This window comes from Quercus lobata, chromosome 2, assembly GCF_001633185.2.
Source record: "Quercus lobata isolate SW786 chromosome 2, ValleyOak3.0 Primary Assembly, whole genome shotgun sequence".
Taxonomy (NCBI): Eukaryota; Viridiplantae; Streptophyta; class Magnoliopsida; order Fagales; family Fagaceae; genus Quercus; species Quercus lobata.
The window spans coordinates 62785178-62928977 of record NC_044905.1 but is presented as its reverse complement, the minus strand read 5'-3'; the positions used below and the strand labels follow the sequence as shown (position 1 = coordinate 62928977).

The following is a 143800-nucleotide window of genomic DNA, read 5'->3' as shown; positions in this document are numbered from 1 at the left end:
AATGAATATTACTATGAGAGCTAAGGACTAAGCTCATTAATCTTAACATAAAATAAGTTTTTCCCTTTACATGGGTCTCTAGATTTAAAATAAAAAATATATTTTAAATTTTTATATAATTCTTGATTTAACCGTAAAGACATAATACTAGTTACATTTAAAGTTTAAATGTGCTCTGCATACACTAAAATGGATCAGTTCTTGCAAATTACGAATTGGTCATGTTGGTCTTAGCCGATCCAAGACCAATCTTGGCCCAATCGGAATTCAAGAGCCAAGTATACTAGGCCGTACTAAGCCCAAACAAAATGGACTTGACGAATTTTATTTAGTTGGGAATCCAACACATGGGCCTTCATTGTGCTTTTTTTTTTTTTCCTAATTTTTATTAGCATAAACATATGGGATTTCTGCAATATGTTACAGATAAAATTTTGAAATCATTCCGCTAAGGAGACAATTTATCACAATCCTTTTCGCAACTTATGACATGAAAAATTGTGATTAGATTACTTTTACATAAGCTAATTTTTATATTACTTTTATTAGCACTAATCATAGCAATGGTTAAAAAATTTGTTTCTTTAGACTACTTGTTAAGCTAAATCCCCTGCTTGCCTTATTAGTTTTTCCAATGTTATAGTGGCCCATACCTAAATCAGCTCCGACAAACTAGACCAAGTTGTTTGTATCTTGTTCTATTCTAATACCTTTTCTAGGTTCTGCTTTGATGCATTCTTGGGAATGATCTTAAACATTTTTTATAAGACAATTCAGAAGAGTATAAAGAAATTGTCGGATCTATCTCTTTAATATATTATTATAGAGATACTTAACCCAAGTTTTTTTTTCCACTGCATGGTCGGCTCTACAACATTTTTGTAACTATTCTAAGTTCTTGACTCTTATGGAAGTTCTTGACTCTCAACAATAAGAGTATTGTTAGAATAAAAAATATGCAATACCACGATAAAATCACTTATCTCTAAAGCTTAAACCGATAGGAAATTGTGAATTCAATCATTTAATTATTATTTATCATTGTAACATGTTAAAATAAATGACAAATTGCAGAAATTAGCATGTTCTAAAAATAATAGCAAACAAGTGAGGTCTGTTTGCAATAGCAGTTTAAACAATTGTCCTTGTACACTTCAAATAAGAAGGGGGTACCTTAAATCATTGCATCAACCTATGATTTAGAATGCAATAAAGCTCATATTCCTCTAAACATCTTGTCACTCGTTTCATGCCAATAAGAATTATTTCTCAACCAAAGATGGTATCAATGGGACACCAACCCAACAGAGCCTTAAAAATACTTACTTTGGTGTTCATTCTGCTAGGGATACCTAAAACTCTAGAGGACCCCAGTCTCTATTTAATATCCATTAAGTGAATGCATGCCGTATGGTCCTCCTTGCTTAGCTTGAGATGAACAGCATCTCATAAAATTCTAGGCTTTACATTCCTTTCAAAGGTAGGCACGGACCTTGCTAATCTGAGTTTCTGAGCCCTGTATCATCTGATTCATGGACAAAAGCCTAACTATGTAATATTTTTCTTGATAGCTTAAGCAATCAAAGTTTGGCTATTGACTGAAAGTTAAGACCCATGCTATAAAGTGATTGACTACTAAATTTAAATAAATGACCAAGTCTGACAAAAGTAAGAAAAATGATGTTAATTCAACAACTTGCAGGCTTGCAATCAAAAGCGCCCATTGGTAATAATATATTTCCATGACTTCCATGCCCCTGTTTCCCTTTGTTTGAATCTGCTTATTTGGTGCCAAACTGCCCCTAGTTTTGTTAAAAATGGTCCCACAATACAAAAAATATCAACAAGAGTATAATAAAACCTCACTAATGTATCTTTACATAAACAGAAAGGGGTGGAGAGAGAAAGAAACTCATGATGAGCATTAAAATTTAAAATAAATAAATAAACCAATCAGGGAAAGTTTTCCTTATGAAAACCAAAGAAACAAAACTTAATTTACAAGTGAGAGCTTCATTGACTAATTGATTTGAAGATATAATTAAGTACACAGAATCACATGGTAGTGGTGAGTTGAATTTGGACTTTTTTTTCTTTTCATTTTTTTATCGTTGCTAGTTTCAAGGCACACAATAATTTTTCCTTTCAATGAGGTTACAGTTAATGTGTAACTACCATATCTTCAAATCTAACCAACTCTAATTTTTCCTGTCTGAGCCTATAAATATTCCCTCAAGTGACCTCTGGTTTGCAAACAGAATCAGATAGAAGAATATGGAGATCCCAGTGATAGATTTTAATGAGCTCAATGATGAGAAGAGGAGCAAAACAATGGAGCTTCTGCACCAAGCTTGTGAAAAATGGGGCTTCTTTAAAGTAAAGAAGATCTCTTCTTTTTATATTTTATACTATACACTTAACTTGATATCTAATTTACCGTTCATTCTAATGAAATTTTCAATTATGCAGATTGAGAACCATGGCATTGACAAAGAGTTGATGGAAAAGGTGAAGCACTTAGTAAATAGTCACTATGAAAAAAACTTGAAGGAACGCTTCTATGAGTCTGAGACAGCCAAAGCCTTAGAAAACAAGGGAAACAACTCTGATATAGACTGGGAAAGCAGCTTCTTCATTTGGCATCGCCCAACTTCTAACATTGATGAAATTCCAAACCTCTCTGAGGATCTTCGGTGAGTCAACAGGAGGTCAAAATTACGTCTGATTTTCAGTTGTATGCATATAAATTTATATTAACTAATATGATGCATAATGCAGCCAAGCTATGGATGAGTACATAGCTCAACTGGTTAAACTAGCAGAAAAGCTGTCCGGGCTCATGTGCGAGAATCTTGGTTTGGAGAAGTGTTTTATCAAGGAGGCATTCTCTGGGAGCAAAGGTCCTTCTGTGGGGACAAAAGTAGCTAAGTACCCTCAATGTCCTCAACCACAACAAGTAAGAGGACTTCGAGAGCACACTGATGCTGGAGGAATTATACTTTTACTCCAAGATGACCAAGTCCCAGGTCTTGAATTCTTCAAAGATGGAGAATGGGTAGAAATTCCACCATCCAAGAATAACACCATCTTTGTGAACACAGGTGACCAAGTGGAAGTGTTGAGTAATGGAAGGTATAAAAGTACTTTGCACCGTGTCATGGCTAACGAAAATGGGAGCAGACTCTCTATTGCTACTTTTTACAATCCTGCTGGTGATGCCATTATCTCTCCAGCTCCCAAACTCTTATATCCGAATCATTTCAGTTTTCAAGATTACCTGAAGCTCTATGCCACCACAAAGTTTTCAGACAAGGGTCTCAGATTCGAATCCATGAAGAAAATGGCTGATGGTCACTCTAATGGCCTTACCTAAAGTAGCAATGTTTAAGAAATATGTGTCCCTCACTTATGGGTTTCATTGGTCAGCTTATTATTATTGTTATGTTGTCTGCTTTCTACAATATTTGCTTTTGTCCAGCTAGTGAAACAGTTATGCTTTTCAATTCTCAGTAGACTGAATATTTTATGCTTATTTCCCATCAGTTTATCCCATTTCTATTCTTATCATATATATTTTTGGGTAAATTATAAAGTTAGGTCCCTACCCTTTACACTATATTTCAATTTAATTCTTAACCTTTCAATTATGTCAATTTGGTCTCTAACCTTGTCAATACCGTGTCAATTTAGTCTTTACCATTATCTATTTGATGAAAAAAAGCTGACATGTCAAACAGAATAATAAAAAAAAATTTCATACCACATCGGCTGCCAATTGTACCGTCATGTCATATTACGGTGGGTTTGGATCCACGTTGCACGTCTGCGTTTTCTTATTTGCGCATTTTCCTTCTTTTTTTTTTTTTTTTCCTAGCCATGTTTTGACTTTTCAGCAGTGAACAGTGCATCCGTGTACTGTTCACGGGTCCCACAAACTCCACTTTTCAGTAACTTTTTCTTTAAAAATAGGTCACACGGTACTATTCACACATTTAAAAATTATTTTGCTACAGTATTTTCAGTTTTCAACAAAATAAGTTCTATCCAATCGGACCTTATATATAAAAAAAAAACTACAAAAATAACGTGTTCACAATAAGGCACTCCAGTTATATCAAATTCCGAATTTCTTCTTACATCTGAAAATTCGATTTATTCCCAGAAAATTCATTCCAAGTTTCAATCAGGATTATCGAAGACAAGAATGGTGAAGATGGTGGTCAGGGCCATGGGCTCAGTGCTGACAAGTTGCTGGCCACCCATGAGTCCAGCATCTCCTCCAGAAATTACCTACCCAATCCTCCACGAAGTTCAAGAGGTACCCAAAACCTCCACCCCGCTTAACAACAATGCAATATGGAAAAATCCATATTCAAGCCGGAAACAAATAAACATTCAGGATTTTTCAAATCAAAAGCCCAGATTTGAATTATAAAATTACAATTAACAGAAACTTACAAATAGGACATCGAGACCTTCTTAGGACTTCATGATGAGTTCATTCTAACAAAACCCAAACTTTGGGTACCAAAGAACTTGAAAATGAAAAAAGCAGCCAAAGGAAAGAGGCAAGAACTTGGACTTGGCAGTTTATCCATTGAGCAAAAGAATAAGACTAACGGAAAAACCCAAAGGGATCACAAAGAATTAGGCCTTTTAATTTGATCAGGCCATGTTTGTTTTCTGGGAAAAATTTTAAGCTTGATTTCTTTTTTTGTTAATTGGGTAAATTAAAATATTATGGATTGAAACATAATTTGGTTGTTGTGATTTTTTTTTGTGTGTGTGTGTGTGTGTGTGTGTGTGCTTGAGTTTGATTTTTGAGAACATGTTAATTTGGTTTTTTTTTTTTTAAAAAAAATTTTAATATGATGTGATGGTATAGTTAGCCGTTGATGTGATATAGAAAATAATTTTTCATTATTCCATTTGACATATTAGCTTTTTCTATCCTAAAGATAACGGTAATTATTTTCATTTGATATATCAGTTTTTTTCATCCTAAAGATAACGGTAAGGACTAAATTGACCCAGTGCTAAAATGTTAAGGACTAAATTGACACGATTAAAAGATTAATAACCAAATTAACATATGGTGTAAAGGATAAAGACTAAAACTATAATTTACCTATATTTTTTTAACAGAAATAAATAATTAACGTTGTCCTCGTAAAGCAGCTTATAACCCTCCTAAAACAAATAATTGAAAATCGAATCTTAAAACAAATAAAGGAATAGTAGAATGGCAACAGAGCAATCATTATATCCACTACGCCAAAATTGACTCAGAGATGCCTTGTGAAGCAGAGGTCATTAGGGCAAAATGTGAAGAAAAAAAAGGGAGGATTCAACGGTATTATATAGCAAGTTTTCTTATAAAAGTTAGAGCATCAAGCTAATTATTTGGTCCTTTTGGCATAGAAATGTTCCATTGCAATTTGAGATCTTTCTTGCATAAACAAAATCGCAGGTTAGTTAAATACACTAGCCTTAGAGCGCACGCTAACGCGCATGCTTAGAGACTCTTTAATTTTTTGGGTAAGGGTTAATTTAGAGCATTTATTATAATTTGGAATTACTATATTTTCTAATCACAAAAAAAAAAAAAAAAAAAAACCTAAGGGTGTGATGAGTATTATGTGTGGTGAAATAATTTTTTCATCACAATCCTAAGTTTTTTTTTTTTGTAATTGGAAAATGTAGTAATCTCAAATTATAATAAATGCTCTAAATTAGCCCTTATCCAAAAAATAGAAGAGTCTAGTAAATAGATAAAGCAATTTGAAAACTACCAGGAGAGTGATCCTATTTTGTAGGCAACATTTTAATAGGAGTTAAAGATGTATTTACTTATAAAAAAAATTTTAAAAAAAAGAAAAAAAAAAGTGTATATATTTTTTTGTTGATAACTATTTTTTTTTTTGGATAGTTAGTTTTGGTTTTTTTTTAATTAATACTAATGTTTTTTTATTAAACGTAGGGTTTTTTTTTTTTAAAGAAAAAAACAACAGAAATGTAGGTAGTTTAACTTATTTTTCTATTAAAAAAAATAAAATAGATGTATAGTTATTTTGAAGAAGTGTGCTCAGAGACTAGTAAATAGATAAAGCAATTTGAAAATCATCAGAAGAGTGATCCTATTTTGTAGGTAACGTTTTAATGAGAGTTAAAGATGTATCTACTTATCCAAAAAAAAAAAAAAAACATGTATATATCTATTTAGTTTAGTTTTTTGTTGATAACTATTTAGTTTTTTTTTTTTTTGATAAAAATTAATACTAATGTTTTTTATAGGTTTTTTTTAGGAAAAAAACAACAAATACGTATGTAGTTTAACTAATTTTCTACTAAAAAAAAAAAAAACAATAAACATATAGTTGCTTTGAAGAAATAGGTTAGTGGAAGAGTGTTCTTATTTTGTAGACAATGTTTTAATGCAAGTTAGATATGTATTTTTACCAAACTATCCTTTAGTTTTGTCTCTACTTAAACCTAGAGGTGTAGAGGTATTTTGGAATAAAAAAAATATGATCCAAACAAGGAAAACCCCTTAAATAGTAATATAGAAGCCACTGGATATTCTCTTATATCTTTGGTATTGATGTTTTGAAAACAACCATTTATGGCTTCAGACTACACACATAACAAATTATCTAAAGGTGGATTCCATATTTTTATTAATAGAGGGAAACTGCACAAATACATCAGTTGTCCAAGGTGATTTATGGGACTTTTCCTGGACCTATTCAAAGTGAAATTTCAGTTTGCCACAAAACTCTCGCATCATATTCTAGAAAGATCACATTATAGACTTGTCCTCCATTTAAAATTATTCATATTATTTCCTCGCACTTCATATTTAAGATATGACAATGAAAGGATAAGCAAATGTGTAGAGAGAAGGATGTCCTACTTGCTAGCTCATATGTACCAAACATGGTAGTAATTTAAGCGTGTATTACTGCAGATCAATATCAAAATAGCCAGGACTAAAACCTAATAAGCCCCTATAATAATTCTAGCTAATACATATCAGGAAAAAGTTTGTAGGAAAGATCTAATAAGATACAGTGTGTATATAGTTAGAGATTGGCTGAAGCTAACAGCAACAATAAATATCCTGATATTTAAAAGACTAGCTACAAGCTAGACAATTTAGATAATACAGATTTGGTCACAAGAGTACTGGTGTTCTCAACAGCTTCAATCAGTGAGAGCTTATGAGGTTTCAATAATGGGGAACATTTGGTGACTAAACATAACAAAAAGTGTCCAAATTTTAGAGATTTGGAAAAATTTTCAGCCAATTGCTGAACCTGGTAAACAATATGATCAACTGAATCTTGAGTCAAATGAACATTATGATTTAATATGATTTGGAACAGGTTAAACAATGATTCTGTCCATACCAATTCACCAGATATTAAACGTTGGTGGCAGGGAAGACAGATAAGCCTCCTCTCGTCCTTTTCTCCACACAATAGCTTCTGGCAAAAAGCAGAAACATGAGCTGGGTGCAAACATTCCCTTATGATCCTTGTGATCACATCACATATGGGATTATTTATGCCTTCTCTATGGAGAATCAACGGAAACAAGAGTGCATAAACAGCTGCTTTCGGATGAAGCTTACAATATTCCATTATTGCAGCCACAAGTACACGAGAAGCTGGTACTTCCAGTAATAACAGCTTGGGAAGGATTACTGAGCATAGAACCTGGCTCGGCCAACCAAGCTCTTCTTCACTTTCATTCACAAGATGTGAAATTAAAACTGAAGCAGTCTCATCATCTGCCAGCCAAGGTTCAATGAGACCCAAAACCACAAAAGAATCTCTGCCCTTGTCCAGGCAAAGTTGGCAAATTTCATCAGCTAAACCCACAGTTTTCAAAGAAGATTCAAAATTCATAATCCTAGCTTTCAAACAAGTAGCCTTCTCATGAATCCCAGGATCAAGAGGAACATTTGCAGGACAATCAATCTCCATTTCCTCCACAACTTCATTCACCTCTTCTTTGCCATCCTCTCCATCTTGCTTCGACGAATCTACACTAACTTCACAACTACCAAAAGGCGTCACTGAACAAAATTCGTCTGGCAAAATAGGAAGCCAAGGGAGAATCACATCATTGGCATCCGCAGCTGCCTCCTTAAGCCAACCCGGTATTGATTCGAACTCTTCATCCACGCCTTCCTCCCCAGAATCCAAATTCAAATAAGAAATCCACTCGTAATTCGACTCAGACAATAAATCGAGCAGATTGCGTGCAGCCCTCTTGACCCAAAAATCAAGCTCCTGATTCCCACTCAACACATTCTGGGCCAGCCTCGACAAGTCCTTCTTGCAAAACCTCTGACGCTCATAAGCAAGAAAAGAGAGAATCCGCGATTGCACCGTAGTGGGTAAAGTTTCTATAAACATGACCCTGTTGATCAAAACCCCATACAAGTCAAATAAACCAAACATTATATCAAAATTGAAGATAAATAGCAACTGGGTCTTGGGTGCTTTTTGTTTTTTACCGCTTTGTCCGAGGAAGCGTGGGAGACGAAGAGTCATCGTCTTCGATGACAATGGCGTCGCTGGGCTTTGAGAGCAAGGAGAGGAAAGAGCTTGTGGTAATTGGGGTTGTGGTTGATGAGGCATTGAAAGACTGTTGCAACCATTGAGATGCTTCGGTTTCGGGAGTTGGGGAGTTGAGGAAGATCTTGAAGAGTGGAACCCATGACTCCATTTTCGCTCTCTATTGCTGTGAAGCTGAAGGAGCTGGGTTTAGGAGCAGAAAACGCGGGAAAGTTTGTAGCTTTAATTTAACAAATAAGGAAAAGTGTAGGAGCACGTAATTTTTCACAACATCTTGCTACAATTGTGGCAGAGTGTAATTGATAAAGGAAAATGGCGGATCCATGTGTAAATGACAGTTAATTATTCACAATCTGCTACGTTAGAATCAGTGGCGGAGTCAGGATTTTGGTTCAGAGGGGGATAAATTAAAAGGCAACATTTAAAGTAAAATTAATCTAAAAAATATTAATTAATAATAATAACAAAAATAAATAAACAATTATAAGAAAATAAATATATTTCATATCATTAAAATAAATAAACAAAAAATAACCAATTCATAGTTACTACAAAATCTACAACAAAAAATTTACAAACTGATGTGGTAAAAATGTGATTAGTGTTATTTAAACAATATAATCAATAGGTGTTTGTGATTATTTTTTGTAATTGGTGACATGCTAATTTGTAAGATATAAATAATAAAATTTGCAATATCTCTAACATCATTTAACAATAAAATACTGCAATAACTATCATAAATAGAGAAAATAATGATAGAAATTAAAAAAGAAAAAAATTGTGAAATAGGTGTCAAACGTGGAACAAGACAGAAGCTTACAAGAACAGTAGAATAGGTGAATAAGTGAAAAGGGAATATGATTTGATGTTTGAGAAAACTTTTTTTTTTTTTTTTACTTTCTTTTTCTTGTGTCAAAATTACTTTCCAGTTTCAACCAATTGGAGTCATTTTTCCTTTCTTTTTCCTGTGTCAGACTCAGAGTCCCTTAAAATTACAATTACACGTACATGGATATTTTAGGTGGAGTCAGGGGGGCAGGTGCCCCCTCTCGCCCCCCTTTGGCTCCGCCACTGGTTAGAGTTGTGGTAAAAAAGTTGTGAAATAATTTGTGATCCTAGAACTACTCAACAAATAAAAGTAGAAAAATTATACTTTACCGTCTTAAACTATACATCAAGTTACATTTTGCGCTCTTAACTACTTAAATGCACGTTTTGCACCCTAAACTATGACCCCTGTTACATTGTGTATCTCAACGTTAATTTTATTATTATGTTGAATGAAAATTTATAGCACATGACTTACGCATTAGTTTTACTGACATGACACAAAGTTAATAAATAAATAAAAACCATCTTTCCAATTAATTAAAAACAAAAGCCTCTTTATTTATTTTTGGCGAAAATGCACTTTTGGTCCTTGCATTTTGGGTTGATTCTCAATTTGGTCCCTAAATTGATTTCACTCCTAGGTCAGTCCCTGATTTCAGAAAATTGTTTTTATTTTGGTCCCTGTCGTCAACCAAGTAACAAAAAATGCATACGTGGTAAACGGAATGCACTGTTTACTGACGTAGCTAATAAAATAATAATAAAAAACCACATCAGCATGCCATGTCATCATCTAATTTTTTTAAAAAAAATTATCAATTTGAAAAAAATTATAAAAACATAAAAACAAAATTATAAACATAAAAATACATAGTTTCAGATTTAAACGTGAATACACAAAAACTCAAGAACATAATCCCAGATCATAAGAACTCAAGAACACAAAATTCCTAGGCATTCAATATCTTTCCCAGAAAATTTCACCAAACATTGAAAAAGTTCACATCTAAAAAGCCGATGCCTAAGATTTTCATCACAACATTTTCTTTCCACCCAAAACCAGAAATTTTCTTATGAAACAAACACACACAAACCTAGAAAATCATCAACATTTTCCCCAGAAAATCAAGATTTTCTTTCAAACCAAACACTAATCGCACCTCATCGCCGCATCAATACTTATCTCTCCTTCTTCTCTTTTCTCCTTTTTCTTCTCAATACCACAAAAACCCCGTACACACCACCACCACCACCAACATAGATTCATTCATATCTCACCGCCACCACCACCATGGGCGACTTAACAGACACTTAGATGCCGTCAACGGCTCCTCCGCTTCCAATCCTAGCTTTAAATGCACCTAACGCTGCTACTCCGTAATCCTCGCGTCCATTACCTATCCACGAAGATTGTTGGAGAAAGGACACCACGTCGATGCTCATTGACACCTGGGGCCGCCGTTACATGGAGCTTAACCACGGGAATCTCCGTTTCTCTAATGGAACCCTGACTTCGTCGTGGATTTTCTTCGATCGTCTTGACTCTTTGATCGGATCTAATGTGACGGTTAAGAAGCTGACTTCGACTCCGATTCCGATTTAGATTCAACAACCTCCGTCGTTGTCTCAGTCTCCTCCGGTGGGGGTTCCATTGTATCAACATCAACTACCATCGATCTCGGCCCATCTCTCTCTAAACCCAGATCAAACCCTAATCCCAAAGAGAAAGCTGAAAGAGAGAGAGAGCTTCAGATCAGATTTTTGTAGAAAGAGAGAGGGAGAAGAAGCTTGATCTACTCGCTGTTGGTCTGCTTGTGAGCTTCGGCGCGTGGTGGAGAAAGAAGGCTGAGTGAGCTCCGGCCATGGATAGTGGAGAGTGAGAGATTCTATCCATTGAGCGTGAAGAGAGAGAGAATTTGAGATTAGTCATTCACAGTGTAGGGATTTTTTTTTTTTTTTTTTTTTTTTTTTTTTTTTAAAGTTGATGAGGTTAAAGAATTAAAAATATAATGGTTTTTGATTTTTTAAGAAATGATTTTAGTTTAAATTAGATTTAAGGTTTTTTTTTTAAATTTAATTTTTTTTTTAAATTTTCTGAGTTGGCTTTTTTTATTAATTTAAATGCTGACGTGGCATTTAAAAAATGTTAAATATAATTTTTTTTATTATTATTTTATTAGCTACATCAGCAAATAGTGCATTCTGTTTGCCACGTATGCATTTTCTGTTACTAGGTTGACGGCAGGGACCAAAATAAAAACAATTTTTTGAAATTAGGGACTAACCTAGGAGTGAAATCAATTTAGGGACCAAATTAAGAACCGACCCAAAATGTAGGGACCAAAAGTGTATTTTCGCCTTTATTTTTTACCCAGCCCCCCTACGTATTACAGATTCATAATGACTCATCCTGATGGGAAGGCATACTAAAGATCATTATAGCATGAGATGGTATTTTTTTTTTTTGGTAATATAAGCATGAGATGGCCCTTTTTTATTGGTTTAGGGGGTGGGGGAGCTACTGATATGTACGCACCCACCCTTGAGAGGCTTTTTGTTTTTGTTTTTAATTGATTGAGAAGATGGGTTTTTTTTTTTGTCTTTTATCTTTGTGCCATTTAAACAAAACTCACATGCAAATCATGTGTTATAAACTTCTATCTAATATAACAATAAAATTAATGTTGGGGTGCAAAGTGTAATAAATGTCATAGTTTAAGGTGTAAAGTGTAATAAATGTCATAGTTTAGGATGCAAAATGTGCATTCAAATAGTTTAGGGTGCAAAGTGTAATTTAAGGTAAAGTTTGGGGTGGTAAAGTGTAATTTCTCCAAAATTTTATGAAAAAAGAAAAAAAAACTAATTCTCATCAAAGTAGTATTAAAACTTTCCTAAAATAGTCTTTTAAAAAATACCTTAAGGGCATAAGTTAACTCGTTAACCAGACTCTTTAATTTAATACTGGACAAATTGGACTTTTGTGTTCCTTATGATATAGTTTTACATTGTTTTTTTTTAATTTTTTTTTATTGCAATTGAAGGAAGACAAAGGGAGGAAAAAAAAGTAGGGCAAAAGGAAGGAGAAATAAAAGGAGAAAGAAAATATTTATTTCTATTATGTTCGGAAATAGAAGGGGGAAGAGAAAAGAAAAATGTATGTTTTTCACTTTTGTTGTCCCCCACAAATTTGAGATAGGGATGAATTTTATGCCTAAAAATGTAATTTTTGAGTCATGAAAATTCAAATATGTTAGGCTCCCTTTTTCATTAAATTCTTTATCTTTATTTATGCTCATTAGTTGTATATGAATCAAGTTGTTTATGAAAAGCTTGATCTCCACTTGGAAAAATGTTTGTGTATGTTTGTTTGTTTAGCAAACAAGCTAAGCTCAAGTCTAAGTTTAGGCTTGACTATTATTTGAGCCAAGCTCAATCACAAAAATATGTTCAGAAACAAACTTGTGATCATGAGATGATTTAACTATCTTTTATATTATATTTTTATATGTATACTTGTCAAAGAATATAATTATAAAGACTTGAAATTAGACTGTATAAGTTTGTAAATAAGTTCATATGATATCAAATTATTATCTATAGTTTATTGATAATATAAGTAAGGCTAATAAATTATTTTTGTCCCTAAAATTTACCAAAATTTTGTTTTTTGTTCCTAAATTTTAAAAAATTCTTTTTCGTCCCTAAACTTTGTAAAGTGATTTTTTTTTTCTTTAGTAATTTAGAAAAAAAAAATAGGGAAAAAAAAAGGAAAAAATTCAATAATTTAAGGATAAAAAAAAAAATTTAAAGTTCAAGGACACAAATTGAAAAACTTCCAATAGTTTAGAGACAAAAAATGAACTTTCAATAATTGAGGGGCAAAAAACCAACTTTTTTAAAGTATATGAACAAATAAAAATATACTTTTGGTAAATTTTTGTGACCAAAATAATATTTTAGCCTATAAATAATCTATTCATAGTAAAACTTCTTAGATTTGTAAAGCGGTAAAAAATTTAGTCATGGTTTTACTAAATATAAGAATTGAATTAGTTAATCAAGTAACTCGTAAATAAGTTTAAGCTTGCTTAACAAAAAAAAGAACCAAACTTGAACATCTAATATTGTTTAGTGATAAACTTAAGTCCGCCTTGTATTCAAAATAAACTTAAATAAATAAGCCTAAACTTTTAAAATACTCTCCTTGACTTGGCTCATTTATAGCCTTATGCCAAATTTAGGCAGATTACAAAATGTGAGCCACGTTACTTAGCTCTCTATCCTTTTTCTTTTCTCTCACATCAAAATATTAGAGAAAATCACTCTTTCAAAATTCAAATTTGTAAAGCCACTTTTTTGAAAAAAATTAAAATAAAATAAGCTTCTATTAGATTGTACGAAATTCTATCAACATGGATTAAGTACTCATTACTAATAGTTAAGAAAAAATAATGTTAAAGGATACAATACACTGCACCTGTGGTGTTAAAATGCAATTAACTTTTAAATAGAAAATGAACGCAAATTTAAATTTGGAATTTTCTCTTCACTAATTATAGCGAATTTTGGTGGGAATGCGGATATAAAAAAAATTAAAATTTTTTGAGTTAATTAACAAATTTAAAATTAGTTTTTTTTTTTTTTTTTTTTGTGAAAATACACTTTTAGTCTCTACATTTTGGCTCAATTTCCATTTTGGTCCCTACTTTTTTGGAGTGCCTATGTTGGTTCCTAAAAATCGAAAAGAGTTACCATTTTGGTCCTTACCATTATCTCAGTAACGGAAATTGTCTACGTGGTACACAAAATTCACTATTGACAAGTTAGAGGTTGACGTGACTAATAAAATAATAATAAATTTTATTTGGTATTTAAAAATGCCACATCAGCAAAATTTAAACAAAAAAATAAATTAATTTAAAAAACAACCCTTAAATCTAATTAAAAATTAATAATTTTTTTGTTGCTTTTCATTAATTTTTTGGAAAGAACATAAGAACATCTTCTTCCCCAAATAAAGACATATCCAATCGGCCAACCCTTTGTTCCAACAAGTAATAATCTTTTGGCAAGCCCATATTTCATCATCAACAACAACAACAACAACAGTAGGTGCAAACAATTTAAGCTGTAGATGAGAAGCCATAGATTTTTCAATCCCTAGATGATAAACCCAGCTCAGTTTGCTCAAAGCCCCAATTTTCTCAAACCTAAGCAAAATCATCAAATCCCAAAGCCTAGCCACACCCCGAAATCTCCAAAGACCCACAATAGGCCACACCCTGAAAATCTCCATACTTTTTCTTGTTTTTCTTCCCTAAGACCCGTGAGGGTCCTTTTTTGGATAGTGTCCAAGCCCAAGTAGAAGCAAGGACCCTAGGCCTTTTAGTTGTTGTTTCAAGGGACTGGACTTGGTTCACCGCAGTTAAATGGGCTGATTACAAACCAAGTGGTGCACAGAGCAAGAACCCTACAATACATACATACTAGCAAATAAGAAATATATATGTATGGAACAGTAAGAAACAGTAAAGGAGCAATGTAATAAAGAAAGACGCAAAATAAACGCTAAGGATCCTTAAAATAATGTGAGATATTTCATTACTTTTCTTAATTGTGAATTACAATGTGCTCACTAAGATGTGTTACAAGGTCCAAATAAGCTCAAAAATTACAGACTTAGATGGCTCTCTAAGCCTCTAAGACTTGCAAAGTTTGAATCTCTTTGAATCCAAGAATGTTTTATAGTGACTGTTTTAGGATACCAGGCGATGTTTCTCTTTCTTTTACTACTTTCTTTAAGTTTTTTGACAGAGTTTTCTGAACGATTCTATTCTAATTCACTGTTGTCGAATGCCCTTTCACTGTTAGCTGCTTCCCCCTTTTATAGTGTCATTCTAGGGTTCCGGGGTGCCACTGATTCCCCTTATTTGCTTTCCTGGGTACTAGAGCCCATGTTGTGCCAGCAACTTTGATAGCTGGTCCCTTCCTTGTTTCTTATAGTTTTCTTCTTTTAGTGCTTTTTCCCCAAAAGCCTTTTGCTGACTTTTCGTTTTGGGGTGTCCTTAAAAAGCTGGCCTCTAATCTCTCTTCCTTTAAGACTTCTAAACCTCACCTTTTCAGACTCAGCTTTTTGGTTGTCTTTCCTTTTGTCATTTTTCCTGAGTGAGCCGATTCCATCCCTGCCAGGTTTAAAGTTTTCCCAGCTAGTTCCCTTCATGGTTCTTCTTTCTGGTTTCCCCGAGGTATCAATTCCGTGTTCATGAATTGTTACTCTCCAAGCCTTCTGGTTCATTTCTGCATCATTGGGTGACTGAGAAGGACGTATTTGTTCTTCATTCCTTGTGTTTCTTGGCACTCTTTTTAAACTGTCTTAATCTCATCCTAGTTTTGCTACATGTCTCGAGGAACTCGAGCTCCTAGTAGCTTCTGGGTATCCTGACCCAATTCTTATCATTGGACTCCCTTTTGATTTTCTGATCTTGGCAGGCTAGACTTCTTCCTTTCTTCCCTTCGTTTAATAAGGTCCCAAGACCTATCCCTTTGTGGGTCTTGGGCTTAAATATTTTTAATGGATTTGGGCCTACCATCCTTTTTTCTTGTTTTGAGCTCAATCCTTTTATTATTTTTCCATGGAGTTCAACTCACTGTGCCATTTTAGGCCTTAGTATAGCATTATAACTTTTTATACCTCAACATTTAGCCCCCCGAGCTCGTGGGTTGCTTGCAGCCCACGCGTAAGTAGACCAGAGCCTTAATTTCTGTAGTAATTCCTTCTTCACTATCTTGATTAACCTTAGGGTTCCCCCTTTTTTTCCGTCAGGGTCTTGTCTTTCCCACTACTTTCGGGTATCTTGGTTTTCTTTTGCGTGTTGCACTTCCTAGTTCCTTCTTTCTGTAACTCCCCCCCCTTTACATGAGATGTGGCATTATTGCAATCACTTCATACTTTCTTTTCACTTCCTAGAGTCCTTTATTCCAAGCTTATCTCTTTTTTTTTTTTCTTTTCTTTTTTTCCAATTAGTCTGTTTCTCTGTTTTCTTCTTCTATGTTCTTCATTCCCTCAACTTACCTATTTCCCAGTACATTTGCTGTTCTATGGCTTCTTCTTCCTCACAAAAAAGGAGGGAGCGTACTCCCAGTCCTTCTGAGGGTGAGAGTTCTTCTGGGTCTGCACAGGACGAGTCACAGGGGGTCACAGAGCGCCCATCTTTCCCTTTATGGGACCCTTGGTACACCCCTAGCCTGTTTTTTCCTCTAGTGTCTCACGGTGAAGCCCCTTTTTCCCCTCACACTTAGGTGTTCTCTGGTCAGTTTGGTTTTGCCAATTCTGCCCAGGTTCCAGATCCAAGAGAGATTCTAAATTTCCAAATTAGGTGAGGATCTCAAGAGGCGGTTCCTATTTTCTTTGACTTCGTTCTTGGAAAGATCACCGGTTGGCCCATTTGGGTGGATAGGGAACTTTCTAATGGGGAATTTGTTGGTTGTCTGGAGCACGTCGGGATCCTGAAAGCAATGACAATTTTCAGGAACCTTGAAGGTTTTAGAGATGCCAAGGACCTCAGACACTTGGTACGCCGTTGGTACCCATCTTTTCATACCTTCTTCTTTTCTATTGGTGAGCTAACTATCACCTTGGAGGATGTGGCCAATAACTTCCTCCTCCCGGTGTTTGGAGATGAGAATCCTTTCGACATCAGTCTTTCCAAAGAGGATCTCGAAGTGGAAGATAAACTATTCAATCATTTTGGTGGGCGTATTGCTTCTCCTAGTGGAAAACCAGCCAGAATGGGTAAGTTAGTCATGAACATTTCGCGAGAGAAGGACAAGGCAGTTAGGCGAGCTGGGTTCATGGCGCTTTGGCTTAGCAAGTTCTTATTTAGTTAGTTTCCTGGGTACGGGGTTAAGTCTGTTTTCTTCCCTTTGGCAATTAGACTGGCCCGAGGTGCTCAATATCCTTTAGCCCCCAAGTTCTTGGGCCATGTTTACTCCCAAATGGAGATGAAGTCGAGGGCGATTCTTGCTATGATATCACTTCGTCTCTTCACTGTGCCATTCTCCAGGTATTCATGTGGGATTGATCTTCTGTTACTTTAACAAAGTGTAGAAATTTGAAATTTGTAAAAGATAAGTTCTAGGGATCTCCTGATGTGATTAAGGGTTTGTGTGGTAGTTCTACTGACAGCCACCCCATTATTTTCCGTTGGGCTAACTTGAAAAGTGGCAGCCTCAATTTGGTTGAGTTATTTGATCAAGCAGGGCACTTGAGTTGGCGTTCTCCCCAGGAGTTCAACCCCGGGTTCGCCTGTGATTCTGTATTGGCTTCTTTTCTCAACTTTCCAGGGAATACCTTTGACCTACGTTGTGGCGATGAAGGCAATTTGACCTACTTGGCTTGTATCAGTCCTTCATGGCTTCCAGTGCCCTCCTCAAGTGGTCCCAAGTACACCCACTACTCAACACACCAGGTACTCCAGTAATTTGGTTTTAATCAGGACATCCCACCAATGTTTAAAGATATAGTACCTTCTCTTTCTTCTCTAGATCCATTCCTAAGGCTTCAGGCCTTTTCTTATTGGTCGCGGAAGAGTTCTTAGTTTGTTATGCCCAACTCCCAGAGGAGAGTCTTTACTTCTAGTGGCTTTGCTGGTTATTGGAGAAGAGTTCAGAAGTCCTTCTCTAACTACGTTGAAATGGGCAAGATTGGGAGGGTTCCTGATCCTAATATTCTCTCTGCTCCTACCTCCAACAGACGCCTGTCCTTCCTTACTGCTGACATTGTATCTATTGCCATAAGCAGCAAGACAGGATTTGTGGAGTGGCATGCTTCTAGGGATGGTTGGGTGTGCTATGCGCAAGATTTTCTAGAGACTTGGTTAGGGTATGACCTTATTGTTGATACCTCTTCTGGTCTGCTAATTAAGAGAGGGGCAGTAAAGGCAATTGGTGCTGCCACTCCTATAGGCAAAGGTAAAGAGAAGAAGATCAAATGGGAAATAGTTAAAAGAGCTAAGCTTGAAGAAAGTGCCGAGGGTACTGAGACTAGCCCTGAGACTAAGAAGAGAAAGACTGCAAGATCCTAGAAACAGTTAGTAATTTTTGAGGAATCCGAGACAGTGAGCCCCCTACAGTTGGGAAGGAAGTTGGTCACCCCTTAATTCCAAGGACTCGAGTGAAGACTAAAGTAGTCTTCTCTCTCTTAGGTTTCTCTGAGTTCCTCAGCCTAGGGTTCTTCGGGGTCCTTTGATTTTATACCCTAGTCTCCCTTAGGACTCTTTAGGTGTACCCGTAGTAGATAAAAGACCATTAGAGAATCTATAGAGAGAGAGAGAAGGGCAAGGCCTCTTTTCTTCTTCTCTCTTTTATTTTGCAGTAGTTCATTGTTCTTGTTATGTTTCTCTCTTTCTCTTTTAACTGATGAATGGTCATTTCTTCCTTATAGTCCAAACACAAGTCAGGCCCCAAGAAAGGCAAGAGTCAGTCATCTGGTGATGATATGGTATGGCCCTCTCCTATTTGTGCCTTTTTCTGTTTGCTTTCATTCTTTTTTGGTGTTGTGTACATATGCATCTTGTGATGTTTAGCCACTTGCTTTTCTTTTCCTTTTACAGGTGGAGGTACCTCCTCCTACGACTGGTGGGACTCTGATGAAAGAAGTGATGACAGCTCTCTCTGCTGTTCCCCTAGGTGTGAAAAAAGAGCTCCCTAGTGGTGATGTGACTGAGGAAGTTGGGCAACCAGTGATGGATGTCCAGCCCATTCTGCCTTCTGTTCTCCTGGCTACTTAAGACCCTGAAACTTCTCAGCCTCTTATTTCCTAAAATCCCCAGCCCGTGCAGACTCTCAGTCCTACCAGAACTGTGTCACTTAAGCCCATGACTGAGCCTGCGTTAAGCAAAAAGTCCTTGGAGGGTGTGTCTTCATCCATACAAGCAAGTGAGTCTCATCCACCCCTTATAAATATGATTAATCTTATTTCTTTTATCTTTTCTTTCTAAGAGTTCTCGTTTTCTCTTCCCCTTTTAGGTCAAACCAGTGTTCAATCTGCCCCTGAGGTCGCTTCTTCCTTAGAGTTAGAGGGTTCTAAAGGTGCGTGTTGTTCACCCTCACTGTACTTCCCCCTCCTCCTTTTTTTTTTTTTTTTTTTTTAATACTTTTCCCTTTTCCTTCTATGGCAAAGCCCCTAGTATCCTTTCCTTCCTTTATCCATTTTGCCAAAATTTCCTCACCCTTTCTCCAACGTGTGGTGTGTTCTTTCATAAAATCTTCCAGGAAATCAAAGGGGCAAGAGGAGGAAGCACAGCCACAAGAAACTGATACTAGTTTTTTTTTAGCTTTCTTTTACTTTCCCATTTTACATTTCTTCCTTTGTTTTTTTCCCTTTTTGAATTTTGTTTGCTTTTGCAGGTGCTGACATAGGTGTTAAGGGTCCTGAGCTCATAGTTCCTGAGGTAGCTGTGGAAAAAACTCTCTAATTCCTAAGAGTGGAGATACAACAATAGGGGGAGGCTCCAGAGGTGATTGTTCCAGACTCTGGCTCAGGGCTCTCTGCTTTCCTAGCCCGCTTTGATCTCCTGGAGTTCAACAGTTTCCTTGCAAGCCACTTTCATTGTTTTGAGCCTCCCTTTGGCAATTTCTTGAGGTTCTCTATGCCCGTTGAGGGTCTGCCATTGCTAGAAAGGTTGCTCAATACCCATGGAGACTTTACCAGTGAGTTCAAGGGAAGTGTATTTCCAGGCAACATTTTGATGGAGTTGTTATGTGCTATGCTGATCTCTTTGAGGGATTCCTCTCTTGACTCCTTATTTGAAGAAAAGTTTTCAGAATGGAGGGGAGTGGTGCAGGATCTCATTGAAGCAAAATTCAATCTATCCTTCTTGCTGGAGCATTTGCGTTCCCTGACCCACATGTTATTCTAGAGACAAGCTTCTAGGAATCTAGATGCTAAAATTGCTGCTACTGAGGAGGCTTTAGCTAATGCTCACAAGGTTTTGCAGGACTTGAAAGTTAAAAGGCAATGTGTTCTCTCTTCTTCAGCTGTTCCTGCTATTTCCCCAGACAGCTCTTTGCTAGTCGGCCTTATTCCTTAACTCCTTGCTTTCTTTATTTTTTTAGCTAGTTTAGGTGTATATTTTTTTTTTAGACAATTTGGGTTGTATAAGTCCTATCTTTTCCTATTGAACACTATTTCTAACTTTTCCCTCCCCATTTTTGCAATATGGATCTGTTTTTAAGATTGCCTTTAATTTTCAATAGCATGTGAATCTGTTCTTCTTTTTCTTTTTCTTTTTTCTTTTTTCTTTTCTTTTTACACGGAGTCCTAGGACATGGTCCCTAAAAGTTTTGTTATAGGTCCTGGATTAGGTACCCTGATGGCTGTGTTGCTGCATAGATACTAAATTGGGTACATTGGATGCTCTCTTTCTCTTCTTCTTTTTTTCTTTTTTTTTTTTCCAAGTCCCAAGTCATGAACCAAGAAGACCTCTTTTGTCAAGTACTGGGCTAGGTATCCCGGGCACTTACTCCTGCCCGTGGTCCGAGGTCATGTATTTGAACTAATTGTGGTGTGAGTCCTAGATCATGTGCCAAGGTTTTTTTTTTTTGCGCTGGCCCATGTACTCCCCCCCCCCCCCAAATCTGCCCATATTCGGGTTATGTAATGCTTCGCATTTGTACATTTTAGCTGCAGCTTAAAGAAAAATAAGAAAAAGAGATTTCATGGAATCAAAGCAAAGTTACCATCTAAGGAACACAACCGGGTTGTCAAAGATAGTAAGGATCACAAAATGTCCTTCTACCATGGGTACCTAAACAAAAGGACTTAAACAAAATTCATGATATATGTACGACACCAAGATCCCAAGCATATGGGCCCTGGGCTCAGGCCCAATGGAACGGCCCCATCGCCCTAAATCCTTCTTGAAACTACCTTCATAAAAAACGAGTTTTGGGCCTCGGATCCAGAGATGCGCTCGGCATAGTACCTCCCAAACAATCATATAAACCCTATCCGGGAAAGTCATGGAATGCTCGAGGAACACCATTACCGAGCAGATTCACCTGAACTGGAACCAAGTTCCAAGGCCATGATTGTTACATCCCACTCTCACCTAAACACCCACTTAAAACAAATAATATTGGACCTTCAATTGCACTAGCGGTGGCAGTAATCATGATCTCCCCACTAACCTAAGTTATAAATAGCAGAAGTTGGGGAAGATGAAGGGGTTGAGAAAAAAGAAGTGAAAACAGTCATTTAAAGAGGGGAGGAATATTACTTTGAGTCTTTGTGCCAAGAACGACCCAAAGTAGGAAATCTTGAAGCCCACCTTACAAATAAATTGTGAGCCCAAGGGAGGTTGAGCCTAAAAGTCTCGTTTTGGGTTTGCACAATATATATATAAAAGCAATGAAACACTTAGCAGATTGGGGAGCTAGCAAAAAGGTCTCAATGTACTGAAATCTCCCCCTTTTATGCGAAATATTGTTTCAGCCACTTCCCATTTATGGGATTTACTAGGGTCGTCCCATCTTTCTTTGTGAGGTAGTAATACACACTATCATGGGCTTTTCTGATGATGTAGGGCTCTTCCCATTTTGGGGCAAATTTGGAGGGTCTTGAGAGATTTTTCCTTACATACTCTGCTGCTCTTAACACCAGCTACCCCTTAGTGAAGGCCCTTGGGTGTACAGTCTGTGCATATGCCTTAGCCATTCTTTGCTGGTACCTCTGGCTTCTCCCTCTGGCCACTTCTCTTTCTTCTTCTAACCCCTCCAGATCTGCCAACATTCTTTCACTATTCATGTCATCTATGCCTTCTTGGTTTTCTTCAAGCACTACTCTTGGAGTAAGTTTATGGGTTTGTATAATTCTTATTGGACTAAGAAAGCCCAAGGTTTGTGTAAACCTATTTAGAATAGAAGAGCCCATTAAGCTCCTATTTAAAAGAGGTGGAAAAGAAAAACCTAACCCTAGAGAGCTTCATAAGGTTTTCTTTTTGAAACTCTAGCCTCCTCCTACAGAAGAAAGAGTTCTTGCTGCGTTTCTTGTACGCCTTTGGGTTCTATAATCAAGCAAAGTCTCTTGCACCAACATTGAAGATCTTATTAGTGTTTCTATGTGAAGTAGTTGCAAATCAACTACAACAATCACAGGGTTACTGTGGAGTAAGTCACGTACTAGGATCCGTGCATCATTGGTTAGTCACGTACTGGGAGCCGTGCATTGAAAAGAGAGTTCGCCGCTATACTACAAGTTCAATTGGGTATTGGGATAAGGGTTCAATTGTAGGTTGGTATTAGGTACTGAGATTCTTTTTACTTGTAACCGCTTGTTTTGATAATAGTGGATTCTTGGGAGTGGTGACCTTAAATTCACCCTATGGGGTTTTGCCTTGGTAGTTTTCCCCATTCGTAAACAAATTACCTGTATCAAATTTATTTTCAGCTGCATTTAACTTAGTAGGTGATTTGTTTATTTTACCACGCTTATTGCATGTAATTGAATCTAATTAATTCACTTGGATAATTAATTAATTAATTTACCAAAGGGGTCAATACATTCTTGACCTATCATTAACATTTGGGTTGGTATGAAAAAAATACCAGGTTTCCAAAAAAAAAAAAAAAAAAAACCCAAAAAAAATTGGTGGGTTTTCAAAAAGACACCAAACCATATAGTTTTGTACTTTTATTATTAGAATTAATATATGCCCGAGTAATGTATAGATTAATCAAGAATCATATGTAAACTAAAGATTTTTTTAATATTAATTTAATTAAAATTAAATAATAAAATAGATAGTAAAAATAAAGTAATCTTTTACTTTAGGTTAAATAAGGAATGCATGTTGTGTAAGACTAAAGTATAAAACTATGTAACCTTTTTTTCTAAGAAACTATGTAACTAATATAAAAGGAGATGCCCAAAATTTTTTAAGGGAGTTTACATAATAAATTAAGCTTTAAAGCTCAAGTAATCACCACTACATATTTAAACAAAAAAACCTTGAATTAAATAATTAAAAAAAAATCCTAAAAATTATATGAAGGCATATTTAAGTGGTAGCCTCAATTCAATAGTTAAGAACAATCCAAATTACTAAACTTTAAAAAATGAAAGTAGAGAAACTCACATAAGAATTGAATTTTTTTACTTGAAAGCGAGGAAAGAAACACTGAAACTCGGGTGAGTTTCACCCTAAAAAAGAAAAAAAGAGGGTACACACACACACACAAACTTCTAGAATTTTTTTTAGTAAAAAAAATTAAGAGTTAAGACCTTGGCAATAAGTTTGCATTGATAATTGAAGATAACTTCATTAGCATTGAGATATGATGAGAATTGAAAAGTAATGCCTTTTGGTGGTGAGGTCCTGCACATAGAAAGTGCATCTCTCTTGGGCTATTTTTGTGAACAACAATTTGTATTATGAGTAAAAGTAAAAGGATTTAACAATGGGATGAAAACAACATATATGATATACAAAATTCTCTGTAGTTAACTAAAAAATTTGGTATTAATAAAAATTAGGAAGATCGTGAGAGAAGAATTATAAAAAGATTAAAAAAAAGAAAAAAAAAAAAGAGAACGGATAATGAAGGAACCGAAACACATAATCAAACATCTTACACACACATACTAAAATTCATAACAATATATAAGCTAAAGAACCCAAAAGATAGGAAGAACCTATCTCATTCATATATACTTATTACCTAACTCTTCAAGGAAAACCAAAACCAAAAAAAAACTTATATGGTATACAAAATAATATAAAATCATGTCTAACCATATTTAATAATTGATTCTTCAATCATAAACCCCCTCTATTACCAGGGTCTTTTCTACTTCTTCCCCCCCCCCCCCCCCCTAGATAAAATGGGAGAACCTCCAAGGAATACACCCTTAGGAAATCTGGGTAGAGCCGTTTAAGCAAGCGATCATGTGCCTCTTCCAAACATTCATAGTACGTAATGGTATAATCCAATTGGCGGCAGAGGTTTGCCTACTCTTCCTTAGAAAATAAATGGAGGTTTTCCAATTTCTCTTCGCTTATCTCCTAAGCATATAAATTGGATAAAACTTAAGGAAATTAGGTTAAACAAAAGACAAAAAAATACAAAAAATCTATTCAATTTGATGAAAAAATTAGAGTAAACAAATACATACTTGCAAGGTTGTAGGTAGGAGAATGGAAGAATAGAAGAAAAAATTGTACAGTAGGTAGTAGAAGGGAAGCATACACCAAAACACCACACACACACACACACACACACACATATTTATACACTCCACATTGAAGAATCTGATCTGAATAAAAAGTCAAACTTCAGTCTAATTTATGGAGGTGTGAAGCCAAAATCTAAATCTAAACAATAGAATTAGAGTTTCACTTAAGCTTGTTTGATGCAAGTTCTTGATGATGTATAAAATGCTTTAAGCCATGTAAAGAGGAAATAAGCAGTTATGATAAAAGACTTCCATTTGAAATTTAAGATAGAATAAAAAAGGATGGAAACAAAATTGATATTGGGTATTAAGTTTTGGTTTTTATCCCAAAAAAAAAAAAAAGGTGAAGGGAAAAATAGTTTGATATGACCAAAAAATCCCATGCACGCATGCCATAAGCATGCGTACAAGGATTAAACCCTGTGTACGTAGGCTTTTGGCTGCGCACATAGGTACTTATCCAGAAACCCTAATTCAAATTTCTTATATTGTTTGGTTTGCTTGTTCCATATATTTTGTCTTTGTTTAAACCCTTTTCTTATGTTTATAAATACCTGTCTCTATATTATATGCTTGCTTATCTTTAATATGTTTAGATTAGGGTTTCATGTTTATGTCTCGTTTAAACACCATGATCATTCATTCACATGCCCATGCACAATGCCATAGGTGCTGAGATGCTGCAAGGTAAGTAAGGTAGGTTATTCATTCACATGTGCATGCATGTTGTTTGTTTAATCCTCTCTTGATATATGTGTACGAAGTTGATGCCTCATTTTTAATTCATGATATGACTTGCTCTGCTACCATGTTTGGGTTGTTGCTTTGCATTGAGATGTATGATAAGGTTTCACATGCTAGGGTTTCTCATATGTGTTTGGCTCTTTATTGCTTTATGGATAGATATGTGTTTTGGGATGAATGATGTCATGTTGTATGTTAGATGCATGCTAGCGTGTGTGTGAGTTAGAATACAAGTGTTGAATTTGTTTTTAATAAGGTTAAAACATAAGACACAACAATAGGAGGCCAACCATAGGGTTGGACGATCTTGGGTGCCTAACACCTTCCCAAGAACGTACATAAACTCTGAACTCATACTCTGGTAGTAAGGTAGGTTATTCATTCACATGTACATGTATGTTGTTTGTTTAATCCTCTCTTGATATATGTGTACGAAGTTAATGCCTCGTTTTTAATTCATGATATGACTTGCTTTGCTACCATGTTTAGGTTGTTGCTTTGCATTGAGATGTATGATAGGGTTTCACATGCTAGGGTTTCTCATATGTGTTTAGCTCTTTATTACTTTATGGATATGTGTTTTAGGATGAATGATGTCATGTTGTATGTTAGATGCATGCTAACGTGTGTGAATACAAGTGTTGAATTTGTTTTTAATAAGGTTAAAACATAAGACACAACGATGGGAGGCCAACCATAAGGTTGGGCGATCTTGGGTGCCTAACACCTTCCCAAGAACGTACATAAACTCTGAACTCATACTCTGGTAGTAAAATTAAAGGTCCTTCCTCAAAAGGACGCTATATATATGGTTTCTAGATCATTGCAAAAACTAGGTAGTGACTCCCCCCTCGTGTCCACAACATATATGCACTATTAAAATGGGGCTAACCACAAGTGGTATAACTATAATTAACCATTTGATTATCATTTATTTTATTTTATGTATATTCTTTTATATATTAGAATAAATTAATTATTAACCTAGTAGCTAGACCAATAACCTAATGAGGGTTGTTTATGGTGAGGTGCAGTTGGTTTTAGTGGGTGATTTAGCAACACATTGCTCCTTGTAGTTTCTCAACACCACCCCCTCTCCCCCCAACCGAGTTGCACCAAGGAAGGGCCTTCGATTTGCAAGGAGGCAATTTTACATGCTTGGTCTTATTCGACTTGGTTGGCATTTGTTGATGATAATGACAATGACAGTTGGCTTGAGGAACAATTAGTACAGGAGAAAAAATGACTCATAATCAATGGGAATGACAGAAAATTGAAGGGGAAAACAACAAATTAGTGAGGAGAGAGAGAGAGAGAGAGAATAAGTGTATTTGTTTTTAATATATACACACATACATATATGTCAACTAGTTTGGTTATTCTTTGATTTTCAAAACCCACAGCCAACAATCAAACCACTGACACTAATTTTGGCATACAAAAAAAAGCGCCAATAGGCAAGCTGAAACTAGTTGGCTATGTCCAAAGTTGGTTGACTTAATGTAGTTCTACTTACTTCATTGGCATAGGATCAACACTAAATTTAAAGGTTGAACCAATGAACTATCATACCATTCTTTTTTTGGATTTAACCTCATTTAAAATTAATATGTGAAATGCACAGTAAATAGGTGCTATTTCAATATATAAAGTGTTGATCCTGTGAACATTACATAAAGCTCGTAATACATGTAGTATTGTCAAAACATTTATAACACCATGCGGTTTGATCAATTAAAGGTTCACTTTTTGCTATGAAGTTTTTCCATTCATCTTATTCTCCTATTTACGGGAAAAAAAAGGGTACTAAAGAGTAAAGATGTGCTTTAAAAGTCTAAACCCATTTTGAAGTTATAAATGTTACAAAGCTTGTGAATTTAAGATACGGTTTTACACACACCTCAAGGTACGATTTTAATTATTTTTTGAGGTACGTGAAAAACTATATAAAACAAGGGTAATACTAACGAATGCCCTTAGGGCACTCGTTATGAATTACTGAAATGCCATTGTATTAATGACAAGCTGCAAAAATCTATGCAATGAAATGTGTCAGTTTGCTTAGAAAAAAACAAATCTTTTAGAATAAACCCAAAATACCCTTCAGCTTTTTTAGTTTTCTCCATTTAATGTTCCACTCACCCAACCCAAGAAGCCATCCACACGTATACTTGTTAATTTTTCCCTCCATTTCACCCTCTTTTTCCGTTTACTTTTTCCCTCCAACTACTTAAAAAATACTTGTTAATTTTTCCCACCATTTCACCTTTTTTTTTTCTTTTCTTTTACTTTTTCCCTCCAACTTACTATTTCACCTTTTTATCTCCCACCGATCTGTAGTCATTTTTTTTTTTTTTTTTTATCATCAGTCTTCTTTTTTCTCACTTTTAAAAACGTACTTTAGAAAAATATTGACACACTGAAAAAAAATATTAACACACATTGAAGCAAATTAAGAGAAGGGAGGGCTCAAAGAACTTAATCAAAATTAAGAAGGTACTTTCAATTATTCATTTATTTATATTAAAAAAATGATTTTGCTTTATTTATTTATTTATTCTTGTTATATTATTATAGTTCAAATGGATGAGGATTTAAGTTCAAATGGGACTCAACTATGTATTTCAAGGAATTATTTTGACTTGAATGAGCTTCCTAAAGAAGGTACTATTATTTTATTTGAAAAATGGCTATTTGTTTTTATTTTTTATATTCAAATGTGGTGTTGATTTTTTTTTTTGAAGTCTTGTGACAATATAGCACAAATGGATGAGGATTTTATTGCAAATGAAACTCATCAAAGTGATTCAAGAAATTATATTGAGTTGGATGAGTCTCAAACTTCAAATAATGAAAAAAATAGTGACATTTGTGGAGAGAAAGTTCTTGAAGAATATAATTTTGAGCCTTTTGTTGGTCAATGTTTTCTTAGTGAAGAAGAGGCTTTTTATTTTCTATACAACTTATGCAAGACAACATGGTTTTTCTATTCGGAAAGGTCGGTTTGTCACAAAAAATAAAGAAATAGTAAGGTGGGATTTCTTTTGTCATCGAGCAGGTAAACCACTATTAAAAATTGTGGATCCATCTAAGGAGCAAAGAAATAGAGTCTTTAAAATGTAGATGCAAAGCTCATCTAAGGATTGCCTTACGAAAATCATTTGATATTTTTCCACAAGAATGGCATGTCACTAAGTTTATTATAGATCACAATCATGAATTGTTGGCTCCTTTGGAAGTGCGGTTTCTTCCTAGTAATCGAATTATCACTAAAGAAGATGAAGACCGCATTCAATTGTTGAAAGAAGCTAATCTTTCGATTAGACAAATAATGCGTATTATGGAACTTGAGAAAAAAGTGGAACATGGACATCTTCCATTTTTTTCAAAAAGATATTCGTAATCTTTTTGAGAAAATGAGAAGGGAGCATGCAACGAGTGATGCCATGAGCCTCTTACAATATTGCAAAGATGCAACAGAGGAGAATTCAAAGTTTCAATATGCTTTTAAAATAGACGATGAGAGAAAGTTGGAGCATATTTTTTGGGCACCTTATCCTTGTATTGATTGGTACCAAAAATATGGTGATGTAATTGTTTGTTACACTACTTATAAGGTGAATGCTTATGATATGCCTTTTGGTGTCTTTGTGGGTGTCAATAATCATGGAAAGACAATTCTCTTTGGTTGTGCACTTCTTCGCAACGAAACAACTAGTACTTTTAAATGGTTAATGAAGGTAAATTTTCAATCTTGTAAATACTCACAATTATTTTTTAATTTGGATAGTATTTGAATTTTTTTGCATTGTAATAATTTTATGTTTGATTGACAGACTTTTGTATCATTGATGAAGAAGCCACCCAAGTCTATTTTGACTGATCAAGATTGATGGATCACAGAAGCAATTTCAAAAGAATTGCCACTCACAAAACATGCCTTTTGTATATGGCATATTACTGCTAAATTTAGTAGTTGGTTTACATCAATTCTTCGTAGTCAGTATTCGAGTTGGTGCATGGATTTCTACAAGTTATATAAGTTGGACTCATGTGAAGAATTTGAGCACCAATGGCTACAAGTTATTGCAAAATATGACATGTGTATGAATAAGCATGTGATTGGATTATACCAAATTAAGCACTTTTGGGTACCATGTTGCCTTCATGGATATTTTTTTGGAGGAATGACAACAACGGGAAGATCTGAAAGTATAAATGCCTTTATCAAACGATTTGTTAGTTCCCACATAAGCTTGTTCCAATTTGTTAAACAAGTAAGTCATTATTTACCCTTATAATTTATTTTATTTATGTTTATATTTGTCAATGTTAGTATTTTTTATATTATTTTTTAAAGTCTTAGTGTGTCATTTAAATGCTTATAATTTGTTGTCATTTTTTTAATTTTAGATTGACCTTGCCATTGAAAATGTTGAACAAATACAATCACATGATACAATGTTGGAAATGTTTAGAGTTCTTCTTTAAGAAGCCTTTCACCATTAGAAGACCAAGCCCATAGTGTGTTGAGACCTTATGCTTTCAAATTATTTCAAGCAGAATTTGGGAGTGCTACACTATATTCCGTGCTTCAAGAAAATGGTAGTGAATTTGTGTTGCAATATTACAAAGACAAAACTAGTCAAAAACACAGTTTTGTGGGATGGTGAAATGACTAATTGTGGTTGCAATCATTTTGAATTTTGGGGTATGCTTTGTCGCCACATACTTAGGATATTTCTTCACAAAGATTGCCACCAAATTCCACATATGTATCTATTATCACATTGGAGTTGTGAAGCATCACTAAAGGGAAAAGAATTGTTAGGTTTGAATGATGAAAATTTAGTGGACAAGGGAACCAATATCAATGGTGATGTTAATGATGTGATTGATGAAGACTGTTTTATTTCTTGTCCTCCAATGTCGAAGACAAAAGGTCTTCCAAAGTAAAAACGAATGAAAGGTGGAAGAGAGTTGGGAAAGCAAAAGAAGTCTTGTAGACTTTGTAAGCATATTGGCCATAACATCTCTACATGTCCGGAGAAGAATAGTAGTACTTCCTCAAATTGTGCAAACAAGAAAAAGAAAACAACATCAACAGATATTGGATTGAACCCAGTATTTTGTTTGAAATGTTAGGTGAAAGCTTTTTGAGATTGTGAAAGAAAAATTATGACACATATTTTGTTAATGTTGTCATTTTGACAACATGTTTTTGAGAAGATTTGATGGAATTTACTTATTGAACTTTTGCTTTTGCTTGATCGTTGGTTTAATTGTTAAGTATATGTTGCTTTTTAATTATTAAGGATATGTTATTTTGGTGTGATACTTTTATTGTCCCATTTGATTTTAAAATTTTTGTTCATTTTTATCTCTGTTTTGATCACTCCCACTCACAGGATGTTGTTTATGAAACTCTCGGTCTAATAGTAATGAATTGGTGGTACGTTAACTATTTTTGTATTCTCAAAATGAAAATTCTCTTAATTATTAAAAAAATAAAATAAAAAGACTAGAAAGATAAAAATGATGAAAAATTTAGAGCCACGTTAATGAAAAATGGAAGGAAAAAGAATATATATATATATATATATATATATAATCAGTAATTGCATATATAATAGGATTTTCATTAATATATTAGTGATTTCAATTGAGTTTGGGGATTAAATTCAATATCTACACATTTGCTTGTAGTCCATGGACCATGACCACCAGCGTGTGTCAATATTTTTTCTAATTACGTTTTTAGAAGTGAGTAAAAAGAAGAGTGATGATAAAAAATAAAAAAAAAATAAAAAAAAAAAAGACTACAGAAAAGTGGGAGATGAATAGGTAAAATAGTGGATCGGAAGGAAAAAAAAGAAAAAGAAGGTGAAATGGATGGAAAAATTAACAAGTATACGTGTGGATGGCTTCTTAGGTTGGGTGGGTGGAACATTAAATGAAGAAAACTGAAAAAGCTTAAGTGTATTTTAGGTTTATTTTAAAAGATTTGTTTTCTACTAGGCAAACTGACACATACTATTTTATTGCATAGATTTTTTGGCAGTTTGTCATTAATATAATGGCATTTCAGTAATTCTTAACGAGTGCCCTTAAGACACTCGTTAGCATTAAGGGCACTCGTTAGCATTACCCATAAAACAATTTATATACAACAAATTTAACTCAAAAGAGGAAATATAGGTGTTAGTATGAAATTAGGGCATTTGTTAGCATTGCCCATAAAACAATTTATATACAACAAATTTAACTCAAAAGAGGAAATATAGGTGTTAGTATGAAATTACTCCTACTCTAAACAGTTTAAGTCAAAAGAGAACTCTTTTGCATTCTCCTTTCCCTTTTCCTTTTGTTGCTTGATCAAATCTTACTTTGACCCTTGTCACCCCTCAAAGCCATAGAAACATGGACAGCTATGTATTAGTTGTTTTCAAGGCTTTAACCCATACTCATTTATTAAAAAAAAAGAGGGCCTTTAACCCATAGTCTTCACCCAAGCATACTACAATAGGAGCACCCAATCTACTTCCCCGCATATATCAGTTCAGCCCCTTTAAATCCTCTTAATTTCTTTATTGAAAGGGATGAAATAAAAATAGATGCTTGTATGTATGATACGTATTTATTTTTAGCAAAAACACTAAAAGTTTAAAAGTATGTATGTATATTGTAAGGACGCGTTTCGTGGCGGACCGTAACAGTGTCGGGTTCGCACGTGAAAAGGCCCCTAACAATATCATTTGTAGAGCGTGGGTTTGGAAGGCTAGGCCTTGGTTGATAGGCGGTGGGTTTTTCACGGTGTTCGTACCAGTTTAAGTTTTCCTACACCCCTGGAGTCTTTCTCTTGGAGGTGGGCTGGGAGGCTCAGGTTTCTGGCCATTTTTCCCAACCCCCCTTTTTAGGTTACTTATTTTTCCTTTTATATTTGCCTGCGTTCATTGTCCTTCGTCCACGTATTGGATCAACCTTTCCCAGATTGATACTTGTCCCATCAGCCCATATTCAAAGTCGTTGGGGGTGGTTGTAAAAGCCAAAGAATGCGGCTTTGTCAGGTTCAGAGCATTGAATGGCAGTAAGGGCAGCTTTCCCTGGATATTTTAGATCTTTTTCCGAGTTTCAGTTTTATACCATTTTTACCCTTCTTTACGAGGGGGAACTTTGGGTCTGCCGAGGACTGAACTACCCTCGGCAGTACCCAAAGTCTATTTCGTTGAACTTGGGCCATAATCCTCCTCGGCTTGGCCCATAAATCATTTACACCCTACATTAGCCCCTCAAAACCCGGCTGTCCAACCTCTGGGCTGGACAGGGGGGTTTTGGTGACGCCAAACTTCTTCCTGTGGCCCAATCCATTCGGCCTATTAAACACGCTGGCGGTTCCTCATATGCCCAAGAGATTTACCGGTCTACGAGATAGTTTTTAATTTCGCGCTTGAGGCGTTCTTATCGCTTGGGGTATCCAAAACGAGCTTTAAATAATCACTATTTACGAGACTACTTTAATTCGACGGTTTATTCTGATGGGGTGGAGAAGTGGAACCGGCGTGTTTGGGTTTGCTGATTCCTTTGGAGATCTGAACCTATTAAATGCCTCCCGCTCCGCCCTCTGTATAAGTAGGACAGGAGGAGGTTATTGTTTTTACCAAAAATCCATTTTCATCCCCCTGCGACTCTGGAATACTTAGCCTCCCTTAGGATTCGGTTTACTCGCTGGTTTATACGCTTAATCGTAAAATACTTTACCATAACAACAAGGGATGCAAAAGCCCCACCCATCCCAAAAACGCCACGTTCTGATAAAGCTTATCATGGCTCGATCGGGACAAGGATGGCGAAGACTCACAATCAACCTCATCTTTCTTTCGGTCAAAATCCGAAGCAGGGACTCGTCACGTCAAACTTTCGACGTGACGGAGTCGAGAACACCCGAGACCGTTACCACCCGGCTCCTCACGAGCGTACCTAATATGGCACCGGCGTGTTAGGAGTCAGGGTTGAGGCAGGGGCTAAGCGTTTCTGCTTCTCCCTCTTTTGCTCCTCTCTTTGTCTCTTCATCTCTCTCTCCTCTTCTCCTCCTTCTTTACTCATGTCCTCCATTTTCTTTATTCATCCCCTTCATCTTCGTCATTGATTTCTTCCTTACTATTTCCTTCTTCTTCATCCATTTTCTTTTTTAAAGTGAGTCCCTTTCTTAGTATGAGCAGCAATGAGGCAGAGATTGGAGAAACTTTGAAGACGAGTTTAAAAGACGCTTGACAGTTTACTTTTCTGTACTACAGATGTAATGGTTGCTTAGGCAGTTTACATTTTGTATAGGCTCGTTTGAGCCCCTTTTTGTATGTTGTAATAATTTTTTATATTAATAAAAATTGTTGTCTGCCTTATTTCGCATGTTATGTCTCTATGTTTTCATAAATTTGCAAGCGCTGCTCGGCACAATAATATAGCATCTAAATCAATGACGACTAAGACCAAAATATTTGATAATAAAATGATGTCGCCATAGCTTTAATAGAAGTGCTTGGCACAATAAGGCCGACCCGTAAAAAATAGTACTTACCCGGAACTAGCCGAGGAGAGAACCGAAGGCTTGATGCCGTGTGAGAAATAACCGTCCGAGGACATATCCCCTGCCAAATGAATAGCCCTCTTATACGACTAAGCGCTGGGGCGTTCCACCCCTTTCCTTACACCTTTATTGGCCTTAACCCTTTATGGTGTTTAAGCCGTGGATGAAGTGACCTGGCATTTTTATCAAGTAACTCTTCTTATGAGATTCAAACCTTTTCTTATCCAAGTGTTTGGTTTTTCCATTGGCTTGGGTCCGAGGACCATACAAGGCCTTGGTTCTGTCCAAAACCTAGTTTTCATTACATCCGGGTAGTTGGTTTCCCCTGAGGCTTGGGTCCGAGGACCATGCAATGCCTTGGTTCTGTCCAAAACCTAGTTTTCCACATCCAGGTAGTTGTTCCCTATGAGGCTTGGGTCCGAAGGACCATGCAATGCCTTGGTTTGTCCAAAAACCTAGTTTCCACATCCAGGTAGTGGTTTTCCTGAGGGCTTGGGTCGAGGACCAGCAATGCCTTGTCTGTCCAAAACCTAGTTTTCATTACATCCAGGTAGTTGTTTCCCCTGGCTTGGTCCGAGGACCATGCAATGCCTTGGTTCTGTCCAAAAACCTAGTTTCATATACATCCAGGTAGTTGGTTTCCCCTGAGGCTTGGGTCCGAGACCAATGCAATGCCTTGGTTCTGTCCAAAACCTAGTTTTCCACATCCAGGTAGTTGGTTTCCCCTGAGGCTTGGGTCCGAGGACCATGCAATGCCTTAGTTCTGTCCAAAACCTAGTTTTCCACATCCAGGTAGTTGGTTTCCCCTGAGGCTTGGGTCCGAGGACCATGCAATGCCTTGGTTCTGTCCAAAACCTAGTTTTCTCCTTGTGCGGGATCTTGACTTTAGGGGAGTTAGCTCCTCAGCCAAGCCCCTAGAGTTTATCCATATGGTTAACGTTGCAAGGTACCTAGTTTACTCTTTACAGGGGACCTTGGCTTTAAGGGAGTTGGCTCCTCAACCAAGCCCCTAATCAAGAAACGTAGTTCCTAACAGAACTTTATACTTAGAACTCTGTAACCAACGGCTAGACATATTGGAGAAACTCTATCGACCCACTTCCTATACCAACACACAAGCCCTCCCCACAGACGGCGCCAATTGTAAGGACGCGTTTCGTGGCGGACCGTAACAGTGTCGGGTTCGCACGTGAAAAGGCCCCTAACAATATCATTTGTAGAGCGTGGGTTTGGAAGGCTAGGCCTTGGTTGATAGGCGGTGGGTTTTTCATGGTGTTCGTACCAGTTTAAGTTTTCCTACACCCCTGGAGTCTTTCTCCTGGAGGTGGGCTGGGAGGCTCAGGTTTCTGGCCATTTTTCCCAACCCCCCTTTTTAGGTTACTTATTTTTCCTTTTATATTTGCCTGCGTTCATTGTCCTTCGTCCACGTATTGGATCAACCTTTCCCAGATTGATACTTGTCCCATCAGCCCATATTCAAAGTCGTTGGGGGTGGTTGTAAAAGCCAAAGAATGCGGCTTTGTCAGGTTCAGAGCATTGAATGGCAGTAAGGGCAGCTTTCCCTGGATATTTTAGATCTTTTTCCGAGTTTCAGTTTTATACCATTTTTACCCTTCTTTACGAGGGGGAACTTTGGGTCTGCCGAGGACTGAACTACCCTCGGCGGTACCCAAAGTCTATTTCGTTGAACTTGGGCCATAATCCTCCTCGGCTTGGCCCATAAATCATTTACACCCTACATATATAGTATGAGATCAATTAAAACGTATTATTTCTTTTCTCAAAAAGAAAAAACTTATTATTTCATAGTAAAGTGTGTATAATTTTAGACTTTAAAAAACTAATTATTATAAAACGTATTATTTCATAGTAGTTAAAAAAAGAAAAAGAAAACAAGAGGCTTGAGAAAGGTAGAGGATGCTAATACAGAGAGTCGGATTTGAATTGCACGATGCAATTATTGTGTAGTTGAGAGATGTAAAATTTTGAAAGATAAAAAAAAAATAAAAAATAAAAGCTAAAAGGTTTAAAAAAATATTATGTAGTTGTGAGATATAAAAATTTGAAAGATAAAAAAAGTTAAAAATTTTTTGATTCAAGAGAATTTTTTATTTTAGTTGTTTTAAGACTACAACAAAATGTTGCAACATTTTCACAACAGTTGTGTTTGCATAGGTTAAAATAAAATATTATACTTGCAGGAGAGGAGCAAAGATTTTTTTTTGGGGGATTGGGGGGAGGAATTGTGGTAATAATATAAGGGGAATTGTGGTACTAATATATTAGTCAAGATAAATTCTCATGTATATGCATAAACATACTACACACATATATGTTGGAAGTATAGTTTTGAAAATTGTCCAAATTGATTAACAAAGTTACAAAGTAATATCAATAAAACAAGATATGCTCAAATTAACTTATAAGCAAAATAGACAAGTGCAAAAGCGTATAAAATTAAGGATTAAGTAAAACTTATTGCCGAGGCACGAAACTAAATCCGTTGTCCTTAAGAAGCGATTTCGCCCCAACTGGAATGAATTTGTCGATGCAAATGGCTCAAGCAGTTGCTCTCTAGGATACAACGGCAACTCTGTTAATGTGCATTCACAAACAGAGTTTCGAACTCGTCACAAATGCCCAAGAGAAAATTTTCAGCAAAAATGGAGGAGCTAAAGTATCAAAGTAATATGTGTTTTATTGTTTTCAATTAATATCATATATGCAGAATTTTGATAGTCTTAGAGCTCTAAAAAAGGAAGTAGCTAAAGATGATTAGAGTGAAAAGGGAAACGCAAAAACAAAGGAATTGATGCCGAAAGCTACTATGTATTTTCTGCAAAACAGGGGAAGGTGCGGCTGACTATTTTTCTAAGGAAATATGAGATCATTGAGGGTTTTGTTTGCTGTCAAAAATTCTCACACCAGCCAAGGAAAATTCTAGAGCATGGGTTTCGGCTTTACAACAAAATATTATGGGCTTAAGCTTTGAACATACCCAATTAATTTTAAAACATACCCAGCAATATAAACCTTAATATTTAAATACTAGAGTAGGTCATAATTTATAAAAATATTGTATACAAAATTATCAACTTTGACTTTTGTATATTCACAAGATAATTTTTTAGGAGAACTTATCATATTTTTAACTTTAATAAGTATACATAAATTGTCTAGTTTGATATTATACATATACAAAAATAAATAAATAAATAAATAATTTTATTATTATTATAAAAAAAAGAACTCATTATCTCCTAAAAAAAATTACGCTTGATGAAAATTCATCTTTTGGCCATTTTCATAGTGAAATTCTTAAAATTTTTATTTTCAATATAAATTACAAAATTATCTACCAAAGCGAATAAAAAAAATTGGTGGAACCATATGAAGACTTTGAAGACACAAATGATTTAAACTTTAGTAGATACAACTATACAAGAGCAAATTTTACCCAAAAAAAAAAAAAAAAAAGAAACTGGAAAATTAAAATTACATTGTTTTTATAACTATTAGACCAATTGACAATTATTGTTTTTGTTTTAAGATCATTATTAGACTAACTCAGATATTTGGATCTCGAGTAATCAAAGACTACTACCGAGAGCACATGTACTCCACTTTATATATATAGAATTTTAACTTAAAGTGTCCATTCCATAACGATTGCTCCTTATTAGTTAGCAGCAGAATTTGAACCCCAAATATTTTTAACCTAAACTGTCCACTCTATAATGATTGCTTGTTAGAGCATTAGAAGTAAGGTTGCTAAATTGACTAAAAAGTCAATTTAGCAACCAATTCCCTTATAACAGCTTCTACGACAAAGAAGCTAAAGATAAAAGTATATGAGTTTTGATAGCAGCCCAATATAGCTCAAAACTCAAAACAAAAAATAATATTTTAATGTAGAGTGTTAAAAAAAAAGTATTTTAATGTATTGATGGTTGTAGTTATTGTTTATTGTGTTAAATATATTATTTTATTGTGTTTTTTATATTATTTTAATGTGTTGAATGTTAATATAAAACTTTTACCATGTTTTATTGTTGACACCTCATTTTGCAATCTATATTTAACCTCACATGGAGAGTAAAAGGGTAATTTCACATTGGGAATATGCATTTTGATTTTGATCATTAAATCCTTAATCTCATTTCATCAAAATGATCTTAATGTTGTAATGATCAAATCAATTGGTTATAAGCCCTAATCGGACTATCAGATTAAAAGTTATCATCAAATCAAGTTTTAATGGCCGAGATGTATTATCACAAATTGAGTCCGGCTATATGTGATTATGAATAATTGATTCAAATTGATTATAATTATAATCAATTTGAGATTAATGACATGTCATAATTTGATTAGCTAAATCTACATTTTATGGTAAGGTTGCACACACTTAATTAATTAGATAGTTAAACATTAATTATTCAATGAGTAATTTGTGAAATTATCTTTTAATTAGGGTAAATTTGGAACTAATTAAGTCTGAAATGAGAGTAATTGGAGCCTATTAATGTTAATTAGAAACTAATTTGGGACCTATTAATGTTAATTGTGCTGAAATTATTTTATAATAAATGACCTATGCTCACCATTTCGTTGATATCTCTCAGAATATTTTGAATCTGTGAATGATGTTAATTTTTCCAGAAATTAGACATCTGGGGCTTCAATTTGAGTACAAGAACGAGTCAATTCCGATCAGAATTGAGGAAGATATGATTTTTTGAATTTGGCTCTACAAGCTGTTACAGTAGTTACGGAAAAACCAAATTTTGCTTGCTCCTCACTTCCACCAATCTCTAAATTTAATGCACCCGATTTCCCCAAAAACTATCTAGGTTCATGATTCTTTGTCAACCCTCATTAAATGACATTCCATTCATATTTTCTCCACTACTACTATAAACCCCCTCTCTCCTCCATTCCAAAGCACACAAAAACTCTCTCTCTTCTCTTCTCTTGAGTTCTAGTAAAGTAAAGTAATTTTGTTATATCTTAGTATTCTTGAGACTCAAGGTATTGAGTAAGACTCACTCTCCTTCTCCTAGTTCTTCTTTTCTCCTCCACCCTTAGGACTTCCACCAAGAGCCTCATTTTCCTTCGTGTGGATCTTGCATGCAAGTATAATCTCTATCCTTAACTCGTTTTTCATATTACTATAATGTTAATTTAAGATTAGAGCATGTTAGTGTTTATTTAAATTCCTTGAATGTGTTTGAATGTTCTTATGTGTTCTTCACATGTTTTTGGTTGTTCATCACATATTCATGCATAACACTAGTTTTGATCTTAAATCCACATGAAAAATATGTTTGTTTAATAATTCTTTCAAATCCTTGAATCTAGGATATCACTATCCACACACATTTACTAGAATTATTTTTTTCAATCCAAATTAAATGTTTAATAAATTGAATTAGGGATTATCACATGCATACTCATTAAATTTAACATTTAAATTGATTGATAACATATTGGATGATGTGATATGAATGTTGGCTACCATATTCTAGAAGACCGTATTCACCGGGTAAGGTGGGTGCCTAACCCCTTCCCATCTTATAACATAGCCACCGATCTTAGATCAAGAGTTAATAGATCAAATACTTATCCATGTAATTTTCAATTTTTAGATTGTAACTAGGAAATAAAGTTATGTATTTTATCTTAGATTGTATCTAAGCCCAAAGCCATGTAATTTCCTATAATCAATATAAATTCAATTTCAAATTAATAAAACGAAGAATTTTTTAATTTTGGTTTTCTTATTTATTCCAATAATTAAATAAGTGACGTCTCCATTATAAACCCTTAATTTAGAGGAAAAAATATAATCAGTCAAACTTCTATTTTGAGAGGCAATAACACGATTCTACCCATTCACGTGGGTTTGGCCTAATACCATAAAAAGGGATCTTGGACACAATTATAAAGTAGATTATTAAAATAAATAAAATAGTATTTTAGGCTGCTATAAGAGTTAAATTTTTTAGACGGTAAATGTGAATATGCTCTTACCGACCAGCGGTTTGGCTTGCGGATTGAGTTTGAACCGAAAAGCGTACTCCACTTGACTCTCGTATAACATACGCTAATTGTGATACCTCTTGGTCCAAGACAACTAAAAATATACTAGAGGTGTGAAACCAAGAATTTCACCCAAAAAAAAAAGTGTGAAACCAAGAAAGCACTACAAAAAGTCCTAAAAACTCCAAACCCACGAACCCATATCTTTTCATCACTCGCTACTCTCCTTTCCCTCACACTGTCTCTCTCTCTCTCTCTCTCTCTCTATTAAACTCTCTCTTTTAGTCCAAAACTTGTAACCAATTCAATAACCATGGGAGTGAGCAACAACATAACAGCAATACTGAACTTCATAGCCTTCCTAGCCTCCATCCCCATCATAGCCGCAGGCATATGGCTAGCTTCAAAGCCAGACAACGAGTGCACCCACTACTTCCGATGGCCTGTGGTCATCCTAGGCTTTCTCATCCTCCTCGTCTCTCTGGCTGGCTTTGTCGGTGCTTACTGGAACAAGCAGGGTCTCTTGGCTTTTTACCTCATATGCATGGCCATTCTCATCGCTCTCCTCCTTATCCTCCTTATCTTCGCCTTCACTGTCACGCGCCAAGATGGCACCTATTCTGTGCCTGGTAGAGGCTACAAGGAGTACAGGATTGATGGGTTCTCACAGTGGCTCAGGGACCATGTAACCAGTTCTGATAATTGGGGTAAGATTAGGTCCTGTTTGGCTGAGTCTAATGTTTGTGCTAGGCTTACCCAGAATTACATCACTTCTGATCAGTTCTTCTCTGCTAATATCTCTCCTCTTCAGGCAAGTCTTTCACTACTTTACTCTCTCACTACAAGTTTTTAGAGTAAATGGATCAATTATTTGAAAAACAACACTAAAGTTAAAAGGGTCTCTAACATTGGGTAATATTTTAGGCAATTTACTTTTTAGGCATGGGTGTTATTGGCTTTTAAGACTTTTTTGATGGAAAAAGATGTATACTTTTTTTCATTAGTTTAATTTGGTGGTTAGGTTAAGAATTTTTTAAGATGTATATGATAGATGGGAAATTTTAATTTGCCGTTGGTTTACGGAGAAAGTAGAAAACAATAGCTACATTGTGTATTGTATAAGATTGAATGTCAATTTGGTGCATCCAAACTAGACTTTGAGGTTTTACACTTAACTAAATGCCACCGCTGCGCCGTTGTGTCAGTGGCTATCATTGACGACTTTTTGGTCCCAAAGATAATGGATAATTTCTAAAGCAGCTTCTGTAGCCCAAGAACAAATTCTTACCTTGACTTGCAGGTTGAGACGTACGTTTCTGTTGCTTACTAGCTAGACCATTGGGTTTTTTTTTTTTTGGTTAAAAAAAAAAACATGTTTTAAGTCTACAATATTATTATGGGTTGAAGTAGTAAAATGCCAAAACTAATTGGTCTTAACTTGAAAATAAATAATAATTATCATGACGTGGGCACGGTAGGATAAAATTCTATAATATATATATATATATATATGTAACATTTTTTTTTTAATAATCGCAATAACATATAACTTATAGTTATGTAGACACCTACTAAGATATAAAATTTTTAACACTTTTTTACTTTTATTATTTTTTTTCACAAAGTTCAAATGACAATGTCGTGATTAATGCATAATAAAAATGTTATGATTCACATGAAAATAATGTTATACGAATTACAAATTCTCACTTAGTAAATTGCAAAAAAAAAAAAAATTGTAAAAAAGTTTATATTCCTTAAATTTAAGGTTCGATTCATCATACATTTGAGATTTAAATTTTTTATTTTTTATAGAAAATTTGAGATTTATAAGATGAAGAGATATTTGCATATTATAATGGGAGAGATTTCTATGTTATAAGGAATATATATATATATATATATATGCAGGCTGTAGCTTCAGTTGGGATAATTATCAGTTTATCACCTGTTTTGGATATGTATCACTTGCCAAGATTAACTTATGGCTGATTTTAACGTTATTTGCAATTCTGAAATCTGAACATGGTGGTTTAATTTACGATTGTAATTCATGATGAAATTGAAGTGGGTGCACGAATTCAGTTGAGTAGGACACGACGAGAGGTTGAAACTTCAAATCCTAGTCCAGTTCTACCTTATAATAAAGAGTTCATTTGGACCCACTAAAAAGTTAATTTTATAGCTAAGCAGTAGGCCACGAAATTCATGCTTACCTTACCCTACTCTGTACTAGGGAATCAATGCGGTCCATGCTTGAGTGCTGGACTATTCTTTATCTATGCGAGCTCTAGATCAGCATGACTTAAGAATGAGTTAGAAGTAAGAGTGTTGCTTCAGAGTTCAATCATTATAAATTTTACTACATAAATTTTATATGTTATCAATCACCAGAAAAGAAAAGAAAAGGTGCTGTTGAAATGACACCAATCACGTTGTTCGATTTGTAAACCTTTTATAATAAAATTTATAGTAAATTTAACATTTTGCTTAGAAAGAAAACATCCCAGGCTGTGTGGGGTCTCCCCTATGATCTAATGGAAGGAACTTGTTCCCATCAGTGTTTGTGCCAAGAGTGAGGTACCTTCCAAAGCTATTATTATGATAAATTATGAAATATAGACCTGATTAAAGTAATATAACCAACCTAGAATGATTGAGTCATGGTTTTGTCTTTATTGCAGAAGATAAAAGAGATGGTTATGGTTGCCAGCTTTTGCTTATATACTGACATTTTTTTGTGGGGGCGTTTATCCTTTTTGCCTTTTGTTGTTTCTCTATTGTTGTTATTATCACTGTATTTTTCTTGAACAATAAGTTTTAGTTCTTTTGGTGTTACAGTCAGGATGTTGTAAACCTCCAACAGCTTGTGGGTTCAATTATGTGAACCCAACGTTGTGGGTAAACCCAGCGAACCAATTGGCTGACCCAGACTGCCTCTTGTGGAGCAATGACCAGAGCTTACTGTGCTATAATTGTAACTCCTGCAAGGCTGGTCTGTTGGGGAACCTGAGAAAAGAATGGAGGAAAGTCAATGTGATTCTAATTGTGGCAGTGGTGGTGCTCATATGGGTCTATGTCATTGCCTGCAGTGCCTTCAAGAATGCCCAAACTGAGGACCTTTTCCGCCGCTACAAACAGGGTTGGGTTTGATCTTGGTCCCAAACACATTCCCACTTGTCATAGGTGTTGGTATTGGTTTGTGTTCTTTTCTTAATCCTTTGATGAAAAGTGTCTTTTTCAGTTTTCACCACCAGTGTATATATTCCTCTGTTCTTTTCTATCTAGAATGAAACATAGAGTGAAAAGCAAGTTGGGAAAAAAGAGTTTGCAAATCCTGAGTAGTGACTATTTTATGTAATTTTCTGTTGAAAATGAGAATAGAATCCAAATAATTAGCTTTCCGTGAGTGTAAGATTCTTCTATTTTCAATGGTGGTGGTTGCTTCTTAGATAAAGTTCATTACTTTCAAGCTTCAATAATTAACACTTAATTGCAGACATCATCACATGCAAGAGCACTCACATCAATTAAGCCTTTTTATATGTGTGTGCTTAGGTAAAAGGCACCGACATCACCAACTAGGAAGGAGATAATGAGCGCTTTCCAATGTTTCAAGATCTCCCATACATATTTCTTATACATGATTATGATATAAGAAACTGTCAGTGAGGTTGGTAGTGTAAACATGTTTTGTGTAGGGCTGAGGAAACAGGCATTTTTTTTTAAGTGTTTCAAGATCTTGAGCTACTATTAATCTATTCATAGTTACAGAGCAAGAAACAAGAAATTAGCACCGAGTACACATTGCATGTGCAGCTAGAACATACCTGAATTACCAAGCAACAAATACTATGGACACACCTAATTTCACAACTTGCTGAAGTGGTCGATTGTCCATCAATCATAATTGACTACTCTAGCATGTTGTAAAATTGGGTGTGTTCCATATTTTATTCATTACTGGGTTAGTAAGCATCTTTGAAATCAAGGCTCTTGTTTTTAAAAGAAGTATTTTATACTACAATACCAAATTATATGCTCAGATGGCACTCCAGTCCAGAAAAAATAAAACGATGGTAGTAATAATCAAGTAATTTAACAGCCACCGACATCAAAGTATCAAACAACTTCCCCTATAATAGAATTATATATTGCAACCAAAAATGCCCCTTAAGCTTATTTAGACTGCAGATTAGAATATATAAAATATCGCTCCTCTCCCCTCTTCAACGTATTTTCAGCTCTATTACAAAAAGTGGAACCATCGCCATTAAATTACATGCATGTTACAAAGAAATTATTCCCAGAATTATGCTACTAATTAGAAGACAGAGAACCACAAATCCTCAAATTTGTTCTCTCCTAAGCCGTGGATACCTTTCTAGAGTATACGATGTACATAGGATCTGAGCGTCCGGGATTAGGAGAGATATCCACAGCCTGCAGACAAATGCAACATAGTTAGTGGCTTACCCTATATATGGGGGCTCACGAAGGGATATATGCTTAGTGTGTATGAGCACAAGCTAGCACACACACTCTGAGCATTTCTATAGAAGAACCAGAGGTAAGTAAATTTATGGAGGAAGAAGTCTGGAAAGAGAATAACGTGACAGTGGTTACTGCCAAGTGCCAAGTGACTAGTTGTCCTCAAAATTAACTGATCAACAGGTGAGCAATATGATGCATTTATCTGAGAACATTTTTATGGCTATTCTCCAATTGCCACTTGCTTTAGAGAGGACCAAAAAGAAAATGTAGAACTCAGATGTTAATTACCTGGGGAGGTTCAAATCCTCCAGCATAATGGAAATATGATCCAACAATCAAAACATGATCAGCATCACCAGTTGACGTCCATATTGAAATTGCTTTTGTAAAAAAGCAACGGTTGGAAAAGCTGGTTTGTAATCAATATCACGAAGTTAGAAATGCAGACATGCAAGATAAGAAAAGAAAGATGAGCTTTGAATAGGGAGCAAATGTGCATGACAGAGCTTTATTTGTTTCGGTGCAAAATGAAATAGGAAAAGATTTTTGCGCATGCTGACATATCAGGCAATACATCATTTGAGTATGTAGAATTTACCAAGTTATATTGTTAAAATTTCCATGACTTCATTGAAACAGATAGTTTTATCAGATAACAACAATTGTAGTTAGTCTTACTTTTAACTTAATTGAAAATGGACAAAATTTCACCTCATTATGGCCAGTCCACCTGGCTTAAGAACCCGGCGCATCTCCTTGAAAATATCTAAAGGCTTTGTTAGATAATCAACACTGACCTGCCGGTTGTAAAGAATTCAGATACCAGAGCATGTTAAAACATTATTTCTTTAACAGCACACTTAATAAGGAGTTATTTGGACAGATCTCGCACATATAAAAAACTTTAAGACAGAAATCTTAGCACAGATTGGATGGGTAGCAAATTTCTAAGTAGAGAACAATCACAGCACAAGTTTGCCACCACAAGTTCTAGGAGAACAAAAACATAAAACATGAACTCCCACTGTTCCCTTCAAATTGCCCTTCTCCACCAAAAAAGGAAAAAAAGTTCTGTGATTTATGTAATTTAGATGCTTGAAAATAAAAAAGGCCTTAGGTTGTCATTAAGATGAATCGCTCAAACCTCTGCTTCAGCAGACTGCAGTGAAATTATACAAAAATAATGGTACATGATTAATTCCCTGCTAAAGCAAATTATATGAGTTCATATCTAAAAAGTTGTCATTTAAGGCCAATCACAGTGCTTTTAGTCAGCTGATTGACAAATGGGGTGGGAAATTTCATCAATAAACACACATGAATAAATTCCAGCAAGACAAGTTTTTGAAATTATGCACATAAAGATATTACTCTATTTTTCAATCTTACATGGTAGCTGCAAATTCACTACACAATGAAATCATTGTAGTCTATAGTTCTCGTAGAACTAGAGAGCATTTCTGTTGTAAATATCCCCAACAGTTTTCAGATCTAGTGAGGCTAGCCACACCTTTAAGATCATACCAATTGAAGCCTAAGCTTTAACAAGAATTTATAAATAAAAAAACTTGGTTAAGTGCAGACATACTACTATTCCAAAGAGAATTTTCAAAATTTAAATGCTAAACATGCACTGCTTGCACTTGTTACTGAAATGGAGGATAAATAATGTGAGAGAGAGGAAAATTTTGTACATACCACATTAGTAATAACATCAAAGGAATTATCTTCAAAAGGGATTTTAGGGTTCAGATTTAAGTCTTGCACAGCATACTCAGTCAGAACCTGCAGAGTCAGTAGTTTGAATTAGATGTGTCTAGGTTCATAACTACCATTTCTGCATCAGCAAATATGAAATGCACACAAACCATAATCTAAATTTTTTTTTGGTGGAAAAAATCTAATATTTAAGACCTCTCACTGTTAGTCCATACATACATGTGTACACTTTATTTTATATTATTACATATGATATGTTACCCACGAATGCATGCTGTTGATTGAATTTCTGCGGATCATAACTATTTCATGGCGCGCCTCTTTAGAGGGCTAGGGTTCTCTTGTTGAATTTTACACAAGATATTACCATATGGGAATTAGCTTAAATTTCGATAAATCTCACTTACCAATTACATTCAAGCAGTGGGACCCTAATTGAGAGTAAATAATTATATATAACTGCACTTATCAAATTCAGCCTAAAAAAGGGGCACAAAGTTCAAACTTTGGATTGTTTGATTATAGGTCAGTCATCAAAAAACATCACCACCAATGGTTAGCAAAAGGATATAACAAATAAAAGCATGATCTCACCGGATTCACCTTCAGCTCTTCTTCATTCATGCCTAATCCAACTATCCGATCTTGCTTGTATCCTGCTGGGAAATGGCTGACCTAAATATAAGGTTGATAATGAGGTTATGACAACATAAATATGTGAAATAACAAGACCTAAAGATTTAAGAAATTTCTTACCCAACTGCTACACATATCCAAGATGCTTACTCCTGGAGTGTTGCTAGGAGGAAAGACCTCTGAGTAATACTTGGTCAGTGCAGCAATGGCAGGATCATCAATATGTGTTACCAAGCGTGGGGTTTCGTAGAACAATGAATCTGGTGACCTACAGAAATCAATTGTAATGCTTCAGAGATACACAATTTAATCCTAGTACTTAACCTGAGCAATACAGCACTGGAATTTCAGTTTGATTGTAGCTTCTTTAGAAACCAAAAGCCAACCCTAACAGTTTCTCCAGATTCCAATTTCTTATTATATGGCTTTTTTAACAAAATGAAATTGCAGAATACTATTTCACACTACCAGGCCTACATCAGGGATTGAAAATTGTGGTTAATATAAGCTGCTATAGATTGTCAAGGAAATGAAGTCACTTCAGGCATTAAAAACAGAACACTCAAAAGCACAAAAGCAAATTCAAAACCCTAAGAAATAAACAGGACTGAGAACAGAAATTGATGCCAATAAAAAATTTAGTTTAGAGCCTTTACTCATCAAAGCGCTGGAAGTCCTCCTCTTTGAAGGGGAACTGCTCTGGCCATTCCACATTCTTCAATATCTTTGAGAGGGAGATAAAATGCAGATTGTTGGCAATGTCATCAAGTATGAAAAAGAACAATAAAATTCAAGCAACAATTTAAACAATTCAGAGCCTAGTACATTATCCTTTAGCAATGGCCTTGGAAGTTGGTACCCTGAATTGGCACTATGTAAATTTAATTTGCAGAATAGAATCCAAGTATTTCAGATAACCACTATACAATTGGTTTGATAAAAACAATGATATCCACTGCACAATTTTTTATTTCATGTTTGGAATTCTTGTCTGCACTAATGTCTATCCCCATTTTTTCAGCATGAATCGATCACAATGATTCCAAAACGAAAAGACCAAGCACTAAAATATCTAAATTAATAATCAATGAACAAAATTCATCAATGCACCACCCATTAAATTAATTGTCTTCTTTATATTACCATCCACCAATTCTCGAAATAACCAAATAATACCAGCCCAGAAGCTAAACAAATGCAATTAATCAAATTCCCAGAAACCAAACCAAGAAACATGGATTACTCTTTGAAAATTCAAGTCTATCACAGCATTTCATCAATACAGTACCAACCAGTCTTCAAAATTGAACATGCAAGAAAACCCAGAAACTAAACCAACATTCAAGTAAATGAATGGTGAAAGATTTACCTCTTCAACAGCACCCTTTTGTCTAGCAAAGGCAATGAAAGAATTCCCTCCAACAGAACCACCAGCCATGCTCATATACTGAGTCCAAAATGAAAACCCAAGTCCCAATATCAAGCGCCGATGGGCTCTGCCTCCTCCTCCTCCACTTGTCCACTTCTTCAGTGCTTTTGATAGACTAGGATGTACAGAACCAATGGCACAAGTGACTGAGTAAGAGGATGAACAAGGATACACACCACCAGCTAGAACTACTGGCAGCCTGTGATGTATTCTGAGTCCAATACGATTGGCCATATTTGACCTTCACTCGGACACGTTAGTATGTTTACTATTCAACTTTTGCTTACGTACGTATGGTTATATTATATAAACGTTGGAACATCTGTACGATGAGTATGTACAGTGTTTGGTCATGGCTTGGAATTTTTTGATCACATACTAGTGATGGACATGCAGTTACGTGGCTATGTGTTCAATCTCAATTGTCTAATATGGATTTCTTAGCCCAAAAATTATGTCTTTTATTATATGGATGATGGATCATTGGAATTATCTTATATGGATTTCTTAGCCCCAAAGAAAAGGTCTTATATGGATCATGGGAATATAATTTTCGTTGTAACTTGTAAGATCACTTATCCGAAAGGCAAAAGGTTGACTCATTAAAAAACAAAAACAAAAAAAAAAAAAAACCGAAAGGTTGATCATAAATTTGGAGAATTTGTTTCTACACGGAAACTAGACTTTTGAGAACTAATTTTGGACTGGGAAGAAAAAAAAAGTCTTAAGCACATATGGCACGAAAGAAAATTCGATTTGATTTTGATAATCCGTGGGCCAAAAAAAAAAAGTCTTATATGGTTGAAGGGAATAGAAATTTCCTCCAAATTATTTTATTTAAAAAAAATAGTCTAAATCAGAAGCAAAACTTCTTTGACTGACCAAGTCATTAATTAAGTAACAATTTAATTTAAATAGTTATTTACAATTGTCTAAACCTCCAATAAATAATTGACATTTTCAAAGTGAATGTGGATGGGACAATCTCTAAAGATAGGTTATGAATGCCGGAGAAAGAGAAATCATGGCAGCAAAAGGAGGACTCCAAATTGTAAAAGAGTTGGGTCTCCCAAAAAAACAAAAAATTAGGAGACAAGGCTCCTTATTGGTGATGGTGGGTGCTTTTACTAAGGCAAAAGCAAAATTGTAATCCATTTGGAATCATAATTGAAAACGAGCATTAAAAGAGAATTTATCAAATGTGAGTAAGTTCATGAAAAGAATTTGTAAAGAAATAGTTCAAACGTTAGCAGTGGCACAGGAGGCCACAAAAATAGAAAATCCAAAACCTCATAAGCAAGCCCATGCGTAGGCCACAAATAAAATATAGAAAAACAAAAATAACTGATTGATCATACTGTATTTGCTCAAAATTTTATCCTAATTACTTCAAACCATGAAAAATATTCTGATTTCATTAAATGCTAATTAGCGAGATTACTCAAATTTAGTAAGCTCTTCAATGGGTCGTTTTCCCTAAAAATGCATAGAAAAGCTGGTTTGGCTAATCCGATAGATTATCCAAATTGGATTGGTATAATAACCCAAAAAAGGCAATAACTTAAGGCTGCCATCCTTCTAAAAATCCAGCAACCAAGAACTCCCAATAAGATGAATATTAGACATGTTCCTGACCTATTAAAGCATTGTCCCAAAGTCATGCATTAATCAAATTTTATCTATCTCACCAACCACATTCATACCTTTAACTTAAGCCCAATCTTCTAAGGGTCTGTTTGGAATTCGTTTATTTTGTTGAAACTAAATTTTTTTTTGCTGAAAGTACTTTATATAAAAGTAAAAGTTAGCTAAAATAATACAGTAAAACTCATGAATAGTACCAAAAAGTGCAGTATGCCCATAAATAGTAGCAAAAATCATTTTTACCAAACACACACTAATTGTAAGAAGCGGATTTCCAAATTAAGTTACTCTTTTGTGTGTGCAGTAGCATGAATAAGTCTCTTTCTCCTTCACCATCTTCTTTTTTTCCCCCTCATTGTATTATGATTTTAATATAGCAAGGGTTATTTTTTTCAATTGATGTCTTCCCTTTTGTGAGCAAGTGTATTTGAGAGGTTCTTCATGAAGTATCACTAGCCTCCTTTTTTTTTGTAGTGGAGTGAGTAGTGGGCTTGTCTCTTTTAGATTTTTGAGCCTACATTAATAGGCCTAAAATTCCCTTTACTTTTTGTAAGGACTCAATTTGTAACGATCCCAAATTCGTATTGGGTTCGAACGTTAAAGGCCCAAACAATAAATTTGTAGAGCGTGGATATTAAAGAACTAGGTTAACTCCAAAAGAAAAACGATTTTTCTCCACATTTATAAATGGATTAGCCCTTATATAACGATCAATTTCTCTTTGAAACAAGTTCAGTCCTTTCTTTCATATGGTTGTCTTCTCAATAATCTTTGTTTTGAAGTTCTGATCCCCCTCCCTCAATGCCTTCTTTCATGTTATATACTGCTCTCTTGATATCATCTTCACCACACACGTGTAAGTTGGGTTCAGGGGATCTCTTTTTGTCCCATCTAACACCTTCTGGAACCTCCAACAAGCAGCTGTAAGGCTGCTTCATCACTGTTCAGGCATCACCTTCACATTAATGCGGCCAGAGAGTTAGTTGAGAGGCAATTAATGCGGTGGCAACTATTGCCATAGATATTTGTTTACCTTTTCTTTCTTACTCTTGGTCCCATATCCCACTTTTAATGGTAACGTAGCTCCGAAGTATGTTTGTAACAAGGTGGCGTTCAGGTCGTCCTCGGACTCATATTGCCGAGAAGGATTTTGTCCTCGGACGAATACTGAACTCACCTTACGTGATGTCTACTCTTCCTTTCGTTTGGTTACCCTTACAACCTGATATGGGCCACCTCGAACAGTTTTACATTCTTGGATGGACCACAGGCCCAATTAACACGACTTTAATAATTTATTGATTAACCGGCCCCCACACTTTCCATCTCAAATCAACTTTTATTTATTTATTTACTATTTTAAGAAGGCATCTCAAATCAACCTTGACAATGATTTAATGGCTCATGTGATTAAAATATGTATAAATAGCCTTTTTAAATCAATACATAATGGATTAGAATATATTCCACTTTAGAGGAAAACTTTGATTGATCATGAGTATTAATAAAAACTTGATAGCATTAGAAATCACTGGTCCCCTTGTTAGTGTATGGCTATACCTATATGCGCACACACACAATAAACTCCATTTGGTAGACGTTATTGCTTCACAGACATAACAATATTTTTTTGGTAGAAGAGATGTATCCTTTGGATAGAATATATATTTTCACAAATGGATATGTCCAGTATTTATAAATAGGACTCTCACTTGGTTTGGACACCATTTTCTTTGCAGGCATATTGTTTTGCATATGTGATCACCACTCTAACAAGATTGTCATCCACATTAGGGACCAGCACCCTCCACCCATCTCCCCTTTCTTTTTAACATAGAAAGATATTGCCATACTAAGTTTAAAATGATACCAAACCTTAAAAAAAAATTCACTAGTACTACCTATCAAATAAAAACAAAATCACACTACAAAAAAAGGGGCTGTCCCAGCGTTTGCAAAACCGTTGGGATAGCCCCAAAAAGTGCTAGAATAGGCCCAAAGTCGTCGGACTTGTACCAGCGCTTTTCAAAAGCGCTGGGATAGGTCCTGGCGCTTTCCAGACCTTGTTCCGTCATTTTTACTTGTATCAAGACTAGGGGTGTCAATTCGGGTTAGCGTGTCGGGTTCGTGTCGTGTCGAGGTAGGGGTATTCGACTAAATGACTCAACCCTAACCCGACCCATTTAATAATCGTGTCATGATCCTTCAACCCTAACCCGACCTGTTAATAAGGCGGGTTGACCTGACCCAACCCATTTGACACACTTAATAAACGAGTCGTGTTGGGTTGACACGAATGTAACACAACCCATTTCAACCTACATAATATTAAATATAACATCTATCTAGAAATAATTTTTTTACATCCTAAAAAGCAATGCATATACTTCAAGTCTTCAACCCACATTCAAAATAAAATAGTTCAACAGAAATATAACATTCATCTAGAAATAAGTTCTTTACACTTTAAAAGAAGTGCATACACTTCAATCCAAATTCAAAATAACAAAGTTTAACAAAAATAAAATAACATAGTTTAACAAAAATATAATATCCTTGAAACTCGTCAAATGCTAAGTTTCAATTTCCAATTATATTCCTTGTAAATTTTTATAATTACTCACTTTTCTTTCTAAATTTAAAATATATGTTGGATATAAAAGGTATTTGACAAATTTAAAATAAAATAAATATTTATTTGTTATACGAGTTAAACGGGTTGTGTTAAGTGGGTCATTTCGGGTTGACACAAATAAATTGGCGTGTCAAACGTGTCTATTGCGGATTACGCGGGTTGACCCGCTTATGACACATTTCTTATCGTGTTGCTTTCGGGTCAACCCATTTATGACCCAAACCCATTAAGGTCTAACCCTAACCCGAAAAAACCCGTGTTGGGTTCGTGTCGTGTTCGCGGGTTGGATCGAATATTGACACCCCTAATCAAGACAGTCCTTACCAACAGTTTTGAAGACCTATACCAGCGGATTTTAGGGCCTATACAAGCACCTTTTAATATATATATATATATATATATATATAAAAGCACCAGCATAGGTCTATCTATAACAGCGGTTTTATAACCGTCCTTATAGGGTATCTATAGAAATATGAATACAACCTATATCAACGCTTTTAAAAGTGCTGGCATAGGTAGTACCTATTCCAGCATTTTCGAAAGCGTTGGTATTGGTCTTCAATCGATATAATAACAAGGCTTATACCAGCGTTTTTAAACCGCCACAGTAGGTTCTACCTATGCCAGTGCTTTGAAAACCACCAGTATAGGGCATAACAGTCTTGCCTATGCCCATACCCTATTCCAAAGGTTTTTAAAGCATTGCAATAGGGCATTTTTTTTTTTTTTTAAAGTTTATAGCACCTGTAATGTACCTACAATACATATTTTCCAATATATATTTTATATCAACTGTAAAGAACCACTATTCATATTTTCCAATAGCAAATACAATACCACATTAAACCAACAAACTAAATATATTTAATTACACCATATCAATAATTACATCACAAATGTCTAGAATGTTATACCCAAAATAGTACATCCCAAGTGTCTAGAATGTTATGAACAAAATAATACATTCTACACAACTATGTAGAATGTCCTACACAAAAGAATACATTTTAACTATGTAAAATGTGATGCACAAAATAATACATTTCAATTGTCTAGAATGTTATAATAAAGTTTTCAACTATGATGTGTATATATATCAAAGTTTGAAACTTTATTATTGTTGAGGTACAAATTTTCGGGCCTTAATTTTATTAGCCCACTCTCAAAAATACCCATACAAGCCCATAAATTATTTTGAGCCCACATAAATATTCTCCATATATATTACCCAAATATTCTCCATGTTATTGGGTTTTCATAAATATTCCATATATAAGCCTCATAAATTGCCTTGGGCCCTCTTAGAAATATTATCTATTATATCCCACATATTATCCAACTTGGGTTTTCACAAAAATACTCACCATATTGCTACCTTATTGAGCCACAAAATTATACCATCTCTATAAAAAGCCCAAAAGCATTTACCTTGTGGGAAAAATCCAAAAGGCCCAACAAAACCCCCCTCTAGAGTCCGTTACAATATGGCACTCTAAAACCCGTTACGATACAGCATCTCTAAAGTCCGTTACGATACGGCATCTCTAAAACCCGTTACGATACGGTAGTCTAAATCTCTAAAGTTCGTTATGATACGACACCTCTAAAGTCCGTTACGATACGGTACCTTTAAAGCCCGTTACAATACGGCACCTTTAAAAGCTCGTTGCTACGCGGAAATATTTTTACAAAATCTTACGAAGCCCAAATATTAATTTGGCACTTATTTTACGAAGCCCAAATATTATTTTGGTATTATTTCACAAAACCCAAATACTAATTTGGCATCTATTTTACAAAACCCAAATATTATTTTGACAACTATTTCATAAAACCCAAATGCTATTTTGGCACATATTTACAAAGCTCAAATATTATTTTGACACTTGTTTTACATATACTAAATCCTCCACTCATGGGAAATATAATTACTCATCCCTCAAGAAATACCTCTCTTATAAGATTTATAAAGTCCCATGTATATCACCCATGGCAAAACTATTCATTTTGTAGGGATAACCAAGCCCAAAGAAGCTTAACTACAAAGCCCAACTGGGCCAGCCCAGCTCACACACAAATTCCAACAGCTAGAGATTACGTGAGCTGACCAGCCAAATTTTAGCACAACTAAACAGCTGGAGCCCATTCCCATCAAGTCCCAACTTGTCCAATCAGATCAGAATAGGACACATGTCCATCAAGGGTTAAACCCTTCCTTCATAAGCTGAAATTACATCATTTCTCATGTGACATAAAGCTAAAGGTGATGTGACAGAAAGTTAGGAAGTTTCAGCCAGCTGTCACTTCTTTCTTCTCTAACCCATCTGGTTACGAACCAGGAGCAGCCATGACCAGGCTATTAAAGCTCCTGAAACAACTTGAAATCAATTCATTTTCATACTAAAAACGTGTATTCTCTGGTTCATGGACCAAACACATGAACCCCAAATGAAGAAACTTAGGGAAATGTGGTTTAAAGGGCACCAAGGGGATCCCAGAAGAGTTCCCAACAAGGGCTCCAAGGTTGACACCTGGCTTGGGGTGATACAATCTGTCCTAGGGAGCTCTGATTCTAGCAGCAACATAACCAAGATCATTAGCCTAATGCATGCTCTAATCCCATTAGCCAAGGCCAATCAACATTCAATGCTAAGTTAGAATCTCAGCTGTTATTACCCAAAACAGCAAGAACCTTCTAAAAGTTGAGCTTACCACTCTTAGTTGAAATCCTAGGAACAATTTTCTAAGGATTTTCTGAAGATTGAGAAAGATTTAGCAGAAATTATTTGTTAATTACTCCCTAAAAACCCAAATATAAATGGAACTTTCCATTAATGCTTCACCAACACACTAAGATACACACCAAGAAAGAAAAACTCTTCATTAACCTCTTTGTTTAAGCCTTCTCTAAGCTCTGAAAAAGTCACTGACTTCTTAGTTTCAAACTTAGAAACTAAGTCCCCAACTCCTAGCTCACAGACACTCTTCATAGCTCTACTCATAAACACTTATCTACCCACAGCAATTTTACTATACACACTCTCTCTTACTACTCATACTGCCTGAAATGTTCCTTATTACTCACTATATTCACGAGCATGTCTTGGCACCATAATAATCTTGCTGCGCTAACTGGAATCTCTCCCTCTCCCTTCATCTGACACTAAGTTTTCCTAATTATTTGTTATAATGGAACCCATGATATTTACTTATTCATTTACTATTGATGGTTATGATGTAGGTGTTACTATAGAATTTTTCCCTCATATTGTTGTATTAGAAGACTCTTCTCTAGAACTAATGGATGATGAGTCTGAAAGTGTAGATATTTTCCTTAATCTGTGAAATAGATAACAGCTGGAGGTTTATCCTTTTTTATCTTACTTTACCGCTGAGCTATTTTCTGCAGAAACGCCTTACCGCTGGGTCATTTTTAGCAGAAATATTTTATTGCTAGGCTATTTTTTACAGTATGTTTTTTAACCATGCTGACGTGTCTGCTGTAGGGATTGTTTATGGGCCATTCTTATCAATCTCAATCTAGGCCCAAGGCATAAAATACAGTGAATTCTTTAAATCTTCACTAATAGCCTTTGGACTGTGCATCAAGCTTATCGTCGAGTTTCGGTTTAGACCCCCAACCCAACATAAATCTCATTTGTCGAGAGGGAAACTTTTTTGCCCCCAACAATTATAAATATCAAAAATGTCATAGTAACTACTCCAAAATAGGGTCCAAAGTATCGCCTAATACATATCATCAGATGATAAGCGCTGAGCACTGAGAGACTGGATATCCACCGCAGAACCTTCGTCAGCATCCTACGAATTAAGAAACACACAATGAATTAGTGTACTAAACAAATAGAGTTAGTAGCTAAATGACACAATATCACTAGTATTACTACCAAGTGCCACATTAGCAATTAAAACATTAGTTATATTCAACCAGTACAATAATAATTTTGTGTCACTTATATAATACTTGTAAATTTTGAGACACTGCTAGTTTTTCCGAGTATAAATTTATAATTTTGAGTTGATATATCTACATGGATATACAATGAAAGAAACATTGCTTAGGTGGGTGACATGATGTGACCACCACTAATTGTAAGGCCAACATCAAAACTAAAATACAAAAAGAGAAAAGGTTTTACTTGTGTTATCGGTGTTTCTACTGGTGTTGATGCATAATTGGACACTCTAAGGAAAGGGTTATTGATGTGTAAAATTTTGAATCTTGCGACAGTGAAAGTTGAATTAGATGCTAAAGTTGTGTATGGTTGGATAACTAAGGAGTATAATTGTAGTTTAGTTCATGGTTCTCTTATATTGGATTGCAAGACCCTAATCATCCAAATTTATTAAGTGTAGATGAGTTACTATTTCCGTGAAGTGAACAAGTGTGTTGACGCTTTGACAGAAAAAGCTCCAGCTCTTGATCAAGACATTGTATTTTTTGATGGTCCATTTGTGAACTTATGTATGCTTTTGTTTTATGACAACCGACGTCTGTATTAAGAGAGGCGTTGTCCTCTGAATTATGTAGGCTTTGATTCTATTTGTTAATGCTGTCCTGGTATTCACCCAAAAAAATAATGGAATGCTTGTTTGTCACTTTCTTGCATGATAAAAACTTTGAAGCATGCTTTAAATAAAATGCATGTGAACATAATTTACCTGACCACAGCTTGATTTTTACCCTTGAGACAAAAATTTAAATAGAAAAAGACTGCTTGTTTGTCTAATTAGTAATTCTAGCGGCGAGACTATTGTAAACTTTCTTGCATGATGTGAATAAAATGCATGTAAACATAGTTTTTGTTTCCAAAGTTTGATTTTTACTTTTAAGATACGATAAAGAATCACATCGAAAAAAGCTTAATGCTTTTCTTGGGATGGTAATGATGATGATATATTCTCACTTCGTCAAAAGAGGTAATATCTAGACTTTTTGATATCTATACCATATCCAAGGTTGTTATCCTTTTGTAAACGTAACGGAAGGCTTTTGCTATTATACACGGAATTTTAACATGACCAATTCAAATTGTATAATCGAAATTTCTTGGTCAATCTTTCTCTAGTCTAAACCATTGCCAATTCAAACTGCTAGTCTAAATATCCTGATCAAATTCTCTTAAAACCATTGGTTTAATCACACTTTCTAACAAAAATTGGCTGGTTAATCTCATTGAAAAAAGGGTATGATGATTATTTGGTTGGGAACTCTGGTTCTATATGAGAAGCACACATATACTTGATGTGTTTTCAAGTGGGGCTATACATGCTTGAGAAATATGCTATATACCTATATGCTATATATGGGTTTTACTAACATATGCTGTTAGGGTATATATTAGTAAATTATTTTAGAAAGTTTTTTATGAAAAAAGTGATTATATTTTTTTGACAATTTTTTCAATTTTTCATAAAAAAATTTCTTAAAATGAATGACTAATGTATGCCCTAAAGGCATACATTAACCGACACTATATATATATATATATATATATAGCAGGAGATACTTTCTTACTGTTAGAGCCCTAGAGAGTGGATGACAGGGGAAAAAACCAAAATTACAGGGACCCAGTCTTAAATAGCTGAGGCGGCCCATTGTTTTGCAATTTGTGACCTTTCACCAAATTCAGCTTAATTTGGTGTTCATGAGCAATGACTACCATTGAATTCAATCAGGCTCATCCCATATATGTATATAAACAGTTTTTGAAATTAGATGTAGAATCTATATGGGTGCATAAACAACAAAATGTGAGTAAACTAACTTGGTTGTCATAGATAGGTAGGTAAAGCTTAGGGGCCCCCATGGAAGAGCAATGTAGGGTGGACAATTGAGTTCTCTCAAATCTAGTGACAAAAAAGAAATTGTAGTGTCTCTGATTAGAAAGGGTATGAAAACAAATATTTTGACAGAATAATGAATGGGGATAAAATGCTTGCAAGCTTGCAGCAACTACTAGTACAATATAAAATAAAAATTGCCAAGTGAATGTGAATGTGAATGTGAATCCAATGCCATTATTATCAGCTGGCATAGGCATATGTTTTTTAGTTAGGTTGCATGTGGGGAAAGAAGTCTTCTTTATCATTTCTTTCATGGATCATTTAAAGTAATGTTAAACCTGCCACAGAAAGAGACTCACTTGGGACACTACTCACTAGCCTATCCAAAAAGTGTATGCCAAAATGTATCGTTATCATAGCTCTAAACAAAGTGCTAAAAGCAAAATGTAAAGTGTAAAGTGCAAACGTCTCTGTGTCACTTACTATTTATTTTTCATATCAAACACCACTTTCTGAAATAAACAAAGTAAAAAAATAATTGTGCAAACAGATAAGAGGTGTGTGGATTGAACTTAGATCAATCAAGTAGGAAACAATTTCTTAAGGGCAGCTTTGGCAACCTGAGAACCTAATAAATATTTTGGGAAATTTAAATGTGGTTTGGTCATTTTACACATCCCTAAAATTCACTAAAAACATAAATTTAACAGCAATCATATCATCTTATGTTACTGGGAAAAAAAAAGAATCATGATCACATTTAAATTTATATTTTTAGTGAATGTTAGGGGTGTATGAAATTTTATATTTTCATATTCCCAGTCCAATGATGATGAAAAATTATTTTCAAGAAAAGGCTTAAGATATTTTAGTGAATTTGGTTGTATTTGATATGGAAGTTGACCTGACCTTTGCATCCTATCACATGCAAATGAAAAGGCAAAAGGTGGTGGTGGATCACTGGATCCCCTTTCTAATTTTGTTATAAAAAAAAAATTAATTACTATTTTGAGTTACTTTTATGCTACTTCTCAATCAAGTTAGCTTGTCATATTTTCAACGAGAAAGGTTATGCTTCCACTCAACAAAATATGTGACAAAAATAATAATTTTTATTTTTGTGATAGTGACAAAAATCATAATTTGGCACGAGGTGGCATCTAGAATATCATGGAGGTGGCGTTTATATTTTACTTCATGGTTGAAGTACAAGTAAGTTTACCTTCAAATAAAATCTTGGTTTACTAGGAATATTATTAGAGCTTATATATAGGCTTATAATTAAGAGTGAGGCTTGTGTTCAGTGACCAGTTCTACTAGATACGTTAGAATACAAACAAGTATCTAAAACTGAACACGTGTATGCATCTTAATATGTCTAGTAGAATTGGCCACCGAACATATGCCCAACTCCATAATTAAAATGACCTCCTATAAGCTTATCTAATGCACTCCTTTAACACAACACAAGGGACAATTAGCTAGCACTCAAGTACACCCTAGTGTCAACTGTCACGTGGGAATTCATCCAATGTTTCTGTAGTTTACTTCAAATATTTCATTGAATATCACTAAGTCAAATGCCAACAACACAAAGTGTGTTTTTATTCACCTAATGTTTTACTTTATTGTCCACTTGAGCCATACATATAATTATAGTGAAGCTTAAGACTTTATAAAGTTTATACAACTCAAATGTAAGAGTTAAACTTAAAGCAGCAAGTAGCTTATCGAAACGAAATCTTACTTGACTTGGAACAAAGTACCTTCTCCAATGCGTAAAATTCCTTTGCTAATTGCTTGGTTCAAATTGAAACAATGGGTAAGATTCATCCCTCTTCTCCTCTTGTCCTGAGATACCTTTTTCCTCTTTCTCTTTTCTGCTTGGAATCTTTGGTTATCTTATATATATAATCAACTTAAACGTTTTCAACGAGATTACTCATTCCAATACCTCATCTTTTAGATCACTCAATGTGGCCCTATATATTTTCTTCTAGATAACCAAATAAAAAGCAAGTACATTGCAAAGTAATATTAGCTTCTCTCACACACGTGTCAAGAAAACGATTCTATAGCTCATAACCAGCTTGTTAGACATGTTAAATATTTACAGATTTTTGGTATAGATAAAAGATATTTTTCACATCTTAATACTGTAACCCTTCGATTTAACTTTTCTTTAAAAATACTTGTGACAGTTGTTATGGCAATTCTGACAAATTTGGAGCAGGTGGGTTTGTAATTACGTGACTATCTACGTAGACGGATGGCAAGTTTCGCCTACAATTAGGTCATACTACCAGCTTTATGATATAACTTTTGGACTGTTTGCATGAGCAGATATCTACCCTAGCACATCATCTTGATTAAAAACACATAAAACTTGAATTTGAGATTAAGTTAGCCTTTTTAATTAAATTTCTTTTTAGTTCTTACTTACATGCTTTTCTTTCCAAGAAATTATACTCTCAAAATACAACTAACATGATACTTTAGTTTCATATCAATAAAAACAAACCATTTAATACAAAAAAAAAAATGACACAAGTTCAAAAACTCTTGTGAAAAAGTTAAATTCTTATTAGGTGGTCTATTTTTAATGATGTGGAGTATCATGTCTTTGGTGCTCTTCTCTTATTAATAATTGTAGGCTCCCATTAATTAAAGGCACGATGGATTGAAGTCATGTTATGTCTATTAGGAACCTAACAAGTATGTTGATGGTATGACGCTCTTATGGTGTAACCTATCATGCAACTTTTTAATAAATTAAAATTAATTATAAGTTTCCTAAGTTAATAAAAAAAAATGTCATAAGTTGGTGTTTGTAATTATTTGTAGGATGCTAAAAGTTTTGTAATTTAACAAATTGGCACCTTATAGTGTTTTCAACTTAAACATCTATAGTTCAAATCTCCCTCTCCAAATTATTATTATTATTTTTTGAATGACATGCGATTAGCTTATGTTGTTAATGGTTAATGAGTATATTCATTATATATATAAGAAATATTAACATTATAATTATTTCCTTTAAAATTTGGCATGAATGAAGGTTATTGCATAATTTGTAAATTGAGGATTCCACCTTTATTCATTGCTGTCGTTCTCTTCTCCCAATCCCTCTCCCTCCTTCTAGCCTAATTTCAAGGAGATCTCTCTTCTTCCTTTGGCGTTTTCAGAATTTTATTCTAAAACGTAAAATCAACCTCAATAATAATAATTTTAAATAACTTGTTAAATAATAATAAACAACCACGCTTTCACACAAGGTCCAAAATAATTTGACTTAAAACAAAAATTAGTCTCAATAAAAAATTCTATCCTCCCCCCCCCCCTCTCTCTCTCTCTCCCCTCTCTCTCTCTCTCTCTCTCTCTCTCTCTCTCTCTCATAAATGATATAATTAATAAAAAGAACTAAGGCATCACATAATTTAAATAAAAATTAAGAAATAGAATTCTAAATAGTTTATCAAAATATCCAAAAGCATTATTGCTTAATTAGTTGATACCTCGGAATAAAGTTTGACTTCAAACAAAGTGGATAGAATCTCTCCCAATCTATTATATGATGATACAAATAACTATATATATATATATATATATATATATATATAGAGTAGTTTTTAAACTTTTTATTTCACACACATTATTGTACATAAACACTTTTTTGCACTAAACCGCTGACTTGAAGTCAGGGATTCATTGCAAAATAAGTGCTTGTGTGTATTTTAAAACAGATCTAAATCTATATATATATATATATATATATATATATATATATATATATTTATATATCTTATTGTAGCTAAGTATACAAGTAAATATATAATGGACGGTCTCACCTTGCTCCTCAATCGACATCAATTGAATATTTTCTTGACCCAACAAGGTTATGTCAGGTGACAAGTTTACATGGAAATTTAATCTAATCCCAACTCGAGACTACCCCTAGTTATGTTTCGTATACCCATTACATGAAATCCCATTGTCTCTTATTTCACTCTAAGTACCCGTTTGAGTACTTATGAATTTCCCAGCATCCAGCGTTTTGTGTTTCTCTTTATTTTTTTTTTTACTTTTTTCGAGAAACGTTTTGTAGCTGTGGTTTGTTTTCCAGTGAATTCCATGCACTGTTTACGGGATTTACAAATCTCTTTTTTCAACAAAACTTTCATTAAAATGAGTCTCACGATACTATTTACACATTTAAAAATTATTTTGTTATAGTATTTTTAGTTTTCAGCAAAATAAGCGGTATTGAAACGAACCTTGAAACAAAACTAAGCTCAAAATATTTCAAATTTCTTCTCTTTTTTTAACACCTCACTAATTAAAAAAAAAAAGCCCATGCCCATCTATAAATACACCCCTCCACACAACGTTGCTTCTCCCCCCTTCCCTTCTTCCCTCTCCTAATTTCCAGGAACTTGCTCTCTCTCTCTCTCTCTCTCTCTCTCTCCCCGAAGTCTCAAACTCTCATTTCTCAACCCAATCTTTCAACCCCAAAAACCAAAAAAAAAAAAAAAAACTCCTCATTTTGAAACACATGGAAGAAACTCAAGTCAGATTTGTAATCCCAGCCTCAGAGGCCGAATCCATGGCCCAAAAAGCCAACCTCCCTTCCGTCCTCCACCTCCTCCCTTCCCTAGTCCCTTCCGCCCAGCGCCTCGCCCGCCCACCCATCTCCAACTTCCACGTCGGCGCCGTCGGCATCGGAGGCGTCTCCGGCCGCGTCTTCCTCGGCGTAAACGTCGAGTTCCTCAACCTCCCTCTCAACTACTCCATCCACGCCGAGCAATTCCTCCTCACAAACCTCTCCCTCAATGCCGAGCCTTCCCTCTCCCACTTCGCCGTCTCCGCCGCCCCCTGCGGCCACTGCCGCCAGTTCTACCAGGAACTCCGCAACGCCTCCTCCCTCAACGTCCTCGTCGCCGACTCCGATCCCCCCACCGCATTCACTCCCTTATCCCACTTCCTCCCCCACCGTTTCGGCCCCGAAAACCTCCTCTCCAAACACCTCCCTTTCCTCCTCGAGCCTCACCACAATGGCTTATCGTTTCTAACAAATTCTCAACCCAACGGCTTCACCACCACCACCAACAATTTCGACAGTTTACGTTACGCCGCCTTGGACGCCGCCAACAAGTCGCACGCGCCTTACAGCGGGTGCCCCTCCGGCGTGGCGCTTATCGACACTGACGGCAACATACACAAAGGGTCGTACGCGGAATCCGCCGCGTACAACCCCAGCATCGGCCCCGCCCAGGCCGCCCTCGTCGCGTATATCGCCAACGGCGGCGGCCACGGCTACGAAAAGATTGTGGCAGCCGTGTTGGTCGAGATGGAAAGCGCCATAGTGAAGCAAGAACACGCGGCCAGGTTGCTGCTTCAGACCATATCGCCTAAGTGTGAGTTTAAGGTTTTTCTTTGTGTTGGTGGTACTAAAAGGCCCTCATCAATATGAAATATGTGTTGTTATAAAAATTTATATTAATAACACTGCTTCTTCTTGTGCATTAAATGAATGGATTCCAGTAGTTTATTCTGTTGTTGCATAGTGAGTTATAGAGAGAGAGAGAGTTAAGACAGCTACAGCTTAGGCAAAAGCAAAAGCAAAGCAGAAACAGTTATATATATATATATATGTTAAATGAATATTGTCATGCAAATATTGTGTTGGGAAATTACTGAAGTCTGTATTAGAACTTGGAATCTGTTGCAAATATTATTGCAGCTACTTTCATTTTCTTGTGATGTTGTTAAATCAAATGTAGTAGCTATTATGGAAGTATGAAAAACTATTGGAGGAATTGGGCTGCTAGCATGGAGTATTGCTCTCGGAGCACCTAAGTTTTTTCCGCTAGTATGGCCTTCTTTTGTAAAAATTTCTTAGAGTGCATATCGACACGATTTCAATTATAATTCTAAAATTGTGAAATCGTGTTTTAATGTAACACGATTTCAACTGACATCATATAAATACTCTGTACGTATCGGTGTGTAATAATTAGCGCTCTCCATGTGTACCGATAAGGGGAATCAGGCCCCCAACACTGGCGTCATTCAAATAATAACATTCTCTCCATTAAGTGATGGTCTACGCCCCAATTGCAAATTGTGATTGGTGGGTGGTGGAGTTACATGAGGTGGAGTTCCATCTGTTCCAATAATCCAACATCTTTGACATACTTCCATAACTCCCAATATGCTGACAAAAAGGTACCGTTTAATAATTGTTGGCCACTTTGTATTTGTCTATTTTTACTCTTTTATTTTTTTTTTTCGGTTTGTTTTGGATATTTAGTCTATGAGCAATAATGCATTTGAGATTAAAAAAAAAGAGACGGGTTAAGTTGGATTTATGGGGTGGTTTGGATCATTTCAAAGATAAGCGGTACTTCTGTTATAAATAGGTACAAGAAATAGATTGGCATTTAGTTGTTTAATCTCAATTAAGACTCCTTTAATCATTCATTTCAATTTGTGGTTGGAAGTCCTTTAAATAAATGGTGGGATTGACCACATGATTACTAGTTAAGCATAACTCCACAGCAGTACAATCAGAGTTTGATATATGTACAGGTGTTAGATTCTTAAAATTGGTTGGTTCTACTTGCATTACAATTAATGTGCCGTACAGAAAGATAATTAGAGTCTCAAAGAGGATAGAATATCTTATGAGATTACCATCTCACTATATATAAGACCCACACATAATATGATAGAAACATATCATAAAACCGATTCATAAGATATTTTTTCCTCAAAAGAAATGCACTAAAACATTAGCGACTAAAAAGGCAGGGCTGACTAGCACTAGCCAAAACAACTAAGAATATTCACCAACCACCATGTATCCGCATCAGCCCCAATCCTCATCTCCAAAGTCTAGCTCAGCAACACTTGACCAAGTTGAGATGCCAATTGCAGAGAATTTATCAGATAACTATTCTAGCCCACCCAAAAATAAAAACAAAACAAAGTTATTATTCACTGTGTGAGCATCTAATTCTCCCTTTTACATTCGGTATTCTCATGCCACATTTCAGCATCAAACCCTTTTAAAGAAGCTCTCAATTTTATTTTAAAGTTTGAGCACTATCCCAACCCTTTGGTAAATTTTCAGAAATTACAAGCTCTGAGTCTATGTTAGCATTCATGAGAACTGTTATGATATGTCCTATTGCATGACAATAGTAAAACACTAAAACCATATATGGTTAGACATGGGGAAAAATTTACATACTTCTATAGTAGTGCTTTGAGCTCTCATAAAATAAGTGGGTCCACACATGGAACCTACCATGGAACCCACTTCCTTTGTGAGAATATGAAACACTGCTCCAAAAGTATGTAAGAATTGTCCCTTAAACACAACCTATTTGTGTCCCATTTAATGTACTAAAGCAATAGATAAAAGCTTTGCGCAGCCAGATAATAACAAAATTATATAATAGTCACATGCAGGCCGGAAATGTGTTAATTATTTTCTTACCATATGTACCATTTTCAGCAATATATGGACAAACTCTTTGTCACATAACAAGAAAGACCAAAATTTCCCCAAATTTTCCAAATTCTAGCATGGCTAATTGACTATTGACAGCTCACTATGCTCGAAAGGAGTGGTTGGAAACCTTCATAGAGGCTATGTTAGGAGCCTAGCTGTGATAGCTGATTTATCAAGCATATGACATTGACACTGCTAGTCATTGTCAAAAACACTTGAGAATGGAGTTTTCCTAGGATAGTTTTCTATTGTATTTTTTTACAGAGGATGGATAACTCTCTAAAAAGTCCATGCATGCCAATCTGGCCAACACATTTACAACCAATTGAATCCAAGATCTCTTTCCTGTAAAAGAGAAATAACATTAGATTACAAAATCATTAATGTTTCTTGGGATAAACATGCAAAGATTTGCAACTTTTGCAGCATATATCATGCTGAAGTTACTTGGACTTATAAACTGACAACTGGCAAAATCAATGACTAATCTTGCTTTGTCACATAATTAGAAAGACCAGAAATATTTACCATAATGTCTCAACTAATCTTGCTATGGATTAAGACATCAGCTTTAAAAAAAAAGTAATAAGGATGTGGAACAGCTCATGTTTTGGATGGTATGAGTCAAAATAATGACAGTCAACTTTGTCTCTCTAATTTGACTCTTGGTGTTGGAAAAATTCATTAAGAAAAAATGTTTCCTAGGATTTTTATTTTTGTGAACTACTAAAATCTAAAAAGAACTCATTGTCACAAACTCTAATCAACAAAGTGACAAACAACAAAAGTTACACCACAGTTGTGTCCTGAACATGCATTTCCTGTGCAAGGAAAGATAGCTTTGGCGAGTATAGTCCGGAGAGACCCAAAAGTAAAACTTGCTTTAGTTACTACTTCATCTTTTTCTGGATGAATGAAGTTGTACTCAACCCCCAAAAAAGTAAAAGTTAATATATAATCAAATTTTATAAGCAAGAATTTAAAGGAATAGTTTACATAAAAAATTTCAAGAATGTAAAAAGGAATCCTTATGATTCTTAACATATAATATTTCCTCTTCTAGCATGTAAGATTCAAGAAAGAAGATTTTCCAACCCCAAATGAAAAGTAGTGAAGAAAGAAGAATAACAATAATACATACATTCCACATAAAGGAGATAGACTCACCATGCTAGTCGTTGGCATATTGTAGATGGTGTTGTCTTTGCTTAACCTTTGAAGATATCATTCTCTTCATTCTCTTTGAGTTTTGGCGGGGTAAAAATGCATTCTCATATACAAACTGCGTTATTTTATCAAATTATGATCATTAGCATAGAGGAAGGAGCAGTGGGAAAGAATGCATTTATCCCCCGCCAAAATCCAAAGAGAGAAGAACCCAGAAATCTTCTTATGCTTTATGAGCTATCTCTGAGGCATGATATATATATAGGTGACAAATTAGCCAATACCAGTTCATCTTTCTCATGTCAGGAATGCTGTTCTGGTCTATGTTGTATGGGCCCCAATTCAACAACGATGACCTATTATTTTACTTGGTCCTTGTGACTGACTTCAGTTTTGAACATTGAACAATTAGAATTCAAAGCACGCTTTTTTTGGTTTCCACGGGGGGTGTGGAACTAAATGGAAAAGGCATTGGCATTGCCCACCCTTTATTTCTCTTTGGATTATTATAATAGCTTTTGTGGTGTGAAATTGTTTTGCTTTTTGTCTTGCTCTTTGATTTGGAAGTAGTCTCATTTTTTTTTCTAGGTTCAAATACTTGGTCAATGTCAATTACCTTTGATTTTATTCCATTGAAACAGAGTCTAGAAGAGAGAGAAAGAGAGGTCAAGGGATCTAATTAATTTTCAGTTGATTTTATATGATATCATTGTAACTTATTGGGCACGTCTAAGATGGGGAACTCTTGCATTGGAAAAGCAAAGGGCTTGAATGGAAGAATTTTAATTTGAATAAAAGAAAAAAAATAGAGATGTGAGAAATAAAGTGAGTGTAAAAACAAAACAAAAAAACAAGCTAAACAAAACCCCCCAATTTGGGGGGAATTATATGTAACACAACAAATTAATCAATCATCAAAAACCCAAGGAAAAAACAAAAGGGGTGAAAAAAAAGGTTAATTCATTTCTCACCTCTTGTGATTCTAGATTGAAACAACAACATCCAAAACATGATGAAGACAAACCCTTATGACAGACTAAAAGAAGAGGAGGCAGGATTTTTGAGAGGCATTTTCATATCTTCATTACCACCTGATACAATCCCTTCGTCTCCATCCACAATGACCAGATCATCTGTCTCCTTCAATGCTCCATGAACCATTACAACCACAAGTCCAATAGCAAGTGCTACTATGATATTTTTCTTGGCATTTGTAAGGAAAAGGCTAAGGACAGTGATTGGCAACAAGGCCAGCATCACCATTCTATCATCTATATCATACCCCATGACAACCAATGGTTCGTCGCGTAGAAAGTATAAGAACAACCATGCAACCATCATGACAATGAAGACAATCATTGAGACGGGGTGCCAAAGCAAGCTGAGGAAGAGAATGAACAATATTATAATGGCGTAGTTCATGCGGAAGACTGCGACGTTTATCTTGATTCTTTGGATTAATTGAGAGACGCTGGTGGGAAAGCTGAGATCTTGAAGTTTGATCATCTCCTTCCATGGCCTTGGCATACCAAGACCCGAATTGATCCATTCTTTTGCAAGTGAAACAAACTGTAAATTTGATGATGATGATGATGATGGTGTTGCCGCTGGGATTGTTCCATACGTCGTCATTTTCCAGAGATTTGCATGCAGAGAGAGAGAGAGAGAGAGAGAGAGCGGCAATGCTAGAGGGGAGGGGATTTAGGAACGTGTACCATGAAGTTCTAATTTTGATTGGTGTTGTAAACAAATGGTACATTCTATTTTGGATAAACTCTACGGCTAATTCTATGCCAGAAAATATTACATGTTAGTTAGATTTGGAAGTGATGATTCATCAAGTCGTTGACCAAGTTAAAGATCTTAATTACGGTATATGGGGGATTAAGGACCATGTTAGTGAACGCAATGAATCACCTTTCGGCCATGACGTAAGAACATGAGCTAATTACCATCAAGTTTCTACGCCACATCAGAGAACAGATTGTAGTAAGACCATCATGTTGATAAATTTCCTTAAAAAATTCAAATGCACAAAAATTAATTGTGTAAAAGCTGAGTGTAAAACACTTGGCTTTGGGAGATAGGCCAGGCAAAGTGAAAAAACTAAGGCTGAGTCTTTTATTTTTTTTAAGGATAAACGACAGAAGGTTGAGTCTATTTTTAATTAATGTGTTTTGTAGTACATTTCTGAGTCCCAACTCACGTTTTTTTGTCCAGTGGACCATTTACATGTTTGACATGAGATTCTTTTTGAGGTTTATACCAAGTTTTGCGACCTCCACTACTGATACACACACACACACACACACACACACACACACACACATATATATATATATATATATTAGATAGGTTTTGAAGCATATAACATCCACTCCACTTAATGATGATTTTCTTCACTATAAGGCTACTGCAGATAAATGATGTTTTGAAGTATCAATACAAGGATAAGTTGTTATCATCAATAGTAAAAGAGTATGTATTGAATATACAGATCTACAATGCCACTATTTGACATAGAAGACTTCAACAATGCACCGGTTCTACCTCTAACTTGGAAAGCAAAATGTACAAGACCAGATAAGATATGCTTGATAACCCCACCCATTGGGAACAAACTCATTCATCTAAGAAAATAAATATTCTTCATACGTACAATATGTTCATATGTTTGTAACATTGTGGTAGAGTTGCTTTAGAAAATTCAGATTCTGGAATACATGAAAGTGACAAAGTAGGAAGTCTGATAACAATATAGTAGCTTGAAAGAAACAGAGAGCCTTGAACAAAATTACAAAAAGAGGGGGAAAATATAGAGAACAACCTTTCACTGCGAGGATCATCTAGAGCAAAAAAGTTGCTAGTATCCATTATGATCAAGCACATTGATACGCATAATTTTCGTCATTTGACATGGTAAAAAATGCACCAGTTTGCAGCTCAGATGCAAGAATAGGTAAGAAATGCACTTAAAATGTCCACACCTGTTTATATATCAGGAACCATTGCGGGAGAGTTTGATTCATATCATGATTCATAAAAGCTTTCTAATAAAGACAGCATCAAATGCAATTATACAAAAGTGAATAACCCAAAGAAAACCATAATCAAATTTGAAGAAGAAAAGACAATCAAATGAGGTTTCAGATTTTTTTTTAATCCTAATATATTGATGATCATATTCAAGGAAACACTAAAAGTATCTCTATATAAATTACAAAACACCTATATCAGTTAAAAAGGAAGTAAAATGGTAGAAATTCAACACAATTGTTTCTCAGTAACAAGCATCATCAAATCAAGGTTTTCCTTCAATTTTTTTTCTGAAGCAACAGCAAATATTATTCACTAAATATTACCAAGCCTTAACATTCGTAAAATCATTTAAAGGAACAAAAAGTGAAATGGCAGAAACTCTTAACACTGTACTCCAACTGGATTGTGGCTTTCATGGATTGGGTGTAAGGGCCTCCCCCCTTATTATTCTCCAAGGTCCATAATAGAACTTTGGCTGCATTAGAGGGACAGCTTCCCCAGGGTGATCTTCCCAATACTTCTCCTGCACAATACAACAAGGCACAGTTCTTAGATCCTAGGAAATTTTATCCCAATTATTAACAGCAACAGTAGAAATTTCTATCATTCTTAAAATGACAACTGTTAAACTTCATATTAATTGTATACAAAAATAACCAGACTCATAATTCTGTTCCAACTGACGCTATAAAGAAATCTAGTCAATGCCATCCAGACCTCAAGTGTATCAAAAAATGGCATGCCATGAAACTCAACATGATACGAGCAATTGAGAACTAACTCGAGATGAAAAGGGGGGAAAAGCATGCCTTAACAAAGTTAATTGCCATTCCACTAGGCAGTGTAAGTTCCACAAAATGCAAATAAGGATTTTCATTTTCTCTCTTATCTTTGTTGCACAAGATGATGATGACACATAGAACAAGAACCAACAACTCAAAAGAAAATGGCTAAGAAAAAAAAAGGCTAAGTCCGAGGATCTTGATCATCTTATTCATCCTTTCCCTGTTGTTCTCGGTTCCTTCCCCATGGTCAGGGAATATCAACTTCCATGTGATCAGCTTTGTGAAAAAGTATTATGAGACACAAATAGGAGCAATGATAACTTACTGATAGTACCTAAGACATAACTATAAGCATAGTTTACTCCCGAATCTAGAAACAAAGCTATCCCTCAAATCTCCACATCTAACACAAAGGTATCATTTATATGACAAATTGAACAACAAAATCAAATAAAGAACAGTGGGGAAGAAGAAGAAGATACCTGGAAAAGTGTTCCGAATAGTAAATAGTTACCTTGTGGAGTTGTTCTGTGATGGCAGAACCAATGACCCCAGTGTAGAAGGCAGCAATATAGATTGTGACTAAAGGTTTAAAGGACTTGGGTCGCCTGTACGGATCGACCATGTCCCAAAGTATCGTTCTTTCCCACTTCGTGTACACATAGTCTGCGTATTTCCTCCATAGATAGCTTGCCATTAGCACTATAATCTTAAGAAGGTTAGGGTCTTTTCCTTTTGTTCCCCTAAGGTTTTCCAAAAAAAAAAAAAAAAGAGAGAGAGAGAAAAAAAAATTAGGAAATGTAAATTTTTTTAATACAGAATTTCACACTGACCACCACACTCTTCACTGAGGGATGAGGACCAAGCACCTACAATCATCCCTCACTGTCCTGGGTAAAGACCCATCCAAACCAAACTCATTCATTGTTTGATTACTCAAAGACCATCGCTATTTTATTATAATGACCACAAACCTGCACTATGCATAGGTAAGTTTCAACTCAGTACATTAGTCTTTGACAATTAATATTTTTAATTTTTGCTTTTGAAGTTTTAGTTATCTTCTAGAGGGGTCAGTGGAAATTGCCTTTATTAAAACAAAAACAAAAACTTCTAAACTGACCATTTGATAATTTTTCATTCAAGTTTCTCAAATGACACTTCATCAAGACTTGTTCAACACTGAAAACAACCAAGCTATGATGGGCAAAATATAATGATGAATTAATCATGTCAAAAGAAACAAGAAAAGAGAAAGGCCACCAGATAATATATCAAAAGTTTCTTTAAATGCAGTCCAAAAGAAAAGTCTTCAAGATTTGTCCAATTCTAAAGATGTCACATTCTTTGTAGAATGTCCTCCCTGCCAAATTGACATCCCTGATGTGACCAATCAGCAGGCACATTTGAAAACTTTTTCATTAAGATAGGAACTACCGGAAAAATCATAAGATTAGTATTCGCTTCTTCTAGAGCATCAAGAACATATCCTTGAGGTTGATAATCCAATCAAAATATTTACATTGACTAGTAAGTTGACAATTGTACTACAAAATATTCGTATAGCTAATGATTTTATCTAGACCCCAAACTTCTAATTTAGAATGGTAAAACTCTTCAAGATTTGTCCAATTCTAAAGATGTCACATTCTTTGTAGAATGTCCTCCCTGCCAAATTGACATCCCTGATGTGACCAATCAGCAGGCACATCTGAAAACTTTTTCATTAAGATAGGAACTACCGGAAAAATCATAAGATTAGTATTCGCTTCTTCTAGAGCATCAAGAACATATCCTTGAGGTTGATAATCCAATCAAAATATTTACATTGACTAGTAAGTTGACAATTGTACTATAAAATATTCGTATAGCTAATGATTTTATCTAGACCCCAAACTTCTAATTTAGAATAGTAAAACTCTTCAAGATTTGTCCAATTCTAAAGATGTCACATTCTTTGTAGAATGTCCTCCCTGCCAGATTGACATCCCTGATGTGACCAATCAGCAGGCACATTTGAAAACTTTTTCATTAAGATAGGAACTACCGGAAAAATCATAAGATTAGTATTCGCTTCTTCTAGAGCATCAAGAACATATCCTTGAGGTTGATAATCCAATCAAAATATTTACATTGACTAGTAAGTTGACAATTGTACTACAAAATATTCGTATAGCTAATGATTTTATCTAGACCCCAAACTTCTAATTTAGAATGGTAAAACTCTTCAAGATTTGTCCAATTCTAAAGATGTCACATTCTTAGTAGAATGTCCTCCCTGCCAAATTGACATCCCTGATGTGACCAATCAGCAGGCACATCTGAAAACTTTTTCATTAAGATAGGAACTACCGGAAAAATCATAAGATTAGTATTCGCTTCTTCTAGAGCATCAAGAACATATCCTTGAGGTTGATAATCCAATCAAAATATTTACATTGACTAGTAAGTTGACAATTGTACTACAAAATATTCGTATAGCTAATGATTTTATCTAGACCCCAAACTTCTAATTTAGAATGGTAAAACTCTTCAAGATTTGTCCAATTCTAAAGATGTCACATTCTTAGTAGAATGTCCTCCCTGCCAAATTGACATCCCTGATGTGACCAATCAGCAGGCACATCTGAAAACTTTTTCATTAAGATAGGAACTACCGGAAAAATCATAAGATTAGTATTCACTTCTTCTAGAGCATCAAGAACATATCCTTGAGGTTGATAATCCAATCAAAATATTTACATTGACTGGTAAGTTGACAATTGTACTACAAAACATTCATATAGCTATTGATTTTATCTAGACCCCAAACTTCTAATTTAGAATGGTGAAGCTGTCTAGTGTTTTTATTTTTATTTATTTTTATTATTATTTTTCATTTTTGGATTCTAATCTAACAACAAAAGTATATGGACTTTTCACCTGAAAGAACTCTTATTGCATTTTAATTTATCTTTTGAAATTCTTTTTTCCCCCTTAATGATAGATTAAGCATGCTATAGAAAAGACTAACAAACTGAAAACAGACAATGGATGCAAAATATTTTGAAGGGGAAAAAAAGAATTGCATATGTAAAAATGACTTGATAGATTAGAAACAATAACAAACTGATTCATGAATTTACCCTCAATAAAAATACTAAATTACAAAGAGATTGGGAAACTAAAAATGTACGATTAAGCCTCCCAAAAGTTTCAAATCAAAATCATTTAAGTTTAAACATAGGCCATCAACATTCATCATTCAGAAAAGTTGAAGTTAATTATTTTGCCAGAGGAAAGAATCAAATTCACATTCATAAACCATTTACAGTACTTTGCTGCTTGGCTGAAAATATATTCAAAGGAGCCATTAGTGAATGCTTCAGGGGAGCTTAGGTTGTTCCACATAAGAAACAATAACTTCACAACTTGATTGAATCAAAAAAAAAATGCTAGCATAAAGAAGCAGAAGAAATAAAGTAAAAAGGCTTTCAAACAACTGATATATAATATGCTTCAAAAAATTTCTTTTAAACAATTGCTGCTAGCAGTTACATAAATACTATGACTATATTATGTTTCATTATTTCCAAATAAAAATTTTTTAGTTAGTTTCATGTGAAAGATTTGATATTAAACAGATAACCCCATCAAAGTATGTATTGTCTATCTTATGCTTATTTAAAACTCATCTGATTGCATACTTCTATTTTTAGAGTTAGCTTAGTATTAGACCTTTTGGAAATCCATCAATCTTTCACATTTCAGTTCAAAATCAAGTTCTCTTATAAAATATAGTTTTGAAGAGAAGGTAAGCATGGTTTTTTGATGAACATGTCCATGAATAAAATGAACCATTAACCACTATCTGCTATTATATTCAAAGCGGCCATTCATAACAGAAATTACACAAATGGGGGAGAGCATTCATATGCAAAAATATAAATTTAAAGAAAAGATGAGAACTGTTTCTTGGTTAATCTGTCCATGAATTTCCTGAACCATTAACCACTATACGCTATTATATTCAAAGAAGCCATTAACCTAGATCATTGAAATACAAATATTTGTAGTATTCTTAATATAATTATAAAGCCATTGCAGGTCTATGTGACAACAATAATTCATATATAAAAATTCCCACTCAACTATAAAGGAACTGTAATAACCCAAGATAATGTGCTGGATAAATTGTTATTTGCATTAGAAGTATTTAAATTTAGGCTTGGTGATAGATCTTTATCTGGATAAGGTAGTAGTAGATTAGTATTGTTATTTTCTTGTATTTAAATTGATCCCTATGTTTTAGGATAGGATTAGTTCCTATGTTTTAGGATTTGTTGATGAGGTTATCTCATCCTTGGCTATTTATGTGCGTTGAATGCATTAATGAGAACTAAGCAGAAAATTAACCAAAAATTTCTATTTCCTCTCTCAACTTCAGGAGATTGGTCATCTCAAATTGACTAAGTATCTTTTGCATTTAGTCAATTATCTTGGTTCACAACAGGAACAATGAAAACCCACAACCATGTCATGAAAAACACATGAAAGACCCACAAGCAAAATGGAAATTTAGGGACCTAGAATACTGATTAAAACCCAGAGAGGCATGACCATCAAATATGCTTTTTTTAAGTAATCTATCAACAAAAGGGAAAAACTATATAAAGATCATATATAATCCCAAATACCATGAAAAAGAAAAAAGCCGTACTTATCAGTCAAATATTTTTTTCCCTGCTCCAAGGAATCCTAAGAAAGAAGTTAGAGATTAGTATATATTTAGATGGGATTAAAGGATAATTAGCCTAAAATGATGTCGCAATCAATTGAAACAATAACAACCCATTCACAAAATAATACATACATATGGAAGGCAAACCAATCCTTCAGATGTAAATAAATTGTATGGCTAAAACAGAATTATGAAATAAAAATTTTCCTTCAAATCGGGGAAATTGCCAAGAGAGGTGTACTCAACCATCATTACCCTGGTTCCCAAAGTTCCAAATCCATCTAGCATGGGATAAGTCATGTCTACATCCTGTTGTAACATCATCTATAAATGTATAACTATATACTAGCTAACAGATTAAGTAGAAGCCAGACTGCATTCCTCCCAGGCAAGAACATTGCACAAAACATCCTTTTAGCTCAGGAACTAGTGAAATCCTACATAGGGATAAGGTGCCTGCTAGATGCTCCATTAAGGTTGACCTCATGAAAGGATATGAATCAATTCATTGGGATTTTACCTTACACTGCTTGACTGCTATTGGAGCCCCTGTCAGATTTGTAAACTAGGTGGAGTGCATAGAAACGCCTTCTTTCTCTATTGCTGTTAATAGCAGCTGAGGGGGGAGGGGGGATGGAGGGGGGTGCAAAATTTAAGAAAGGGTGATTCCTCTTCTCCATAACTATTTGTCTTAGGTATGAAATTTCTTTCTAAATTCTCCAAGAAAGGGCATAAAACTCAGGAAACTTCATAATCCTACCCAATGTGCTATGAACCCCAGTTTACACACATAGGCTTTGCTGAAGATCTAATGGTATTCTCAGGAGCTGATCTAAGCTTGATCAGGATCATTAATGAAGCTTTGGAGGAGTTCAAGTGCCTATCAGGTTTATGTGTAACTCTACTAAGAGTGAAGTGTTTTATTTCTGGGGTGCAGCCGCATACTTTGAAGAACCGGATTTTAGAATTGATTGACTTCAAGGAAGGGCATATTCTAGTAAGATCTCAAGATTGCAAACCCCTGCTAGATAAGATCAAGGGCAGAATATCATCCGGGACATGCTTAGCCCGTCAAGGGTGAATGCTCCTGCTTGTCAACAAGTCGAGCTTTGTCGAGTATTGAACGTTCAAGCTTGGCTTGACAACAAAAATAAAACGTTCAAGCTTGGCTTGAGTTTGAACCAAGCCTACAAAACCTTGTTTGAGATTGAGCTTGTCAGATAGTCTAAATCAGCTTATGTTGACTTGATTCATTAGTCAAATCGAGCTTGAGCTCAATATCAAGCTTTTGAGCTTGAGATCCAATACAAGTACTTATCAAGCCCATTTGGTTCAGACACGTGGTCTCAACTCCCAATTAATTAAAGGCTTAGTAAGATATTAATTTATATTTCAGGCTCATATCAAGCTTATTACCAAGCTCATAAACGAGCCTAAACTCAGCTTGTTTTTTATCGAGAACTATTGTTCACGAGCCTGTTCATTAACCTTTTGTTTTTTGCTTGGACTCGGCTTGTTTATTAAACAAAATTAAAATTAAAGCTATGTTTGGTTCGTTTATAAGCAAACTATGAATGATCTTTTTATTGAGCCAAACCGAGTTGTTTATGAATAGCTCGGTTCATTTACAGTCCTAGTGCTTTACCGGCAATTAGCTAGAGATGAGTCCAAATGCTCTTTTTAGAAAGGTTCCCTGATGAAGGGAGAGTCCAAATCATCCAAACTCAGGAAATGCTAACACTAAAGAGCGAGCAAGTGAATGGTGAAAGAAGGAAACATGTGAAATCCAGAATTCAAAACAAGTGCAGACCCATTTCCCCTTTTTTTTTTCTTTCTTCTTCTTCTAGAGTGTCTGTAAATGTACTCAATTGAATCGTTTGTGTTTCTTCTGCTCTTTAGTATTTGTGGCAATGTGCTTTGTGATTGAGCGAGTGAGCCGTCTATGTTAGCTTAGGCACTTGCTGTACTTGTGTTGCTGCTTTGTTCTCTTCAAAGTTTAAGTTTTTCTTAGATTAAAAAGTAAAACCAAACACACACACAAATTAAATGGGTAAAAGGGAATTATGAATTAAAAAAATTTGCAAAAACTAGTTGAAAATCCCTCCTCATCGCTGAAGAACCAAACCACAACCATGCAAACCCAAAACACCAAAACTATATATCACCCACAACCACAAACCAATCAAATTTTACGAATAGTAGAGAGAGAGAGAGAGAGAGAGAGAGAGAGAGAGAGGGCGGGAATTAATTGAAATTCTTACCTCTGAATCGGTTTTGGTATGCTCAGAAACTGTTCAACAAAAGCTTCAGCTGCAGAGCGAGAGAGAGAGAGAGAGAGTTACAGGTGTGGTAGGGGTGACAGACGGGTCTGGGATCAAACCCACCAACCCGACTACTCCTCTTTGTATTCGTGTGGATTGGTGACTTGGGTTGGGCTGAACTTTATTTTGAGCATTATCGACTTGGGTTCAGGGGTTGATAGAGATAGTACCGTATATAATTTTGTTTAATTATTTTTATTTTAAATTTTTTCAGTTTGATTGATCGGTACTATATTACCTTGAATGTGAACTTGAATCAAAGTGATGATTTTTTGTTGCCCACGTGGATCATGCTCAATGGACTTCCACGAATTTGCTTGAGCCCATAACTCTTGGATGAGTTCGTTAAGTACATCCTTGAACTTCTTTACTTGTGCTCTCGTAACCGGCCCAATTGGTACTTAAATGAAATCTTTTAAAGCGGTGCCTTGATCTCCATCAGTAAGGATGTTAAGTGTTAAACAAATTAAGTTAGTCATGGCATTTATCGCTTTACAATGCTGCCATTGACAGTTTGAAGGAATCTCCTTCAACCCAACCTATGTGACATAGCATACTTTCCTTCATTAGAAAAACTAGGGTTCGAATCCCTTCACCTCTATTGTTGTAATTATCAAACATGATTATTCATTGATTAGAATGTTTCACTGATCAAACCAAGAATTTGTGCTTCAGGGAAAAAAAAAATTAATAATAATGAAGAATTTAATTTGTGCGTTTTTTTGCGATTTTCACATCCAGGACCCTTGCCTACTAGAGTTTTCTACCAAGTTCTCCCCCTTGGAACTTGGTAAAGATGGTTTCAGGTTCTAGCAGTTCAACTGTCATTTTTTTTTTTTCTTTTTTTAATTAATAAGTAATTACGTAAACAGATTATTTCATCCACACTATAATAAAATACTAAGTAGCCTAAAAGAATCATGCACAAAACAAAAAGTGAGTCTTTAAAGCCTATAAGAGAATTGTTACTAATGATACCCCAAGCTCGAGACCAATCATATACCCTAAGCTCGAGACCAATCGTACATAGCTCCAATCATCAAGGATTCCAACTGAGACATTGGAGTTCTTTGCATCTTCAAAAGCGCAACTATTTCATTTCCTCCATAATGTCCACATCAGACAGTGTCCAGTAGCAGTCATCTTTAACCCCCTTCTTTTCGGCCCAAAGGCAAAATGCTGCATAACCCATTGCTAATCCAAATACCACACAGGAAACATTCCCTGGTAAATTTCAGCTGATTACCAAATATAGTTGTGATTAAGTTTTGATTAAATTGAGTCAACTTTTTACACTAGTAAAGGATTTTTTTTTTTTTTCCTTCTTTTTTCTTCTTCAACATAAACAATTTGAAGATATCAACATTGCTGCTAACATTTCATTTAAGATGGTAATTCAAGAAGTCCCGTGATCAAGCATGGAAAACAAGTTAATGAAAAAACAATCACTTAATAAATCCAGAATTTCCTCAAAAAAATAATAAATCCAGAATCCGAATACCATTTTCACCAAGTTTTGAGGTACATACATAACAGCGAGATCATGATAGCAAAGAATGCAGTCGGATACCACTTTCTGCGTAGTATTCTAGACAAAATATACAGAATATGAATAGATAGGTCACCTATGAGGTTTGTGCATCATATACAGGGATGGGCATTAAAACCGAAAGGCCTGAATTGGGGAAGCTCTATGCTGATGTAGATCCTGATGGTTTGTCGTTTGGAGCAAAGGAGGCTTCTAGTTTGAGATCTCCAACTCCCTTCGGTGGGCCAATGCTGCAGCGAGCTGTGCTGTGTGTTTGAATAGCATCCTTTATCTTCTGAAACTGCAAATGATTTAGAGATTAGACGTATTTACTACATGAAAGATGTAAGTACTGATTCAAGAGTTTTCAAAATTGAATAGTCACAGATAACTGATCATCTGCATTACTTTCGTACTATACAATCCTAAAGATACTGAAAGTGAAAGGCATGATTTGTCCAGATAGTCATGAACCCAATCTCATATATATATATATATATATATATATTGATAGATAAGATTTCATTAAAAAAGACTATTGCATGGAAAAGGACATGAAGTAGATTTGAGAGTTTAATCTAATGATGGGGTTCTAAAATATAAATTTTCCATTTTAGATTGCATCAACCTGCATTTAAAAGATCAAGATAGACAGTGTAAGATGCTTGTACCTCATCTTCTTTCTTTAAAGGGTGTGTTTAGATAGAACTTATTTTGCTGAAACTGAAAACTGAAAACACTGTAGCAAAATAATTTTTAAATGTGTGAATAGTACCGTGTGACCTATTTTTAATGAAAAAGTTGATAAAAAGTGTAATTTGTGGGTCCGTGAACAGTGCACATGCACTGTTCACTGCAGAAAGTCAACATTTGCGATTACTGTTCAATGAACAGTAACCGCATTACTCCAAAACAAAACGCGTGAAAAAAAAAAAAAGAAACGCAGCTTCAGCAAACGCAACGCCGGAACCAAACACACACTTATTTTGCTGAAACTGAAAACTGAAAACACTGTAGCAAAATAATTTTTAAATATGTGAATAGTGTTGTGGGACCCATTTTTAATGAAAAAATTGATAAAAAAAATGAAATTTGTGGGTCCGTGAACAGTGCATATGTGCACTATTCACTGCAGAAAGTCAACATTTGCGGTTACTGTTCATTAAACAGTAACCGCAATACTCCAAAACGCGTGAAAAAAAAAAAAAAAAAAAAAAAAACCAGCTTGGAAACGCAGACTTGGAATCCAAACACACACAAAGTGTATGATTTAGTTGCCAAGAAGCAGAGAAATATCATGTCATTCTTGTAGGTCTCCCAGTAACCAATTAAAGAATTTTTATTTTCTGAATTTGACGCTGGTTCTAATAAAAGCATGCCATAATTAGAGTTAAAAACTCACCTTTGCAAGTGAACAAGAAAAGGCCTCCAATTGTCCATCAGCTCCACGATAGAAGTGAAAATAAGGAAGCACCTTAACATTCATACTTTTGCACATCGGCTTATTCTCATCAAAATTGATTTTCAGGAATACAATTTCAGGGTGTTCTTCAGCTGTTCTGCAGAGCTGACAGATTCATTACAACAGAATCAGGACAAAAACATCACAAGTCACCAAAAGTATTTCTAGAAACAGCATAAGAAATAGCTAATTATTTAATTATCCACATCTGTCTCAAGTCCAGTGTGATGGCAAGTGCCTTCCACCAAAAGCGACGGGTTGTAGGTTCAAGTCAGAGAATCAGCCTCTCTAAAAAAATAGGCTACCTACCAATCACCTCTTCCAAACCCCACAAAAGTTAAAGCTTTTATATTCAAGCCTTTCTGTGTTCCAAGGAAAAGAATACCATCTCTCTTCAGTAAAATTCAAGAGGTTTTTATCTAATCAGTAAGGTTGACGTTGTCAAGGCATAAGATCCACTTAAAATGCCCTCAGTCCTAACAAAAATATAGGCTGATATTTCTCCACTTGTGTTTCTCAATGGCAGGTGACACATTCAAGCTACCTGAACCTGTCTGGTCCAATCGTTCAGTTGCTCTTTCTAAGAGATGGCAATGTAAGGAGAAGACATGATATTTTACTCACAACATCCATTGATTACTAACATATCATAGTTTTATGTATTCTATTCTCTAGAATTATCTGGAAGTTGTTGGAAACAAGATAACAAGAATGTAACTAGAGCTTATTTTTGTCAACATGGAAGCTTTGATAATAATCTTAGAAAGGAAGAATGGACAGATGTAATGAACAAAGCCTACTGGCAACAAGAGTTACCTTAGGGAATAATGCCCGGCAAGAAGCACACCAGGTTCCATAGAATTCTACAATAACTAATCTCTCCCCGGCTTGACTTAGTGCACTCAAAAATTCTTGTGTAGAATGAATGTCAACCATATTTGGTGCATTCCTTTCCCACCATTTTGGTTGGTCAGTTTCAGTCACAGTTGCCCGAACCTGCAGTGATGTATACAAAACTAGCATTAGACTACAAACCATAAGAAAAAACATTATTTACATGCTTCAATCATAAGAATACTAACTAAACATAAACTCCAAAATAATATCAGAATTGCAGGTAGCAAAAGGTAACTGACTTGTAAATAAGTACACACAGAGACGTGTGTCAGCTAGCTTTTGCGAAGCTATAGCTCACAAGTCCTAATCAGAAGGACCAGAAGTAAGAAAGTCTGCATCTTTTATCTTCCTCAGGAGATGGTTTCAACTTTCAATTGGAATGTTAATTTTGTTCGACTGGTACAAGACTTGGAATTGGAGTCAGTGGTCACCTTTTTGGATTTGATTTATTCTGGCTTGGCGAGAAGGAATGGAGTGGATCAATTATACTGGAAAACTTCTGCCAGTGGGGTTTTTTATGGTAAATCTTTTTATAAGGTTTTGTGTTCTACTACCCATTCTTCTTTCCCTTGGAAGCCTTTCTGGAGGCTGAAGGTGACAACAAAGGTTAGTTTCTTCATGTGGACAGCAGCTTTGGGGCGTATTTTAGCTACGGATAATTTGCAGAAACGCAGAGTAGTTGCGTTGGATTGGTGTTGCATGTGCAAGAAGGATGGGGAGTTCATTGATCATTTATTGTTACATTGCCATGTAGCTAGAGAGTTGTGGAATATGATTTTTTCCTTATTTGGGGTTCACTAGGTTATGCATGCCATGTTGTGGATCTCCTAGCAAGCTACAAATGTAGCAGACGTAAGTCCTTGGTGATTTGGATGATTCCTCATTGTATTATGTGGGGGTATTTGGTGAGAGAGGAATCCTCATGCTTTTGAAGGATGTGAGAGATCAACTCACGATATGAAGTTTTTTCTCCAAAATTTGCTAGAGTGGACAAATGCTTCAGGTGTTTTTACTTTTAATTCTTTGACAGATTTGTTAGATAGTTGTGCTTTCTTTGCTTTATAGTTTTTGTTGTTTTTTCTGGTTCCTTAGTACACTGCCTGTGTGCTTTGGTTTTTTGTATTGTTTTCTTTATTCAATGAAGTTATATTACTTATAAATATAAAAGTAAGAAAGTCTGAATCTTTGAACTTGCCTTCCAATGCCTTGCATGATATACAAAGCATTTTAGAGATAACATGTGGGCTCAAGAGAATGGTTGTTGTTGGGGTAGAAGAACGTTTGATTGCAATGTTAGAGAGGTGATGAGTCTAAGAGCTAGGACAGAACTTAATGTTTATGGTAATAATAAAAAATGATAAAATGTGAATCTGATGAGGTGAAGACCCACCCCCCACCCCAAAAAAAAAGAAAAAAAAAAAGAAATGTAGAAATTGCTTTTAAGTTTTAAATTGTCATATCAGAACATATGAGCAGAGGACTCCTAAAAGTTGCTTATCTATTATAAGGTTGAAGCGTTTTGAAGGTAATGAAGAGGAAAACCCTAATAGAGCATTTAGTTAATGAACTAAATTTGAGCTCATATCATATATCCATAAATATAAATTATTATACAACTAAAAAAGTTGAAGCAGAAGGAGCAAATATAAGAATCGAGCAAAAACTCCAATTATATGATTTTTTTTGCTAGCTGCATCTTATTCTCTCCTTGAGTTTATCCAATCTCATATTCCTCCGGGTGAAAGGAGTGAAACTCTTTGTTGGCAGCTCAAAGGAGATGGTAAGTTTGACACCCGGTCTTTCTACCATGCAATTCGGGGAACTCAGGATTCTTTGTTTCCTTGGAAGGGTGTTTGGAAACCAAAGGTTCCTAAGCGAGTGGCTTTCTTTTTGTGGATAGCTACTCATGGTCAGATTCTTACTTTAGATAATCTCATGCTTAGGGGTCGCTCTTTGGCAAATCAGTGTTGTATGTGTCATTGTGATGGGGAGTCGGTGGACCACCTTCGTCTTCTTCATTGCCCTGTTACACATACCTTATGGACTTTTATGCTTCAAGCTTTCGGTATTCATTGGGTTATGCCAGGATCGGTGGCAAGATTGTTATTTTGTTGGCATTAATGTCTTGGGAATCATACTTCAAATATTTGGAATTTGATTCCAGGTTGCTTGATGTGGATTGCTTGGTTGGAACGAAATTGTTGTTCCTTTGAGGACACTAAAAAGACTTTGGAAGAGTTAAAGGTTTTATGCCAGCGTTGTCTTTTTGAGTGGTTTCGTTGTTGGGGTTTTACTGATTGTTTTTCCCTCTCTGAGTTTATGTTTTCTCTTAGATTTTTCCTGATTTCCCTCTTTTTTGTTGTTTGTTTTATCCTTTTCTTGTTGTTCATCATCATGAACAACTTGTATTTTTACTTTCTATTTTCATTAATAATATTTCTTTGATTACCTATAAAAAAATAAATAAATCCTGAATTCCAATTCTATGAATATGGTCGCCAACCAGAGGATCGGCAAATTAGCATCCAAACCAAAGCAACCATCTTTAACCATGAGCAAGCATAAAACGATAAAAATCTACCTTACAAACAAACAAATTTCAAACTTTTTTTCTTTTTTAATTGGGTCAAATCTAGAATTTCAACTCTAACTACAAACTGAACCACTAATTGCAACACAATATATCATCATCTGGCAAATTTAACCGATGGGCTTTCTCTCATTTTCACTTTAATGCACATAAAATAAATAAAAAACACAAAATTTTCCAACAATTACTAGCAATTGCAACACAATATCACAAAAATCCAACAATTTCAGCAAATGGGTCCTCATAAATTCAATCAATTTTCACAAATACACCATAATAATTGTTAAAAGAACATAGATACATACATAAAATAAAAAAATAAAAAAATAAAAGGGCAAGCGCTTACCTTTAAAGAGGCCAACTGCTTTCTGGGTGTGGAAGCAAAGCGGGCAAAATCTCCAGCAGAAGAAGAAGAATACAAAAGAGGATAAACCCTCTTATCTGAGTTGGGAATGGGAAGGAGACCCGGTTGGAGACTATTCAAGGAGGAAGAGAAGGAGGTGAGCAAAGAAGAAGAAGAAGAGAAACGGAGAGAATGAAATGAAAATCGAATAACATCAGCCATTTATACACACACAGAGAGAGAGAAGGTAGGGAAAAGCTTTAGGATTGGAATTAGTACTAGTATAAATTTTTTTTTTTTTTTTGTAACGGATTGAATTACAACATGAGGAGGTCAAAGGCACACTGTGTGAAAACAAATAGCCATGAAATTGAGTCTCTAGGGGAGAAATCTGAAGTGAGTGTGTGTGTGTGTGTGTGTGTGTGTGTGTTTGTGAAGCACAGAGACCATACAAAGGAAAAAGCTTTCGACGATAATTAATGTTGTTTTACTGCTTCTCGTTGGTCTACTCCCAGTCCTGGTGTTGTTCTTTGTAAGCGGTTGGCTTACCCACCAAGTTCCTCTTTTTTTGGGGGATTTTACGGGTTTTCTTTTTATCTGTCAGGATCTCGGATTGAGCTAGGTTTATTTATTTATTTTTTATATATTTATTTAGTAACACAAGAGATTTTTTTTTTTTTTTTAAGAGAGTTTCACCCTATGATGTTTGCTTTTAAAGATATTAATTATTTTTTGAAAAATTTACTATTTAAACTAATTAGAACCCACAACATAAAAATACTTAAAATAAGATAGTTATTATAATAATATGTATATTCTCCACTAATATTATTGTTAATTTATAATATAACATAAATTTGAAAGTCATAAGTCCAATCCATCATGCTACCGATTTATGAAGCTTCCAATGCAGTCTCAAATTTTTACCCCTCAACTATTGAATTAAAAAAATAAATAAAAAGTAAGGATGGCCCCTTTAAAGCTAAAAATTCGAGGGGGAAAGAGGGGACCAAAACTTTAGATTTTTTTTTTTTTTTTTTTTTTTTTGCGACAATTTACCATGAATGAGTTACAACTTATGATTGCCATTAGGGCCCTATTCATACAAATCAATGAACGCCGTTATATTATATTGTGAAAACACTTAATGAGAGACATTTAAGCAACTAGCAGTCTCAACGTTAGGGTACAATGAATAATAGTCCTTCTACACATACTTGTTCACATCTTACTCACATAACATTTGAGGCAGTGATCAACTAGGTCCATCACGACACAAAAACATATTGATAGTGTGAAAAAGTCGGGGACACTCAACATTCAAAGACTTTTCCATGAAATAATTCTCACATATTACAATTTGCACTTTGCAGGGTTTGTGTTTTAGACTTTTAGTCCTATTACTGACACTAAAAAAATCATTAACTTTTTTCACATCTTATTTACACAATATTTGATACAGTGCTCAATTAGGCCCATCATAACATAAAATACACATGGATGGAGTGAAAAAGTCAATGATACCCTCAATGTCAAGTGATTTTTCCTTTGAATGTTATGTGAGTAAAATGTGAAAAAATATGTGATTATTTCGATGTTCATAGCAGCACTAATAAAAAAAAGGGATAAGGTTTTAGTCCAAAAAGTTTAGAGATAAGCTCTTTAAACTCCCACCATATCTTTTTATTGGATATAAATTTTGAAAATCCAATAGTTGAATTGGATTATATGTTTTTTATGTTCTTAACACGCATGTCAAATTTTGTTTAAATCAAATGTTATTTACCATTCGATCAATAAACTTATTTTTTATGTATAATTTTTTATCACAAAAACTTGAAATTTAAAAATGTCATTGATAACATAGTTATTGATCTTTGATTTTTTTTTTTTTTCCTTTTCTTTTTTGAAATTTCGAAAGTATGATTAGATTTTCAAAGTTCACATCTAATAAAAGATATATGAGAAGTTTTGGAGAGAAACATTTTGACATTTCCATTTAAAAAAATTCCTTGTTTTATTTTTCAGGAAAATGGAGTAGCAAAAAAGTTTAAACACCCCAACACGCCCCCCACCCCCCCCCCCCCTAAAAAAAATAAACAGAGTTACACAAACAGAATTCTCAAATAAATTAGGGAAATTAGGGAAGGCATCATCTTGAATACCTTCAAATTTCTAAAGCAAGTAGTTTGTATGGTATTTTTCCCATCTGAACATCGCCCTTAGACCGGTTGCAAGATTCCCATCCCTACGCTTTGAGTTATTAGCATGAATTCCATACATACATACATATTTCATGGCAGATTCTCTTTCTCCAATCCAGACAAAATGATTAAATAAGAGATATTTGGTTTCTGGAGCAAATAACAGAGGCAATTTTCATAGTCTCACAGCTATATTTTGTTGAATATATTCAAACTCATCTGAGAACCACAAAATTGGAGAAAGTTGTGCTATCCACATCAATTGTTTGCACTGTCCCACCCAACATTCACAAGCCTAGTCAACAGGAGGGTGCTTGAGTTAACTTATGTTTTTTAGTTTATTTTTCTTAAAAATTAAGTTCAGTCTAAATACAATTTTTTTTTTTTTTTTTGGGGGGACCAAAAAGAGTATCCAAGCCACTTCGAGTATTTGACTATGAAAGAATCCCATTGAGTGACTCCAAGATGCTGGTAAAAGATTTTGAATCCATAATCTCATGAGATGTTAGGAATCACTTAGCTAACCTCTTGGAGTTCAGTCAAAATACAATTGTAACTAGAATTCTAGAAAGAAGTGGAAATTTTAAAGACCGTACCAAACCAAATAAATTAAGTACATTGCTTTACTCTCAACATTGCTTTAAATCCAAGGTTACAGATGGTTGCAGCCAAGGAAGATTGTTTATACTGTTATACAAGATAGCTACATCACAACTAGATATAAGCCTGCGATAATAAATAAATAAAAACTGGATATAAGCCCTACCCAAAGTTTGCACAAACCCATACAAGAAATCAGTAACATCAGCATCTAAAATTAAATCTATGTATATACAAATAAATCTGTTTCGCTTGACTTTTTAGTTTTTATTGAATTTATTTTACTTATTTGCATATAAACAACTTGTTAGTCAAAGTCTTGTATTTTAACTAGTACAAATTAGTATTTCCAATGGAAATGTCTAGCAATTTAAAATATAATAAAAATTTAAATCTCCTTTTTTTTTTTCAGCTATAACTGTACATTTACTCAACTATAAAGCTTTAAAAATATGTACATAAATAAAATAAATAAAACTGTTAACAAATAAACAAACAATGTAACCCTCATTTTGACTGACAAATTGGCTTTTAACTCAACTTAAATGCCTATCCAACAAACGTAAGACATAAAAGAAGTTTACTGGAGAGGGACATCAATGGAAACAGTTTTGACAAGTACCCTGTAAGTTTTTCATTTTTCACTAAATAATGAGAATTTATCGTGCAAAATAAACGGTGGAATGACCCCCTTCTCCACCACACAGTAAACAAGTACATACTATGCTAGGTTTACATTAAGTACAATAACTAGAATGGTCTCACAAGAAAGTAATAAGCACAATCACAAGCAATAAGTCAACTCAAAGAAGCCAATAGCCTTTTAAATTTTAATTCGATTAATACTTCCTGATGTTTCCGGTTCAAATCCGCCGTCACCTATTGTAATTATCGAATTTATGAAAAAAAAAAAAAAAAAGTAAACTCAAAGAAAGAATGTCCACTTTGGCCTTCAGAAAATACAATTTCAAACCCATAAACCATTATAACAAAAAGATACAAACTGATTAATTGGTCTTAGTGCCAACAGGTATGTCTACACAATGAGTGCTATGATGTCCTATAAATGGATCATGCCAATCATAACAGAGGCAACTAAGAAGCAATCCTGATTCTAAGAAAATCATGGTTATGACTTGTGGGATGAAATATCTTTATTACTAATAAAAAATGGTTGCTGAATTGAATAAGCAATGGCCTGCAGTCAACATAATCTAGAATCAAAAGCTACTTCCATCATGTTACAGTCACAGTGATCACATGTTACAGTTCTGGATCTAAATGGATACTAGGGAGATTCTACAAATTAAAATCCACCAATTCTCTCCTTTGTCCACTGTGGAAGCACAAACACAATTAGACATCCATGACGCCCAACTATAATCTTTCCTCTGCTGATACTTCATACATGGCACAAGCACACTATGAAACAGCAGGAAATTTCACAGACAAGTCACTGAAAATGAAGAAGACCCTGAGCTAAGGGTTTTTTTTTTTTTTTTTTGATAAGCCCTGAGCTAAGGTTGACTTGGGTAGACAGGCTTATTCAAATTATAGTTGTCTGAATCATCACCAAACAGTACCATTCAGGCAAATTTCTTTATTGTTTTCCTTTTTTGACTATGTTTCTACAGAAAGACCTCAATACACGTCCATAGGACACAAGTAGACATGCATTTGTTGGAGTTCATGTACAGCAAGCTAATTGAATTACTGCAAATTTTAGATAATTTAACCAACTGCAAACTTCAAGCAAATGAAAATAAGTGCCACAAGCAGATATCAAATACAATGTTCATCTAGTTCTAGACTCAGTCATGCATCTGGTATATGCATCTAGATTATATGAAAAATACATGGAGTTGTAGATCCAAATGCTACTGATTCTACCTCAAGGAAAACCTTCAAAGAACTTTACAAAAATACAATAAATTCTTTTTATAATGCCAGGGGTGCTTTTCTTACTTGTGCAGCTCCTAATAGTTGCAATTCGAACCAAAACCATAGCAAGTAAATGGAATATATTATTTATGTAACTAAGTACGACTCAACATGTTGCTCATGGGATTCTAAGACAATTGATACTGTTACCTTTCTTCAGAGCATCATCATTTTATCCATAACCATCTATCTTTGCCTGCACATATTGCTTCATGATAGAAAAATCTTGCCAACAACCACTCCCCCAGGATTTGGCAGCTGACTCCACTCAAGAGAATGTTTACCATTGGATTTTAGGAACTAGGCAAAAGAACAGACTTTGGAAATGATGCAGACCCATTATTGGGAGCAGCCTGAACCTTGAGAATCGAAGCGACCAAGTTATATATCTGTACATTCTCAAAAGATGGAACTTTCTTCCCCCTTGCAAATTGAGGACCATGCCCAATGAAAATGGTCCTCATGGAGAAAACAGAATTGTCATATCCATGTGAACCACCGCATTCTTGTCGGTTCGATCTCTTCTGCTCCACCTTAAATGCCTCTTCAATCAAACCTATTACTGGTGGAATCCGATCACTAGAAGCATAATGAAGCCTACTAGGCAGATCCTCCTTGAGATACATTCTCAAATTATTCCCATTATCAACCTTCCCTGACTGTAACCCTTCATTCATCTTTGCAACAACATCCCGTGGCTCAACACCTGGAGGCGGGCGAATTGCCAGCAGAGGTGTGTGTGACATAACCCAATTAGCTGGAATCTCAATCCAAGGATTCAAATCACTTAGAAAAATAAGTTTTTTATCACAGGTACCAACCATCCCATGATCACCCACCATAATTATAGAAACATCCTCAAACACACCTCTCTTTTCTAAACCTTCAATCAACCTCCCAATCATCCTATCAATTCTAGCAACAGCTTCAGTTATCTCCGGATCATCGGGCCCCACACGGTGACCCTGATGATCCGGGTCCTCAAAATACAGTGTCATAAACGAAGGAATATCACTACCAGGCAAATCAAAATAACTTAAAACAGTATCAACTCTTTCCTCAAAAGGAACAGAACCATTATAATACATACAAAACTTAGCAGGACAAGTCCAAGAACCTTTCTTTACCTCAGAACCAGGCCAGAAATACGTGGCAGCCTTCAAGCCATTATTGACCACAGTCTCCCATAGAGGCTCACCCAACCACCACTTAGCATCATGGCTCCCCATAGTGAAAGCCTCACCAGTGATTGGATCCAAAAAGTAGTTGTTAATAATGCCATGATAAGCAGGGTAAAGGCCAGTGACAATTGAGTAATGGTTAGGAAAAGTTAGAGATGGAAAAACCGGAATCAAACCCGTCTCAGCCTCCGTCCCGTTAGCTATTAAGCGACGGATATTGGGTGTGGAGGTCTTGAATTGGTACCCAAATCGAAACCCATCTGAGGAAACCAACAAGACCACAGGATGTTGAAGTTTTGAGAGATTTCGAGCTTTTGACTCTACGGAAAAGGAGGCTGATGGGGATGAGGCTGAAGAAGAAGAAGAAGAAGAAGAAGAGGAAGGGTAAGCGGAAGAGAAGAAGAGAAAGGCAAAGGCTATGGCGGCTGAGAAAGCAATACATGTGATGAGAAGAAGAGAAATAAAGAGGATGGTAGTTGTGGAAGCTTTGTGAGGAGAGTCTGTTGAGGAAGAGGAGGAAGAGTCTGTGTTGAAAGAAAGAAGAGCAGTGGATGGGTTTGAAGGGTCATCTTCCTGGGTTGGTAATGGTGTAGGCTTTGTTGTGGCTGAGATGGAGGAAGAATCAGAACCCATGTTGGGAAAAAATTGTTTGCTTTGGTGGGTTGTTTCTTCTGGTTCTTCTGAGGTTTTTGCTTTCTATTCTTTCGGTTTTTTTTTTTTTTTTGGGTGGTGGGGGAAGGAAATTGAAATTGAAATTCTTGAAATGGTATATGAGTTTGTATTTAGTAAAAGAAGAGATTGAGTGAAATACAAGGGTTTGGGTTGGTACTATCAGCGTTTGTTGAATGTTGATTGTTGATAGGTTGCTATCTGAGATTGATGACTTTTCTAATGTGATTATTTCTGTGGACTGGTCTGGTATGGTGGTAACCAGTGGCTGAGTGAGAGATTCGAGTTTCGAGGGATATTCTTGGGATAGGTGGAATTCATCTATTGGTGGAGTTTTCAATGGACAGGCGGTCTTGGGCAGTAAAAGTAGCAGCTCAGGCTGTTTTTTTTTTTTTTTTTTTTTTTTTAAATAAAGGTTTAATAATTTAAAATAATTATAATTTGAAATTATTACATTTTTCATTATAAGGTTTTTTTTTCCCTTTTAAAAAATTTAATATTTATCCAAATTACAGTGTTTGTGTTCTAAATTCGGTCTGTGTTTTACTGTAATAGTAATTAAAGAAACACACCCTACTATTGTAATCAAAGAAAAGTGATGAATAAGTTTTAACCCATAAATACATATTTTAAATAAAAAATGATAATCATAAGAAAATAAATGTGGAAGTTAAACATTGCCTATTTCATAAGCAAGGTTACACGTGAGAGTTAAAGTTCTATTTTTATTATGTTATTCTCAAGTTTTATCTCTACTTAAATTTAGGTTGTAGAGATATTTTGGAACCAAAAAAAAAAAAAAAAAAGTCAAATTCAAACAGTGAAGCTTCTTAAATAATAGGGGGATATTTGCAGAATAGTAAGGGAGGACAAAATAGTAAGTTAATACACATTTAGAAAGTTTTAGCAAACTAGCATCTCGAGTTTTAGAAACTTGAGTTGTATACAAAAATCAAGTCTCGAAGACTCGCTTTATACTTGATGACTTGGATAGCAAAATGCCCCATAGATATCAAAATTGAGTCTCTAAAACTCGATTTTCTTAGTGAAAAACGTGGAAATCGAGTATGTGAGACTCGAGTTCCACAAAGAGAACAAGAAAAACAACGAAGAAGGAGAAGAAATCCATGAATATGAGACTAATTCGCCTTCTCCGGCTATCCCTTCCCGGCATCGGAGCTCGATATAGTCAGTCGCTTTATCCCCTTAGTCCCAAGCAAAGAAGAAGAAACCCACATGAAATTTTTTTTCAAAAACCAAAAAAAAAAAACCCAACCTTAACAATGAAGTTGTGTGATCTCATCGAGTCTTCCAAATTGAGGTAAATGCTTTTCCATTACCATTTTCACTCTCTCCTCGCATTTCAAATCTCAAATCTCTTTTGCTTTCTATATATATTTTCCTTCTAGATCTCGCACTCAAAAATGAGCGCAAACACAATCCGATGACAGCGTTGAGTTATTGGATTCCGAGCCGAACTTTTGCTTCCGATGGCATTGGTGCTCGGGATTGTGCTGCCGTTTCTCTTCCTTAGAATTGCGTTTTTGGTTCTTGAATCCACCACTGCTTACTATTCTACTCTCGGTAAATTCCAATTTCCCTTTTCTTAAGAACAGAACGAAGATGAAGCCCAGTAGAAGAACAAAACGAAGATGATGAAGAAGAAGAAACCCAGGAAGAAGAAGAAACCTAGGAAGATGAAGAAACGCAGAACGAAGAAATAGAGTTGAAGGGTATATGATAATGAAGGAACTCGAGTCTATAAGACTCGAGTTTCACGTGGATTCCACGTAGATAATTTTTGTTTGCCAGCTATGGAACTCGAGCATTTAAGACTCAAGTTCTATAATGAAACTCGAGTTTTAAAAACGCAAGATGCTATTTTTCCACCTTTTTTTTGCAAAATCACCGCTAACAAAATTGTTAAAAATTAAAGGTCAAATGGAAAAAAATTCTAAATAATAGTATAGATAACCATGAATTTACTAATTTTTCTTTTACTTTAGTACCCCTCTTTCACTAAATTAAGGAGAATACTTTATTGAATGATGGTCTCTAGTTAGATTTTTATTTTTTATTTTTTATTAGCCAATATAAATCATTAAATCCAAATACTCTTTATTAGTCCTTATTCTTAGGTTTCGTTTGGGAGTTCATAAGAGAATGGAATTGAATGGAATGATCATAGAAAATGAATGGAATTAAATGGAATTAAGTAACCTTGATTGAATGTTTTAGCCCTTGTTTGGGAGAAGAGAATGGAATGGAATGGAATAGAATGAAAATAATAATTTTAAAATATTATTTCCTTCCCTTGTTTAGGAGTTTAAGTTAGAGGTAATGGAATGGGTAAGATGGAACGCTCATTCCTCTTTATTCTCTTAAAATCTCAAATTTTCATTCCCCCAAAATTGGTAGGAATGGAAGGGAATGAAATTAGATTTAATGAATTTTTTACTAAAACTCCCAAAATACCCCTATATATTCAATTTTTTATTTTAAAATAGGGGCCTAATAGTAATATTATTATAAAACGATTCTATTACATTCCCTCTATGTTATTTCCAAACAATATTACTTACATTCCATTCATTTTCATTCCTTTATTTTAAAACATCCAATCAAGATTACTTAATTTCATTCTTTTCCATTTCTCTCCCCTGCTTAAATACATTCAGTTCCATTCCATTCTCTTATAATCTTTCTATTCCATTCCCTTATGAAAGGAATGAAAATTAATGGAATGTAAGTAATCTTATTTGGGAGTAACATAAAGGGAATAAAATGGAATCATTTTATGACATTATTACTATTAGACCCCTATTTTAAAATAAAGAGTTGAATATATAGGGATATTTTGGGAGTTTTAGTAAAAAAATTCACTAAATCTAATTTCATTCCCTCCCATTCCTCCTAATTTTGAGGAAAATACAAAAATTGAGGTTTTAAGGGAATAGAGAGGAATGTGTATTCCATCATACTCATTCCATTCCCTTCTACTCATTCCATTCCCTCCTACTTAAACTCCCAAATAAGAAAATAAACTTTCCATTCCCTATATTAAAACTCTCAAACAAAGGAAGGGAAGAATATTTTTAAATTATTTTTTTCCATTTATTTCCATTTCATTTCATTTCATTCCCTCATTCTAAACGAGGGCTTAGTCAATAAGTCAGGGATAAAAAAAAAAAATCACAATTGTTGAATTAACTTATCTATTGTAATTGATGGATAATAAAGTGTTGTCTATTAATTATTGATGTATTGTAAAAATGTTGTTTAATGGGGGGTAGGCATATAAAAAAAAAGGCAAATTAAACCCACCTATGATTTGACCCGTTTTCACCTTGCCTACTCATGGTTTAAAACTTAACACTTTGCCCACTTGTGTTTAGCTCTGTTTAGTCTCCGTTACCCAACTTCGGCTTTTCTGTTTAAAAACAACTTTTACCACCAAAACATAACATAACACAAATCAAAAGGCTAGGGTTTGAATTTTTTTCGAAAAATATAAATGAATATTACATATAAAATTCCAAACAATTACAAATCAATTTGTTTGAAAAAGCTTGGGCTGGGAAGTTGAATTTACTGTTTGGAAGATCTCTTTTCCATTGTAGAAAATGACATACTTGGAGATGTTGCCAAAGAAAACGAAGTGGGAAAGAATTATGAAAGAAACAAAGCCACGAATGTCTTTAAAAACACTTGAAGTTACAATTCATTTGCAAGAGCAAGTGACACAAACATTCAAAACATAATTGGAAAGGATGTTGAACCACATAATTGCTGGTATTGAACGAAATCCATCTCCTTTCATTGGTTCATCAATTTTGGCTTTTTTTTGGTAGAGTAAATCTTGTTAATCTTCGAGTGCATATTCGAAACTTTCAACATGTTCTGCCCATTATTCTTTCCTATACATCATAAACATGAAATCAAAAATCAAACAAGACAATATAATCCCAACTTCAATTGCTTATCGCATTTAAAACCCCTAAATCTCATCATCTTGCCATTGTCCCTCTCTTTCTCTCTCATCCACCTATAAGCAATGCAACCACCATCAAAACCCACAAGCAACCACCATTAGAACCCACCACCACCATCGAATGCCCCACAATCCACAACCACTACAAGCCACAACAACACCAAAATCAGATCAAACCCACAACCTAAAAGCAAAACAAAACAAAACACAAAAAATGAAACCCACAAAGTGGCGCAGTCCGATTGGCCTCCTTAACTCTAGGTGTTGCTGGGTTTTCATTTGATTGGCCTCCTCAACACTAGGTTAGCTAGGTTTTCGTTGTGGTGCCCGATTGGTCTCCTTAACGCCACGGAGAGAGAAGAGATGAGAGAGAGAAACCAACGAAATGAGTTTGAGAGAGAGAGAGAGAGAGAGGATGAAACATATGAAAATTGATACCCAAGTCTATCTATTACTTTCTTTACAAAATCCCCTATTTGATCTTGTTTCTTTGTATAATTTTGATATTTTTAATATTTTTATGTTGTTGGAGGAGCAAGACATAAAATATAATGAAAAAGACTAAAATACCCTTGTTTTTAACAAAGGTGGATAATAAAACCAAACAGAGCTAAACACAGGTGAATAAAGTGTTAAGTTTTAAATCACGAGTAGGCAAAGTGAAAACGGGTCAAATCATAGGTGTGTTTACTATAATTTTCCCTAAAAAAAGTGACATAAAAAGTGTAAAAATTTACCAAATTCTTGTGAAAAAAATCACAATCAATCATGTAATAAATTGAAAAATAAGAAGAAGTGCATTTGTCATTTGCAAGACTACAATTGATGTGAAAATAAAATTTCAGGCAAGAATTCAAATTACACCTATTAAGTTTGGTCAATTTTCATTGTGGTCACAATCAATCTCTCTCTCTTTGGTGTTTGAACTTGAAGCGAAAGAGAGATCACATGCAACCTTGGGTTGTCCTTGTTGCCACCCATCGCAACTGGTTGGTATTATTACCTTAGTCTTCATTTGTCTCTTTAGGATTTTCTAGGAAACATTGTTTCATTGTAGCTCCAATTGTTTAGCTTGGAGTTTCACTTACATTGTTGATAAGGCAGTGTATCCATGAGGATGAAAGGTGAAAGAATGTAATTAACTGTTTGATTTCATTGAATAATTGCTTGAGATGTTTTATGGTAGTGGTGAATGTAATTTTTTTTTTAAGATACGATAGATTTCAAATATATGGTACATGCTCCATGATGATTGCTTTTTATCATTAGTCGAAGATATCAATTGGTTTAGGCGAAGATTAAATCTTAAATTTCTTATTCCATGACAAAAGAATTTATTGGTTGAGTTGAGCCCTTAAGTTAACTAGAACTCATAGTGGTGAACAATGAACACAATTAGTCACAAATTTGGTTTATTTATTTATTTTTATAATAATTTTTTAATTTTTAGATGGAATGTTGTGTTGTCAAGTGTTGGGTTTATTTGATTTGGATTTGTAATTTTGTAGAGGCTAGTGGGTATCGATCTAGGGTGATATGGCTTGAAATCTTTTGGTGTTTGATTTTTGCTGAATTATTGGTTTGATTTTGTTAAATCAATTATGGTTTTGGGTTGATTCTCAAAAAAAAAAAAAAAAAAAATTTGATGGTTTTGGGTAATGCTCTATGGAAGGAGCTTTACTATTTTTATTTATTTATTATTTTATTTAAAATGAACTTGTTTATTATTAAAAATAATAATTTTAAATAGTTAAAGGTAATTTTGGATGGAATAATTAATGGTAAGAATGAAGGTAAGCTTAAAATTACTATAACGACAAAAGTCAAATTTAAAAAACTAACCAAACTTAATATGTTTGCAAAATTTTCATAACCAAAAAAAAAAATCATAAGAAAAAGAAAATTTTAAAATTTTCCTTCTTTATTCTTTAAATAATTTTCTTTTTAAAACTACAATATAAATAGGTTCCAATTAGTTTAATGGTTAAAGTCTATTATCATAAAATATAAAATAATAAAATTCAATCCTTACATCAAAAACCAGTTGTAATGTTTAAGAAGCTTTTGAAATATAAATAAATAAAAACAATAAACTCTCTCGGATTAATAAATAGATACTCTCATTCCAATTATTATTAATTTATTACTAGCCTCATCACATGCGCTTCGCACGTGCGATGAGATTTTTTTTTTTGTTTAGTGTTATAATTTTTCATTTATTCTAATTTGTGATTTACATTTTTTCCATAGAAATTGTGCATTTAAGACTACTAATATTGTTGCCAAAGGCCATTTATTCTAATTTGTGATTTACATTTTTTCCATAGAAATTGTGCATTTAAGACTACTCCCCTATATTACAAAATGCTTGAAAGTTTAGGGGGGAAATGGTTCGAACTGCGGGGTTAACAGCATGCTGTAATTATTTCTAAAAAAAAAAAAGACTACTAATATTGATAGAAAGATCATAAGGTTAGGAACGTGGGTAGATAACCATTTAAAAAAAAATTATAGTAGGGTAGATAACTTTTTTGATAGACCGTGGGTTTTTTTATTAGGTTTTTTTGTTTTTAATTTTTAAAAAGAAGTTAAAAGTAGTTTAAATTGTAATCAAATATGTATATATCTATTTAGTTTTTTTTTGGATAAACTTGAGAATGTTTTAAAAAATAAAATTGATTTGAAGATAATGTGAGGATGGTTTTTTTTTTTTTTTTTTTTTTTTTTTTTTTTTAAGGAAAAAAAAAAAACATATAGTTGCTTTGAAGAAGTGGTCAAGTGAGTTAGTGGGAGAGTGAGTAAGATGTTAGGTGAAAGAGATATATTTTTATATTGTTATCTTCAAGTTTTGCCCCTATTTAGAGGTAGGCCGTAGGGGTATTTTGGAATAAAAAAAATTCGATCCAAACAGGAGAAGCCCTTAAATAGTAGTATTAGCCTCTGAACACGCGCGTGTTCAGAGATTCTTCTATTTTTTGGGTAAGGGTTAATTTAGAGCATTTATTTTACTTTGGAATTATTACATTTTCCTATCACAAAAAAAATCTAGGAGTGTGCTTTATTTTTCTACCAACCATCAAATATGATTAAAACTCCTTTTAATTCACTTTTCTTTCCCCACACTTTTTTCGGTAATGTGGTAGCCATCCTCTCCTTTTACTCTATGATCTCACATTTGTTTGATTTTTCTTTATATGAAAAAACGTGCTTGATTTATTTATTTTTTATTTTTTATAATAACCCCTGCTAGATTTTTATAATAACCAACTAACCATACATAATTCCCTTAAAAAAAAAAAAGAATAAGTAACTGAAGATAAAGAGAAAGACAAAGTTTAGCTACAAAATTGATTGTAACTTAAGGCTACAAACTCACTAAATAAAATAAATAATACAACATATTTTGAAAATCTAACCGTTAAATTGCATGTTCTTTACGCCCTTAATACACATGTTAAATATTGTGTCAATCGGATATCATTTACTATATGATCTATAAGCTTATATTTTGTGCATAATTTTAAATTACAAAAACTTGCAATTTAAAAAATGTATTGATGACATAGCTATTGATCTTTAATTTTCTTGAAATTTTGCAAGTATGGAGAATATAAGAAGAAGATGTAATCTAATGATGGATTTATCAAAATTCACATCCAATAAAAAGATATTAAGTAAGTTTGTAGTCTAAGGCTACAACCAATTTTGTAGCTAAACTTTGTCCAAAAAAGAATGAGAGGTATATGTTAATAATTTGCTAAATTTAAGGAGATGGATGGAAAGTTATAGTAATAGTTTTTTAATAGGATTTTTTTTTTGTCCTTTAAATTCAAAATAAATAAGAAGATATCTGAAAAAAAAAAAAAAAAAAACACACACACACACGTGAAATCATGGAGTAAGGAAAACAAATTCTATTAAAAAAAATTAAAAACGTTTAACCAAGAGAGTGGTCCATTTTATTACAAAAAAAAAAGTGGTTTTATTTTGTTGGCAATGTTTTAATAGGAGTTAAAAGGCATAGTTTTATCAAATTATCTTTTAGTTTTGTCTCTATTTAAATCTAGGAAAATAGGGATATTTTGGAAAAAAAAAATCTAGTCCAAACATGTGCAGTCCCTTAAATAGTAATATAAATAAGTTAATATTTTATTCTATAACAACTCTCTCCGACGAAAAAATACAAGGTATTCTTCCCAATAGAAAAAAAAAGAAAAAAAAAAAGGTATTTCGGACATATGCATCCTCCCACTTACATGAGGATAGGTCCTATTCTTGTGAAGTTTATTCTCATGTGTGTGGGAGGATGTATGCATCCAAAACTACTAATACCGCCTTCCAACGACGGTTAAACGGAAACTCTCATTCCAGTGACTGTAAAAGGACATAACTCATAAGAGCACTCTATAGTCTATACTCTAGTCTCTCTCTCTCTATATATATATATATATATATATCGTCACTCAATCCATTATAAACCACACTCAGAAAACACAACACTGAAGTCAAAATCCTTTCTTTCTTTGTATTGCTATTGGGTCTCCAACTCAAATCAAATTTGAAAAAGCAAAAAAGAAACTAAGTCTAATACAAAAACAAAAGCAAAAGCAAAAGCAAACAATGGCGGCGTACCCGGGAATGAGCATGGGAGAGGCGCACAGAAGAATAACGGAATACCTAAACCGCTTCTCCGACGCCGTGTCGAACCAAGACGCCGCCTCTCTCCGCTTCCTCCTCTCTCTCTCCTCCAACTCCCCTTTCCTCCTCTCCCTCGCCGACGCCCTCAACACCTTCCAAGACTCCGGCCGACTCATCAAGCACTCCGATCACTACTCCCAGTTCTCCGATATCCTCTTCAACCTCTTCCGCTCTCTCCAAACCTATCGTCTCGGTAACCTCTTCGATTCCTACCAAGCCTTCGAAAAATCTGCCAAGTAAAACCCTCTTTTCTCTTTGTAAAAATTCAAAATTTCACTATTTTTTTTTAATTTTTTTTTGATGAATGTATTGTTATTTTTTTGCAGTGCTTTTATCCAGGAGTTTCGGAATTGGGAATCGGCGTGGGCTTTGGAAGCTCTCTATGCTCTTGCTTACGAAATTAGGGTTCTTGCTGAGAGAGTATGGATTTGGTTCTCTTTGATTTTTTTTATCAATGTGTTTTTGGGAGAGTATTAAATTGGAGTGTTGGTGTTTGCAGGCTGACAGGGAATTGGCTTCGAATGGGAAATCGCCGGAGAAGTTGAAGGCGGCCGGCTCGTTCCTCATGAAAGTCTTTGGGGTTCTTGCTGTATGTTTCTCCTTTCAAAAAATCTCTTAAACTAGTTTATACAAATGTATATGTCTATGTTCATGTAAGTATGTTTCCCATGAAATGTACTTATATTTAAAAAAAAAAAAAAAAAAAAAAAATTTACTTTCCATGAGATGTGAAACTTATCTTGTTTACTTGTTCAATCTTCGTATTAACAACGACTAAGACTTGGTCCTAAAACTTTGGGGTACCTGGTATATATATTTGTGAAATGCCTTTGTTCTGTAATGGTTTGGTTAAATGAGCTGCCTTTTGTTAACGGTTTGGAATGATTTCTATGTTGTAGGGGAAAGGCCCGAAACGTGTTGGAGCATTATATGTGACTTGCCAGTTATTCAAAGTTTACTTTAAGGTAAAAATTTTTATGTTTCTTTCTGCGTAGTTTGTTGGTATCTTGGTGTTTATTTTATCTTCTAATTTGCTTTTGGTAGTGTGGTGACTTAAGATTTGATAAATGAGGTTGCTATTGTGAGTTAACGGGTAGTAATGTTATATTAAGACATGAAGATAAGAGCAATGTAGAAGGTAGACATAATTTAGCTGTTAAAAATGTCATGACTCTTCCAAGTACTGAAGGACTTTTCTTCCATTCTTTTGCAGCTTGGTACAGTTCACCTTTGCCGCAGTGTGATCAGAAGCATTGAAACTGCTCGTATATTCGATTTTGAGGAATTTCCTAAAAGAGATAAGGTTGGTGTTGAATTTGGTTGTAGAAAGATTTTATTTATTTTTTGTTATTGTTACAACATTGATAATAGATTGCCACTATTTTGTGCTAATCTTTCCCCCAGAGGCCTTGACTATCATGATATGCTATGCAGGTCACCTACATGTATTACACAGGGCGTCTGGAAGTGTTCAATGAAAATTTCCCTGCTGTGAGTGGATTAAATTCCTTTTAAGTTAATCATATATTTCTTGCTTGTTCAGACATAAAGTTGATTTTTTTTTTTGGGGACTTACCCTTTGGGGCTTGGAGTTTGACACTTTAATTCATACCAAATTATTGTCATTATTTATTTAATTTCTAAAATTTTTATGATAAATAAAAACTATTGATCAACTAGAGGGAAAAGAAAGGATACAAGATATTGACACAAACTAGCAGTTATTAAATATCAATAGCTTCAGACAGGAACACCGAAAAGAAAATTTGTGGATTAGGAACTCACAACTTGAAAATGAAAAAAGAAGGAAGCTTGCAACCTAACAGCAACTAAGACAGTTAATACTAATAGATGAACAAATAGGTTGATTAGTTGATAACATGGATGAAGAAGTGCCCTTGTCTCACACAAGGACTTGCTTGTGTTGTTTTTATGATTTTTGGTGGCTACTTAGCTCATCTCATCCTGCAATGGAGTCAATGGATTGTAAAACAGAAGCCACTTCTTTACAGCTATTCTAGTAGAATCTAGCTTTTCTTTCTGGCCGCATCTGATAAATATGGGCATTCCAGGCTAGCATTATTTATCTGTATATTTGTTTTGTTTTGTTTTTGGTGAACATTACGGGCCAAATTGAGCTCCAAACCCCAGAGAACTTGCCTTTTAATCTTCTTATAGCCTAATCTAACTCATCACCTTGATAAGTCACTCACGCATCCAATGGATTTTATACCCATGAACTCACCCTCCACCTAGAACTTATAACGGAAGGAGCTGCCAGTTGAGCTAGAGCTCATTGGCTTAACACATCGCTCCAATTATCAATTGCCCATCACTTTTCCAGAGTTGTAGAGCTTTCTGAAATAAATCTTTGGCTAATGAATCACCTAAAAAAAATTAAGTTATCATGCTCTGTGTCGTCTTTCTATGAAAAGCACCAAAGTGCTTTTCTCACTTATTGTTGTGCTGTTAACTTTGATGGGGCAAACAATTTCTTACTTGTTATGATGTTTAATCTGATTGGATTAAATGACTTCTGCTCATTTCTGCGCATGCAAGAGTTCTGAAATTAAATATTTGACTTTTTCATAACTTCTTTTATTGACAGAGTCTAACTTTTTGACTTGGCAGGCCGATAATAAATTATCATATGCCTTGACACATTGCAATCCTCGCAGGGAGGCAAATATAAGGTTGGTCCAGATGTGCTTGCTTCATTTATTTTGCATCTGCATGATAGAGAGACTTTAACGGGCTTCTTCATTATCTATAATAAGAATTTCATGTACATATACAGAAATACATGCTTATTGCTGGTTAAGTTTTGGATCCAAGATATCTATTTTAGCATGTATGATTAATTGGCCATACCAACTCCTGAATATTAATTTTTAACCATAGAAAGTTCACATATTAAGATGATTTATGAAATTGGGAAAGTCAACCTTGAAAAATAAGAATTCATGGTGGTTCAGTAGCTTTATAATAATGACTTACATATTCCTTTTTTCATTGGAATAGGATGATACTGAAATATCTGATCCCTGTGAAGCTTTCCATTGGCATCTTACCTAAAGATTGGCTCCTGGAGAAGTATAACCTGGTTGAGGTATGGCATTCCTATTAATTTTTTTTATTTTTTTATTTATTTTATTCAGGTGCCTGTTCCATAAGACATTTTTTTAATGTTTGGCAGTTCTTGCCAGTGAACATGAGATACCTTAGTGTCACCTAGGTTTGTTGTATGTTTGATTAGTGCAACAATATTGACCTGTGATCTTTTCAAGAGAAAACAAACAGAGAACAAACTAAATTAAAAGAATCAATCTGTGCATGTGCTCCTTCACATTTACCAGTTTGAACTTGGATAACAAGCTTTTAAAATGTCTCACAAGCATCGATGCACATAAAGCTTTTCTGATTGGGTTTTACGTATCTAATGAACTTTTTTGTTTTTGTTTTGTACTTTCACAGTACAGGGATGTTGTGCAAGCTCTAAGAAGGGGAGATCTCCGACTTCTTCGCCATGCTCTTCAAGAGCATGAAGACCGGTATGTTTGACTCTCTCTCTCTCTCTCTTTTCACTTTTTCAGAGAATTGGTGCATTGAAAATTTTTCTTGAGAGTGAACATTGAGTCCTTTGTTTTATCAGCTTCTTAAGATCAGGCGTATTTCTTGTACTAGAGAAGTTAGAACTCCAAGTTTACCAAAGATTGGTAAAGAAAATGTAAGTTTCCATGTCACTTTCATTATTCTGGAGTTAATTTTTAAGTGTTAGTCAGAAGATGTGCTCATGATTAAAACATGCTTGTCGTACAGTTACATCATTCAAAAGCAAAAGGACCCAACCAAAGCTCATCAAGTGAAGTTGGAAGTAATTGTTAAAGCATTGAAATGGCTTGAGATGGACATGGATGTGGACGAGGTACTTCTGTCTCTCTCTCTCAATTGGTAGTTTTTCTTGGTGGGAAATCTCATCAGATATCTGTTGCAATTTTTGTAGGTGGAGTGTATAATGTCCATACTAATATACAAGAATCTTGTGAAAGGGTACTTCGCGCACAAGAGCAAAGTGGTAGTTCTAAGCAAGCAAGATCCATTCCCTAAATTAAATGGAAAGCCTGTCAATTCATAGGATCTCAATGGCAATAGATGGTTCCATTTGTTTAGCCATATGGCTTCTGTTGTATTTGATGTAGAAAAATTGGTAAATTTTGATTGGGCAAGGATCAGCATTGCACAGCGCTGATTATTTTAAAGGGGTTTTTTTTCACCCTCATGAGTAATAAAAAAATACGAGTTCACTTACAATTTGCAAGTGGTCTAAAATTCTGAAACTTTCCATAAAGGTGGACATTGATAATTCTCACTCTTGTATTGTCTACAAGTTGCCAAGCATGTTAAAAGAAAAATAAAACAAAAGTTCAGGAATTAATATATATATATATATATATATATAAAAGTACAGATCTTATGTTGGAGAGCATGAGGTTGTGTTATGTGGTGTATTTTTTGATGTTCTTTTTATTTATGTTTCTACTTTAACAAAGTTTGCATTTATATCAAATTAAGTAAATGTATATATTAATTATCTATAGTTGTGTATTAATTATTTATATTTATATTAAATGAATTTATAAGATTATTTTTATAAACTCAATTTAAGAAATAATTTTTAGTTGGAATAATATTAGATTTACAATATGACACTCTTTCTCATGTTTAGTTATTTTGACAACAATTGACACAAAAATTAAAAAAAAAAAATTATGAATTCACTAAAATTAATCTTAACTCCTTAAATTTCCTAACTCTTTTCAGTGACACAACCCTTTAATCTTAACACACATACGTACGTGCATGCATTCATTCATTCATACATACATACATATATATATATATATATATATATATATTGTAGTATTTATTCTATGTAATTAGAAAGATAACTAATAGAATGAATGCATTTATTTTGTTATATTAATTATTTTAAGCATAATAAAATTTTAATGTCATTTTTCTAAGTTTTATATGAGAAACAATTGATTTTTTTTTAAAATTTTTTTTATGTGAGGAACAATTGATTTGAAATATGGTATTCTTACTCAAATTTTAGTTGTCTTTGCAATAGTTGAAACAATGTCCAACAAAAAGGAAAAAAAAAAAAAAACTTTACTAACACTGCAAATTGAAACAATGTCTAACAAAAAGGAAAAAAATAAATAACTTTACTAACATAAAATCCAAAATCCAAAATGTAAAAAAAATAATTGAAGGATATTTGCATTTTTTAGTAGGCATGAAACATGCTTATCTATATGAGCCATTACATCATGCAATTTTCAATTTAAAAAAAACACACACATATATAATATGATCAAATCACTACACTATTTTTAGTGTCTTTTTATTTTGTCTATAAAATAATTAAAGATTATAGACATCGATAGTTGAGGGTGGGGATATGAATCTCTCTATTGGAAATTTAGGTGCTAACCAATTAAGCTAAATCTTATTGAAATATGGGAGAAAACTAATAATAAGTTGCATCGCATATCGTGTATGAACTCAGCTAATACCACATATTAATCTTTTTGTTTAAATCAAAGCTTGAATGATATGTATCCAGCTAACGACATGAAGGTTCATCCAAGCTACGGCTAATGCTAACACAACACCGATCCTTGTAAAGAATTAAAAGGGATAAAAAAGAACAAAAACCCATCTACTGGAATCGGAAAATAAATCAGAATCGAAGTGACGCCATTTCCCTTTTTTTGTATCAATAAAAGTTTAAATGGGCACAAATTGATCCACATCCCTAAGCGAACCAATGAAAAGGAATATTTTCATATACAGTTAAGAGAACGTAATGGTGGTTCCATCTCCAAAAAACTTCATAAGGCATAACCACAGGTCTATGCACTAGCTGCAGCTTGTTCTTCAGCAACTTCAGATGGAGTAAGAAGGGTACAAATGAGGTTGCGGTCACCATACACATTGTCTATGCGCCCTGGTTAACAAAATCCAAAGAAGTTCAATTAGTATTTAACATTCATTTGTCACTTCAGAATATATGCACATAGCTAATGCATAGGCTTGGTATTCTATTTTGTGCACATTAAATCCATCGGTTTTAGGTTCTGTTAGCTATATGGAACATATGTGTAAAGTAAAAGACAACTTAGCAAATAGAATTTTCAACATTATCAAACATACCAGTTGAAGGCCAGAACTTAGCAGCTCGCAGCCAAGAAGCAGGGAAGGCGGCATACTCTCTTGAATATGGTTTTGTCCATGTATCCTCCATGAGTAGCGATGGTGGATGAGGAGCGCCCTGTGCATGTAATTCTCGGTTAATTTTGTTTCAAATACATGTATGTACATGTGCTAATAACCAAGCTATTACATACAAAAAGTGTAACTTTGACCTGTGCAACCCCAATTGCAAAGAGTAATTCTATATCGAAGTGTAAAAAAACTAATGAGGCAGTTTGTGGAGAAACATATTTTGTTTACCTTGAGAACATTGTTATGAATATCAGCTTTCCCATTTTCAATTTGAGCAATTTCTTCTCTAATGGATATTAGAGTGTCACAAAATCTGTCTAACTCTGCCTGTAAAGAAGATAATAATTTGTTCTTAACCAACACAAGAAGACAAGAAAAGGAGGAAGAAAAGGAACAATTGGATTACCTTGCTTTCACTTTCTGTTGGTTCAATCATTAGTGTCCCTGGAACTGGCCATGACATTGTTGGTCCATGAAAACCATAATCCATAAGACGTTTAGCAACATCTTCAGGCTCTATACCAGCTGTGTTCTGCAATTAAAATGACTCACGGTAAGCCAATGTAAACTTACAGAATTGGGAATCCATAGGAAGAGTATGATTTGAGATACCTTGAAAGCCCTCAAGTCAATGATGAATTCATGGGCAACTGTTCCATTGACTCCTCGAAAAAGAATGGGGTAGTGGCTCTGTAATGTCCACATCATTATATCAACACATATATGCTAACATAAAACCAAAAGATAAAAAGGATGATTCAAGAACCTCCAAACGTTTTGCCATGTAGTTTGCATTCAAGATTGCTATCTTTGAGGCTTCAGTGAGTCCCTTAGAACCCATCATGGCTATGTATGTATATGAAATTGGCAAAATAAGCGCAGAACCCCAAGGAGCAGCAGAGATGGTACCAAGAGGTTGAGCCCTTTTTGGTGCTGGAATACCGACTGCCGGTACCTGCAAAGGCAAGGAAAAACATTATTGTGACAGATTGATGAATGTATCTTATAGAATTGCAATCCAAAAGTTGGGAACACATTTTCTAGGATTATCAATGAGAATCTTAAAGCAAGTGGTTCATGTCAGATGCACCAAAATACCCGGGTGAATAATTATTTTTTCATGTTCAATATACTCAACATGTTTGACAGTTGTTTAAGGGTTTGCATATAGTAGTATCATTCTTCACTCAGAAAGTTAAAATTTTCAGAACAGATTTAAGACTTATTCTAGCGTATTTTGACATCATATGTGATGTGACGGGTTTCTCTTACCACAGGATGTGATGGTAGAAATGGTGCCAAGTGTTCCTTCACGCCAATGGGACCCATACCAGGACCACCTCCTCCATGAGGAATGCAAAATGTTTTATGCAGATTGAGATGGCAAACATCTGCTCCAATCCAACCTGGGCTTGTTAAACCAACCTGTAATGAGGAAAAATAATCTGAAATATCATCAACAAGGATATGCATATGTTCCTAAAATTAATTAATAGTCACAAACAGCTCAACTCATCTAAGCCATAATTCCAACTGCGGTAGCCAATTTCTAGGATTCATGTATGCAACCTTCTATTTATCTACACTTTGTAAGTCGAAAGACAGGCATGAGTAGGCTACTTAAATTACTGGAAATTGGATCCAGCTTTGAGGGAAATATACTAGTTGGCAAGTAAAAGCATTAAGGTGAAGAAGATTTTAATATTGATTTATGAATTACTCTTTGAAACACTCTTCAATCACTTGTAGGATATGAAATGAATTGAGAGGAGAGAGAACAAACCTGTGCATTCATGTTAGCCCCATCCATGTAAACTTGACCTCCATTGTCATGAATAATCTTACATATCTCATCAATGCCTTCTTCATACACACCATGAGTTGAAGGATAGGTAACCTGGTAATGGAGTAAACGATCATGCACTTTGACTATGTGTAGTGGAACTTTTGTTAAAGTCAGTGGTTTTTTTTCATTTTTTTTTGAAGTAATACAGTTAAGAATTCAGCTAACCATACCATGAGTGCGGATAAATTCTCCCTATTTGCTTCAGCAGCCTCTTTTAACTCATCAATATTAATGTTTCCTTTTGCATCAGTTCCAACAGCAACAATTTTCATTCCACACATAGCAGCACTTGCAGGATTGGTACCATGTGCAGACACAGGTATAATACAAACATTGCGGTGATGGTCTCCTCTGGCCTGCATTTATTATTGACAGATGGGTATGAAAACTAGAAAAAAGAAGAAGCATTTTTTACTGTGTTAAAAGAACTCAAAAAGAAAACAATAATGTGAAGATATGCACTTCTAAAAGGAACAATCAATTTAGGTTAGAAGATTTCAATATACCATATGGTAAGCACGTATGACCATTAGCCCAGCATACTCTCCAGCAGCACCAGCATTAGGTTGTAAAGAGAAAGAGTCAAATCCAGTGATGGTGCACAAGAGTTTGCCCAAGTCATCAAACATTTCCTAAGAAAATGGAAGATAAATGGTCAATATGATGGCTAACCTTTGCCTGCACACATTTGAGATCTCAAAGCAAAGTAAAAGCCACAGAAGAAGTATCTGACCTGATATCCCTGGGCTTGTTCAATTGGAGCAAAAGGGTGAATATTAGCAAAGCTAGGCCATGTCACAGGCATCATCTCTGTCGTGGCATTTAGTTTCATTGTACAAGATCCTAGAGGAATCATGCTGTGGCACAAGGACAGATCCTTTGATTGTAACCTATGAATGTATCTGAGCAGCTCATGCTCAGTATGATACCTGATAAAAATAAAATAGTCAGAGCAGTTCTTGGATTGAAAAGAACAACTACTGAGTCATTAGAGTAGGATTTCTACGTGTTAAAGATCGGATGGGCAAGATATGGACTCTCTCTGATAAGCCCAGTTGGGATCAGGGTATCAACCTCTGGTGCAAGAGATGCAGCACTGAATGTCACCTGACAATCGCAATATGAAACACTTAAAATTGAACAACCAAATAATGGGAATAGTTTCAAACATTTTATCATAAGTAAGAGGGACGGAGGCTCTCACTGGTTTGCCACAAGCAAACACTTCAAAAAGCTGGTCCACATCCTCTAGTGTTGTTGTCTCATCAAAGGAAATAGTAATCTGGAATGCCCAAATAAAATGATTTCTCAATATCACTATCAAATGAAAGCATAAAACAATAGTGATCACAATGTTATCTAAAACCGCAATTACCGTGTTTGAATCAACAACCCGCAGATTCATTTCCTTTTTGTAAGCAGCATCAGCAATTGCCTTTGAGTCGGAGCACTTGATCCTCACGGTGTCAAAGAAAGGAAGCCCCTGAACCTCCACTGTGCCAAGCTTCTTCAGGCCACATGCAAATGTTGCAGCAAGACCATGGACTCTCTGTGCAATGGTCTTGAGTCCTTCAGGCCCGTGATAGACAGCATACATGGCAGCCATATTTGCAAGTAATGCCTAAAATTCAAAAAATATTTTCCTTTAATAATAAGCATAGTCTGCAATTCAAACCTTCAGGTTCCAATTTTTTCTTTTTTTACATGAAAAACAAGCAAAGGGAATATAAAGGCACTTGTGTTATTCAACAAGGTTTGCGTCATTGTGATAGTATTATTTCCAAAGGTTGCACATTCAAACATATGACAACAAATAAAATTTGAAATCAATGATCACTCACTTCTCCACAAATTTAGTAACAATATCAGTTATCCAAAATTAGCACTTAACCTTTTCGCGGATTCAAATTATCATTATATTTATTCCTTTTTTACTTCTTTTCACTGAAGAGTTGCAAACTTAAAATAATTTATCATCTACTTGAAAATTATACTAATTCTAAATATGCAAGGCAGCCTAAATCAAAACCATAAGTTTGACCAACTGGATAAATAAAACTATCAAACCTGAGCAGTACAGATATTGCTAGTGGCTTTATCCCTCCGGATATGCTGCTCCCTAGTCTGCATTGCCATTCGAAGTGCAGGCTTTCCCGTAGAATCGATACTAACACCAATAATTCTCCCAGGCATCATCCTCTTATGCTCCTGTGAAGTAGCTAAGAATGCAGCATGGGGACCCCCATAACCCATTGGCACACCAAACCTCTGAGCTGACCCAACAGCAATATCAGCACCCAATTCACCAGGTGCCTTCAAAATGGTTAATGCTAGAAGATCAGTTGCCATAACCACCTTAACCCCTTTAGCATGTGCGTTCTTTATAAGCTCCTCATAATCCAAAACCTCGCCTTGTGTCCCTGGATACTGAACCAAAACCCCACAAACATCATTGGATTCATAATCAAAATCCTCAACATCCTTAACAACCACTTTAAGACCAAACCCATCAGCTCTAGTCTCGCAAACATCAATGGTCTGAGGGTGACAATTATTAGCAATCAGAAATGTCTTCTTTTTACCCTTTTGGATGTTATTACACATGGCCATTGCCTCTGCCGCCGCGGTTGCTTCATCGAGCAATGAAGCATTGGACATTGGCAATCCAGTAAGGTCAGAGACCATGGTTTGGTAATTGAGCAAAGACTCAAGCCTGCCCTGAGATATCTCAGCCTGGTAAGGTGTATACTGTGTATACCAACCTGGGTTTTCCATGATGTTCCTTAAAATCACAGGAGGGACATATGTGTTATAATAGCCCATCCCAATGAAGGACTTGAAAATCTTGTTCTTTGAAGCCAAATTTTTCATGTGCTCTATCATTTGGCTCTCTGTCAATCCCTCATCGAACTTGGTAAAGTCCATCGACCCAATACGGATTGACTTGGGGACTGTGGCATCAATGAGAGAATCGAGGCTTTGGAAGCCACAAAGTTGAGCCATTTTGGCTTGTTCCTCTGAGGTTGCAGAATTATGGCGGCGAGGAAAAGTGTCACTGGGTTTGAGTGAATCCACGGATATGGATCTGATTTGAGAGTTAAGAGAAAACCCATTTGGAATTGAGGCACAGGTTTGAAATAGTGAGCGAGAGTTTGCAGGGATCGAGGGAGCTAGAGATGAGAAATACCTTGAGGTTGAAACAGAGTATGTAAAAACAGGGGAAGGAGAAGAAGAAGGACGTGGGTGTTTTGATTCGGACACGAGTCGTCGGAGAAACGCCTGGTTGGCGAGCCGACGAGCACGGTCCATGAATCAGAAATAGAGTCAAACAGAGGAATGTGAAAGTTGGTGAATGAAATGAGAGAAGCAGAGGAAACAGAGGATATGGACTGTACAGGTACTAGTAAATATTTGGGCTATCTTAAGTTATTTTGCATGAATTGAAAGTGGGAATTTTTTTTGAGAAAAAAATGAAAGTGGGAATTGGTGAGAGAAAGAGAGAGATATAAATATGTTTATATAACAGTAAAGTTCTTGTATACGAAAGTGGGGATTGGGGGTTGGTGGATGGTATTTTTTTTTTCTCTCTTTCACATAACAATTCTATTTAAATATTCATAATTAAAAAAAAAAAAATTGTATCAAAGAGGAAGTATATATAAACTCAAGCATCCTATGAATTGGAATCAAAGATATAGAATCATAGATAGAGTTCTAATGTGTGACAACATTTTCATGATAAGTTAAGTGTTAATAGATTATAAATCAAAATAGAATAAAACTATATTTCAAACCACTGTCACTCAAAATAAGATTTATCTTAAAATATTATGATATTTTATTATATTTATGCACACCTTTTTTTTAATGGATATTTGTACACAATTTATTTATTGTGAAAATATTATGACAGGTCAAAAAAGGCTTATTGTAATTATAGATTTTTTGTTGTTGTTAATTTTATATCAATTACTAATACTTATTTTTAATGCAGGTGATAATTCAAATTTATTGACGGATTGTTGCTGTTTTGGAGTGACTAATTGTAGCAATAGCAGAGAATATGCACGCACTTCTCCACTCTTTGCTAGCTGACTTTGCAATTTATTTTCTCATCTGACTATCTGATCCTCAGAGAATCTCTGCATCTCTTTGGAATCATGGGGAGTTGGTAGCATGCGCAGGTCAAAAGATTCGGTGCACGTTAATCATAATTCATAAGGGCAAGGGACTAAGAATTAAAGATAGTTATTACCAAAAAAAAGAAAAGAATTAAAGATAGATACATCACAAATAAGTGCACACGCTTCTACCAAACTTGGCAAGCATGTGACCAATTCACGGGATTGGCTCTGCTTTGATCTCTCTGTCAGTGCAGAATTTTGTCACATCTGTCAAATTTTACAGAAACTGGTACCAAATATCTAGTACCACAACTTGTTAAAGGTGTGACTTGACTTGTGAGTTGTGAACTTGTGATTCATTGTTATAAGAATTTATCATTTACATTATTGTTTAAAAAATAAAAAATCTAATGAAGATGTCCCGGATGCACAAAATAACATATGTTGGCCACCTTTTATTTTAAAAATTTATCAGCCAACATATTTATTTACATATACTTAGCATTTATACTTAAGGAAGCCAATTATGGTGCACAATATTATTATTTTTTTGGGATTATATATATCCTACTAAGTGGTTGCCCAAAAATTTTACAAATTTTAAAACTAAGGAAATAAAATTATTTATTGTTGAATATAAATAATAAAAATAAAAATAGATCATTATTTTTTATAATTAATTAAGTAATAGATTAAAAACTTTATCCTTTTTTTGTTGATGTAATTAAAACCTTTACTTATAGGTGGAAGGTTAAAATTGCTTAGTTGGAAATTAAATGAATATTAAATAGTATCTATTTCACTTTTAAAAAAGAGTAATACATATAACAAATTAAAAGATAATGAGGAAGATTAAATGAAAGAATTCTCACCAAATGTGTCATATGACAGAATCTAATACTTTTTTTTTTACTGTAAAGATAGAAGAATCTCATACTTATATATATATATATGAAGTTTTTGTTTTTTATATATATATATATATATATATATAGTTTTACTTTTGCTTATTGTTTGAGTTTTTAACTTGAACAGACTTAGAGAAGATTCCCAATCATCTTTGATGTTGAATGAATTTCTTTTTTGGGCCAAGACAACGGAATTTGATTAACTATTATATTTTAAAAGCCACAAATATTCAAAATAAATTTTAAAGTTTTAAAAGTTTCAAATAAACAATAAATTTTAAAAAAATCCTAAATTAAAACCATACACCTATTTATAGTGATGTTATTGATAGAAAAATGTTTAATAAATAAAGCAAGTTTGTGTGGTTATTTCAATACATATATCTATTATATTTGAATATTAGTTTACTCTATCACTCTTGATGTCGATTCTCATATAAAAAAAAGACACTTGATGTCATTTTGTTTAAACACTTTTCATTTACAGTGTCACGTATAATGAGTTTATGGTTTGAATTATACGTATTTGAATGTTTAGAGTTTATTTTGAGATTTTTGAAATGTGAGGTTTAATTTTAAACTACCCATAAATAATAGAATTGAAAATGTAATTTATCCTAAAATCATTTGTGTACATCATGCTAATGTGTGTATAATTGCTCCAAATAACATGTACAAGATGAAATTTACATGTTTAAAAAATATGACAGTTCTTTTTTTTTTTTTTTGAGAGAGAGAGAGAGAGAGAAATATGGCAGTTCATTGGTTGGGTGAGTGATGCTAACATTCTCCAAATAATAATAATGATGCTACGTACTGATGATGCAAATTACTTACCAACCAAGCACCCTACCCAGAATCAATCAACCTTGAAATTTCTTAGGAAACTCAGCAATATGAGACCATCCTGAATAGAGTAATGTTACGTGCACAAAAAATTTGACAATAATTTTCACATCAATTAAGTTGATAAATTTTTATTGATTTTCATCTGAGCCTATCACTAATATCACTTTTTTATTTACTATTAACAATTTGTCATGTCAACATATCTTAAGTTTTTGTCAAATTTATTGTGTCTATAAACTTTCTCGCCAAAATATTTAGGAATTAGTCAATTCATATCTAAGAAACTATACTTTAGGTGTAGAACAACAAGAGCAAATTAATCCACATAAAAATCAAAGTCTTTTTATTTATTTATTTTATTATAATTTTAAATAATAATAGTCAATTGCAAATCATAAATTAATAAAGACTCAGTCTACTTGCACAAATCCTTTGCTATTTTTATAGGCATTCAGCAGCACCCACTTTTAATCAGAAAGAAGAAAAATCTAAGTTGCTTATTATTTTCCAAGAGCATGGTACTAACACTTAAAAATCAAAAGCAGTTGGTGTAGGATAAATGCTTCTGTCCTACCTTTGTCTCCGCCGGCCTGACTAGTCAACAAAATATTATACTTTTAAGCACAAGGAGTTATTTTCACCAACCGCACTACCAACCAATTTGTGTCTGTGTTTGTCATATCACAACTCACAAGCCAATAATAAATAACTAAGCTGAACAACCAATGGTATTATTACTTATTAGTGTTTAACTAGTTTTGGAAGTCATAGGTGCTTATGAAGATGCCAGGATAATTTGTGGTTCCAAACTTATAAAAAATAAATGTTCAATCAATAGTTTCTAATTAGTAGAACATCCCAACATATTCTCAAAAAAAAAAAAAAAAAAAAAAAAAAATCCCAACAACAACAACAATCAAAGTATTTAGTCCTAAAATCTTGAAATTTATCGGCTACACATATTCTTCTATTACTTACCTATTTAATTAGAATAAAAATAAATTCATTTATAATAAAGTGACTAAATCTTACATTGATTGTCAACTTGTCTTCATCCTCATTTTTTTTGCCTTGAGATGGGTTGTGAATAAAATGTTTGCCACTAAGCACAAACAAATGCGGAGAAAAATGTCTTTTTTTTTTTTCTTTTTTTTTTTGAGAAGGCGGAGACACATGTCTTGTAGTATGATGATGATAATAATAATAATAATAATAATAATAATGGCTTTTGGCTATTTACAATTTATTGACTACAATAATGGCTATTAACTATTTACAATACTACTATTTGTCTTGCACTTGTTGATTACAAGAGTCTGTTCACTATGTACAATTGTCCCTTTATTGTTTGCAAGGAGATCCATAATATTTCTCGCATGCTTATTTTTATCTCTCAATTCTAAATGTTATCAAATTATGTGCCAACAAAGTGCGGTGAGTCTCACCATTTTGAAACAGTTAATGAATCTAGGTGGGGGGGAGGGAGGGTGGGTTGGGGTTTAATTTGCCTGCCTAGAAATTCCGAAGGTTATTAATTTGTCTTGTAATCGATTTGCTATATTCAATTCTCACCCTTTTTCTTCTGCTCGCATCTTTAGAGTATTTTTTTTTCCTATAACTTTTTTCTTCTTTTTTGATAGATTTCCATTTATGTATTTCTTTTTCCATTTATATAATAAGTTAATAACTATTGGTTTTTTTTAGAATCAAACACACATAAGAGAGAAGAGAAGAAATGATGTTTCAACACAAAGACACAATACAAATTTCACTCAAAAGTCATGATAACTTTTAAGGGAAGGGAAGGTATAGTTTATTTTTTTTATATGCAAACTTCATTTATAAAAGAAAAAGGAAATCATTTATATTTTAACAATGTTTTCTAAAGGCTCAAAACCTACAAAAGAAAAGCAAATGTTGTAATAAAATAAATAAAGCAGAACAAGTTTTATTTGAAAACATTAAAAAAAAAAAAAAAAAAAAAATATTACATTTGAAGTAATTAAAAAAAAAAAAAAGAATCGCAAAATTCTAATGTTATAATTTATCTTCCTCAATATAATTTTTGTATAAATAATAAAATATAATTATTAGATAATAAATTTAAAAATTTAGAATTGTTTTCAAGTTAAAATTTGAATTTTCAAATGCATATAAGTTCACAATTTTGTTTGTAATATAGTACAAAATTGATCATTTAATATGTCTAACTACTAGTCTTTCTTTTCTTTTTTCCTTTTTTAGTGAATCGTAAGTGAATTTTGAATTTAAAAAAATAAATCACAAAATAACCAGTTCATTTGTAATTAAACCCCCTATTAGATCAACACGGTACATGCGTGGGTCGCTTATAACTTGTCCCCCTGAAAGCAAATTTGGGCTCCGTCATAAGTCCAAGTACGCGAATTTTGGAGGCCAGTTGCAGATAAACTCGTATCTTTTACTTCTTTTTCTTTAAGTGGCAATGGCCAATGGGTTATCTCCAGTTTGTATTTGTAACGCAGTTTCTCTACAATTGTGGCTGGTGACTGGTCATGAGATTGCTAAATCTTGCATTGCTTTCGCAGTCTTCTTTATATGACAAATACATTAAAAATTACAAAATTGAAGCAACTCTGAGGCTTTTCAAAACTTTTGGGAGCAACAGTAACAACACACCCAGAAAATAAAAAAATAAAAAATTATAAATAAACAAAAAAATCTTGGAAATATTCGGCCATAGTAAGGGCAGTTCAACCAACCCTAATCCGAGCTCCAAGGCGATGTATGCATTAAGGCAGCAGCTGAGGTCTGCCATCACATCAATGCCACCTGGAAACATACAGCTGATGCATGCTATCACACCATTGAAACATATGCCAAGGACCATGTGTGAGTTTCAAGCACCCTCTGAGGGAAGGGTGGTCTGTATGTTTGAAGGCATCAGGATGTTAAAACCATCTGCTGCAGTAGATACAATCATTCCTGGAATCTGGGAATGCCAATGAAGTTCTTTCAAGTCTTTCTGACCCTGTTTAAAGTCAAAGCACAGTTGATTTAACATGCTGAACTAACTTTTCAAGATCAAACAAAAGATATATATAAATATATATATATATATATATATATATATATTTTGGAAAGAGAGGGATTTACCTGGTGAACAAATAGAAGTTGTGGAGGTAGATCTGCAGGAGCATTTACTTGTTCTTTTGTTTGAGCTTTGAACTCTGCCTCCTCTTCCTCATCCTTTTCTAATGAAAGGTCCCATATTCTAGACAAGGAAGCCAAATGAGGGAACAAACCATTTATACTTCAGAAAAACATAGCTTAACGGAAGAAAACAAAACATACTTCTATTCAGAGAAGCAAAATAGCAAAAGTACAAACTTATGTTTGGATGATCCCTTCTATCAGGTTTTTCAGGCCTCCATTGCATTATTACATGTTACTTACGTGAGTTGATTGTCCGATGATGAAACAGCCAAAGTAGAGGCCTCATGTGCACTCCACTCAATGGATGTGATAGGGTGTTTATGGTATTCAAAATGTGCTACTACAGAATCTCCGTCCTGCTCACAAAAAAATCACATCTCACATCAGCATTATCAACTAATATCCTTCTTTGGTAGAACAGAAACTTGCAGTCAAATGAATAAAACCAAAGGCCTTCATATATATACACTTCTTGCTATCTTGCTCAACTAAGAAACACACCCACCCCCAGCCACCCAAACCCCACACACACACACGCACACACATATAACAATAAAGCAGGATGAGAGAAGAAAAAGAACACTAAGGTAAGCAGAGTAACAGAATCAAAAACCAAGTTACAGATCAACTTGGCCAGCTTTATCAAGACTAATAACAGCCCCATTTAGGAGTGGGCCAGTGACAGATCTGACTTTATAGATTTAGCAATGCAAATCATAAAATTGAAGTAGAAGAACAGGAGATTGAAGTTATTTCAGATGAGGCACATGAAAAGGCAAAAAGATTGATGCTGTAATACACTAACAAGCCTTACTTTGAGAATTTATCAACCTATTTTTCTCAAGAAAATACGAAAGAATATCCTAAGTCAGACCAGGCATACCTTGAGCAATCTGAGATCGCGAATAGAAAATGTACCGTCGTCACTTCCAGATGCCAACATACAGCTAGCCAGCCTAATCAGAATCAAGAAAATGCCAAAAATCTCATTAAATAAATGAAATATGAGACAAGTAATGATTTTCAGCTCAAGGAAAAACTGGGATTATTAAACACCTGTTCCATGAAATGACATTCACATCTGCATTATGTGCCTTAAAAGATGCTGCCGCTGACTTCCCTAAACGGGTATCCCATATTGCAATAGTCCCATCCACAGAACAAGAGGCAAACACATGAGGTTCTGTAGGGCTCCACTGCACAGAAAAGAGTTGGAACAAGAATGGTTACAGGAATGAAAAAATAAAAGAAAACTATTGAGGTTGAATCATTAGCTTCAAATGCATATAGTTAAAACCCAAAAAGATACAAATCAACTACTGATGCACGGTTCAAATACATACTTGCAGATCTTCAACACTTGCAGCATGACCAATAAATGGAGTAGCATCAACATTCCATGTTGCACCAGATGTAGGCTCCCACAAATAAATACAATTCTTGCAGTCCCCTTCAGATAATGAAGAACATCATCAAAGCATTAGACCATTTTCCATACATTAAACAACTAGCAATTAAAGTTCTTGTAGTGGAGAAGCACAAAAAAAAAAAAAAAAATTCAAACAGTACCAGATACGAGCTTTCCTGGGACAAGAGGACTCCAGTCTATAGCATAGCCTTCATCTTTGTGCTTGAACTTCATTAAAGGAGCCTGATTGAAAACTGAAGAAGCTCCCTGCGCACCTTGCGATTCCGATTCTGCTAAACTATTCAGATGAGAGCTGAAGTCCCATACCTGCTCAATAGATTAGCAATTATTACAAAAAACAAATTTCACAAGTTCAATTTTTAAGTTCATATTTTTTAATTCAATTTTTTTTTTTTCATTTTCCAAAAACTTTAAAAAAAAAAAAAAAAAAAGTTCATATAAAAACTGGATTAATCATGTCATAATTTTTTTGGGCAAGTTACACATACACCTAGTTGATTTTCAACTTACAAACTCACCCTCCACCCACTCTTTTAGGAGGGGGAAGTGCTATTTGAAAACTGTACCATAATTTCCAAAGACTATTTTATGTTATCTTGAATATCTTTGTTGGTCATTGACACTTTCTGAAATTTTGAGGCACCAATGTCAGTCTGTCACTTATAATGGTATATTACTAATAAGGGAAAAATATACAAATCTCCCTATGCTTTCCCCTTAAATCACTGAACCCCCCCTAAATTTTCAATTGCAACACTTAATCCTCCTATGGTATTATTTTATGTGTAAACTGTTAATCATGTAACACTAAATCTAACCTCCCAGAGGTTTTGAATGAATGTAAATCTAAATCCCCCCAGGTATTTGAGTGCAACACAATACCCCATGTAGTACTGTTTTATGCGAAAATAATATGAAAGCATGTCATTACATGAGCAACTCACAGTTTGTTTTCATGGATGTTTAACAATTTAAATATAATGATATAAAACAATAGGGTTAAGTGTTACACTAAGAATTTCCTTTTGGGGGGGGGGGGGGGGATTCTGTTTTTTGTGGGAAAATCACAGGGTTGTGGTATTTTTTTTTCATGAAAAAGAATGTTTAGTTTATTTACTAAATTACACATTACACCCCTAAAGTTCCAAAATTTGATTCACTCCCCTAACATTAGGGTTTGTTTTGATAGGGAGTCCTGTCCATGACAGTGCTGAGGTGGCCGTTAAGTGCCACCTCATCTAAAAATGATGTTTTGTCCACGCCAGTATAAAAAATATAATTTAATACTTTATTTTATTTTTCGTTATTTATTTATTTTTCCGGATTTTAATTAATCATTTTTTCTCTATCATCACTTTTTCATTTTCCATTTGATTTCTTAGGAAACAAACACGGACACAAGCCCAGTAAACAGATCTCAGCAAACCCACACACAAACCCAAAAAATCAAGATAAGAAACATAGCTCATCCACCACCACCACCTCAAAGCCTTAGTCCCAAATTTTAGGGGTCGGCTATGGATCCTCAACAATGTAGTTAGGGTCAGCCACATGTATTATTTTCCTCCATTCTATTGTACCTTAGGTCATACTCTCTGTTACTTCTTTCCTAATTGACATGTCTTTTTTTTTTTTTTTTTAATTACTTTTACTAATGTTATTTTTGGTCTTCCTCACCTTTTTACGTTCCCTCAACTTGGATCAACTCATTCTTTCTTACTGGTTCATTAATCGCTCTCCTCTGAACATGACCAAACCATCTCAAGCAACTTTCCCTCATCTTTTCATCAATAGGGGCTACCCCTATCTTTAAGAAAATTTCTTCATTTTCCATAAGTTACTCATTTTCAGAAAATCATACAAAGTTTTCTTTGCCAAACACAAACAACTCAAATGGAATGGATTTTCCAAGATTTTGTGGACATCCAAACAGAATGGATTTTTCCAACCTTCAAAAAAACCCTAGCACAAACGCAATTACTTCCCACACAACAATATTTAGATCTACTAATTATAAACCCCCCAAAAACAATTCCCTACGAAGCTTGGAAAGGTATATTGGAAAGTAAAACAACGAATTAAATACGAGAAATCAAAGATGCAAACAATCAAAGAATGTATGTAAAACATTAGATCTTGTGAAAGAAAAGTAGTGAAAAGAAAATATTAGATCTTGGGAATGAAAAGTCAAATTCAAAGGGAAAATAATAATGTTAATTTTCTGTGTAAAAAAAATTAAAAAACGATAAGATTTCAAGAAAAAGAAAATTGGATGGATATGTGTGAACTGTGTAGGCACCATAGTGAGCCAAGAGCTTAATGGGGTCCCTAGTGTAAGGACCATAGCACTGGCTGTCTAAGATGCCATTGTTTCTATCAGATCCTCTGCAACAATAAGTGCAAAGACAGCTTTCCGAGGTCCCGTATTAAGGAATAAGTACTCGGCTGCTTGTCAGAGGACCTCTTTTTGGGGTTTCAACTTTCACTTGCTCCTCTATTGCAATTTGTAGTAGCACCTTAAGAAAGTGCAGGGCCTTCTGTATTCGTATTTTCTGTTTTTGTTGTTTAGATTGAGATCTTATTTCTTCCAATTCCACTTGTTCTATTTCATTTCATAAATGGGTTTAGATCGAGATGCAAAGAAAATCATGTTAGAATTTTATTTTACTTTACTAGTTTATGTAATTTTTGGATTTTAAAAGATTTTTTTAAAAAGTTTTTCTAGGCTATTTAGTTGATGTGGCATAATTAAATGACATGACATGTTTTCATTGGACCAACTGTCATATGTGATAGTCTTTTTTGATAAGTTCATATGTGCTGTAGGTGGCATTTAACTGCCAGCTAGGCACAAGCACGGATAGAAGGGTTCCCAATCAAAATGAACCCTAATGTTTGGGGAGTGGATCAAAATTTACGAACATTAGGGAGGAAAATGAAAAATGCCCAAACTTTAGTGATGTAATTTGCAATTTAGTATTTTTTTAATAAATAAAAGATTTTAAGGCCTATTCCTACAAATGTAAATAGCTGCATATTATAAGCATTTCATTATTGAGTGTCTAATTCATGAATATCTAACCACAACTTGGACACTTTGTTAGGAACCTGGCAATTCCTAAAGGGGACGGAAGGGCAGTGCATGAAATGAATAGGAATTGTAAGGAAATTGACTTGATCCAAGGTAGTCACCCCCTCCAAAGAACTTAGAGTTGAGAAAAACAATAAAAGATTAAGAGAGAAATAACAAATTGGTTATTCTTATTCAATGCTTAATTGAGAATTACAATGATGTATTTTAATTGACTAACTAATCTGCCATGTGCTATTACTAATATCACAAGTGTTTTATACGAAATACAAGTGATAAATGTGATTAGCATGCTAGACTACTACCTTTTTCCTGATAGTTAATTAGTGTGCTAGACTCCTAACCAATCCATTCTTGCTTATCCAAATGTAAGTAACTTTCCTAATCTAATTCAATCTTTGGGATCTCATTCATCTAAGGTATTTAGGGTTCCTAAAACATTTTCTTTAATTAGCACCTTTCTTGGGAAAAGAGTGAAGAAAGGATGAGGGTTAGGTTTATGATTTCAAACCTAAACAACCCCATAAATATGTGATGCAAATGTTATTTTCATGCCCTAAACTTGAGACTCCAGAATCTGAAGTTTTATTGCCATCATTCCACAATGACTTCTGCTGCATTGACAGCAAGACAAGAAAACTAACCAAAAAAGGTATCCAAATCACAAAGAAACCACAATATATGGACACAAAGTCTGACCTGCACATGACCATCATCTGCCCAAGATGCACATATATGGGGATTTTGTGACATAGCACGGATACGATTAATACATCCTTTGTGAGCTACCTTTCGCAACTGTAAAGGCAAACAAGATAAGGGAAAAATATATATAGATTAGGAGAAGAACAGGCAGTGTAGATGGACGTCAGTCATGAAATTAACAAAATGTCAAAGAAAACAATATGTTGCCTGCAAAATTGGTGTCCCAGATCCACCCAGCTCCTCATCTTCACCATCTTCATCACTATCACTACTCTCACTCTCCATATCAGCATCATCAGTTGCGGGTTTGGAAGGCACTAATTCACGTCTTTTCCCAGTGATGTTAGATACTTTAAATATTCCAATAGAGTTCCAAGAAGGTTTCTCTGCCTGCAGAAAAGAACGGTGATGTCAAGATAGAACTTGGGTAATATTTGCGTAGAAAATATCAAAGGAGTATTTCTTGTTTTGGCTGAATTATCAGAGGAGTAAATCAGAAGGTCAAACAAACTTGAACATGCCTCTCCAAAATATTCAGGAAAAAATTGCTACAGCATATTGGAGTAACATAATCCTTATTTTTTTTTTAAGGAAAAAACAAAGAAAACATAAATACGTACTGATGCACCAACACTTTGCAAAGACCAACATAGGTTTCCACATAGAGATGATTATACCAGAAGTATATTTATGTTCACTCCATGACCATATATAAAGACATCAAAAAACAAAGCTCACCTGAGTCCCTGCGACAAAATACACCGTGTGTGGGAACTCTGTGCGAACCAACCCCAGCGTATCACGAACAACATCAAAGCTGTCAAAACAAATTTTTTTTTTGATAAGCAAAGCTGTCAAATATGATTTCATTCTAACAGTAAATAAGACTTCTTTAAAAAATTAATTAAACAAGACTTTTTCACTTCCTGCAATCTCTAGTCAGAATGAACCGCTAAGGTGTGAAAATAATGTTTGCATCAATCTTAACAATCATGTACAAAACCTAATCTTTCAAAACTAATTAAATTCTAATACTAAACTAAATAACAAGTCACTAAATTTTCAGCTTTTTCACATCAATAAGAGAATTAAAAATGTATATTTTCCTTAACCCACCTAGAATTCAACAAAAAGATCACATTTATATGTCTATTTAAGATTCTGTTCAATTTGAAACTTTCTGAGTTCCTCAATTTATCAAAAACTAAAGAACAAGTTTACTAAATTTTCAGCTTGTTCACATCAATAAGAGAATTAAAAATGTATATTTTCCTTAACCCACCTAGTATTCAACAAAAAGATCACCTTTTTATGTCTATTTAAGCTTCTGTTCAATTTGAAACTTTCTGAGTTCCCCAATTTATCAAAAACCCACCACTCAAAACTCCAAATCCTACCCTTTTTTCCTCTACTTTCCCATTAACCAAACAGAAAACAAAGAGAATTAAAGGCACCTCAGGCAGGGCCACCCAATATGGAAGGCGTGGAGTGAATTGTAAGCAGAAGGCTCACACTGAAGCTCCTCTCCTTCTTCCAATTTGTCCACACCTGGTTGCCACACCTTCGCCGGCATTGACGGTATCGAAGAAGACGACGAAGACCCATCTCCTTTTTTCGAGTCCTGCACACAAAATCACAGATGGTTGTCAAAAAAGTGAACCCCATTAACTGAAATAACTAACCCAATAACGGTAAGGAAGAAAAAAAATTGAACCTTGTTCTTTCTCTTGGCTTTCTTTGGGTTTTTTAGGCTGCGAACCATTTCTGGGTCTCTTTCAGGGGACGATGGTGGTGCAGACAGAGTTATGCAGAGGAATGAGCTGTGGAAGGGTTTTGGTTCAGCTAGGGTTTTTGTTTTATACGCTTGTAAAGAAGTACCACAATATTTTTGGGTATTTGTAAGAGGTACCTTTATCTTTTGTGGTATTATATTTGTTTACATACATTTGTAATAAATGACTATTAAGGGGTTTTTCTTTTTTTTTTTCTTTTTTTTTTTTCCACTTAAAATACAAAATAATACACGTTTAAATTTGAGGTAATTTTTATCTCAAAATTTTTTTTTTGAGGTAATTTTGATTTTGATTTTTTTTTTTTTGTTGTTGTTGTTGTTTTGAGAATCAGGTAATTTTGAAGTTGATCCTTCAAATTTTAAAGTTTAGGATTTTTAATCCTAATTTTTTAGAGCCGTTTTTAATATGTCCGTAGATGTTAATCATGTGACCATTAAATGCCAATTAAGAAAAATTCTAGTTCTATAACTTATTTTATACTTATTTTGTACTTATTTTCACAATTATATAATATGACTAATTGTGAGTGGTAGAGAAAAAGTGGTGGATTTATATGAAAGTAGCAAGCAGTTAGTCACGGTTTACTACATAAGATAATTATGAAAAAATGTATGATAAATGTTGTGGTCCTAAAATAACTCGTTTTAATTCATGCTTAAGTCATATCAATTATCAACATTTGTTTTATTTATTCATCACATAATTCTTTTTTATTGATTTTTTTTTTTATTTATAAATTCAACATATGAGTATATGACACGTAGCTTCACATCATTCATTTTTTTTTAATATTATTTTTTCTTTTACTTCTTCTTCTATTTTCTTTACCCTTTTTTCTACTTGGGTTGCATTGAGTTGCTAATATTCTTAAATAGTGATGACCCTTTGGGCTAGCCTTTGCCATCGTTGGGCTCGGAACAATCTTTTGATTAGGCTCATTTTTCTTAAATCTCTAGCTTAAAGTTTGTGATTGATTTAGTGGTTTGGAGATTAGGGCCAGGGGTGTTCAGTTGTGAGGGTTTCTGGTGGTTGCAAGTTTGTAACAGTCTATTTCATGGTCGAAAGGTTATTTGGTTCGTGCTTGGATGGGTTATGGCAACTGACCAAGACCGTAGATTCCTATTTGTTTGTTTCCACACAAAATTGTTCAAAAAAAAAAAAAAAGGCTTTGTAGAAATGAAATCGATTAAGTTTATGGTCGAAAAACATTGATAAATTTGTTTTGAATTCAATGTTATATGTTTTTTTTGGGTCTATGTGTTTTTCTGGGTTTTGAAATGATGATAATTTGCCTCTATTGATTTGACTTTAGTGAAACATTTTTAGATGATAGGGTAAGAATTGGGTTCAGTGCATAAAGCACTAGACCTGTTGAAATATTGACATGTGACAAATATTTGACATGTGTTAGCATCTTAACGGGTCCAATGCATTAGACCCAAGTTAGTTTCGAGATAATATTATTTGAGATTAAAGCAAAACTTAGGTTCATGATGAGCAAATGAGTAGAAGGGTGACCCCCCCTCAAAGTGCTCCAAAATGTTAGGGATTAAAATATAAATTTTAAAATTTTAGGGATCAAGCTCAAAATTATCTCAAATTTAAATAGCATTGCATTTTAGTCCTTTTTTCCCCTAATCAGAAGGGTAAATAAGAGCGAGCGGTGAGACCTACGTGGACGTGACACTATATATTTGTCTTTATCCACCGATAAACCTTTTATGCACCGAGAAACAAATATCTGACAGTAATAAGGAGGCTTTTAGGGGCTTGAACATGGTGAAAGTAATAGTGAACTCCAATTATATATCCAAAAATATTAATTAATTAATTGTTGTATTCCTACGGTGTTATATCTTAGTTTTTCAAGAATTTTCATGTTGCTGTGTCTCATGTCATGTCATGTCATGTCGTGTATGTGTCTGTGTCCATGCTACTTAGGACAGAAGTTGCTGTGGCTGTCATGATATATTGCTGCCTCCTTAAGAGGTCCTGAAGTGTTGGACTTGATGATATTACCTATGTTTGATTTCTTAAAACAGAATCACATACAAGTTGCTTGAAGATAATTTGTGGTGTATTTTGTTGTTTTTAAACATGTCTACAATGTAGTTATATTGGCTTAAAAGAAATTTGTGTTTGACATTGAAAAATACATTGAAGCATTTTACATTTAGTGTAATGAACAGAAAATTCTCATGAATACAGTTGGGCCTGGTTGTCCACATTTACTGTCAACTGAAAAAAATGGAGAGAAGATTTGTAAAACATCTTGGATACAAAAGAGTCCCTTGGCATGATGGTTGTTACATTTATTAACAGAATCTTCTATCTGCAGTTCCAGAGTTAAGAAAATCATGTTAGCATATATCGAGTGAGGTACAGATAAGCTGTTAACCTCTTAAAATCACAAACTTGTTACTATGTTAGGATGCATGTCTATCATGTACTGGAATGAACCTAGTCTATGACCTTATTCTTTCCATTTTGAGAATTTGGACTATTTCCACATAAACCAGGGTCCAAGTGCATGTGTTCATGAAGATATACTGCAATTTAATCTCTACTACATGTAAGGGAAGAGCACTTGATACTTATCCATGCAATCTGTGAGGACTGTATCAAAATATAGTTAGGCTGTCACTCAATAAGAAAACAAATGCTACAACAATTTGTTTATCCAATTTCCTAGCGGAGATGATGGTAACATACTGCATTAAGTTTGGCGGATCCATACAGTTCAAGGCAAGCCAAGGTATAGATGATTAAGTCATTCAACACAAATTCAAATTGATTGAGAAGGATCTGCATACCTGTAATTTCTTTTTCTAGTTAGGAGAACAAGTATTCCAAATCCTAGCATGATTGCAACTTTTATTGCCTGAGAAAGGACAAGTATAATCTTAGCATCTTTAATTATGGACCAGAGAAGAAGTCATTCAAGAGCAGTTCAAATAAAAATGAAATGACCTGTCCCACTGGTCCTCCAGAAGTTTCGATATCCTCTGAATTCTCAGGTTTTGATTTTACTATTTTTTGGCAATCCTTCTTGTCTTTATCAGCCTTAATAACAGTTCTGGCGTCCACACTATGCTGAAGATGATGTAAACACATTAATTAGATTATCTCATTACCAGCTTTGAAAAGAAAAAAAAGAAGGAACCTTCTCCAACATGTCAGGTCCAAGGTTCTGATGGAAATGCTTCAAAAGAAATACTAAGAGTGATTATGTATAACAATATTTTGAATCTGAATACCGCAACTATGCAAGTAGCATATGTCAAAGCAAGAAGTAAGATCTTGTTAAAACATCTGGCTGCAGGACAGTACAGGGCAATGGCTCACTATGGATCATACTATGTGTGAGATATGGATTTAGTTGCTTTATCAGAAGATTGTTTCTACAACCGGTCTCATGAGACATCTTTCCTGACAGTTGCATTTTATCAATGCCTCCCAGACTGCCATGAAGGATGTAAGCTTACAAAAGTGAATTTTATTTTATTAAGATTTAAAGCTAACAATTGGTTACCATCTTGACAATGTTAAGTGTTAGACATATTATGGACCAAGTGGCCCATACCAATTGTAGGCCCATGTACTTGTAGAACAAGCATATTAACCTTAGGTTAGTTTATGGTTAGCCTAGGGTTAGTCATATATTCTCTAGTATATAAACCCTACATTGGGATCATTGTAACATAGGTACTTAATATAATATGTAGCCGTCAAGGACTTTATCATTGTAGACGTAGGCTAAACCACGTAAAATTTTGTGTGTGCTTTCTCTTTTATGCTTCCTTTCACATTAAGAAAGTAATGTTTTCATGATATTTAACATCTTTAGCAATTTGATATCAATTATCTACTTAGATGGGGAGTTCCATGACACATTAAAGGTTTGTTTGAATACCTCTTATTTGTTGAAAACTGAAAACCTATTGCTGAAAATACTGTAACAAAATAAATTTTAAATATAAATAGTGCCGTGTGGAACCCAGCAAAATATATAATATGCGTTTAAAGTGGAGTTGGCTGACAAGTGCACAGTTGCTGTGGGACCAACTTTTTAAACGCCAAACGCAGACGTGCTAAGGGAAACGCTTTCCAAACGGTCACTAACTGTGTTTTAAAAATGAACACTATAAACATCCCCCGTCATCTAACAAAACCAACAGAGACCATTCACATTTTTTGTTTACCTTTCTTATGCTTTATTACTTCTATTTCATACACTCTGTGACACCAGTAAAATCAGAACATTGTGGTTGTATTTGGTATCTATCTTCTCATTTTTTAAACATAGATTTATATATAGTGAAAGATTTATCAAGTACCAATTTCTTATTTAAAGGTAGAATTTCTTGAAAAGGGAAAAGTTTTAATTCCTTTTATTTAAGTTTACAAATTTAAACTCAATTATTTGCCAATGTAACAAGCAATCAAAAGAATTGGGGGAAGTGCACCCTTGGCACGATGGTCACTCCACAAGTATAAGTGCTTGTGGGGTGTGAGGGGCAAGGACCGGAGTTTAAGTCTCTAAAAGGAAGTTTCACACACATATACACTTAAATTAAGGTAGAGTAGAATTTCTATCTTGTATAAAAGTAAAAAAAAGAATTGGGGGAAAATTCAAATACCTTCTCCATATTTTCTTGCATAGAAAGATTCACATTTCCTTGATGGACCTTTGGCTTAGTACTGCAACCTCCCATTAGATCCATGACTTTTTTACCACCAGTTGTCACACACAGCCGTCTTGCTTCATCTGGAAATATCCAGGCACCAGAGCTTTTAAATAAGTAATGATTATCTTCACAATAATGTACTGATTCCAGTTTATGGGTTGAAGCTCCTTGAATATTGAATTCTTGTAAATTTGTAAATTGAATTTCCCTTCTACTCTCCTCTATAACTGGATTGCCACAAGAATCTTGCTTGCCAGTGAACAAACTAAGAGGGTGTCCACCTGAATACTCATCAAGGATCCTCCATGATACTGTAGCCGTTTCAGTTGTGGATATTCTCATCAAATCTTGATGAGATTTCTCTTCCTCTCTAGCGACTTCTTTATGAACTACATTGAATTTATTCTTAAGACTTGAATTTGTTCCTAATATCTGAAATTTCTGTGTGTTCAACTCCTCTAACTGTCCAGTGTCCTGAGATAATTTACTCCTATCTGAAGCACCAAATAAATTAATTTGCTCTCCTCTTTTTCTGATATCTGTTGGGGTATGTTGCAACTCTTCTGCAAGAAAAAGATTAATGACTCTTCCTGATATTGATTGTTCAGTCTTAGTAATTTGTGTCTTGCCTTCATTTAAGTGTTGACTTTTCAACTCTATTCTAGACTTATTAGATTGAGATCTTGTTGGTGGTGATTTGATGGGAGACCTCATATCCTGCTTGAAATCAAGAATTACGAATCATAATTGTAGGAAACAAGATATAAAGAGAATATTAGTGAAGTAGCATACTAAATTTACCTGAGCTTGACCACTTTCAAATGCACTTATCATATTCTTCACATTTCTAGGAGATTTCCCTATCTGACCCTGCTTCTGAATGTTATGACCGCGATCTTCCCCCAGATTGTGAGGTATTGAATTGTTTGAGGCAGCAACATCTAATCGAGAACCTCCCAACAATAAGGAAGTTTCATTGGAAGAAATTGCTTCTGTAGGAAAGTCAGCAGGCAATGACTTGCTCTCATTCTTCTCATCTAGTTCCTTGTGACTTAGATGGACATCAACTCCTTGTGGCGCAGAAATGGTTGATGAAATCTCTTCATATCGATCTGCATCATTCTAAAAAGGTGAAATAACCATTAAAATAATCAATGATACTGCACCTTTTTATAAAAGAATTAAAAGATCACACTACAAAGTGGTAATACTTAATGGGGTTAACTGCTTTTGATCATGATGAATTCCTTTTATGCTCTCAGCACCAGATTTCTCACCCTTGCAGAAAGAAAGAGGTTTTGATACCACTTTGGAGGCTACCTCTTTGACACTTACTCCTTCAGTTTGAAGTAGGCTTCTTTGAGAATCTTGAGAACATGGAGCACTCAAAACATTGATATGAAGCCTTTCAGAAAAGATGCATATAATACCACATTGACAACTAGAATTTTTGTCATTATTTCTTCCTATTACATTTCTTTTTCTGCCCTTTAAGGTTTTATTTATTTATTTATTTTGGCAATCAGGTAAGCAAAATCTGACCTGAGAGCTCATGCCTGAAGCCCAAAGATGATGCAACACTACTACAAGCAGTAGTAGCACCCTGTGAAGTTCTAATACTGCTATTGAGAAGCTCATCTTGTTTCTTTTTCAATGCAGATTCTCTCTACGAAAAAATGTAAAAAGACATACTAAACAACAGCGAAAATAAACAACTCATTCCACATAGATAAACAGCAATGCAAAACAAAAATACATGTAGATATCATGCTTCACAAATGAAATAGAATAAAATATACTAGCAGTCGGGAGAACTTTGAAACTGGTCAATAATTACATTATTGAAAATGAGGATAGAAAGAAGATACTGTACCATCATACGAATTCGGCTACGTTCTTCTTCACTGAGGACAAACTGCAACTTCATATGTACGTGACCACCTCCTTCCAGGGGAAAAAGGTCATCCCAAAGACCTTTCTCCACAATAGACTTGATCTCAACCCCTGTCCCAAAACACATTGATCCTCATCTACTTTTATTCTAGAATAAGTAAATGATTTCAAATAGGAAAAGTTTCTACAAACCTGCATGAGATATTTTGATCCCATCAGCATCCTGAAGTGTAACAATCAAATTGTCACGAAGAGATGTTAATGGACTGTAAAAAGTGAAAACAGGCACAACTTTATCATCATGGCCAAGAAAATAAAGTAACAAAGATGAAAATCAACACGCTATTTTGAAGTTCAATGTTTAGTGAATAATATAAACATTACAAGGAGAAGTCTCCCTTGTCCCAAATTTGGTACTCTATTTTCCCCATGGAAACTGCATTTAAAATATATACCTTATTAATTTTGAACCAAAAAAGAAGAAGAAAGAATCAAAAAGAACATTGTAGACATCTATGAAGGAATATTAAATTAAGTTAAAAAGAAGTAATAAGTGCCAACCTTTTATGCATATTGACGAAGAAGCTAATGCATGTGGTAGCCCCATGAATTCCAGAACTGGAGTTAATGATGTATGAAAATTAGATATTAAAATAATTCATGAGTACAGTTACAAGAGACAGTTGTTAACACCTGAAACTATGATGATTCCTGGCATTGTATGACAACAAATTTGATCGAGAAAGTTGTTTCTTTCAAGTTGAAGTTTTGAATGTTTGGTTTAAGCAAATGCAAAGGCTTGTATCCTGCAGAACTCGGGTTGTCACAGTGAGAGATAGAGAGACATGGGATTGGATTGGAAGGAGTGGATATGGTTGGACTTCAGGGAAGTAACAAAGGTGGGGTCTGCAAAATATTTTTTACCAAATAACAACCTCAAATGTTGTGCAGCAAATCCCAATTTTTGTCTCACTCATGGCTTGCGAGTCCTCTGGAGACTAGCTACTCACTTCTAAGCTAGACTTTTTAAACAGCTTCCTAAAGTAGTAAAATTATAAAAAAAATTTGGGTTAATTTTGAATTTTATAATGCAGTCAATTGGCTTTTAATAGGGAATCGAGTCACTTTCAACTTAAAAAAACATTTGTCTATTAGCTTTTGTTATTTTCTAATGCAAGTGAGAGCGTGAGACCCATTTGAAGCCTCCTTAATAAGTGCACAAGAATACCCGTTAACAAAAGCCTTTAAAAAATGTGCTTCATTTTATTGTTGATCAATATTAGACTATTCATGGTTTGTGCTTGTGGCTGGATTTTGAGTCTTTAATGTTATAAATCAAGACCATCAATAATGATCTAACTGTCTAAGGGCTTCCAATAATTACTTTGATTATTAAATAATAGAATTTGACTATAAATGATGCTAAAAATATTATAAAAATTGATTACTTAAAGATTACTAATTGATATGCCACCAATCACATTTATTATCACATCATTTTTTTTTTTTTTTTTTACCGCATCAATAGTTTGTATGTTTTATGTAGTAAACAGTAGTATTTTTAGCATTTTAATTTTTGTACATGCAATATACCAACATAACAACTAAGAAGGGAGTGATGACATGATGTCTTTCGCACTTCAGCAAACGAGAGTCATTCTCTTTCTAACCTCAGCTCAACGAAAAAGTTTGGTGCCACAATTTGTGGCACAACTTGTGCCACAACTCGATAGAAGAAAATGAGTTTGAAGAAAATCTGACAATCTGTCAAGGATCTGTCGAGAAATTGTTGAGTTTGAAGAAAATGAGTTTTTCAAGGAGGATAAACACAAAGAGATGAATGCAACCAGCAAGCTACTCAAACATAGATCCAATCAACATATTAAGCTCTCAAAACATCTCTCAACATATATGCAAAGCATTCAAGATCCAAAATACACACACACACACACACACACAACAAGTCTAACCAATTTTATATTTCAAAAACAAGTTATGACAGTTTAGTGAGCATATATTAACATATGTATACCTTGTGATGATCAAATCACATTGTCCTTGCACATGTATCAAAAGTACTAAAGAATTTGTTATGTGTGAAAACATAGCAAGAGTGCATAAGTGTCTCATATTATGACAATTTGAGATATGAGAAAATCAAATACACTCACACACGATCATAACTGCTTGATGGAGACTATCACCTTCGAGGTACATCCTATAACTCCCAAATTTCCTAAAAACACGTTTGCAACCATATTTAAAAGCATTTTGATTCTTTTTTCTTTTGATTTTCTTGGCATATTTTTCTTTTTGAGCATATCATGCACGGACATATAAGAGAGAGAGAGAGAGAGAAGAAATATCCAATTATGTAAGCTTAAACATCACAATTTTGCTACGCCGAAGCACATAGATATTATTCATGATTGACAGGCTTTAGTGGTGAGATGATTATTTATGCATTTCTCTTAGGATTTTTTAGTCATTTCCGTCAAAAAGAGTGATATGAGTGTTAAGTATAAAAGATCACTTAATCGTACTCATCACAAACACGAGCCACAAAGCCCACTTACTTAGTTGTGCATTGAGATACTCATCTAAGTTACAAGAGATACAAAGTTTAGAAAATCTTGTTTCAATGGCCATCCAAGGTACACAAGTATCAATATACACAAAATACACATTGTTTTTGTATTTTTCATTTTTTTTTTATGAAAAACAAAATAAAGAAAAATTGAAAACAAACAAACAAAAAACATGTTAAACAAAGCAAAGCATAAAATTAGACTGACTCAAAAACAAGAAAGCAAAACAAACAAGTAATGGATAGCCATAAGGGAAGAGGGAAAAAGTGACTAAATCACTTTGAGCATTTTTCCTTCCACACCTTAGAAGAACTTTTCCTTTGAGCGAACCTTTGATTTGGAGGTGAGGGGGAAGAGTTGAAATCGTTCAAGTTCGAAAGGAACATGAGGGCATTGAGAAGATCTCCAAGGAGAGCAAAAGAGGATGGAAACTAATTATAGGTTATGGATGAAAGCATACTATTGCTTTATTGAGTGGCTAACCACTTGTAGTAATTTGGACGAGTATGCCTTGAAACTCCACAATGATGACATAAATACGGCTTCTTTTGTTGAGACTTTTTGTTGTTTTCCCTTTTTGTTTTAGGGTTTCTAGCCTTTTTCTTTTCAACCTTAGGGGGTACTTCTAAAATAGATTTGCCTTTATCTAAGTTCTCACTAGCTATTTGAGTTTTAGCTTCATCATTCTTAGAATTATCATTATCAGCAGATGAGAGAAACACAATTGTACTAGATGAGGCAATATTAGAAAAAGAGAAATCATATCCCAAACCGGTTTTATCAGAAGTAGCTTTCTAAAAGCTTAGCATCTCATCGAGCTTTGCAATGGAAGTCCTCTCCAATGCGGCTTCTTTTGTTGAGACTTTTTGTTGTTTTCCCTTTTTGTCTTAGGGTTTCTAGCCTTTTTCTTTTCAACCTTAGGGGGTGCTTCTAAAATAGATTTGCTTTTATCTAAGTTCTCATTAGCTATTTGAGTTTTAGCTTCATCATTTTTAGAATTATCATTATCAGCAGATGAGAGAAACACAGTTGTACTAGATGAGGCCATATTAGAAGAAGAGAAATCATATCCCAAACCGATTTTATCAGAAGCAGCTTTCTAAAACCTTAGCATCTCATCGAGCTTTGCAATGGAAGTCCTCTCCAATTGAGCTTTGACCTGGAACAATTCTGCTTTAAGCTTCTTGCTCCTTTCAGCAAGGAAGTTGTTTTCAAACTGCAGTGCTCTAATGGTTTCATTGGCTTCATCAACCTTGGTAGAAAGCTCATCTTGATCTAGCTCAACATCACTTAGCTTCTTGGTGGCCAGCCTATACAGTTTCTCATACTTTACAGAAACCTTGTACAATTTTGCATAGGCTGTATGGATGTCATCTTAATCATCCATTTTCTCAAACTTAGAATCCACCAAGTCCTCTTCATCATTTGCTGTTTTTGTAACCCCTTCAGTAGGATCAACTATAGCAATGAAGGCATTTAAAATTCCCTCGTAATCATTGTCATTTGACTCAATCTCAGGCTCGGTGTCATTCAAGGTAGCAGCAAGAGCCTTACTTTTCCTAACTGACTTGAGATATGTTGGATATTCTTGTTTCATGTGTCCAAAACCTTGACATTCGAAGTACTTTGGTCCGGAGGAAATAGTGTACTGACCGCCATCCTTAGCATCCTTCTTTCCTCTGTCTTGGCTCTTGAAATTAGAAGAACTGGATTGCTTATGGTCCTTATCAAATCCTTTCGCATTGGCATTCTTCATGAACTTCTTGAATTGCCTAGTGATGTAGGATTTCATCTTGAAATCTTCATCATCAAAAGACTCATCAGTCTTATTACTTTTGGCCTTCAGTGGCATGCTCTTGCTTTTGCTTCCTTTTCTGATTCTAGTCAAACCCAATTCATAGGTTTGCAAGTTGCCAACTAGCTTCGTCAAAGAAATAGAGTTAATATCCTTTGATTCTTTAATGGCAATAATCTTGGCATGAAATCTCTCAGGCAGAGACCTTAGCACCTTTCTTACAACCTTGGATTTGGGAATGGTTTCCCCAAGATTAAAAGCTGAGTTGACTATGTCCTTTAGCTTGGCATAGAACTCATCAAATGACTCATCCTCCTCCATTTTTATCTCTTCTAAGCTAGTAATGAGCCTTTGGAGTTTTGAATCGTTGACAGCCTTAGTCCCTTCATAGGTTGTCTAGAGGATAGTCTATACTTCCTTAGCAGTTTCAATTGAGGATATCTTCTTGAACTCCTCATTGGTCACTGCACTGAATAGTGCATTCAATGCTCTATTGTTGAAGTTTGCTGCTTTGATCTTTGCATCATCCTATTCAGTCGGCGCTTTCTTTGGCTTAGTCCAGCCAATCTCCACAACTTGCCACACCTTTTCATCTAAAGACTGCAAGAAAGCTCTCATCGTACTTTCTAGTATGCATAGTTAGTGCCATCAAATAAATGGGGTATAATAAGTGATTGTCCTCTATCTATGACAAATAGGGGTCAATGGATCACATAGCAAAGATTAAATTTAATCAAAGTGTACTTGCTCTGATACCACTTGATAGGCCAAAAATGTATTAACCCCTTTGGTAAATTAATCATCCAAATGAATTAATTAGATTCAATTACATGCAATAAGCGTGGTAGCACAAACAAATCACTAACTAAGTTAAATGCAGCGAAAAATAAATTTGACACACGTGATTTGTTTACGAATGAGGAAAACCACCGAGGCAAAACCCCACCGGGAGAATTTAAGGTCACTACTCCCAAGATTCCACTATTATTAAAACAACCGGTTACAAGTAAAAGGAATCCCAATACTTAATACCAACCTATAGTTGAACCCTTACCCCAATACCCAATTAGACTTGTGATGTAACGGCAATCTCTCCTTTCAATGCACGAATCTCAGTACATGATTGACCAATGATGCACAAATCCTAATATGTGACTAACACACCAACTTGAGAAAGATGTTGGCTGCAAAGTTCTTCAGTTCATCTAACAATGAAGATCAAGAAGCTATTTGGTTATAAAACCCTTGGCACAAAGACGTAGTAGCTTCTAGAGAGAATATGATGAACTAGGGCAAATTGTCTCCAGTCACAATATGCATGTATTATCACTTTGCATCACATTGCATCACTTTGCATCACGTTGTGACGGCCCTTAAAATAATACTTATATATGTCTAAGGTTGTGAGAAAAGAAACCTTACACAAATATTCATGGATATGCGTGAAATCGGATCTGGAAATTCTAATTTCGTAATTTTCAACAAATACAGCTTCTGTTGAGCTTTTGTCAAGTTTCAACATTAATCCTCAATAGAAATGATTTTGTTAAGACATCTATCGAGTTTTAATAAACAACACTTCTTCACTTGTTTCTTGGTCTGATTTGTATGACTTTAATACTAAACTTGAATACTTGTTTCTTGAAGTACTAAACCTATCATAGATCTACCAAATTACAAGTAAAGTGCGTTTTGTCAAAGGGTTAGCAAATTTACATAACATATGTCTTTAACAATCTCACATATGTCCTAACATCAACACAATGAAATAACATAATTCCCAATAGAATGAGACAACATTAATCTCAAAACGAGATTAATATAGTGTACATCTTTACCATATTTCTTTATTTGATTCTCATTCATAAAAGACTTTCATTTAATTATTTAAGGAAGTACAAACCCACAGGTCTTTTAAGCAAACTTCCTTACCAAGAACACTATTTAAAAAAGTCACTTCACATCTATATGATGCATACTCAAATTATATGTGGAGACACAATCCAATATTTCATTATTGATCCTCAAATGTTCAATTAATGAACTCACTTGTACTTTCTTATTTCACAAAGAGATACTTTCAAAATAGGATCACCCCATGTGCTTAATTAAACTTGAGACATCTACCACACATGGCAAAATTTAATCATAATGAATTTAACATCCCTAGATGTTAATTCTCAATACCTTTATACCCCCACACTTCTTGGATATCATAATTCCATAATTTGAGTTTCTAAACCCCACATTTGGGTTTTCAACTATTCCAAAATTCAAATATATATACACATCGTAATTACATACATCAAAATGTAATAATCAAACATTGTGAATTTCTGTAAAATTATATGAATGATTTTAAAAAAATATCTAACGCAAATATTTATTAGTGCATAGATATCAAAATCTATCTTTTCCCTTTTGTTTTAAATCTTTTACAACTAACCTTAGGCCAAAAGATTTCATATCTTGTTCTAATACCTCACTCTCAATCAATTGGTTTTGAAATAAGAGGTAGAACCATTAAGACTCAATAATCATTAAATATTATTGAGTCTATCCTAACATTAATAGCTTTTATATCAGAAAGCTACATCTTTTAGAAGCACAAAGCTTTCTCAAAAGTTTAGGATCACTTCCCTCAAAAAATACTGTATGTATTTGTCTAGGACTACACTTTAATTACCTTCAACAAGGTAAACAAGAGCTCCTCATAAAATAAAATTTGGATCAAAATCCTTTTATTTCTTACACTTTGACTCCACCTTTGTTCACTTGGTGAACCACATTTAAATCTTTAATGCTACTTAATGTGATATTTAGCATTGGAGTCATTTACTCGTGTTTAAGTAGATATCAGGGTATCCTTGAAATCATCTTTGAATTTAAACTCAATAAATTCAATCTCTTTTTATTTCGCTCTTATATTAGACATTAAGTCTAATAAATTATATACCCATGAATTTACACAAAACCTACATATACACTTTATATAGCTCTTTGACTAATTAGTCCTCTTTGATCTATCATTTTACAAAAGGTTAAACACCCCCATATTTTAAAATAATAAGCATTTGGTCACTTTCTTATTTCATAACACATGACATACATTTAAGATGGAACTCTATTTTGCATATAGCATATACTAAGCAAAGCTTCTTCCCATTGATCAAATAGGAATTTAGCTGATTGCACTCAAGATTATGGCACTCACCATATCAACTAGAGTTCTCTTCTCTTTTCTTTTTGACCAAAACATTTTATTAGGTTGTATAAGAGACTGCACTTTGGTGTATTATGACATGTTCCTCACAAAGAAGAATATCCATTTAGAAATATTCACCATCTCTAGTTAATACACCATTCAACTCAAATCATGCTTATATAAAGTTATATCATGTTTTGATATAAACTTCAAGAATTTGAAATTTAAATGTCCTAGTCTAACATGCCACAAATAAAAGAATCAACAATATAAGCACAACTAGAATCATCTTAATTAATAACACTCAGTCTGAACATGCCATTAGTCGCACATCCATTGCCTACTAATATCCCATTCTTGGACAAGATCATTCTTAAATAACAAATTGGCTTATCAGGTACATGAAAAACATTGGTCAAGAGAATTTCTTGACAAAACTCAATTTCACTTTAACAATGCACTTTTCATGAAGTTTTGCCTTGCTGTGGATGCCTACAAGCACCTCTAGTTCTATAAAAGACTCCTCATAAGTCTTAAAATATGCATTGTAGTTGCACATATGCAACATTGCACCTGAATCAAACCACCAATCGGAAGGATTTGTAATTATAACCACATAAATTACAATGATCATATTATTACATACATCACTCACTATAGCAATAATGTCCTTAATGACAATTGCTTTATTGGCATTTTCATGGTCATCATTCTTATTCTTTTAAGAACTTACATTCTCAAATGTAATGGTCTTTCTTTCCACAAAGGAAACATGACATATTCTACTTGTTATCATTGGGATTCTTGGAGTTGTTCTTTTAAAACCACATTCAAGTGCTTATTAGTCTTACTAGAACTTCCACTTTGAACATTGTTCACAATCATTTGAATTGATCTAAAGTGAGATATTCTGATATGTTATTTAATGTTTTCACATAATTTAGAAAATCACTTAGGAAAATATTCACATACTTTATCACTTTAAGAGTTTAAATTCCCATCCTTTAGATTTTCCACTTCATTTTATAGCATTTAAACATGTCAAAAGTTCATTCTTATTTCTCAATTTATATAAATTCCCAAAACATGCAAATATTCTAACAAAGAAACTCATCAATCAATTTGAAATTCAAATTGCCCATGAACAAGAAATCTGTAACTTCAATGTTCAAAATATGAACATGGCTTTTAATGCATCCACAAAATAAAAGAATCATCACCTTGTCTTGCCACCAATGAAACTTTGTTTCTTTAAGCCTTGTTCCATTGAATATTCATTATGATCGATTCATCATTTGAAGACCTTTTCAAATCCAAGCCAATTGCTCTTTCCACCTAGTAAAATTGGTTCCATCAAAGCAATCCAATTTCATCAAATCATGGTTCAACATCTTCAAAGTTGTACCATCATTCACTCCTTGTCTTGTAGTAAATATTGTTTAAGATTGTTGGGAATTTCACCAAATCAAGGAGTAACAATGAAAGAACAAAATGAACACATCAAGTAAATAGAAATTAGTGATTGACTTGGAGGCACGATTGAATGCTATCCTTAGATAATATTTGTCCCCATACGTAAGTTACTAAAGGGTATCTACAAACTTGTCCCTAGGATATAACTAACTTTATCGGGTTCTACAAATAGCAATTTGGAAGAATACCCAAAGGATTTCTTGTGTTTCTTAGAAACCAACTTTTGGGAGGGAAAAAGTAGTTATCAAGTGAATATAAGCCACTATTTATATCCAAATGATTATAACTCCTCCATATGTATTGTGCGCGCCGGAAATGAGACTGTTGGGCTTAACCTTACTTGGGCTCACAACTTTTTTATAAGGTGGGCTTTAGGATTTCCTACTTTGGGTCGTTCTCGGCACAGAGATTCAGAGTAATATCCTCTCTCTCTTCCTAAATGACTGTTTTTTTTTTCTCTTTTTTTTTTTGAATCCCCCTTTCTTCCCCAGCTTCTCCTATTTATAGCTCTGAGTTAGTAGGGAGATCATGATTACTGCCATTGTTAGTGCAATTGAAGGTCCAATATTATCTGGTGTAAGTGGATGTTTAGGTGAGAGTGGAATGCAGCGACTATGGCTTTGGAACTTGGTTCCAACTCAGGTTAATATGCTCGGTAGTGATGTTTCCTGAACTGCCGAGCATCCTATGGTATGTCCGGACAAGGTTTCATTGATTGTTCAGGAAATTTATGTCGAGCATCAATTAGAGGTCGAGGCTCAAAAGTCGTAATTTGTGAAGGTAGTTTCAAGCAGAATTTAAAGTGATGGGGCCGTGCCATTGGACCTGAGCCCAGGGCCCATTTGGGTCTAGGGACCTCGGTGCCGTACATGTACATTTTCATTTAATAGGTACCTTTTGGTCAAAAGACACTTTTGATATATATCCAATATGAAAGGTTATGTCTTGTCAGTAGACACTTTTTCATATATATATATATATATATATACAGAACTTGAATTTTCACAAAGAAAATTCCAGTACTCGAATTTTCCACTTTATTCATTTTACAAATGAATACTCTTCAACCCTATATCATTATTACAACCTATCATTGTGTATATATATACACACACATACACACACAACATATGGTTGTTGTCATTCGCAATTGCTAGTAATGATTGGGATTAATCACTTACATACGCTTTGCACTTGTTTTGGTAAAGAGAGAGGGATCGATTACTCCTTATCTTCATCAAACACGTGCAACTAAGTTAGTTTCATTCACTTTCTATTTTACTCCCCTCATTTATTACTAAATAATTTTAAATGATATTAATATGTACATTCAATAGCTTGGATTTTCTAGTTCCTCAAACAAACAAAAAAGCTTGGATTTTCTAGAATATGCTTACTTGGACATAGACAAATATATTTGTTTAATATCGCTAAATATACTTATCTGGGATTTCTTATAATAGCCTAACATATTTTCTCACATTTATAATTTATTTGTATATGCTTCATAGCTTAAATTACCTACATAAGAAAAGAAATACTATTTTTCTTATTAATTTTTTTCACTTATTATATTATCTTTTTGCTTAGAAGAAAACATAATGGTATGGACCAATAAGCCAATGACCCATTGGCGTGAATACCAAACTCAGTTACCTTAAAAGAAGTCAGATTTAACTGCTAATATATCAACGCGTATTACGGCCACAAAAATATCCCAAACAAGTACTAACCATTTTACTTACCATTTTCTCCATTGAATCTGTAGGGATGGCAGGCCCAGAAGGGTATATTGGGCCATGGGCCCTGTCCGAGGACATTCAATCGTCTAAGGATAGGTAGACGCTAGTGTGGGAGTGCAAGATAGTGAATGGGCAAAGGGGTCTAGTTTTAAGGTTCTAGGAAGTATGTTCGAGGACAGATTTCACCTCGGCTTAACAGGGCAGAGGTCAAAAGGGTTAGCCTGACATCAGGAACAATGTTTTGGGTGATTCTGCTTATAGGGATAAGCATCAGGAAGGGATAAGGTAAAAAGAAAGTGAGAAATATCTGAGAGAAAGCTGCTACCACTACATTAAATGTTTTGTAGCCAACTCTCTGACCGCATTAATGTGGAAGTGATGCCTGAACAGTGATGTTCAACCTTACAGCTACCACTAAAAGCTTCAAGAAGCTGTTGATGGGACAAGGACAAAAGCCAGCCATTTGATCTACACACGGAGGGCTGAGATAGAAGAAAGGGGGGTAATATAAAGGAGAAGGATCCCATTACAGAGAGGCATCTGATAATTGAAAGGGAGAAAATATTGTAGCACTAAGAACTGTAATTGTAATCAAGTCTGAGAGAAATATAGATAGCCAAGTATTACTCTCCTTGGATATTGCCGAGGAAGAATTTCTTTTCACAAACTTGTTTTTCATTGTTTTTCTTGCTTTCTCAATATCTTTGGTCCATTGTGACCATTGCCTGATTCATTGAAACCTAGTTTTTAGTCAATTATCTACAAATTCATTGTATCGAGCTCTTTGGGCCTTAATCCATCTATTTTTGGGCTGAGGATCTAAAACCCGCCCTTATAGAATCAAATAGGGATTATACCAAAATTTGGTAGCAAGATATTGAAAGATATAATTTTTATATAATTATCATTGACCAACAAGTGGCTGCACGGACAAGAGAGAGAGGTAATTTCTCCAAGAAATTGGTTGTTTTGTCATTCAACAAGTTGAGTCACTTCTGCAAATAGATTCCTTGTTCTCTGGTCATAGATACTTGTCTTACATGAATATATTCCCCCATGTCGTTTAAGGTATTGCACTAAGAGAAACATCATAGTTTCACAATAAAAAACAGTTATCCAAAGCAACTATACAAACCCAAGAAAAAGAATGGTCTCCTAGCTAGGTTTCACGGGATTGATTAAAAAAGATTGTCGATAAAAAAAAAATATATATATATATATATATATATATTTATATATATATATATATCATTATCAACAGCAAAATAAATGAATAAATAATAAAAGAAACAAAGACATTACATATAGAGAAGTCTTTATCAAATGAGCTTGTCTTTCTGCCAAAAATAACAACGACATGTATATTAATTAAGATGTGCCTTGTAACGAGCCATTGACCGTATAAACTGGATTTTTTTTTTTCCACATTCGAATTGTACTGCTAAACAATTTGATTCAACTGTTACAGCAAAAAATATCCCATAGAGCTAGCAACACAGCTATATGTCATATATGCCACAGTTTTTATCCGATTGAAGCTGACCCAAAAACAATGAGGGACATCTTCCTTGTCTATAGCGTATACTTCAAGATGATAATATCCGCTAGCTCGAGTATGAAAATTTTTAATTAAAACATAATTTTTACGATCACGAGGCAGGCTACGTAGTTGGTTTTTTAGTCACTCCTGTACATTGTTTAAAGCTAGAGACATCGATGTGGACGTTAAGAAAAATTATCATGAATATGCTGTCAGTAATATAGAGTAAGTCCAAGAATAGGTAGTTTTCACTTTTCAAATTGTTGGTTGCAATTCTTGGGGGCCACGTACTTTGAGCTACATGACACAGTCCCCTCAACTGCAAAGGCCCCATTCTCTCTCTCTCTCTCTCCCTCTCTCCAGAGAGTACTGACTCTACAGAGTGCATAATTTCATGTGATGGTTGTGGCAGAAAAGACTCACGGGCATGGGCTGGTTTTAAAGATAACGTATGGTGTGTGGGACTGAGAACTAATTAAATTGATTGTTTAGCTTGAACATTTTATTCATGAAGACATGCATTGAGCTTTATTATTATTTTGGTAATAAAAGGGATATATTATTGTAAAGTAAAAAACTAAAGAGCAGAAGCATTGCTAGATAC

At 34.5% G+C, this 143800-nt stretch overlaps 13 protein-coding genes and 1 long non-coding RNA gene across 20 annotated transcripts; 4 read left to right on the top strand and 10 right to left on the bottom strand.

Moving 5' to 3' along the window:
• Positions 1-2127: 2127 nt before the first annotated feature.
• Positions 2128-3610, top strand: LOC115978140 (1-aminocyclopropane-1-carboxylate oxidase 1). Its single transcript, XM_031100165.1, has 3 exons — positions 2128-2376; positions 2470-2693; positions 2779-3610. Exons 1-3 carry the CDS (start codon positions 2275-2277, stop codon positions 3371-3373), a joined length of 921 nt encoding a protein of 306 aa, XP_030956025.1. The 5' UTR covers positions 2128-2274; the 3' UTR covers positions 3374-3610.
• Positions 3611-7100: 3490 nt separating this feature from the next.
• On the bottom strand, positions 7101-8840 carry LOC115978139. The gene is made up of 2 exons (XM_031100164.1): positions 8525-8840; positions 7101-8427 (listed from the first exon to the last, which is right to left on the bottom strand). Exons 1-2 carry the CDS (start codon positions 8734-8736, stop codon positions 7140-7142), a joined length of 1500 nt encoding a protein of 499 aa, XP_030956024.1. The 5' UTR covers positions 8737-8840; the 3' UTR covers positions 7101-7139.
• Positions 8841-40158: 31318 nt separating this feature from the next.
• On the top strand, positions 40159-43430 carry LOC115976130 (tetraspanin-2). The gene is made up of 2 exons (XM_031097245.1): positions 40159-40832; positions 42863-43430. The coding sequence occupies exons 1-2, from the start codon at positions 40335-40337 to the stop codon at positions 43172-43174; spliced, it is 810 nt and encodes a 269-aa protein (XP_030953105.1). The 5' UTR covers positions 40159-40334; the 3' UTR covers positions 43175-43430.
• Positions 43431-44083: 653 nt separating this feature from the next.
• Positions 44084-48606, bottom strand: LOC115976129. 2 transcript variants are annotated; one of them, XM_031097243.1, is made up of 8 exons: positions 48240-48604; positions 47527-47594; positions 46991-47138; positions 46829-46909; positions 46214-46300; positions 45227-45312; positions 44804-44924; positions 44084-44464 (listed from the first exon to the last, which is right to left on the bottom strand). In XM_031097243.1, the coding sequence occupies exons 1-8, from the start codon at positions 48531-48533 to the stop codon at positions 44387-44389; spliced, it is 963 nt and encodes a 320-aa protein (XP_030953103.1). In that variant the 5' UTR covers positions 48534-48604; the 3' UTR covers positions 44084-44386. The 2 variants fall into 2 exon arrangements, with proteins under 2 accessions (XP_030953103.1, XP_030953104.1); XM_031097244.1 differs by having other exon boundaries at positions 44148-44464; positions 46838-46909; positions 48240-48606.
• Positions 48607-62780: 14174 nt separating this feature from the next.
• Positions 62781-64183, top strand: LOC115976128 (cytidine deaminase 1-like). Its single transcript, XM_031097242.1, has one exon. It carries the CDS (start codon positions 62942-62944, stop codon positions 63857-63859), a length of 918 nt encoding a protein of 305 aa, XP_030953102.1. The 5' UTR covers positions 62781-62941; the 3' UTR covers positions 63860-64183.
• Positions 64184-65425: 1242 nt separating this feature from the next.
• Positions 65426-67280, bottom strand: LOC115957482. Its single transcript, XR_004084367.1, has 2 exons — positions 67073-67280; positions 65426-66250 (listed from the first exon to the last, which is right to left on the bottom strand). It is a non-coding gene; the product is annotated as an uncharacterized LOC115957482 (long non-coding RNA).
• Positions 67281-67986: 706 nt separating this feature from the next.
• On the bottom strand, positions 67987-68784 carry LOC115970789 (PRA1 family protein F2). Its single transcript, XM_031090400.1, has one exon. The coding sequence runs from the start codon at positions 68702-68704 to the stop codon at positions 68099-68101; it is 606 nt and encodes a 201-aa protein (XP_030946260.1). The 5' UTR covers positions 68705-68784; the 3' UTR covers positions 67987-68098.
• Positions 68785-70365: 1581 nt separating this feature from the next.
• On the bottom strand, positions 70366-78084 carry LOC115976127 (uncharacterized protein At4g29660). The gene is made up of 3 exons (XM_031097241.1): positions 77878-78084; positions 71411-71639; positions 70366-70634 (listed from the first exon to the last, which is right to left on the bottom strand). The coding sequence occupies exons 2-3, from the start codon at positions 71591-71593 to the stop codon at positions 70524-70526; spliced, it is 294 nt and encodes a 97-aa protein (XP_030953101.1). The 5' UTR covers positions 71594-71639; positions 77878-78084; the 3' UTR covers positions 70366-70523.
• A 1291-nt stretch (positions 78085-79375) lies between these two features.
• LOC115976125 (thioredoxin-like 2, chloroplastic) lies at positions 79376-85349 on the bottom strand. Its single transcript, XM_031097240.1, has 4 exons — positions 84761-85349; positions 81744-81923; positions 80868-81032; positions 79376-79766 (listed from the first exon to the last, which is right to left on the bottom strand). Exons 1-4 carry the CDS (start codon positions 84977-84979, stop codon positions 79629-79631), a joined length of 702 nt encoding a protein of 233 aa, XP_030953100.1. The 5' UTR covers positions 84980-85349; the 3' UTR covers positions 79376-79628.
• Positions 85350-89308: 3959 nt separating this feature from the next.
• Positions 89309-91646, bottom strand: LOC115976124 (ectonucleotide pyrophosphatase/phosphodiesterase family member 3). Its single transcript, XM_031097239.1, has one exon. The coding sequence runs from the start codon at positions 91314-91316 to the stop codon at positions 89796-89798; it is 1521 nt and encodes a 506-aa protein (XP_030953099.1). The 5' UTR covers positions 91317-91646; the 3' UTR covers positions 89309-89795.
• Positions 91647-99609: 7963 nt separating this feature from the next.
• Positions 99610-104352, top strand: LOC115976123 (enhanced ethylene response protein 5). 2 transcript variants are annotated; one of them, XM_031097238.1, is made up of 13 exons: positions 99610-99925; positions 99965-100277; positions 100368-100461; positions 100541-100630; positions 100941-101006; positions 101255-101344; positions 101476-101532; positions 102673-102734; positions 103063-103150; positions 103516-103592; positions 103694-103768; positions 103861-103966; positions 104045-104352. In XM_031097238.1, coding segments are annotated over exons 1-13 (1251 nt in total). In that variant the 5' UTR covers positions 99610-99924; the 3' UTR covers positions 104177-104352. The 2 variants fall into 2 exon arrangements, with proteins under 2 accessions (XP_030953098.1, XP_030953097.1); XM_031097237.1 differs by having other exon boundaries at positions 99611-100277.
• Positions 104353-105770: 1418 nt separating this feature from the next.
• Positions 105771-111669, bottom strand: LOC115976122 (glycine dehydrogenase (decarboxylating), mitochondrial-like). The gene is made up of 15 exons (XM_031097236.1): positions 110246-111669; positions 109554-109799; positions 109383-109460; positions 109185-109285; positions 108912-109107; positions 108685-108810; positions 108349-108534; positions 108116-108229; positions 107605-107757; positions 107099-107287; positions 106945-107022; positions 106739-106864; positions 106561-106659; positions 106261-106378; positions 105771-106054 (listed from the first exon to the last, which is right to left on the bottom strand). The coding sequence occupies exons 1-15, from the start codon at positions 111485-111487 to the stop codon at positions 105960-105962; spliced, it is 3147 nt and encodes a 1048-aa protein (XP_030953096.1). The 5' UTR covers positions 111488-111669; the 3' UTR covers positions 105771-105959.
• A 4809-nt stretch (positions 111670-116478) lies between these two features.
• On the bottom strand, positions 116479-124353 carry LOC115976121 (glutamate-rich WD repeat-containing protein 1). Its single transcript, XM_031097235.1, has 12 exons — positions 124194-124353; positions 123934-124100; positions 123218-123296; positions 122687-122869; positions 122474-122572; positions 118824-118989; positions 118598-118704; positions 118311-118450; positions 118138-118210; positions 117495-117610; positions 117195-117312; positions 116479-117069 (listed from the first exon to the last, which is right to left on the bottom strand). Exons 1-12 carry the CDS (start codon positions 124239-124241, stop codon positions 116938-116940), a joined length of 1428 nt encoding a protein of 475 aa, XP_030953095.1. The 5' UTR covers positions 124242-124353; the 3' UTR covers positions 116479-116937.
• Positions 124354-126389: 2036 nt separating this feature from the next.
• On the bottom strand, positions 126390-131780 carry LOC115976119. 5 transcript variants are annotated; one of them, XM_031097230.1, is made up of 11 exons: positions 131547-131780; positions 131415-131471; positions 131238-131289; positions 131046-131119; positions 130834-130964; positions 130503-130626; positions 129762-130072; positions 128913-129677; positions 127243-127365; positions 127086-127153; positions 126390-126604 (listed from the first exon to the last, which is right to left on the bottom strand). In XM_031097230.1, exons 1-11 carry the CDS (start codon positions 131569-131571, stop codon positions 126601-126603), a joined length of 1734 nt encoding a protein of 577 aa, XP_030953090.1. In that variant the 5' UTR covers positions 131572-131780; the 3' UTR covers positions 126390-126600. The 5 variants fall into 5 exon arrangements, with proteins under 5 accessions (XP_030953090.1, XP_030953091.1, XP_030953093.1 ...); XM_031097231.1 differs by having other exon boundaries at positions 131415-131438; XM_031097233.1 differs by having other exon boundaries at positions 131046-131076; positions 131415-131438.
• Between the last annotated feature and the right edge of the window lie 12020 nt (positions 131781-143800).

Coding starts and splice junctions, on each gene's coding strand:
- LOC115976130 (XM_031097245.1), top strand. CDS start 40,335: ATGGGAGTGAGCAACAACATAACAGCAATACTGAACTTCATAGCCTTC. Junction 40,833..42,862: donor CTAATATCTCTCCTCTTCAG/GCAAGTCTTTCA, acceptor TTGGTGTTACAG/TCAGGATGTTGTAAACCTCC.
- LOC115976124 (XM_031097239.1), bottom strand. CDS start 91,316: ATGGGTTCTGATTCTTCCTCCATCTCAGCCACAACAAAGCCTACACCA.
- LOC115976122 (XM_031097236.1), bottom strand. CDS start 111,487: ATGGACCGTGCTCGTCGGCTCGCCAACCAGGCGTTTCTCCGACGACTC. Junction 107,288..107,604: donor TTCTACCATCACATCCTGTG/GTAAGAGAAACC, acceptor TTGCCTTTGCAG/GTACCGGCAGTCGGTATTCC. Junction 106,660..106,738: donor CAACAGAAAGTGAAAGCAAG/GTAATCCAATTG, acceptor TCTTCTTTACAG/GCAGAGTTAGACAGATTTTG.
- LOC115978140 (XM_031100165.1), top strand. CDS start 2,275: ATGGAGATCCCAGTGATAGATTTTAATGAGCTCAATGATGAGAAGAGG. Junction 2,377..2,469: donor AAAAATGGGGCTTCTTTAAA/GTAAAGAAGATC, acceptor TCAATTATGCAG/ATTGAGAACCATGGCATTGA. Junction 2,694..2,778: donor AACCTCTCTGAGGATCTTCG/GTGAGTCAACAG, acceptor TGCATAATGCAG/CCAAGCTATGGATGAGTACA.
- LOC115978139 (XM_031100164.1), bottom strand. CDS start 8,736: ATGGAGTCATGGGTTCCACTCTTCAAGATCTTCCTCAACTCCCCAACT. Junction 8,428..8,524: donor ACGCTTCCTCGGACAAAGCG/GTAAAAAACAAA, acceptor TTTGATCAACAG/GGTCATGTTTATAGAAACTT.
- LOC115976121 (XM_031097235.1), bottom strand. CDS start 124,241: ATGGTTCGCAGCCTAAAAAACCCAAAGAAAGCCAAGAGAAAGAACAAG. Junction 123,297..123,933: donor ATTGGGTGGCCCTGCCTGAG/GTGCCTTTAATT, acceptor TTGTTTTGACAG/CTTTGATGTTGTTCGTGATA. Junction 118,211..118,310: donor AATGTCATTTCATGGAACAG/GTGTTTAATAAT, acceptor GATTCTGATTAG/GCTGGCTAGCTGTATGTTGG.
- LOC115976128 (XM_031097242.1), top strand. CDS start 62,942: ATGGAAGAAACTCAAGTCAGATTTGTAATCCCAGCCTCAGAGGCCGAA.
- LOC115976127 (XM_031097241.1), bottom strand. CDS start 71,593: ATGGCAAGCTATCTATGGAGGAAATACGCAGACTATGTGTACACGAAG. Junction 70,635..71,410: donor TCACAGAACAACTCCACAAG/GTAACTATTTAC, acceptor TGTATTGTGCAG/GAGAAGTATTGGGAAGATCA.
- LOC115976119 (XM_031097230.1), bottom strand. CDS start 131,571: ATGCCAGGAATCATCATAGTTTCAG. Junction 130,627..130,833: donor GTAGCCGAATTCGTATGATG/GTACAGTATCTT, acceptor ATTTTTTCGTAG/AGAGAATCTGCATTGAAAAA. Junction 130,073..130,502: donor CTTCAGGCATGAGCTCTCAG/GTCAGATTTTGC, acceptor AGAATGATGCAG/ATCGATATGAAGAGATTTCA.
- LOC115976129 (XM_031097243.1), bottom strand. CDS start 48,533: ATGGCCAATCGTATTGGACTCAGAATACATCACAGGCTGCCAGTAGTT. Junction 47,595..48,239: donor AAAAGGGTGCTGTTGAAGAG/GTAAATCTTTCA, acceptor TCCCTCTCAAAG/ATATTGAAGAATGTGGAATG. Junction 45,313..46,213: donor TTGATGTTATTACTAATGTG/GTATGTACAAAA, acceptor TACAACCGGCAG/GTCAGTGTTGATTATCTAAC.
- LOC115976123 (XM_031097238.1), top strand. Junction 102,735..103,062: donor CGCAGGGAGGCAAATATAAG/GTTGGTCCAGAT, acceptor TCATTGGAATAG/GATGATACTGAAATATCTGA. Junction 103,769..103,860: donor CAAAGATTGGTAAAGAAAAT/GTAAGTTTCCAT, acceptor CTTGTCGTACAG/TTACATCATTCAAAAGCAAA.
- LOC115970789 (XM_031090400.1), bottom strand. CDS start 68,704: ATGACGACGTATGGAACAATCCCAGCGGCAACACCATCATCATCATCA.
- LOC115976125 (XM_031097240.1), bottom strand. CDS start 84,979: ATGGCTGATGTTATTCGATTTTCATTTCATTCTCTCCGTTTCTCTTCT. Junction 81,033..81,743: donor GCCGGGCATTATTCCCTAAG/GTAACTCTTGTT, acceptor TGAATCTGTCAG/CTCTGCAGAACAGCTGAAGA. Junction 79,767..80,867: donor TTTCTTGTTCACTTGCAAAG/GTGAGTTTTTAA, acceptor AATCATTTGCAG/TTTCAGAAGATAAAGGATGC.